Source organism: Plectropomus leopardus, chromosome 23, assembly GCF_026936395.1.
Source record: "Plectropomus leopardus strain MGB_pleo_1.0 chromosome 23, ASM2693639v1, whole genome shotgun sequence".
NCBI classification, from domain to species: Eukaryota; Metazoa; Chordata; class Actinopteri; order Perciformes; family Serranidae; genus Plectropomus; species Plectropomus leopardus.
In genome coordinates, this window is record NC_142198.1 from 9,698,744 (window position 1) to 9,810,887 (window position 112,144).

Here is a 112,144-nt window from a genome sequence, read left to right on the forward strand (position 1 = left end):
TTTGCCTGTAGCCAAAAACAGCCTAATTGTGTTTTGTCCCATATGTGAATTATTATTAACGACGATTCATTTACTACACTTCCTTTGCCAATTTCCTAAATTAAAAAAATACCATGTTGAGATTTACAGCGCCCCCCCATTTTCAGCGCCGGCTTCCAGCATAACCATGGCAACTTCCAATCAGCAAGGATGGTAGAGCCTGCCGGCCGTGTGTTTGGCGCGAGGCTCTGAGAGGCGCAGGTGGAGCACATATGGAACAATGGCCTAGCAAAAAAAAAAAAAAAAAAGAAACACTCTGCCCGCCTGTATGTGCCAGCAGTGCCCATTTTAATCCCACCGTTACCTTCTAGTGCTCTCTGATGGAGACGTTCTGCTGCAATCACAGCCTCAGACTGCTCCTGGGCCCATGCCAGACTTCACTTGACAAAGCCGGGCCCAGTGCGCTTTTGTAAAACAATGTCTCCAAGAGTCGTCGAAACCACCATCTCCTAATCGTTTAGTGTAATTCCTCACCGTCCTTTGCTGAAACATCACTGACCTTGGCTGATCTTGATGCGGAGAGATTTGTCTGCCTATTCCACCTCATGAAGCCATCATGTTTGCGGTGGCTAATATCGACTGCAATCAGTGTTTTACTGTATGTTGGTACATTCATGCCCATACATACATTGAGGGCAGCTGTTAATGACTTTTGTGCCTCATATGGCTAGTAATTGGGGTAGTAATGTTATGGAAATCACTAGCATGTGCAGTAAATAAATCAATCATCCAAGGGGCCTTATCTATCACTGCACATTTAAGCAGTCAGCTCCTATGTAGGTTAATTAAGGCACAATGGCCGAGGAGAGGACCTGGCACCCGTCCTGCTTATGTTTAAGCCTTCTCTAGGCCCGCTGGGCTGCAGCTTTCTACAGCCAGATGAAATTTGCCCATTTTATCCACCCCCATCCCCAGCTGAATACATAAATCATCTGTAAGGGCCTCAGCCTCGACCCTAAATTCCATGAACAATGGCGTTTGTCCGCAAATACCACACATAATTGCTGGATACTCTTCAAAGCAGAAATCGTGTTTCTTTGCACTTATCTAGGGGCATATAGCGCAGATTTCTAGTGAGTCACTTCATCTGGTTTCGGAACAAATCAATTAAGATGTTGTGCCACATCCAGCATGGATATTGGGTAAAGTGTGCCACCACTGATTTGCTTTTATGTTTGGTCTGAGCTCTGAGATAAGAATGAATGGCATCTGTGTGTAGGGGGTGGTTGGTTGGGTAACAGAAATGTCAAAGATCAAACAAAGGTATATTTTGCATCAAAATTTCTCAGTATTGGGCAGTAACAACTTATCATGCTCCAGTAATGTGAATGTGCTTTTCAGCAACGAGTAGCGAATGGTATTTTAATTTAGAATTCAGTAATTAAGTTGTTTACCTTAGTGACGTTTCAATGCATTTTGGAGGTTGGCTTGTTTGGAGCGTTGATATGAACTTCTGTTTTCAGAGGAAAGGCTGTTGTGGGACACGCTGGCTTGGCACAGAGGCTGGAAGTCCAAGGTAGCCTAAAAGAGGAAAAATGTACGATAACCAAGAGGGGCAAACAAGCTACAACAGCCCAAAACATTTAAGAGAAATGTGCTGCAGTGTCAGAAATCATGCCAATTCAAAATTACATTGGAAAATCCAAAAATAAACACAACAACGAAAGTTGCTGCTAATGAAAAAACATGCTGCAGAAAGTGAAAACAAATACATTAACAGCAAATAGCTGACAAATAATACATTATCAAAAACACACAATTCCCAAAAGAAAATGCAATAAAAAAGAGGTTCATATTCAGTCAACACAATGGAAGTTCCCCAGGCCTCTAGGAAGGCAATAAGTGGAACAGCCCAATTTTTTTGACCAAAGAGAGACCAGACAAAATACTTTTTACAATACTTTTTTTTCACTTTGCAGCACATTTCCATATTTGTTTTCTGTATGTGTTGCCTGCATTGTGTCTGAAGCTGAAGCATGTTTCTCCTCAAAATGTTTTGGTTCATTGTAGCACGTTTATCCTTTTGGGCCACCATAGAAATGCACTTTGAAAGACGTCATTTTAGTAAGGAAACTATTGAGTTAGCTGCTAGCTTGCTCCAATAGCTTAACCTACACTTAACCTTCAATCAACTGGTTTTGTGCCTTAGTTGATTTTAACTGTTGACGATCAGCGACATGAAACTGCAAGTTGGATTTTTGTTCAACCATGTCATGTACTTTGTACTTCTACATGTGTTAAACACAAAATATCTGCATATATAAGGTTATTTAAAGGCATCTTTGACCAAACTGGCCTAAAGTAGCTAATTACTTGTGAAGTGACTTGTGAAGTACTTGGACTTTTTTCAACAGTGCTTACACTACAGGTTAAACAACCAACATAAAGGAGAGTCCCAGGAGGTTTCTCACCTCTCTCCAGACCAGCTGGACCGGCTGATAATTGCAGTCGCAGCTCAGAAACATTTTTATATATAACACAGGTAAGATGTGTGGTTTCTGCTAAGGAGCAATTCGACATTAGTGTCATTCCCATCTTCTCTCTCACCCGGGGAGGATCAGGACGGCGACACCAGCCCAACAACAACTCCTAGTGGCCCTCGGCTGTCACTGATAACAACTGTATCTCATTATCCTCCTTGTGGGGGCCACGGAGGTAGCAGCAACCGTAAACACCATCCTCCTATCCCTCCACAATAGGCCGTTCGCACACAAAAGGCGCTCTCGAAAGCTTGAACTCAAGCCAACAGCTCTATTCATGTTGCCATGTATGGCAGATGTCTCGGTGAGCCTATGGAAGGTTACAGATCTACATTGCTCATACAGACAACTGCAACGCAAGGTGGAGTCCTGAGGCATCCACATTGTGTGAGGAGTGGAGGTATTTTATTTTTTTGGTATTGATACAAAAGATTTTTCTGTTAATTTTTGAGTAGGAGTTAGAAGAGTGAGTTTAAGGTAGTAAACACCTGTGTTAGTAAAAATAAATAAATAAATAAACAATATGTTTTTCAGTTTGTGGCTGACTTACACACCTTTGGAAGGGCAACCAGTATGTTTTCATCATTAATTATTCTTTTTCTTAGCATCCCGCTGATTTTCTTTCGCACTTTACTTGGTCACTGTTTGGTCTAAGATGCATTGCCAGAACAAACATTTATGAGCTTCACCTTCTAAAATGTAAATATTTCTGCTTGATACTGTTTTTAAATGTAATTTCTTTGGGTTCTGAACTGTTGGTCCAACAAAACAAAGTTCCACATGGTACCTAACAGCGGTCTCCTAGGGGAAAGTCCTTGGTTTGTCTGACCCATACACCCACCCCATCCCCCCAGTCTGCATCCTTATGGACTTTGACTGGTAACTACTTTCTTCTTTACTTACATCAGCACATTGGTCACTTGATCACAGCCTTCCTAATTACAAAGGTTAAACAAGAATTACTGGGTCATTTTAACTAACTAGCTTGATTGGGTGACAACACAGTTTACCAGTCTACTACAGTGTACATACAAATCAAATCAAATCAAATCAAATCAAATCTTTATTTGTATGGCACTTTTCATACAAAGCGTAACACAAAGTGCCTCACAGAGATTAAAAACAATAACAGAAATGAAAAACATCAATGAAAATCAAGAAAAATACAGACAGCCTGACCCTCCCACCCCCACATAAACGTACGCAACAACACACACACAATCATGTAGATATTCCCACACATATTCGCAAAGGCACCCGAACATCCACCCTTACCACCCACACACACGCACACATACACCAACACACACCAATTGTTACTAAAGATAAAGATATATATATGAATAAAGATATTCATCCAAACAAGCTTTGAGTGATTAGACAGCCTAAAGGAACGCCACAAATACATACAGATAAAAGCAAATTACATGATATGATAATCGTTTCGCATGTAAGACATTGAGAAATTAAAAGATTATCAAAAGCCAAACTTCAATAATCACTTCCAGTTGAGCGACAGTGTTTTCATCCTCCCCACAGTGTGTAAAACCACAATAATAAGTGCAACCTTCAACAAAAGTTGCAAAATTCATATTAGGAAGTAGCACTAAGTGAAATTCAGAAAACAATTGCATCATAATCAGCACACAGTTAAACATCTCCCTGAACAACCAGAGCCATTATTAAAAAAGCGAACAAATCAATCATTACTGAGTGTGGCACCCTGCTTTCATTAGAAAATCATATAGATTAAATGTTAATCATAGCTAACTCTATACCAGTGGGCTTCTGCCAAGATGACAGATGGACCATTAATGAGAATAACGAGGGGATCTTAGTCTATACACGGATATGGAGATGCAACAACAAGCATAACACCACTTTTGGCTTCCAAAAAACTGTTATTCAGACAGAAATAGAGGAAGATAATCAGTATGCACATGCACAAGAGCTTGTTTCCTAAAGTCAAAGAGTATGTGTTAAAAATGTGTGAGATCACTACAATGCGGATGCAGACGTGTTTTAAGATGTTTTCATAGTGGGCGCTGCCACAGGAGACTGAGGTAAATTGGTGGTAACACCTGTCATACACATTCAGCATCAGATATTAGCATCCGTCTCTTTTACTGGTCTATGAGCGATGAATAATTACTCTTGTTTAAAAATCTGCCTATTAGCGCTAACCAGGTTATATTGGACATCTGTCTCAGGAAGCTGACTGATATAATTGGCTGCCATCATATCGTGCTTCACTCTATAGCAAAGCACACTGGCATGACAGGCGTTCGAGAAGTGTTGCCACCGCTTCGTGACGTACGTGGCTCCCACATGTCAGTTTCACAAGTGAGTCAAATGAAATTGTACGAGATGAAAGTTGCGGCGAAAACAGAACACATATGTCCGTGTGTGGCGCTCAGTGGCATGTTATTGGCACAGTGTTTTCATCAGGTCTGACAACATATGTTTAGAACTCAGGAGGCTTTGGGCAGGAGGGAATAGCGCGGCGTTTGAAGTCAACTGCCGCATTAAGCAGAGAAGCGGCACAGTTGTGTGGAGATGCTCTCTTGTTCAAAGGGATGGAAGGAACCGCTCCGGGGAGCGTCCAACATCAAGAGCTGACCCCGGCACTGTTTCCCGCTACCTTCTGCCATGCGTCCCGCCGCCGTATGCTGTGATTCCCAAAGACCGGCAGGCCTGTGCCATCTGGCCTCACTTCGGAGTCCCCGGACACATATTGGGAATCCAAACTATGCCACCTCCCCGTCTCTCCCTTCCCTCTGCGCTCTCTCCCTCTGGGTCGTCTCTGCGCCTCCACTTCATCCCTGCTTGAGTGTTGGCTCAAGTGGAAGGGGTCTGCTCTCCAAGTGATCCCAGTTGCCCTTTTCCTCTTTAATCCCCTTGTGATGGGATCCAGTAGGAGCCCTTTAAATTCAGAGGGAAACGGTCGATAGTTTTTAAGATGAAGGAAAATCCCCAGAGGGTTTTAGTCTGTCTGACGTAGGGCGCTTAGTGTGTTACATGACCTTCAGACTACTTTTTTCTGATCTGCTGCAATTTAACAAGTCTAAAATTTCACCCCTGAGCCAAAAACGTTCATAAAGATTCATGGAAATCATCACCTTGAGATTAAAAATTGTCTGCTGCTACAAATCTCTCCCAACCTTCCAGTTTTAGAGCGCTGACTGTTTACGAATAAACACAAAGAAAGCAGAGGCTCCAGGAAGAGAGCAGTGGTGGGCTGTACAGTATGTTCTGTAGCACTGCCACAGATTTCACACTCTTTTTGTGTGTCTCTTTCTCTTCCTCTCCTCCGGGCGTCGCCTCAGTGGGGAATTCGATTCCCTAATAACTGGGGAATCAAAGTTGGACAGCACCACTGCTGAGAATCATAAAGGGAGCAGTGGAGTGGCTGGCCATTCATTCATCCAAGCCCATTACAACGTATACCAGATGGACACTGCACGTCACCGGGTGACATCTCAAGACAGCCGCGGCCGCCTGCCTGCCCGGCTTGGAAAAGATGAAAGTTATGAGGGAGACGGGAGGCAGGTTGCGTCAAACAGAGACAGATCTGATCAACAACTGCACAGAGATGAAATCAAAGTGGTTGAAGCATGTGGCGTGAGGCATCTGGTATTCTAGCAAACAGAAGCTAGCGTAGCTGCCAACGCTTTCGGGGGAGAGTTGCCTCCCCCACTCTGCGGCCTCAAGCCAGTGGAAACGCTACCGGCTTGTGTTTTAAATCCACAAGAGGTGTATTGTCCTGAAGTTATTTTTTGCAGCAGAGACAAAAAATAGGCATGTGACAAAAGTGCTGGGGTGATTTCGAACCAGGACTTCTTGTTTACATGGAACACAGACATTTTAGACCACGAGCTGCCAGGACGCCCCCTGTGCTAAGTTCCTAACACAACAAGTCCAAACAGTAGCTTATTTATTCAAAGTAAATCAATAGCAAAGGTGACATTAGGAATTTGTGGTTGCTGGAAAGACGCCAGTGCATCTGCTCAAATCCTGGGCCACTTTTCTTATCTGCAGCGGGAGCCAAGATCTGATAACAGATTTTCAAAATGGTCTTTCGGTTTGTTTTACATTAGCAAATATTGCAGTTTCATACGAGATTGCTACATAAAGCTAATTACAGTATCCCAACAAAACAGAGCGGATGTAATGTGGGCTTATGTGGTGTATAACAACATTATGTATGGTGTATCTGTGTACATCTGTACTCCAAGTGTAAAGAACCTGTCAAGCCCCCCCCGGCATTGATTTTACATTTCATACTACTTCCTGCGTAGAGCACTGTGAGCATCTGATCCCCTAATCTCAGAATGCCAGCTTTCACTCAATGTCATCTGCCAATGAGCTGCAACCAGGCGCCCATCCTGCCTCTGGCACCAGAACTGCACCCATCCAGCTTGTGTGCGCTAATACCCACCGTTGCTAGGCTACAACGAGAGGAATCAAATTTAGGTGGCTTCCACAGCTGCGCTGTACTGTTGTGCACCGAGGGATATACATGGCAGCGTTCCCAGTATGCACCTGGATGGAATGAAACAGGAAGAAGTGGAGAAGTCTAATCTACTAGTTACAGTAGTGGCTGTCTGCCCCGCATTTGTCCCGAAAGTATGTCCGGAAACAAGAGGAAATCATATTTCACATTATGGATTTTGAGATTTTTTTTAAAGAGGCCTTGCACTGTTGACCAGGTAAATGTGTGTTATATGTTTTACTGACAGGAAGGTCAGCAAGGTACTGAAAGTACTGAGTAAGGGAAAAGTGGGATTTTATCTGGAAACTGTTAGCTTCTGGTCTGATTGCAAGCACTTTCTAAAATAGTGCCACGAGGTGTTTAACTGAGCCATGTGATAAACGGAAACATATGTGATTTAGCAAAAGTTGAAGAAATCTTGTGATAACACAAATCTAAAACAGTCCACTTTTCTCTGAGGAGTCAATGCTGTTGCGTTTAAGCTTTCACTCATTGTACTTTACAACTGTGCAAGAGCTATGATCTCGTCCTCTTTTCATCAGTTCATTGCATCACTGAATGCTCTTTCCTCAGATCTGTGAGACAACGGTGTTTAGAACAACTGGCTGCAAACAGTCTTTCCAGCATGCCAAAAACCAAAGGGCTTCTCCACAGCAGACTGCCTTCGTCTTAGTTTCAATGTAATCAGTGAGTCGCGCTGCTCAGACGTTAATTCACAGAGTTCACACAACTGTAACATCTTAACAATCATGTTTCCTAAGAGTTGTGTGCCAGAGGCTGAATTATTAGATCCTGGAAAATATGCAAGACTATTAATAAAAACAAACATATGACAAAGTTATCAGAAAAGAAGGCTTAAGTGAAGAAAATAGTAAAAAAAAAAAATCTAACATTTCAGGACTTATAATTTAAAATAGAGTGGATCCTGGTGAGTACTGCAAATGAAAAACTCTTAATATTCTATCAGCATAATTTGATGCATCCATTAAAGGTCTAGTTTGTAGGATTTAGTGGATTCTAGCAGTGAGGTTGCAGACAGCAAACAACTCAAACTTCTTCAGTGTGCCAAGCCTGAAAAACTACAGTAGCCAACGTGAAAACACGAATAGTCCTATCTAGAGCCATTGTTTGATTTGTCTGTCTGGGCATGCCCTCAGGCAGGTCTTTGAAGTCAATTGTTGTAGCGGCCAAACACAAGAGTTACAACTTTAGAGTCAGTCATGTGATGCCATTTGGCCTAAAAATACCTTTTCCCACCAACTTACATTGGGAAAGAGACACCTGTAAATCAGTAAATACATTTTTTGAATGTCACAACCCTGGCAAAATGACTCCTTTCACTATCAGAATTTGATCCATTCGGTCCCATCACATTTGAAAGAGTAGAAGAGTTGCATGATTAAATCATTTTATCCCCATTCAGGTTAGCGGCGTGCTGAACCCACAGTGGCCATCTCAGCTAGTAGAAGTCACCAGTGCACTGGGGGGGGGCCAGTCATCGGGGTCATTTTATACATGGCATGTGAATGTTTTTGGCTTCATGGACCACTGAGCAACTTACATAGGAATAAACGCGGTCCGGTCTTCAACGCTGTATCCAGACCTCTTCATACATCCATAGTTCTGGGCTACTATAGAAACAGCATCGTAGACCCTGTGGAAGAGGTCCCTCTCTGTGTGTACATATAAATAGTAACAAAAACACAACAATTATTAGTTTCAGGTGATTATACAAATGAAGACATGAAGACCATGTTTCATTTCTGCTTATAATTCCACCTAAATCCTTCAAATATCATGTGCTCCAAGACATTTCCACTTTTCAAAAACTTTAACAATACATCAAGACATTGTTTGACTTTTGATTTGCCCTTTAAAAACAAAAGTTACCTATTAAGAAGACTCTTATGTCTGTACACCTAATACAAGGCTACAGCCAAATATTAGTTTATCAGGGTGTCTGCAGGTCCTTAAAATGTCTTAAATTTAATTATATAAATATTAGGTCTTAAAAATTCTTAAATAGCCTTAAATTTGAATTTGTGAGTTCTTAATTGCCACAAACATGTAATTTAATTTATCCATCTTTGAATGTGTTTTAATGTTACAAATCTTTAAACCGACCACTAAACATAGTACTTTTTTCACTTTATACTTGCTCTTACCTGTTGGCAAAATGTAGTTTAACCTAACCCACTCTAATAACCATATTTCTACAAAAACCCTACCTCTGCATGGAGCTGCATATATATGACTTGCTTAAATTTAAAAAAAAAAAAAAAAAGATGGTTTATTTGACAAACCTGTCTCAAATTTGGTTAGAAATTCTCTTGAAAATGTATAAAGCATTAAATTTAAGTGTGTGATACCTGTAGACACATTGTTTGCTTATATGAAAGTGGTATTGATCTTCTTTTCTAAATCTCAGCAAGAAAGCCAATAATCTTATTTCTCATAATGTCAAACTATGTCTTAAACAAAATAAACTGTGTATTGAAAAAAAAAGCCTCTAGATGTTCACATAAAATTAAGAAATTCAACTTAACTGATTTTGGCTAGATGTACTCTGTCTACATACCTAAAACTAATTTTCTTTAAATTCCTTGTAAAATCCAACATCACTCAGGTTTGACTCGGAGAAAGAATAAAAGTGCAATCAGTGAGAGTGTATTGCAGTGTTTTCCTCTACTCTGCGCTGGCATATAAAGACACACTATTGGTAATCCTTTCACGTGTATCTTCAAAGCTGGACTTAACCAGTGGGTGGAGAGCAATCGTTTAACACAGGCTGTCAATGCGCACTAATAAATGCACAAATACACTTTCATTTGAAAAAGGGCCAAGTTTCTGGACTTTGGGATCCACCCACTCTTGGATAGATGTACGCTTCCTCTGCTGCATTTAATGCACGCACACTAACCTCACCGTGGTCCTTCATTGTGGTACCTAACAATTATCTTTGCTGTCATCTCAAAAGTACATCAGGAGACATTAGAAGTTGCATATTTAGAAGCTGCATATTTGACCAATATTTTGTAGGTTTATTCCAAAAGTGCAGAATAAATACTCTCCCTCCTCTAGCTCCTAACAGATGCTGGTGCCACTATGTTGCCAGGTTTCTCAGTGGCAGAGAAGATGACAGGAGCTGCCAAAAAATTCAGTCTCCTTTAGCGGAGGAAGCTAAATTGAGGCTCAAGTGCTTCCTCTCAAGGAAACTCAAGGAATTGTCTCATATGTAAAATAAGTGGAATGTTAATGTGGATATACTTGTGTGATTCATTTCCTGTCCCGTTTCTTTCCTTTTTTTTCTTTTCTTCAACTTATTTCAGTAGAGGATGAGTTGTGACTAAGAAGAAGAAAGTAAAAAATTATTTCACTCCTATGTGCATGTGACCTTTCCTCTCATCTGTACTTGTATGTAGGAGGGTATGTGCTTGGCATTTTGAACTAAATAGGTGAAATGAGCAGGTGAAGGTGAGCTGGCAGAAGGACTGATTTTTTTGTTCAGTTGAGGAAAAATTGTGATTTCTGTTTAGTGTTATGAAATCAAAGACTTGCAATTATGTTAAAGTATCAGCTCATTCAACTCTACTAGTGTTCATCATCACTTTTTCTCATACATTATTGCAAACACTGTGTGGGAGTAGAATAACCTCATGACTACATGTATTATCCATTTTATGTTACTTTATACATATACTCGGCTACATTTTAATGGGAAACCTGTGACATTTGGCATTTGACATGTAGATCATATGATAGTATCATAGATATTAGAGATTGTACATATTTATTTTTTAAATCCAGCGATATATAAAATACTTCTCACTACTTCACACATTACATTGTAGCCTGTTTGATTGCTGCCACCTGCACAGCTATCACTCATTTCCATGTTTTTGTGTTTAAGTGACTCATATAGACAACAATTTCTGAAACTTAATAATTCTATTTAAAGTTATCCTTTAAGTAATATTATTAATGCAGGGCTTTTAGTTGTAAGAAACAGTTTTTACACTGTGATATTGATACTTTTGTATATAGGAAAAGATTGAAATACTTTTTACACCTAAGCTTAAAAGTGACTTGTTCTATGAAGATTCAAATCATCCAGGTAGGGGCCACAGAGTCATGTCCTCTGGCCAAAGGAAGTGGTAGCTGAGTCGTTCCTGCATTTTTTTCTTGTAAACTTCTTTTTTCTCTTTATTTTTTATTTCTCTAAATGAAAATCTAAGGACAACACTAACTACAGAGAAGTGATCTGAGCTTCATCAAAATTATTTCAAGTAAACACAATTCTTTACTAACTCAGCCTTAAACTACCCTGAGGCTGTAACATCAAGGTCCGAAATCAAACCTAATGTTTAATGTTAATACATACTGTCAACCAAATAATGTAAAATAGTAAGGTAAAAAGGTTAATGGATAGTCATATATTTTATGACAAACTGAGAGACATTTGATTCATAAAAAAAATACTTATTAAAACCTGTATCTACATTGGTATGAAATCAAGTTATAAAAAATGATCTATATTGGAGGAACAAGGATAGGCCATGTTAAAAAATTAAGTGCATACATTAAAAAAATTAAATGTGAGTCAACCCGGACTGAATATTGTTGGACGGATAGAGACATCTTTTATGACTGCTGTTGGAGGGCTTATGAAATCAAATAGCTGTATATTGCCTGTGGGAACTGGCATATCTGAAGACCTACAAGCTTCTCTTTCTCCCACACACACATGCAAACACACACTCAGTCTCACGCCCCATGTGAACACTCATCTTTAACGAGGGGAGAGCTGCGAGCGTGCGTGATTGTTTTAGAGAGGCTGCCCTAAAGGCACGTTATCGCTCAATGTGGGACCGCTTCTCCCAGTCATACGTCCCCTCTTGTTGATTGTGCAGCGTGGATCAGCGTCAACAAAGGCATCATTAGTGGAGCTTTGGTCCCCACCAGGCCCGAGCTAATTATGAATGGGGGGCCCCGGTAATAATTCAAGGGTCCATCGGTGCAGCTTGAAACTGAAGAGAGAACTTCACAGATTCAGTGGTGATGTGCTCGGTCCCATCTGCCTCCATCTCCCAGCCACCTGCCTGAAGATCTGACCCACGTCAGCTATGAGGATGGAGCACCATTAACCACAAGAGAGAGGCGCAGGAAACATATGGGATTTATACATCACTTTAATGAATGATTTGCAGTGGTCGTTAAAAGCCCCGGCCAATTACCTGGTTAGAGCAAGGCGGCCTGCCTGGTAAATTGTCTAACAACTGTTAATGTTGCATTTATTTCAGATGTAGAGTTGAATTATTTCCCCTATCTCACATGCTATAAAGTGGTGTCAGTCGTCATACCTGCACACACATACTCACAAACACAGATATATGCAATCAAAACTATAAATTTGGGATAAAACATCATAGATATGAGGTTAGAAGAGGTCTTTTTTCGGCTTAAATCTGATTATTATTTTTTTTTTTTTTAAAAAAGCCGAAATAATAATTGTTAAAAGTCATCCTCATCATCTTTATACTCTTGTGTTTCTGCATTGCTTCGATTACTGCTATAATTGTGTAACTGCCACAGATTCATAGAGAAGTGATCATTGTTTCCACCAGAAGAGGGCAGTATCCATTTTCTTAATCACATCTCAAGTGATTCCCCCCTTGGCCAAAGCAAGCACAAACATTGCTCCAATTCCAAACCACACAAAAGGGGGAATTTAAAAGTAAACAAATGAGTCCGATGGGATGATCAGCATTCTCAGATTCGCAGCATAAACTCTTTTCCCATGGAGCTGCCTCGTAATTTCAACACAGGCCTTGGATTTATCTCTCAGCGCTTGATTCAATTGGTGACGAAGCTCTGAATTACAGCAGCACTCAGATTTGATGTCTTCTTTTTTTGCGTAAAGGGTGAGAATAAAATGCAACTCAGGGAGCATCTGTAAGGAGCCACAGCATCATTTCACTCTTAGGTTAGATGCTGTAGTAAGTTCAACTAATTTGAAATGTGAGCCATTTGGACAAACTTGAGCCATAAAGTATTCATGAAATCATGAGCTGTAGCATAAAGCAGGGTGGCTGCAATGCAAATCAACAATATGGTTTTCCTTCCAGATGCTGATGAATAACATGGTCAAGCATACAGTATGTTCAGTGACTCTGTTGCGTGCTGATGTGAGACCTGATAAAACTCAAAATGCTATTTCTTAAGTGTCAACCGAAAGGCATCCAGCTCAGTTTGAGCTATATTCTCTAAATCAAATGTGAATATGTTTACCAGTCTGCCCAGGTCAGTCATTAACATGCAAGCTCTAATTTGGGCCTCTACATATAGGAGTGTTTTCTGAATGGAGCAGCTAATTTGAAAATAATCTAGAGTGGCACACAGCTTTTGTCGGCGATGACATCACCCTGTAGATTATTCACGCAGCTTGCAAAGGTTTCCCAACGACGGGTTCACTGCTAGTTAGAAGTGCTGCCTTGTGATAATAACAATAACAATCCTTTGTCTTTTCTGTCTTCTCTAACAATAAAATCCATACTAATAATCTCATATTATAATCTATGCTGTCTAAGAATTTTTCTGATATACAATGTGCACTGTGCTTTTCATACTTTTGAATTTCTGCGTTTTTTCCAACCTGGATCCTATTTTCCCATGTTTTTTTCATCTAAGTGACTAATAGAGACATACATTTTTGAAACTGGTCCAGTATAGAATGAGCGCATGATGGAGAAACAGGTTGCAATGTTAATATTTAGGACATTTGTGCACTATCAGTTTACATCCACTAAAAGTGCTTGTTTTCGCCACTGACAGGTGGCAAGTGTCTGATCACATGATAAAATAGATCCCTACATGAGTTAAACCTTTTTGTTCAAGAGTGAGATCCTTTTTGTTTCCCCAGAGACAGTCCTGAAATTGCCATTGCAGAACCCATCAGACTCCATTTAATTAACCCTTTAAAACACGAATCAATTTTCTTGTGCTGTGTTCAGAGGACTTTCACAAGTTATTTCAGTGAATTTGGCATGGATAGAGCATGCATGTTTTCACATCTGACTGGGTGAAATAAGGGTTTATTTCAATTAAACTAGAGTTGGTGATTGTTGGCGCAGTTGAAACACAAACCAAGACTGTTTTTCAAAGCTTTATTTAGTTTCTGTCAACTTTGAATGAAGTGTGTTTTAGAATGATAAAAGGACTGTTTATTTGAATGCAGTCTGGTGGGTTTGGCGATGGCATTTTCGGGGCTGCCCCTGGACAAATAAAAGGTCTATCTCTGTAGGGTTATTTTCCATAATGTTGTCCGATGCTTAAAATAATAATTTGAGCCTGTCAGTGGCAAAAACAAGCACTTTTTAATGGGCATACATAGGCAGTGCACAAATGCCAATTAACATTAGCCTGTTTTAGACTGCTGGCTTTATCTCTCCCGCTCAATACTGAACCAGTTTAAAAAACTGTTCCCATAAGTCACTTTGACACAAAAACATAGGAAAGTAGGGTGCAGGCTTAAAAAAATACCAAAATTACCTTTTAAATAAAATTATCAATGTAGGGATTTTGGTTGTAATGGACTATTTTTACATTGCTTTGCTTTTATAAGCCAAAGAGTGTACTTTTTTTCCTCCAAAATTCTTTCATAAAACCACATGGTTTTCTCTAAATGCAACATTTTACAAGAAAGACTGACAAAATACAGGACCTGAAACACACACAATGTCCACAGAGCTGTTCATATTTGTGGCTTATAATGCAGCGCTGCGGTGAGGATTTTGCCTCTCGGTTCCAGAAGCTACTGATTGTGAAGAAAAAAGGGGAGCTGAACACTGAGTCACAAAAAAACAGAGGGCTGGTTTTGATCTGGATTCAATGGCCTGGAATAACTGGCCCCTGAAGAGCTCTTGTGTCAAATGGTATCTGTGACAGGGAACAGAGAAGGAGGATAAACATGCTGCATTTAACATGTGGACATAACACCTCCCCCTCACACCATCTGGAGGAAAACAACCTAATCTTCCACTAAGAATTATCTTGTTTTGGTTGCATTTCATAAACTTTAACTAGTCACAGATCCTGATGCAACAACTGATTCTGAATGTGCTAAATTTCTTAAGGAATTGTTGCAAAAGTCAAAAAAGAAGCTGCTGAAGCAATATGAGCATCAAAATGTTTCCTTTTTAAACACCCTATGGTGCTAGGAGTGAAGACGCATCGACAAGTTGGCTGACTCCTTTCTCCCTTTGAATCGTCCTCTGCTTCGTAATGTGAGGGTGTTTGGAGGCAGGTCAAAAGGCCCTTTCAACCCAAGTCCTCACCTACTTCCTAATGAATTCCCAGGGTCCATCAACCTGCAGGCGCTCCCATACAAGCTAACCAATGATTACACCTTGAGGGGGAGAGGGGGCGGGTGGATGAGGAGGAGGAGAGCCTGGTGAGATAGAGCATCCCCAGTACACAAACACACACACACACACAAAACCTCACACACAACCACCACCACCACCACCACTACCATCACCCCCCAGATTGGAGGCAGGTGCAGCAGCAAATCAAGCCTCATTAGCTGCACCTTCTGCTAGCGTATACCGTGGACAGATGGAAGCTCGCCCTCACATGTTACCTCACATCAGATGGCAGTTGGAGGAGGGTGGCTAGGGGGTAGCAGGGAGGTACACTCGCCCCCTTCTGCCGGCACTACTTCCTCCGAGCTACAAGATGCCCCTAAGCGCTGATCTAGCACCGGAATGCTCCTTAACCTTAATCCTGCTGGCAACTACCGGTTTCCAGAGAATATCTTACATCAGATCAGTTGTTACTTATTCCCCGTCAGGCCTGGCCCTGGTTAGAGAGGTACATTCCTGGCCCAAGGAGGAGTCATGGACCTGGAGGCCCCCGTGGCTGTGTTTCTGCCGAATCCATGTAAAAAGAGCCTTGAGCGTGTATGCGTTAGCATGCGCTGGCATATGATATGCTAAGACACACTATGGGGCCACCAGGTAAGCGACAGAGCCTCTAGCGCAGGGTATCACATCGCCGCCTTGTCCTCATGGCTCTGACACAAGATACCGAGCAGCTAATTGAGGCAACGGTGCAATTCATTGGTGCCAGGCCCAGTGTCAACACCTTCTTCAAGGTAACTGTGGATTTATCCCCATCCCGCTAGGGACGTGGGCAAAAGGTGTCAAAGGGAGGCCATGTGCAAATTGATGATGTCCGTGTGGCAAGAAATATTGCAGGTTGTCAGAAGTGGATGGGTTTAGGATGCTGGAATTTCCTGTTGAGCCCCTTGAGAGGGGTCTAATTCAGTGAATCATCAGAAAAAAGATGCCCACTTGATGACAGACAGCAACCAAATCTAACACAAGTTTCACCTTAAACCTGAGGTGAGAAGGTAAAAAGACCAACAAAACTGGACAGAAATGGAAAAAAAGGCTTCCAGAAGCTTCATCAACTACAAGGAGAAAGAAGTCACAGGACTGGACACGCTGATTGGAAAACACAGTGCATTAACACCCCAGGTAACTTTTAAGTGCTTAATCCAGATAATGAGGTCAGACCCAATTTATTACTCAGATAAGTGGTGTTTTGGCAAGTCATTATGTATAATGAATCAAAAATCTATATTTTCAAATTTAGATGTGGTTCTATATGACTAAATTTAGGTTCACAGGGGCGGGGATAGGGAAATTCTTAAAAGGGTGTTCGTGGTGTTGCAGGAAGAATGAGGGCAACGACACAATGGGTACTTTGTCTAGACTTGGTAGCTAGCAGAGGGAGGGGTCACTGCGGTGGGAACGGAGCTGTGACATTAATGGATTGAACCTAAGTAGTTGGCTTGGAATCCTAAAGTTTTTGGGCTTTTACTGGACCGACCGCAGCGAGGTGTTTATTCCTTAAAATCTAGGGAATTTCATATGGTGTAGTTATTTTTAAAATTCTATGTGCTTTAAAGCTGCTCTAATCAATATTTGCATATAAATAATAAATCACAGGATTATGCGTAATGCATAAAGTGTCATTTGCAGTCAAGAACCCACAGAAAATGATCACCCAGAAAGTTCCCTCAGGAGTTGATAGAGACCAAAAGAGAGCTAAAAGGAGAGTCGATATTGGGCTCAAAGTCATCAGGTGGACACAAACATGACTCCAAATTAATACCAATGCTGCTCTGCTTAATGTATAAAAAGGCAACTGTTTGCTAACAGTTCAGCCATATCGACTTCATAAATAGTACTGTCCTCAAGTGGCCAAAAAATCTATTAAGGCTGGTTTAAAGTTGCATAATAAAAAAACTGAAGGGCAATTCACAGACGTAATGCACAGCTTTTACAACTAGTAATCCTGCATTAAAAAGACAAAAAGAAATGTAACTCTCAGAGTATCTGCAAAGGGTGAAATTCACCCCTAATGGTGTTCCTGTGCTATTTTCACACATTTAATTTATGTTATATGTCAATATGTATCTCATTTTTATTCCAAGGTCATCAAATACTTTCTCTGTGCATCTGATAACAACTTCAGCAAATTTATGTGATGCACACTTGAAACATTTGTTGCAAGAGGTTAGGTTTAGGCAACAAATTACACAGTTAAGTTTAAAAAAAGATCATAATTTGAGTTCCAATAGTTACGTTTATGTAAATCAAGTGAGTAATATCAGTGTGTGATGACTATGTAATTGCATATTGGTAAGTTATAACTACATTTCACACAAGACACATAGTTTATGGGATGAAAGTCCCATTTTGTTGTCCATCCTTCATGGACTTTCAAAGTCTTTTTAATACTACGTTACTTCCTCTTAATGTCAGGTACTGGATGTGTACTTTTGAGTGAGTTAAAAACCCATTGTGTCTGATAGAGACACTACAGGGCACCTTTGGCATATATATATCACACGCTAGTGCAAATGAGAAGGGACTGAATATGCATACATGTAGCATGGAATCGACCCCTTTCTATTGCAAAAATATATATATATCTGTGCAAGCCACAAGCAGTTACAGTGAAATTATTAATGTCTTCAGACTTGGTGGTAACTGAAGCACACTTATAAAAGGTGTCACACTCAGTACTAAACCAAATACAGTTTCTCTCTGTCATATTTTAATTCCTTGCCCAAAGTTTTGAGTAAGGCCTCTGCACCTCATCAGTTCACTTTTTCCATCTGCCATTGTTCTACCTACTGTGTTCATGGTACAAAGGGAGCATTTATACTTTGCCACATGGATAATTGCAATCAGACGCCAAAAAAAAGGGCAAATTGCACTCAGCTGCAAAACTTTATGGCCATGTTTGTGCTGTAACATTAGTAAATATCTTGCAGAGAGTGGATGTAAGTGATGCGCAAATCATGCTGTTATCAGCACCATCCTTTGTGGCTGCAATCCTTTCTGCTCAAAAAGTATATAAATTCCAGGAATAGTCTGCAATAAGCTGTATATTGCAGTAAAAATCATGTCAGGGTCATGTCAGGTTATCTCTGCATGTCACTCACCTGCAGTATGAATGGAAGGCATGCTGTTTGACTGGTCTTAACACTTCTTCCCTCTTTCATTTACCAACAGCGGTGTTCTACGGAAGAGACATCAAGGTGAATGTTTTTAACACAACTTAAACACTGTATGCATTTTATAAATGTAAGCCTTTTTTGTTTGGAGGCAATGTCAAAATCTCTGAGAACATTTATGTTTGTGATGTCAAGTCCTTGTGTAAATGAACTGCATCCATCTTGACATTTTTAACAACATTAATTTCAATCAAGCTGCTGAGGAGGTACTTCTGTTTGGCTGGGAGCTAATGAAGAGAAACAGACACACATATGGGACTCTTTTTTTCTTTTTCTTCTTTTTTTCGTCTTATCCTTCCATCTACACCCAGATCCGTATGCCATATGGGAAAGTGTGGATGAGAAGATCCGAGAGCTCAGTTGCATGTTCAGTCTCTCTCCAAATGCAGCCGAAAGAATCAAAAAGTCTCCCTCTCTTGTCGCGCTCACTCCCATGGGCACATGAAAGTGAAGGTTACACTTGCAGCCCTTTTAATGATGGTCCTTTTTTGAAGGGTTTTTTGTTTCATTTAGAGGAAATCTTCATTGTTAGTCCGCTGCCTGTTGCCAGGTTTGAACACAGGGTGCCATATGTTGTATGCTGCCTCGCTACCTTACTTCTAAACCGAGGATTTAAAATGTGTCATTTTGATATGCTTCACAACCAGACAGCCTGTTTCAGGTGCTGCTGGTCTTTGTTAACATTAAGATGCTTACAGTTAAAACCAAAATGCAATGCAGAGAACTGTGAGGGGACCCTGTGTATCCTTGAAATCCTGGAAGATTCAACCTTAATCCCCAAAGTAAAAGCTAAAAGGGGTAGTAAAGTTGTTTTGTCAGTGAGGTTGTATGGGGTACTTATTCATAGACCGTGTATTACATAGTAGATGTGAGCCTGAACACGCCCAGTTTGAAGGCTGGAGCTGACATGGAGGCTAAGCAATGTACTGATGTGGAGGGGCCAGCAAAACCACACCACCGACAGTGACGCCACATTACCTGTGCTGCTTTCAGATACCTTTCACATGTATTTAAACTTTTGAAAGTGAGCAAATTGGTGCGAAATACTTCAAAAACGTAGGACAATAGGCGATGAGCAACTTGGTAATTAATGTTTCAGGAACTGCAAGAAATTAGAAGATTTAGAAAATTATTTTGAAAAGCTAGGGAAAATGTCTAGGGAAAAAATTAAAAAGATACAACAGAAAACTATATTTACAGTTATCACAATAACATATTTAAAAGTATGTTACAAATTATTTTAAGTTTTAAGTTTTTTAACTAATTTCCAGGTGATTTACATGTACTTTTTCCTAATTTCTTGCAAATTTTTGGGTCAGTTCTTCTTGCCTTCTTCCCGTGTTTTTTGAAACAAGTCAACCCAATCTGCTCAGGTTTCAAAGGGTTAAGTGTATGCTATATTTAGAATATTTTCACTTCTTCACCTTGAGGTCAGGCAGTGATTTCCAACAGGAACATTGTACAACAGTGCTATAAACGGGACTCTGTGGTGCTATAAACAGGATATAAACGGGAACATTATATCACGCTCTTCAAAGCCACACTCCATTTAGAAAAACAGTGATATAACACTGCTGAACACAGGAGCTGCTGGTCTACTGCTGCCTCTGAGAGTGATTTTGACTGCACTAGTGTGTGTCTTTGATGTTTAAAAGGGTTAGTTGGGATTCACCAGAGTCACAGAATAACACAAACTATCTGATAGAGGCAGCAGTAGAGCAGCATGTCCCATGTTCAGGGTGCTAAAATCATTGTTTTTGTCAATGGAGTCTGGTGTCTTTGAGGAGAATATAGATGGGGAACTGAGGCCATTGACGTCTTTAGCGTAGGAATGGGTGGTCTGACGGAAAGGTAAAGCTGTGAAAATATAGGTGGCTAAAATACATTTTGCTGCTGAGCCACATCACTTAGCTTCCATGTTGGACTCCAGCCTGCTTCTACAAACTGGGGGCATGCTGACTGATATTCACTATATGTATTATAATTTCTGTGGATAAGTGCTCCATCCAACCCCACTTAAAAAAAAAAAATTAAACTATCCCTTTAAGAAAAGTTCAAACCTTTGAAACCTGGATTGACACCATTTTTCTTGTGCTATATTCAGATGCCTTCTATTTGAACCTTTGAACCCTCAGCATATAGGTTTGATTTCTCTCAAAAACATGGGAAAAAGAGACAATGAGCAACTTCGCAAGAAATGTCCCACAAATTGCAAGAGGTTTGCAGATTTAGATTTTTTTTTTTTTTTTTTTGAGCAAGGGATTTTTTTCTTGAGAACTGCATTTCATATTAACATAATCAAATAGGGCTATTTACAATTATTTAGCATAATTGTAATTGTAATTTATTTATTTAAAAAGGGGCAAAAAAGGGACAGTGTACATTTATTTATATATAAACAAATGAGTTAGCTAGGGAGCTAATTTTCATTGATTGTCCCTTGCCTGTATATTATACATCTTTTTTCAGGTAATTTCCCTGTTGTTCTTAATTTTCCTTTATTTTTTCTTGTGGTTTTATCTCCTAATTTTCTCGCTAATTTCTGTGTGATTACTTCTTGAGTTGCTTGTTGCTTTTTTTCCATGTTTTTTAAAGAAATCAAGCCTATTTGCTCAGGTTTCAAGGGGTTAAAGCAAAAACTCTTATTGTATGAGTCCAGCATAAAACATACTAACATTTCTTAGTAGAAGTCGGTTACAGTTTGCAGCTTCAGAGCAGAATTCTCGCTCAATCACACTGATGTGCTTCAGCCAAGATGAAGTCTGGAAGCCATTAACAGAGAGGGCTTCAGCAGAAAGTACAGTAAATGTTAAGCAGGTGAGGGATTCGAAAGCTATAATGATGTGAATTTTACTCATCAATCTTCTACAGGAAAAAAAGCTGGAAAAAGATTTTGTGGATGTTATTTTCAAGCATGGCACTATTCTTTATAAGCTAAGAGACTGGAAAACATCTTTTGTCACATTTTAAATATTGAATGAAAGACGGTGCAGGAACCATATATTTGTACAATGCATAATGAATATGCAGCAGTACCTGCAGGGTTACATGAGGTTTATGGATGCCATACTTTACTAACGCAAACCTGCTTGCATTATATAAATGAAGTAGCTTCCTCCCAACATAAACAATTATTCCAGCTAGTATTTTCACAGGTGGGAGTGCAATATTACTGTGCCAGAGTCCATACATCGCACCATTCATCATATAATTAGATTTTCATGAAGTAGATTGCCTCCTTATTGGTTGTCACTTCGACTCTATGCTGTCAATGAGAGAAGCCCCTTCTGTGGTCTGTTCCATCAGCCCATCTTTACTTTGCGTACCTGCCAACACAGCTATGAAGAAATTACCCTAATCATCACAGTAATTAACATCAATAATTATTGACAGTGTGACAGACTGGAGGAAATGATGGACAAAAGAGTTGGTTTCTCGCGCTTTGAAGCCAATTTCCTGGAAGTTGTGTCGTTTCCGCAGTTAAAAAAGTCAGGTCATCGTGCTGTTTAGAGCAAGGTATAGGCGCCAGAGTGATGTCATATACTTGTTAATGTAGAGAGCCAGCCGGCAACAGCAGGTGACCCCCCCTCAACACACACACACACACACACACACACACACACACACACAAAAAAAAAAACACTCCAGCACTGCCACCCCCCAGCATCTCCTCTGTTTGCCAGGAGTGCACCTGCAGCTTATTATCCAAGCCTTTAGGTTTATAATGTAGCGCAGGTGCCAAAGTGCCATAGTACCATTGTAACACACATACACAAACACAAACACACACACACACACACATATGAGTCAACAAACATAACAGGCACCAAAATGGGCATACACACTTGCAGATGTGCAATGATTAATTAATACTATGGTAGGTAAACCCTAAACATTGTTCCCTCCCAGTGTTGGGAAACACAGGGAGCACACATGGTAAGAGTCAGATTAAAGCAGAATAACACATAATTTAAGACTTTAAATAGTGTTGTTATATTAGATTTGAAATATTCTTACTGGAGCTATGATCAGGCCCAAAAAAATTATGCCTGACCTTACACAACCCTGCATAGTTTCTGTCAGAGCACGACCCCGTGCCCACCCAAGCCCAATTAAAGCCTGAATTTCCACGAAGCAAAAATTAATATTAAAACATTCATTACAAAGTCTTTTTAGTGAGATAAGAGATATTTGAGAAAGATCTACAGCATGCACCCTCTAATACTGAGTCTTCACCACAGCCCAAAAAGTCATATACTAAATATATCAAATAGAGATTTAACATTTCTCCTCAATAATGAGAGGCGGGAGTCAGGATGGGTCGACTATAAGGTATGCAAAAAACAACAAAAGCAAAAAAAAAGAACAGAGGAATTGGATAATACAACTCAACAAAGCCTGTACCTAACGGGTTTGGTTGGGCCCAGTTGGGTTCAGGCATAAAACTTAATCATTCTGATATCAAATTTCCCAGATTTATTTCTCAGACATGATGCTGTATACAGTTTCTATACCCACATTAGTTTCTCAGGGGTAAATGCCTTGGGTGCAGAAGTTGCTTTTCAAATAGTCAATCCTTTATTACATAAAAGGGTAAAAGAAGTTAATTGGTAAGTAATGATTTTTGGGAGTTTTTTTATAGAAAAAAAAAAGCAAAATATTGTGAAATACAAAAGGTCTTTACTTTTACTTCAGCCCTCCAACGACTCACTGAGCTTTAGCACCACATTTCAAAGTGTTATCCATTTGGAGCTCATGAATTTTTTTTGTGGGTTAGTAAATTTCTTGCTTTTAAGTTTAACATGCAGTGTTATGCTGTGTTAACATGCAGAAACAAAACGCCCCCCTGCTCTCCCGCCAGTGTCCACTGCTTGGCTAACAATGCAAACCATTTGGGCTGTGGGAGCTAAACAGCAGCACTGCTCATTGGCTGTAACCACTGGTAACCTCTTTGGGCCGACATGAGGGGAGACTCCCTGATATGCAAGGCAGTAAAACAAATAGTAGCAAAATTGAAATATAGACAAGCCTTTGTAAATGGTAAAAAATATTCTATGATCAATTAATAGTTGACCGTTAATATCTTTAAATAATGCCAAGTAAGACAAAAACAAATCACAACACTTGTGACAGATGTAATATTCATATTTAAACTGCATTGTGCCCTGGCATACAGACCCTGTCCTGCCCCGCTCTATGTCTCTGCTGATCAATGAGGCATCTCCTTTCACCTTAAAAGTGGTGACAAACTGGTGATTTTAATATGAAATATGCTAATATAATACAGTGTTACGCGATGTAACAAAAACTGAGGGGAAACACTCACCTATTCTTGTGAGGTACTGTACTATCTCGCAGGCGGCCCTTGAAAAAAAGAAAAACATCAACATTTCAGCACACAGCCGTCTTCAGGGGAAGAACAACAGTCATGTGACCGGCATTTACACTAACGAGGACAGGTGTTAGACATTAAGGCAATCAACCTCAGGTCAGTCTTAAGAAAGACACATATCCACATTATCAAGCAAGCACAAACCAGAAAGAAACTATTTAAAAGGCAAACATCTCACATTAATTCATTGAATCTCAATTTTAATGTAGTTTCTTTTCCTTATGACATGCGTGGGTTTTTTTAATAAGGTAAACTAAATCCAACAGAGTTATGAGTGTGTGGCATAATATGGAGACCACTCATTTGCTCTCCTTAATACAGAGGTCAAAGGTCAAATCTAGACCAGCAGCCCTGGAGCTGGTAGGGATGCAGTGTGTTGCTCAAGTTCACATTAGTACATTAAAAAACCATTATGGTTGGTTACCTTATTCCCAATGACACTTAACTTTGAAAACAACAAAAAATAAACTGATCTCTGGTGCAGCTCTCTGCATATTTGCATTGGTCCCTTTTCCCTTTTCCAGCAGATTAACTCACTTTATGCCAGGCCACATTATTGTGCAGTAGAAAACATCTGTCTGTTTTTTACTTTTGAGCATACTGTATACTGATATTGTATATGTTCAGTATAATAGAAACATGCAGTGATTTTTAAAAAATTTGGTTTTCACCCACTCTGTTTGGTGATGATTTTGTGTGCTGAATTGATGGGAAACCACAGGGAGCTGCAAGCGGGCTGAGACACTGACCACAGGCACCTCGATCCAGACTCAGTGACAGACCTTGTGGTGACATCTGCTTTTACTCAGGGAGAGCACTTCAGCACTTAATAAAGCATGTAATCACACTGTTGTAACTTGGGAGCAGACAAAGCAGCGCAGGCGCTCAGCGAACGCTTCGCATACTGACTTTTCCTTTTTCAGAAATGTCTGTTTCTGCTTATCAGATTTCAGTTTATCAGCAATTTTACATTAAGACCCAAATGAAGACAAACAGCTACTTAAAGCCTTTTTGATTGATTACAGGTCTTTACCGCGCCAAGCAAGAAAGCCATTTACAGCCAAATACTACTGTAAAGTTGTTGATCTTTTTTCCTTCCATACACCTGCATGTAATTTTCTACATGTAAGTGGACAGGAAAAGGCAAGAGTTGCAGTTAACATTTTTAATCCCAATGTAATTTAGGAGGCTGAAAGCTGCATGTCACAACCAACAAAAGGGGTTTTGTGGGTTTCATGACAGCTGGGTTACAGTTCTTCTTTTTGTTATCACCCAACAGGACATGCTGATGAGGCGCACAGACTATGGCACATTGCTGACATATTTTGCCATCTAAAGATAAAGAAAAAAAATCTCTCAAGTTGTCTCTCAGGTTTTGCAAAAATTTTCAGGCTGCAGCAGCTTTGCAGTGCACAGGCAAGCTAAACTAAAACACACTCTGAGTGTGTTCTCTGCATCTCTTCTCATATTTCAGCTAAACTGCCTCCTCGCCAGGGCCAAGGAATGCATCAAGCACCATAAATCAGGGGCTTGATAGGAACTTGGCGGCCGGACAGCAGTGCAGAGAGCTGTGTTATGTAGCTACAGTACAGTAAAGATGTTTTAAGGTGAACATTACCATCTTGGAGGAAGAGAAAAATGAGGGGGAGGATACTTTGATTCAGGGGAGTTTTGTCCAAATGACAGAGCAATGAAAAGCCCTTCTCACCTCCTTCAGCCCTTTGCTTTTCTTTACTTGTGAATCACTATGATCACCAGCAAGAATACAGGCCTCAAGCCCCAGTGTGGCGCTGCCTTTAATTTTATTTACACTATAGAGTTTGGACTCAGGAAGCAGGTCATTTATGGTGCCGAGTGTACGCAGGTGGGTTTGCTTGAGCGCTATCTTGTGTCTCTTTCTTGTCGTAGCGAGGAAGAGGCAAAGAGTTCATGTAAAGGAGGCAGCCGGCGCTGTGTGTGCCAGGTTTGTTTGTCACATCTCCGCCTGTCTGCGCCTTATGCAAATGGCCAGGGGGCTGGGAGGGACGGCTCCATGGGAAACTGCTGGTGCTAATCCAGCATGTTGAACAGGGGAGGAGAGGAGTACTTTTCAATAAAGCACCCCCCACCCCTCTGTCAAGTCACACACACATGTACACACACATACACACATGAACAGCGTGTTCTCATCCCATGTACGAACAAACATCACACAAAGACGCACACATGAGTTCGCTTCCTCTCTCCCTCTCTCTCTCTCACACACACACACACAAACACACACACACACACACACACACACACACACACACACACACTGAACACCTGTTTCTTTTCTGCGCATCCAAACAGACATGCTTTACTATGTGAACAAATCCCACGATCTTAAGACCCACTCTCAATCCGCTGGGTGTAATACCAGGGTGCTTTCAATGAGATAACAACAACCCTCAGTGTGATCGCCCTGTACTACCACGTAAAGATAGACTAATAACACGCTCTAGCCGCAGTCCATGACTTAGACTATGAAATTTATGCAAATTTGTGTGGGAATACACAGAGCCAAGAGTACTATTTAGGACTAGCGCATTTTCAGACAGCCCTCTTTTATTCCCAAAGCTCTCTTCAACTACATTTTTGCAAACAGACTCAGGCTGTTGTCTGAGATCTTGAGAGTTCCTTCACGAAAGCTGGAGTTCTTCATCGAAAGAGGTGGGCTCTCGGGAAATTTCTTGCCCTTTGGATATCTCCAAGTATATTTTAGTGAAGCATACTCAACTGTCATAATTCTTATTCACTTGTTTTTCAGAGAGTTAGATCAGAAGATCAGCACCACTTTCATTTGTATGTGAAATATGAGGCTGCAGCTAGTGCAGTCTCATTTCGGATACTTCTGTTAGCACAATTACATGTAGTACACTGTGTCCACTGTACACTCTGTACGAACTTGCAAAGTGCGCAAATTTTGACAGGGTCTCAAATCAGATATGGCAAGTCAGCACTTACTGGTAATAACGCCCACAAGATTTTTTAGTTTTTCTTCTTCTGCTGCTCAGTGACTTCTTCTGTATTATTTATTTATTTCATTAAAAATGAACATGGTTTCATGGCACATTTCTATACCTATGAATGTCCATGGCTAATACTGGCAGGCTATCACCGGCTGATCTACCGAGTAAATGACACAGGGTTCCCACACATTTTTATGGACAAAATTTCAAAACTTTTTCATGACTTTTATGGACCCATAATAAAAAAGAAAAGTTTTTCTTGCCCTACTCGCCTGGCATTAATCAAACATTCAGATTCAAACTCTTTTCATAATTTCAGCTAGCTGGCATACATGCACAGAGAGAATGAACATGGGGAAATGAAGACATGTAAAAAATGGTAAAACACTGACAGTTTCACAAAATAAATATGCATTTATGTTACATTACATGGAAGGTTATCCACAATGGATTACTGCAACAATTTCATTACACAGAACTAAATTTCATTACTTTTCCGACACCGTTAGTGGTTTTTACTAATTCCATGACTTTTCCAGGCATGGAAATTGAAACTGAGATCCCATGACTTTTCCAGGTTTTCCATGACTGTGGGAGCCCTAATGACAGCTGCCACATTTTGTGAATATTTACAAATATAATGCTGTCACACAGGCTCAATCCAGTGCTAAAAATGACATGAAGATTCTCTGCAAACCACAAAATTATTGCCTAAGTTAATTAACAGGTTTTTTTTTGCTTCCTTTCTTACACAGAGGTTCTCACTGTCTCACTTTTTGTCCATAAACCATAACAAAATGCCTTTAATGCACAAGAGTAAATATTACACCATTTCTATTTATTTTCTCTCTTTTTTTAAAGATATTTTTTGGTGCTTTTGACAGGAAAGCTGCAGAGATGACAGAATGTAGGGACCAGAGAGTGGGGACGACATGCAGCAAAAGGCCACTGCGACAAGGACACGCAGCCCCCGAACATGGGGCGCGCGCTCCACCAACTAAGCTAGCCCTCTATTTTATAATTTTTAAAACTCTTGTGTAATTTGTCTCATTCATTCCTAGCTTACTACAACACAATTTCAGTGAATAAATCATCATAAACAGTCGCAACAGGTTATATAAAATATCAATTTGAGCACTATGGGCTCCCTCACGAGGGCTCATTGTCAAGTTAACGCCTACTACACTAATAAGGCAGCCTTAACAGTACATTAGCTGCTAATGTTAACCTGCTAGCTAACACGGTTAATACGGTGAAACACTTATACACACTTGCAAAACTTAACACGCTGTCACCAGAGTACCTTGACAGTACTGCCTTAACTCCGAATACTAAAATAGTATTGCCAGCTTACCTGCAAAGTGAAAAAAATTATTGCTTTAAGATTGATATTCTCCAGATAGCATCTTCTGCCTTCCCGGGATTGTCGCTGTCTAACTTCTTCTCGCGAGATTTCCACTCTCTACTCGGGAGCGCTACTGATATCTGCTGGCGGTTTGCTGATACTACTGATACTAGCACGAAACAACACTGTACCCTAAATTTTAACAAAAATAACCATTTAATTCCAACAAACACATATAAAGCACATGTGAAACATATAAAATCCCCTCTAATTTACATTACACCAGATAAATCATTCTGTTTATGCCCAATAATACTAAAATTTTCCACAGCCAAGACAACAATATAAACACCAAATGTAATGCCTCTAGATCATGCAGTTTATACCACAACACATGTGACATCAATGCCCAGTGATAAAGCAATAATTTTTGTGTTATTTCATTATTGAAATTATTTGTGTTATTGAAAAATGAAAGTACTATAAAAATTTCAAAAATTTGTGTTTGTGATCCTCCCCCACATGCTATGTAGGCAACAAGGTGACGTTCCACACTCAACTTTTTGAACGTTGTGCAAGAATGCACTTAAAAGTTACAAAATAAGGCTATATCATACATACATACATACATACATATCTGTATTGTCACTGTACAAGAAATGCTGATAGAGCAAACCTATAGGTACCTAAAATCATAGAAAATATACTATATACTTAATGCATTTAGCTTAGCTTATTTTGGCTTATTTTGGGGGAAACAGCCCGATTGCTTGGCTCTGTGGTTTGCCTGGTGGAGCGGTTGCCCCCCTGTACAAGGACTCCTGACCCTTTGCTGCCTGTCATCCCCTCTATATCCCACTTTCAAGCTTTGAGCTGTCCTGTCAAATAGAGCCAAAAGCTCCAAAAATATTTTTAAGAACAACAACAAAATGAAACACAACTTGTCTTTAAAAAAAAAAAAAACATTAATTTTTGGTTTATCTTCAGAAAAGTTTGACTACTCCTTTAAATTGAGCCCTGGTTACTGACTCTACCCTTGTGGAAATATTTTTAAAAGAGAGAAATAAATCTATTTCAAAGAAGTTATTTTGATTCCCTTTTGTATTGAAATCATGAGCTCAACAACTTCCACACCAAACACTAAGAATATAAATTCTCCCTTAGTCATAAACCAATGAAAAATCCGCACAAACTCTGCCTTAATGACTTCCTGCTAGATAAAGTGCATTACACTCATACTTTGATGCCAAAAGACGAAAGGATCCGATTAATTCATTACCTTATTCCAACAGCACACAAGATGAATATTATATTCCTCCCATAAAACTTGGGGATGTGACAGAGTTCTTTGTGCTGGCATTGGCTCGTGTCCAATAGCCCAGTCCAGCCTCCGCACTAACAGGGCTGTGTGAGAGTACTCGCTGTGCTTCCCCCCCCTCTCCATCCTCTCTTTGGTACACAGTCAGACGCACGTTGGAGAACCGCAAGGCGCCGTTACCTCTCCTGGATCTATGAGGGTAAAGAAGGGGGAAAAAAACTGGACAAACACAAAGGCAATCAACAAATCCCCTTTGCTTGAGCCCTGCGAAACATAATAGGGCCAAATCATCATCTATTTAGCTTCGTCAAATCACTGACAGCAGGCCTTGATAAAAGAGAGTGGAAAATATGTAGGGTACAAGACGCTGCCAAGACCCTCACCGACTAGAGCCCCCTATTGAAGCCAGATGTTGACTCAACTGGCCAATTTTGATAAATGGCATGATGATTACCATTATAGATCGGGTAATTTTATATCAGCGTGCCACATTGTTGGTCCTCTTTAATGATAGCCAAATGAACTCTGGTTTGTGCCCGAGGCCAGGTGGGCTTTTCTGTGCTTGATGTGCAGCATGCAGTGCCTCCAATGGCCATTAGGAGGGCGCCCCTGCAGTGGACAGGGTGCCTGGTCTTGTGGGCACCGCTGATGGTGCCCGTTGTTGTCATCAAGTGTCCAGCTGAGCCCTGAGCCCATCACACAGGCCCATAATGAGACTTAATTGGCGCTTTAGCCCGACTTTTGCCTCCTTCAATGTCCTCAATCCCATTAGAAAGGCTTACTAGATCAGAGCTTCATGTACTTGACACAGTGACCCAGATGGATGTTACCTTGTGTGACCCTCCGAGGTCCCAGTAGACTACTGTGGTCCAAACACTGTAGTCTGTCTCCCATTCCTCGGGGATTGGGGTATTACAGTAGATTAGCTGGAGTAATACCACTGTGGAGCATGGGTATGTGGGGTCATGGGATCGCTCCAGGACATGAAAACCAATGTTTGCTTTCAGGGAAAACTGTCACAGGCACACTTCTGAGAATCAACGAAATCCAATTAGTTTAATACTTAAAGTCAAATCGTCGTCTTTCCTCTGATTTGGCACTGTCCTTATTCCACCCCTGCACTAACCTTGTTATGCAGTCTGGTTTCAGAGATTCAGGTGATCCTGAACTGTTATCTTCCACTAGACTACAGATAGTCATTCCACCCATCTGTTTCAAGCACTGTGCAAAAATAAATGGGCTGCCTCTAAAAACTAAAAAAAACAAGACCATCCCTTGAATTAATAGAATTCCTGTAAACTCTTTTCTTAATTTAGACAAAACTTCTAAAAATAATACATATGGGAAACATAACAGTACTGTGAATATTCGTAGCCAGACTATTTTGAAGAAAGAGCAGCTGAGTAAACTTTTATTGACAGCTCTGTGGCTTCAGATGGACTTGAGAACTACAGTTATTCCCCCCAACCATGAATTCCACGTACTAAAAATAAATACAAATTAGATCAGACGATGCCCAGTTTAGTCAAATCAATAACAGAAAGTCAAAGTCCCATGGCCGAGCCTGCCGAAAACATCTCTTCCACACAGCTTCCAAAGAGTGCAACGTTAAATATCCAAACCAAAGCCATGTTTGTTATGAAACTTTTTTACTCCCTGATAAATCTCACAAGAGAAGAATGATTCTGGGATGCGGAAAAAGAAAAAAATAAATAACCCATCCTGAGGCTGGGCGCCCTGGTAGCTCACTGTGTAAAGTGCGTACCATTATGGCCGAGTCCTTGCCACAACAGCAGGAGTTCAAGTTCAGCCCGAGGCCCTTGGCTGCATGTCATCCCCTCTCTTCGCCTTGTCTCTATCAAATAAAGCATAAACTGCCAAAGCAAAATCTAAAAAAAACAATTTAATGCTCCCCTTTCTTGACCCTCTCTCCATCCTTATAATGTTTTGCAAAGTCCCAAAATTACAGAATACAATTCAATGGTTTTTGTATTTCCCCACAATTTCCAGCCAACTGGCTTGAGCGCAGAAATGTGTCAGTTTACCTGTTCATCAGACACAAACTCAATCTGATTTTAGACCTCAAACAGGAACTTTTATATTTAGGTCTCAAATTGCAATCATTCAAAATCAAATATAATAAAACAAACACAAGAACGAGGCATGACATAAAAGTCCTTTTTGTAGCATAGCTCATTTTATTGTTTAAACAGTTTTGCATAGGAAATATATCCACTTCCAGTAATTGACTGCAGTAAAAACAGCTGCTAGCAGTATAGGCTGGATATAACAGTAACAATCACAAAAAGTTGAGCCTTTATTTACACTGATTTTAATCTTGTGGCAATTTTAGCCCCTGCACCAAATGTAACCAGCTTGAAGGCATCGCCTAATGCTCGGCGTTTCTAAAATCAATAAAAGAAGGGATATCAAGGCCTTCGCTATACAGTTCACAATGGACACCTGTGGCTCCTAAACTGTCAATGAAAAGATAAAAAACAAAAAAGGTTTCCAAAAAGTCCTCTAAAACGTACATTCAGATACATACATAGACCTTTGCACACACTTGCAGTGTAACTACGATCACTACTGGAGACTGTTTACATATTGTTTTGTTGGTGTTGTTGTTGTTGTTCATTATATATATATAATTCCACCATGATTCATGAAGTAGAAATGTGTGCGCAGAGGGAAGTAAAAGTGCCACAAGACCCAAAAATAAATCAGCCCTGCAGAGAAAACTGGTGACTAATCTTAAGAAAAGACATTATTCCATCGTTTGGCTGCTCTTAATGTAGCACTGACCCCTCCGCCCCACTCCCCTCCCAAAAAAAAGAAAAGAAGCAAAAACAAGAATGAACATTTCCTCTCAAATTTTCAACAACCTTGATGTGGGCATTGTGTGCTGACATAATTAATAAATCGCAAGAAAGAAAGAAAACAGTCAAAAAAGAAGTCGTAAAGAGCATATTTCTAGATGAGTTTGCCACATTCTGTTCTGTGAGATGGTGTTTTTCTTGTCACATATGAAAGTAAGTCTATCACATTTTACAATTATATACAATAGACACTTGGACAGCTTGAACAGGCACTGCATTGCTATCTTTTTGTCTTCTTTTGGTGAATGTTACATCCTGTAAAAATGCTGGTTTTTCATGTTTTATTACAACCTGATGCCAAGTGACTAGCAGCTAGCCAACGTATGGAAGGTGTGTATTGCTCATGTAGGATGAAAATGAAGTTTTTTTCCCTCTAAGTCTGCATGTATTCGCCCTCTCAGTCCCTGCAGAGTGCGCGACATTCAGTTAAAAGGAAAAATCACGCATATTGCATGAGTGCCACAGGTCCTCCTTGCATAAAGTTGTCCTGTTTCATGATGATCGCAGCGATCAATGACATAATACTTTCTAAAATAAGGTTGTCGTGAGTGTCAAAATCTGCCTTGAATACGGCTCTCTCTGATGGGTGGAACACTGATTAAAATTTTATAGTTTCAAGAGCTTTTCAACAGGCTACATTCACACCCTGCGTAGCGATAGAAATACATGCCCAAATACACGAGCTCTGATCAGCTGGAAGGTACAGTACCCAATTCTGAAGCACCTGCAGTTAATGTAATGTTTGCTTGTAGTGTGAATGAAGCCTTTCCTACATCACATCAGGCATAGACAGCATGTGGAATGTGCAAAATGAGTGATGCCTGGATGTTGTTACTGATCTTTAAAGAGATATATAAGAGCGTCGTCTGCATACGGTTGAAGTCAACAGCTCAACGCTGCAGATTTTACCCTGCTTCTCGCTTAAGGTCAGGTGCAATCTGGGGCCTTTTTTCTACTGGTTAAGTGAAGTCACCTCCCAGCTGCTACAAGAAACACACTCACACCAAGATCTTGTTGGACAAGAATTCACACCCATTTGCAAAAAAAAAAAAAAAGAGATAAATCACATCACACTCGCTATGGCCACACTAATGAAAGAACAACAATTCAAATATTCATGAAGTGTTTCCCAAATGGAAATATCTATGCACTAACCAAGATCAGAAATAATAATAATAAGAATAAAAAAGCCTTCATTGTTGTTGTGTTTTTTTTTTTTAATATTTATGGATCTTTATAGAATATTTTTTTGACTCCACATACAGGAATACAACTGATGAAAACACTTTACTAATTGGGGAAACCTGGAGAGTTCTAACTCAAATCCAGCCTCCAAAACAAATAGCCAAATTTTTTTTTTCCTAAAATGGAATTGACTCATTTTTCCCCAGATTTGAAGATTTACAAATAAGGGCTTTAAGAGGAAAACTCTCGAGAAAGTTTACAGTGTACAAACTCCTGTCCTACGGCAGGCTTTTTTTTTTCAATAGAAAGACCCTCATCTTCTCTCATTGTGTAGTGTCAGAGGCACTCGATCACACATCCGGCTCACAAAGTCACACATACACGCGCGCATGCACACGAACACTCAAGCTGCCAAAGCAGAGTTCAACCCCACAGACTACTGCTATCGACGCAATCAGGATATTTACCTTTATGTACAGTCTCCTATTCAAATAAACACCAACAGCACAGTGACCCTGACACATTTTTTATCACACGCACACAGGCAAACACACGCCCACTTACAAACACACTTGGGGACAATGCACGTCAGTGGGGTCTCCAATGGCCAAAGGCTGCAAAGCACTTATAGTTTTTCTATTAAAAGAAAAAAAAAGAATAAAACAACAACAAAAAAGACAGAACAGTGCACATAGAACGGGGTGACTTTTTGTTGAAATTTTTCTGCATAAGAAATCTGGGTGAAGATGGAGAGATTGAGCTTGACTTGAGGATTGTTTTAAAAACGTTTTCTGCTCCTTGGCCCTCTCCTTACTACAGGCAGAGAGCTCCTGGTAATACCGCCTCTCTGTGAGGGGAACATTTCTTTCACGATTGTAGGGAAAGAGTGCAAAAAAGGTGTCAGAGCAGCTGCTCTCTGTAAGAATTTACATCAAAAATGGTAAGATAATGATTGATATAAATAATGCCCTGTATTACGCCTGAGAGATTTATTTTAAGACTAGGTTCAAAACACTGTACGGGGGAGAAGACGATTGCCTATGTGCTAGTTAAGTGCTATATTTTTCTTCTAGTGGATTCTATTTAAGCTTCTACTGGGCCACGAAGTTAGAAAACACCATGCTTCCAATATTTAACATACTCTACTGGGCTCTCTGCTGGGGATCTCGGGAATTGACATATGTGCATATCATATATACATTTATACAAATCTACTACTTATAAAATACTTTCTAAAGGCTTGCTTGAGCCTGTCTGGAACTGATTTGGACAGGTCTCACGAGCATTAGTCGGTGTGTGATTGTTGCGCAGGTCACAGGCCACTTCACTGATGTGTTTAAGGCATCTACTTGGGAATTGCATTCGGTGACGTCTACAATAGTACGGCGTAGTGTTCTATATGAGCGTGCAACGGTATCCGTCGTCGGTTGCAGCTTTAAGGGATCTATGACGGAACGCAAAAATGATTTCTTTAAATGATTGTCATACTCAAGTCAAGCCGTCTCTCCTGTGAAAAATGAGCTCCTTCAAGGTCACATGCTAGCACCCCAGGTGGAAAGTTGAAAGTAAGAGTCACAGTAGACCAATCAGTGACTTTGCAGCCGTAGAAAGACCAAGGGTGCATTTTTTTTCCTTATAAGTACTTCTAGAAAAATACCACCCCTCCCCCTAAAACTCCCAAATTCAAAATACACTGGAACACGTCTCACCGTCATTCGGTAGGCCTATATGCTAAAGAAAGAAAAAAAAAGACCTTGTCATACACTGCATAGAAAGCAGTCCCCACTTTGGTCAATAAAAAAGGAAAACACCCACAACAACAACAACATCATCAACAACAACAACGACAAACAACGATATCAACAAAATAAATGCATTACAATATTGTCTATTCTCCAAACTAGCCTCTAATAATTGACGCATCTATAAGCACTACCTACATAGGCAAAACTTGGTATTGCATAATTTTCATAATTCTGAATTCCACCCTCCACAATAGTAATTGGAAGATGAACAAAATGAGCATTGAAGAATAAGGAAAACAAAAAGATGATAGGTTATTAGAAAAACCACCAAAATACTGAAAAAAAAATGCTGGTTGATTACAAACTTTAAAACGGCAACTATACACAGCCTTGATATGCAATGTAACTGTGAGATAGAGTAGTACATGAAGTTAAAAATCAACAATTTCATTCAGAGTACAAAACAATTCTTATCATAAAAATGTTAATTTTTTTCTATAATGATAAATGCAGCAAAAACAAGTGTAGTGATGTCTCTATATTCAAAGGCAAGGCACGTAATGTGGACTATATGTCATCGTGCAAATTAAGAGTACTGGAGAGATTTTCCTTGTATAAATACGTCTGGACTGGAGAGGCAATGGCTGTGAACATGCCGTGCACAATTCTAGATTTCAGGGATTTGCCACCACCTGGATTCGTCATTTCAGTTTTCAACCTCTTCCACTATAGAGTTAACCTTGCACAAACTGTAGCTTTACACATAAGCCGACTGTACATTTGCATGAATTGTACATTTCCATGGATTAACACTTTGCATTCCATATATAGTTTTTTGTAAACATAAGCTTTAGAAGCTGATGGCCAAATGCATATGCTTTTGATCTTTTCTTGAACATTAAAAAAAAAAAAAAAAAGAAATGCCATTTTTACACACTATGTGTGTCGCATTTCTTTATTTGTGTTCGGTTATTTTTTTTTTTCCCCCAAAATAAATAAAAAAGAAACTCCCCATAATGATGGGAAGGGCTCAAAAGAAGTGCTGGTTTTGCTCAGCGCTGCACAGGTAGCTCAGTGCTTGCCTTCAACTGCCTTTCACGCTTGATGTTTTTTTCTCATGTGAGAAGACGGATATGTGACTGAAATCAAATTCAAATGTTTTCTTAAACATTTTACCCATAAAACCATTTAATATTTATCCCCCTTCCTTTAGAGTCTTAGGGCTGACAGACTGATAGCTTCCCTTCAAAAACTTCAATTGCACTTGCCTCTATCGAGATTTTCTTATTCTCCGTCTTTTTCCTTTTTTTTAAAAAAATCCTTTTGTAAAGGAGTTGCAAATTCTTTAATGAGGGGTCCAATCTCAAGCCAAACATTTAGTGTTTTTTGAAAACCGCATCAAGAGTTCTCAACTCTTACCGTAAGTATTAATTCTTGAAGTAAGTAGCAGTAAAAGAATAAACAAAGTCAACACATTTTCTGAACAAAGAGTCGTATCACAGTAAACTGAAATCAAACGGAAGAAGAAACACTCTGAATTCACAATTTTTTTTTTGTTCCTATGGTGTACACAGTGAGTCGTTTGACGTGGGGAAAAGCCTCTTTTCAAGAGGTCTGATCGGAGAGCTTAGAGTCTCTGAGCCATCCACCAGGCAGAGGTTGTCGGTGCGCAGACCTCTTCACTTGTGTGTGTAAATCAAGAATTTACATCTTCCCCCAACATGGAAAAATAGTAGGAATTGCCGCTAAGAGACTAGAGTGTCATGCAATAAAACATTAAGGCATCTATACATCACAGTATTTGAATGGATTGAAAAGTTCTGCAAACGCAACAACTGACTGGTGGCTGGTGGATGTGTGGGGCTGGGCGGGGCGAGGAGACAGCAGGCCTGAAGCGTTTTCTTTTTTCTTTCCTCCGAACCGTCGTCTTCACTTCACGGCCAGTGTCCTTCATGGGGAGGGACGGGAGCTGGGGGGTGGTGAAGGGGGCGAGATTGGGAGTTGGGGGGACGATTGTGCAGCTCGTGCTGCTTTGCTGGTTTCATCCATGGCTGCGGACACCTGTAGTGCTGGCTGTGCACCACCAACACCCCCACCCACGCATCCACCCTGGGGGTCATCCTGCCTCTGGTGTGTTCAGTTCCCTGTCTCAGCGGGGACCAGGGGCTCACCAATGATGTTTATGCTGTAGTTCTGGTGGACATTTGTTGGCAGAATCGGAGTCCCGTTCGACACTTGGAATGGAACTAAGCTCGCCCAGGTACCAGGACTGTGGAGACAGGAGAAAAAAAAGACAGACAGAGAGAGGGAGGGATTAGTCACAAGCCATTAACTTGTTTGTGCAGCATGCTGTCAAAATCAGATTCTTTCTTTCAATTATCCTGAACACTGCTTCGCTAACAACCAGCATCACTGCTCTGCTGACAGTCATCAAGGTTCATGGTCTTATTTTCTGTTTTGTTCAGACGGAGAGGGGTAAACGAAAAGAAAAATGGCAGCACCAGCTCATTAATCTAAGCCGAGGTGATTCCACTTGTTTCCCAGTGAAGGACATCATGTGAGAGGGCCGTGACGCAGGCTTCTTCTCTGCATTCACAGCAGTATAGAAAAGGGGGAGAGTGTGATTGGTGGTGGAGGTGGAGGAGAGGAGGGGAGGGGGGGTGTGGGTAAAAGTGGTGATGGTGATGGTGGTGGTGGGTGGCTGGGGTGGGGGGTCCCTACACAAAGCTGTCCCATCCCTATTCATCTCACGCTAATGGCAAAACAACACAGTGATTGTTCCTGGGGAGCAACGGTGCTAACTGAAAACGCGAGCGGGAACAAACAGCATGTTGTTCCCGTGGGGTGCTGCGCTACGTAGATGTCAGATAATTAGCCCCCCCTTCACACACACACACCCTCCCGTCCCCTTCTATCCCACAGGCCCCTAGTGTGCACTCATCTAACACCCTCCCACCTCTCACATCGCCCTCACTAAGTCTGAGAATACCTGTGTCGCACATTTTCTCCCCGATTCACCAATAAGTAACTTTTCACGTCGTGCTAAAGTGCGCCACGGTAGTGAGTAAAACCTGTCAAGACAGATGAAGAAGAGTGGGAAAGGAGGATAACTGAGGCTGAGAGAAAGATGTTCACAATGTTCACGGAGACGAGAGACGACGTATGGCAAGGAGAAACAAAAAAAAGACAAGGCGAAAGTGTGAAGATGCTGGTTTGCAGAAGACAAGATTCTTTGCGTCTGCGTTCACGAGCCACTGATCAGCCAGTCTGCATTGTGCACGAATCAACAGTCACCACTCTTTTACTGAAAACAATGGAGGTGTAAATTTATCTCACTCATGGTATAAATGGGTCCGTCTCCTTGTTAAGGAAAGAAGAAAGAGAAGAAATATTGAAAATAAAAACGAAGTTTTTAGATTGTGTTTGTGATGTGTTTGAGTGTGCAAAGAGTTAAAAAAAACCCTCAAGGCTAATCCTCTCTAGCAGTTTTTTTTCTGCCTGTCCGGCCCGTCCTCATGCTATCCTCTCTCTCCTGCTTTCTTCCCTCCCTCCTTCTCTCTTTCACCCTGCCAAAAATCATCGGACAGGAAAGGGGGGATTAAGTTTTTCCTACCTTGCTGAACAAAGAGCGCACAGAGTGGCCAAGGACCGCAGCTTTCTCTCCCCCCCGCCCGTTTCTTTCTTTCTGTCTTTCTTCCTCCTTCCATCTCTCTGTTTTCTCTTTCCTTATGAGACTCCTCTCAGGTAATGGCTTACATTAGGGACGACCACACAGCTACAAAAGCGGACTCGCGGGGCCTTTGTGCGCACTAAACCCGCAGATCGGTTTTAATCTTGTTAAAATCGATGCCTGTCAGTCTGTATCTGCATCCCATAACCTAAAGCTGCGCTGGGCAGGATTTTATGTAAAGAACTCCTCTGCTATCAGGATAAATCACAAAGTGGGGGGGCTGAAGTCCTCCCATCACTGCTGATTGAGATTTGAGTAAAAACTGTCTTAAAAAAGCAGAAAGTGAAGGCTCTGTCCCAAAAAAGTCACTCTTTAATGGTTGATATTTTTGCTTCTTGTACTTTTAAAATAATTTGTTATGATGCATCACATACAGGTCGAGTTGAAAATGTGTTTTTTGGTGCCACATTATAGGAATTCTGGGTGGTGTTGTTCCAATTTGTCAAGCACTACCCTTTCGCTGCAGTCTAGACCCTTTGAAATGCCAAAATTTGCCTTAAAATGATACTTTTATCTCCATACAAGTTGTTGCTTTTTGTTTTGGAGCAATTCTGTCCAAAAAAAACCCAAAACTGACCTTCACTGCCGCATTTCCTTAGGTAACCTTCAAGATGGCCTCCCCTTGCCCTGTCCAAGCTCCCAAACCTCACTAATTCTACTCCCTGCAAGCACAGCCCGGGCATACAGCGTGCTTCGTTTAAGGATTAGCTCCCTAAATTAGATTATCTAATGGCATCTTAATGGATTGCTGACCCATTTCCTGCACAATGGCAACATGCGAGTCTGGCAGCGTTTTAATTTGGGGGCTAGTACTGAAGAGGCATTGCGGAGCGCTCCGTTTAAAGGGCAAGCGAGATAAAAGAGAAATCCGACTGATTCCATCTATATGTTGAACGCTTTTACGTGAATAATCCATCAAAGAGGAGGGGAAAAAAAAAAACGTAGAATGGAATTACCATCCTCATCTTTGTAATAAAATTAACTAAATTCAGTTGGGATCTATTTTATCTGTGCTCATTACTGTACACTCACATGGAGAAAAGAGGAGGAGTTAGTCGGTGTGTGAGTAAAATAAGAGACCCTGAGTTGCTGCGGGGGACATTTTTCTCGGCTACCTCCACTGGCCTATTAGGAGGCCTATTGAAGGGGCTGTGTGCATGTGTGTTTGCAAAACTTCAGCGGGCACAAAATGAGCTACACACACACATACACGCTCACACACAGATGATCTACACTTGCATGGAAAAGGGGAAAAGGCAGACGTAACAGGAAAAGGCTTAGCTCAGCGTGCTCGCTCTGCCATGGTGAAATGGTTCAGGTTTTTCCCCCCCGAGAGGGAGAGATACAGTATGGAGGCAAAGGGGGGAGATGTAGAGGAAGGGCGAAGGGGGGGGCTTTCTGTAACTTAAAGTTAACGAGAGCAAAGCATGACTTCAGCATAAAGTCAAACAAAGCTAAGCTTGTTAAAATGTGGAAAGTAAAACATCCTCACGTGGCTGGAAAAAGCTGACCTGAAATGACTTTTTTTATTCTACATGGTTTGACTTCCATTCGTTCTAATTAGCTTCATCGAGGTTTGCGTTGTGAAATGTTTTGTTTTTATTGGGTGCGAATCTGAGGGAAAAGCTATGTTTCGAAACCCTGGATCAAATTTGAAATAAATAAAGTTGTGCAAATTTTCACAAAAGCTCTATTCTGAGGAAAACTGTTGGACTTAGAGAAACTGACCCTAAAATATAGCTTAAACAAATCAAATGCTTAGAACAAAAAATTTAAAAAATAAAAAACCTAACAAAGTAAACACTAAATTACTGGGAAAGGTGGAAAAAAGGTGGAGTGAAAAAACAGATGAGGGACCAGAAAGGTTAACCTCTGTGGCAGAATATATAAACAATCAGATCAATAAGATTTATGAATTTATATGTGACTTGTGAACTCCTAAAATGTAAGAAAATCAAGAATATCCTGTATTGTATGATGTCATTAATGCAAGTGTGTGTGCGTGTGTTTGTGTTGTGCGAGAGAGACAGAGAGAGACGGCATGAAAGAATGAAAAGGTTACCTTTGCCAAGTAATCCCCAAAGTGTCGTCAGTGGCACTGGGGCCATAATGCCTGCCGTTTTGAGTCACGCTCCAGTCACACTTCCTCAGCTGTCAATTGAAACCTAGCAGTCAGATCACTGGGCCAAGACAACTTCCACTTCAGATTACAACTACAACTCAACACTGTATACAACAAAATGCATGCAGAAGGAGCCTAGGGCAGGAGCAGCAGGGGTACAAAATGACTCCGATATGAGTCCTAGCTGTTACTGACAATGCAAAAATAAAAGAATAATGAATGGAGTTTAATATCTGCTGGGGGAGGAATAACAGTCAAATCAAAGCTATGAATAAAACAGACAGACAGAAAGAAAAAGCATGCAATCACAGTTAGTGGTGAGAGCTAACCTGCAAGTAAAAAAAACTGAGTTAGTTAGTCACATGTGAGTGGCATCATATTTGTACTTCATCTGCTTTTTTTAAGGTGGTTAGCCAATGAAGCCATGCAATCCACTGGATGCATGCACCCTGTCGATAATCGTTGCTTCCCTGTGAGTACGCTTTCAGATTCAGGAAGGCATGCCCTCAAAGCATGCAGACTTTTTTTTCATTAGCTAACTGTTTTTATTGATTAGGGGTCAAAATTACAATGAAGTTAAACAGCACGCTCACACACGCATACACGCACATGCACACACTAAACCCCCTCTTTCTCCTCCCCTCTTAAGACATGCCAACCTTACATACAGATTACAAATTACTGCAACAAAAAAGCCACACACAAACTGTGTCTCCTTTGCATGCATTATGCGAGCGCACGTGTCGGCAATCCAGCTGAGAGCTATCTCTGCCAATACCAACCTAACCTTGCCCTGTGGTCAACACATTCATTTAGTAATGCATCGGGATAAAACTGCACTGTTAGCACTCTGCGTGCAGTGGCAGACGTTTTTCGCAGAGGCTCTTAAGAGGGATTTAATCAGATATACGCTGAATATTCAAAGCCATTTGCAGCGGTCAAGAAATGCGTTCTTTCTCCTCTGAGCACCTGGATGAAGCCATCAGGACGCTGATGGTTTCCTACTTAAGCTGTACTTAAATACAGTGAGCTGTTTTTGTTTTATGCCTTGATTTCTTTTATGGAGCAAATGCAAAATAGTGTCAGGAAACAGAATTTTAGGTGTGATTCTCAAAAGCCTTTTCATGATGTAATAACACTGCATTATGTTACAGTTTAATCTACAGCGCTGTGAAAAAGCATTAGTCCACCACAGATTAGTTGTTTTAGCAAAATTGTGATGAGGATATACATATACCAATAATGATTATTAATACTTAATGAGACCAGTAAATCATATTTGGAACCAATAAGCATTTACAATAAAAATGAAAATATTTCTGTTGAAATTTAGAATTAAATGTTACATTAAAACATATATAGCAAGTTCCCAGCACCTTTTTTTTATAATGTCAAGTGAAAAAAATTAATGAATAAAAACTGCTCCCTGAGGTTTCACAAAGTAAAAGTTCCTCCCATGCTGAACAATTCTTTGCACTTTTTAATTAATTATTTTTATTTGCAATCATTAAAATAAAATGCTGACACAGGCAGTCAGCAAAATGCCAAATATCGGCCCCAATAATCATCCAAGCCAATAATCTGTCGACCACTTGTAAACACACCAAAAGATTAGTATTGTAAATCTCATATTTTCTGCCCAAATGAGTTCAAGAAATGCTAAGTGGAAATGGAGGTGACACAAAATACTTGCAACTTTAGCCTGTTGAAGTGGTTTTATTCTGAAATATATTTCCTGTATGTCCCTATTTTAGTAAAGAGACTACTAAGAAATAAATATATATGTTCATTATAACATTGCTAAAATAATTAAGGGGGGCTGAGACTTTTTTAAGAACTGCATTACTTTTACTTGATCAATCGCAGCTGAATAAAAGTGAATAGGAAACAATGCATCTTTTCCCATCTAGTGTTTGTATTCAAGGAAGGTTGGGAGACTAAACCCCCACGCCGCTCCCGCGCTCTCCAGCCCTGACAAAAGCTTGGGGAGAATGTGCGGGCTGGGCCAGACGCTCGGTGCCACCGCTCCTCGAGGGGCTCGCCATCTGTCCGCTGGCACCGGCACATCAGAGTGGCATGGGCACACGGGGAAAAAAGGGGAGGACGGAGCCGGGAACGTTAGCAAACAGATGCGGGCAGATTGTGGATTAGGATCCTTCCTTAGATAATACCAAATGACATCTGATCACGGATCTTTCCCTGAGGAATGCTAGATGGTGGCATTCCCTCGAGGGGTTAACCAAGGCGAGAGATGAATGGAGGGTTTTCACACATTCGCTGCCTGGGAATCGTAGAGCAGGTGTGGGAGTGTGTGGTGGTGTTGTTTTGTTTTGTTTTTTTTTTCATTTTTGAAGTCGACTGTGTATGTGTGTGTGTGTGTTTGTGTTTCCAGGGACTTCTATTTTAGTAGAGCCACATTTTAAAATAGGCACTACTCTGAAAAGTAAATTTCAGTTTTACCACTGAGTTATTAGATGAAAAGGACAAGGAATAATGTTTATATAAGGGGTGAGGGGAAAAAAATGATACAGCATAGTATTGCAATATTTTTTGTGTAGAAATATCATATTGTTACACGGAACCAAGTAATGGTTTTTAAAAATTTCTACATTTTTAATGTTACAAAAGCAGTACAACAACTTTTTGTAGCCTTCTAGAATAATAAAATCATTTTTTTTCAGCTCACTATTGCTGGAATAAAAATGATTGAAGTGGGACGGACAGACTAAAAAATGTATTAGATATTACAATTGCTGTGTTTTCCTTTCTCTGGACATAATTACATAATAACAAAAATAATAACAGTTTAAAAAAGGTAATATATCGCAATATATTTTATTGCAATTCTTAGCACATTTTAAATTGCAATAATATTGTGACTTATGGATCGTGATACATTGTATCGTAGGGCCTATGGTGATTCCCACCCCTACCTTATATGTGCTTATGCTTTTCCTCTCTTTTTAAAGAAATCAAAAGTAGCTCTGACAGCAGCAGAGGAGGATTCAGTGCAAGTCACGCTTCTATCCACCAAACAGACAGACCATGTTTTAACTCTCCAGCCATATTCGTGTGACGTGTTTTCCTTTCCTACCAATCCTGGCGAGAAACGGCTGCAGCTAAACAACTCCAAAGTGTCGGTAAGCCTCACAGATCCCACACAATAAACATCCCCATCACCAGATGAGGACAATGACAGAGTATTTTGGTGAAAGTGCTCAGTCCTGAGGGGCTTGGCTCAGTGTCGGCCCGCTCGGCAAAGGCCAGATCCCAGTCCGTTAAATCATACCACAGAAAACAAAAACAAGTGTGACAAGGAGAAGCATGATGAATCAATGAGGAGAGTGTTTAGAGCTGCTTAAGCTGATGAGAGCATTTATTCATCTGGATATACGGTGGAAGAACCTTCCAGAAAGTTGTAACTGTCTGAATCTCAAATTCACTCTTTCCAAACTGAGTATATCTAAAAATATCTGAGCTGATGTCTTAACAAGGCCTTATGTACTTTTATTTTGTCTTGTCAGTGCACACAAGTTTGTTTTAGGATAATTCAATTTTGGATAATTACAAATTCTCAAATAAAAACAACAATATTCTTTTATTAGATTATCATACTGTATTCCTTAGGAGGATATTTATACATCTGGCTGATTTACAAATCTAAAACAAAAAAAGGCCTTATAGCCTCTGGGGGCAAAGCTTTGGATGCAATTCAGCAGCTCACACAGCTCCGCTCAGACTGCTGCTGTCTTGTGTAGTCACTTTGTGCCTCCCTGAAAGAAGTAGCAGGGCTACAAGAAAAAATGTGGAAGACAAACTGCGCGACATCAGCCAAGTGAATCCTCCCTCTCCTCCTCCTGAGTGGAATAAAAGCATCCCATGACTGCTGACAAACATTCAGCGATTATTTTTTTTTTTGCCTACTCTGATTTTAGGGAAAAAATAGCGAGCAAGAAAGGCAGAGAGAGAAAAAAGAAAGACAGAAAGAGGAAACAGAGGCCAGCTTTGTCATTTTTACTAAACATAAAAAAAAGCGAGCTGAGGAGAAACCCAGCGATCATTATGTAGCCGCGTGCAGATGCATTCAATTAGTTGTGGTTGGAAAAGCCTTGGCCTGAGACCAGCGCTTTCAATAAGACGGGGTGGGGGAGAGCACTCTCTCCCGTCCGACAACACCGCAACACTCCTAACCTCACAGACGCACACAAACACACACACACAAACACACACCGGGTGACCACATCTGCCCTAGGAGCGCTGCTGGGGCAACCGCGTGACGCCAACGCTAAATATTCAGCTTGTGTAACATAAATGAGTGTACTGATTACATGTGGTATGTGTGTGTACGTGTGTGTGTGTGTTTCTAATGTAATGTGTGAAGGAAATAGAGCAGAGCACATTACACTCTCAAAGACACCCACATGTCCCATCCATCTTCTGAGTGGTGGCTACACAATGACAGTGAATTTCCGGACATTTCTTCAGAAAAACTAGATCCCCATTTTTATTCTAGACTGTAGGATTAAAACTCTAACACACACTCAACTTATTGGCATGAGGTAAGTCTACTGTACTTACAAAGTGTATTTACAAAAAACAATATAAAATGGTTATAATCTCAAATTCAGCCAAATTCAGCCAATAGAGCTACTGAGGATATTAAATTGTGGGTTATTTAAGAATCTTTTGAGTGTCCCTCAAAATAAAACATCAGAGGTGTTAATAATACTAAAACTAACAGCAGCAAAACAAAAAAGGACAGCATCGTATCTAAAGCATAGGAGATGTGATTATCACTTTAACCTCCTACTACAACTTTTTTAAGGTTCAATCCAAAAAACTTGGTATGTTGCTTATTTGTTATGCCAATAGTAAATGCTATGCTTGACCTCAGCCTACGAGTACTCTGATCTGATCTAGAAATGTTCTGATCTAACAAGACAGTTTAATGCTCCCAGCAAATCAAATTCAGAGTGCGACAGGCTTTTGCAGAGGGCAGGGATTTCACATCTGATGTGAGGGGGGGAGATGGGGGACAGAAAATGAAAGGAAAAGAGGAGCAGGTGAGCTGAGTGCTGGAGGGAAAGAGGGGATCTCACCTGTTGCTGGTGGAGGAAGGCGGGATCTCTTGGGCTCAGGCCTACAAAACGGTTAGCCGTCGGGGTGCCAGGGGCTGAATAGCCTGGGTAACATGCCATCACAGAAACACAAATACATGCTTGCATTATAATTAGGATTTGATGAACTTACAAATGGCTGTTGCACTTGGAACACAGTTATTTACCGTCAGTCATTTGTCAATGTTACAAACAACCAATGATGAAAAGAATGTGCGGAGTCCCACAAGGTTCAACTTTGGGCTCACTTCTAATCATTTAGACAATTTATGCTCAAGCATTGGATATTTTTTCACAAATTTTTGTTTGTTTTTCATAATTTTAAAAGATGTTTTAACATATCATTTTTTTAATTTTAGTTATATATAATTAAAAGGCAACTCAACACCAGCTGAAAATTTGATTACAAATCACCCTGCTGCATTGCGTGATGGGTAGTGGTTATTTGTGTTGGCTGTTCTGGACTCACCTTCTGTGGATGTGGTGATGGGCTTGGTGTCTGGCATGGAGAGTGAGACGGGTCGCACAGCGCCGTGGTGTGGGGAGGGAGCCAGAACTGGGGTGAAGTGGCCTGGGACCTTTCCTACCACCTGGCCACTGCTGTTAGGCTGCAGGTGGGGCACAGACAACAACAAAACACGATTCAGCACAAGCATATTTATTTCTGAGCTTTATTTATTTTGCCCAAATTTAAGGTATGTTCATGCCAAACATTAATGGAGAGATTTTTTCATCTCTGGAGTTTATCAGCTTTCATTTCGGTGTGTTTGACACAATGCCAACAGTTGTGAAAATTTACATTTTGATAGTCATAAATTGACAAAAAGAAATATCTGTCCTTAACTTATGTTTGAAAAGAGATAAACTAAAGAGGTAACATGAAGGAAAAAAGCACCTGCTTTGCTTAATGTACTCCAAAAGCAAGAATTGTATTTGTTTTGTCTGCCAGCAAGATCTAAAACTTTGCATGAAGACAGGCAAACGGTGTCCAGTCACTTCTGTTTACAAGCTCTTGTTCGCTTGTAAATGTGCAGTTGGGCAGATCTCAATAAAACAATACAAGCATGTAACAAACTACACTTTTCCACAATGGTTAGCACTAAACAAACTCAATGTCCTATCCTCGCTTGTAGGGGAAGGTTTAACTCCTCCTCACTGCTATGATCGCGCTCGCAGACTTAAAATCAACAACAAAAGGTGACCGGAGCGCTCACTCTTACACTTAATGCTCTGTCTGAAGAAAAGATTTTAGTACTTTCAGTTGCTGTGCTGTCACAGTTATTACTAAAACCCTGGGGGGCACGAGCAACAATAGATCCTCAGTCACTGACGATGGATTTCCTACATGATTTTAAACAAAGATTTTAATGGCGCTCATAAATGGAATTTAGGAGGACTCGGGCATGAAAAGAGAGAGCTGCGGAGTGACCTGCTACAATGGTGTGAATGTGCGTGAGTACAGAGAGCGAGGCAGAGAGACTATATATATAGAGAAAGAAATAAAGGGAGCTAGTGGGAGCTACTCTTTCAGACGGCTGGAGACTGTCTGGGGCGTTCATTTCGGGGCCGCCCCAAGTTCAAAACTCAAACAGGCCTTTTTGGAAAAGAATTGTGTCCACAGGGTTCCCTACGATGTGAATAGAATGTTTAATTAGAGTGTAATATAATCTGCGTTAAAGCAAGCATAAAAACATTCTGGCACTCGTCCATGGGATTATAAGCGCTGTGTTATTTGCTGAGCCTCCCCTCCCTCCCTCCACCCAACTGGTCTTCTCTCTTCCCTACCGGACCCCACCTCACTAGCTCGCCACCACCCCCTCCTCTCTCCTTTCTCCAGCACCCCAGCAGAGGGCCAGTTAATTCTGCACAAGAGCCGGGCCCCGGCAACGGCAAATATTTACAACCTTTATCATTCCCCGCGGTTTTTCTCTAGAGTAACAGCCCCCCTCCACCCCCCTCCATCCCTCTAACCCGCTCCCTGCTCTGGAGATGGAGCCGTCTACGAGGCCTTTGTTTACAGTGAGAACAGCGGGGATATAAAACTCACATAAATATCACACAGCTCTCTCATCTATAGAGACGCCTGCTCTCTCTCCAACACACTGGCCGCAGTGTGTACCAAGAATGTATAAAAGCCCTAAGCTATTTGATTTACTGCAATGTCTTGATACAGTTTTGTGCGTCACGTGTGACTGCAATCGTAATAGTGTTGGTTGACTTTTTTATGGAGACATCAAGTTGTTTTTTTTTTAAGCACAACCACAAATATAATGTACTGAAACAGTTGCCATGAGCATTATATCAAACAGAAAATAAATGCTTCTCTGTCACATGAAGTGGTCGGCAAAGTTCAGTCTGGGGTTGTTTGCAAAATGGAAAGTTGTTTAATTTAACCATAATTTAATTTGCCATAAATTATGCTAATTAGTTAACTCTTAACAACGGCGACTGTAATTATAGGTTTCTCACCAATGTTATTTCCCCCACATACACAGCCCAGTGCTAAATAAATAGACATGTGTCCGTTAAGGGCTCCAGGACAAATACTATCAAACTGTGGTCAGCTTATGTGCTTAAAATGATATTATCTATTTGCACTGAGAAAAAGCTGTTTTATAAACATGTCATTCTAATGACATAATGAATGACCAGGAGCAGGTTTCAGACAAAAGAAAGATGTTTCTCGACTTGCAAATGCACCAATGAGGCATTAATGAAATAATGACAAATGCATGCTGTAATTTCTCTTAGGTCAGATGGGAACAGAGCCGAACAAGATAACAAAAGAACTACTTGAGGCCATGTATCTCTTGCCAAACCAGCGTCTGACTTCTGGCCTGCAAACTGGCTTCTTCAAAGACAAAAAGGGAAAAAAAGAGACTGACCTGGCTGCTCTGAGGGCTGGACGGGTCGTATGACGGCACGTAGCTCTTGAGGGGATCAGCTGGGTTGAGGTGGGGCGGGTAGCGGATGGTGGTGTGCGAGAAGTAGGGCGATGGCGCCGGGGGCAAGATAGCTGAGGCCGAGAACTGCAGGGGTGAGTGTGGAGGGGGGCTCCTCGTCGATATAACTGCAAGAGAGACAGACAGAAGAGTGGAAAGGAAGATAAAGATTGAGTGTTTGTGAGGCAGTTAAGATAAAGCGATCATCATTGATCTGAGAGGGTAAATTAAGTATTGACATGGATTTTTCAACTGCATTTATGAGGGGGAAAAGTCGATGAGAGCTTCAGATTTAAAAGAGAGCCGGTAGTTAAAGTCACCGGTGACTCACCACTGTGTCCTACACCTGTTAGGCCTGGGTGATGAGGCTGAGGGAAAGTGCTGAGTCTAGGTGAGGAGTCCTGCGGGGAGGTGGGGCTGAACAGCGGCTTCTCTGGCTTCTTCATGGTGGGAGAGGACATGTCTGCTAGTGGGGAAAACACACACAGGCACACAAACACATGAATGCAGGCTCAAGGTCACATTTGTAGATGCCTCATTAATTATTCAAACTCTTGAAAGTTGTTAAAGTCTTTGATAATCTCTTTGGGCATATTTGTACAGGACTACAGTGGCGGAGCAGAGCGGGAGCCGGGGGGGCCTTGGCCCACCAGATACAATTGCTGGCCCCCCTGGTGAAAATAATTCGAGGCCAATATAACTATCTTTAAAAGGCTGGAGCATGCTCATTTTTTAGGATAGTGGTATCTTGTGAAACTCAATAACACAAGGCATCCAATAGTACAAACCATGTTGACATACCTGTTCAGGCAGGCTGTTCTCATAAAGTGTTGGTATGTTTTCCTACCAAAAGTAATGCATCCTAATTCATACATATCATACTTAATCATGAGCCATTCATTTTTGCATAACCCACGTATTTTGGAAAGCTGTGATCACATGACTAATGTGTTGACTGAAATAAACAAGGAGGTGTTCCTGAGAGGTCTTGTAAGGAAGCAGGTTGGGGTGGTGAATGGGTTTGGCCTGAGACTTTCGGAACCATGTAAATTTTGAGCAAACTCTGAGTCATTTTCAGGTGTGTCCTCACCGTGTTTTCATTCCTTAACCCGACAGTAACTTTACTTGCCTGAACCTCACCTCTATAACTTTATGTTAATTATGTAACTTAAGACTAAGAACCTAACATCATACATGGGGCGAGAATTCATAGGATATCATGCAAACTGTTGTGGGTGAATTTTCATAGGATATCATAGGAACCATTCTACTAGGATATGTCGGTTTAGGAAGGGGGATAAATAACAATCCAAAATTCTGTTGGCGAAATTCTGTTAAGGGAACAACTGACATGACACATCTGAATAAAAATGGGTTTTATGTCTCCCCTAAACTTGAAGATTGAGGGGGACATCTACCTTCAAGTAAATGTTTTGTTTCTTACAGTCAATGTACTCCTTCAAATTAAAGCTGTATATTTGTTTTACTCAAGGCAAAGGACAACCGGCCTATTTAAAGTACACATCTAACACATATATACAGATATAAAACACGATTGTCCTGGAACTCAAAATGTTAACTGTACCAGTATTATTCTATGTATATCAGATAATTAGGAATATTAACTGTAAAATAGCAGCGAAAGTATATCATTATGCAATTCCTAAACTTTCCATATTGACATTTTAAGAAGCCTATAGTTCAATAGCATAAGCCTATTCCTGAAATTCAGTTACGTCTTGTGGTTTTGGTGTGCCACCCAAAGTTTTTCAGTGGTCCCATCTGGCCACCCATGTGAAAAAATTTTGGGGGTGCCACTGCTGGATTACAAGGCAGAAACATGAGGAATTTGTCCAAACTTCTTTGTTGTATTGAATATTTTCTTTACAGACAAAAAAGTAAAATGATTTCACTGGTGCACAAAAACAAACAGCAACTTTTTTTTTAATAGCGTCAACTTGAGGTGTGTTGCTGAAAATAAATCAAAACATTTCCCTCCAGCTTCCACTAATGCTTCCATTTCTCACAAATGGAATGAATTAAGGGCCAAAAATGAATTACCGTTGAAATTAGACAGAATTCGATCTGTGTGGGATTAGTATTACCAAGAGCACGCTGTCTTAAGCAAATGCAGAAAACAAGGGAAAATGTATCCAGCAAATTACAGACACACAAAAGGTCAAAATCACTCCTAATCGCTGGAATCATTGCAAATCACTGGACATTCCCAAGAAATGTGAGTCCTGTGAAAATTCAGCTTTTGTCATGTCTGAGCTGAGCAGACAATTAAATCCAGTGATCTGATGCACAGTTGTAAAGCAGCCGGTCGCTCAAATGGGATTTAAGAATTTCAAGACCCTCACGTAATCTTAAATAGAACATTACACTGTAACATCTGCTCGCCTCGGCCTTACACGGTGTCTGACAAGCTACTGTAATTCCCCATGAATAATCCTGAAGGCTCGGCAGAGGACATGAAATTTGTTTAGAAAATTTGCGCAGTTCTATAAACTCAAAAAGTATGTGCACAAACTCTTACAAGTTGCTCATTATTGCCGCTCTACACTTTCATGAGCAATGTTCTGCTGTCACGGCTGTGCGGTTTTCAATTTTCCATGGTGAGACACAGTGTCTGAAGGGAACGTGATAACAAATAGATGCGAGAGGCAATGGCCTACGTCTGCTCGTGCTTCTTCTATGAACATTCATCAAGTGCTTTTCTGGTCTGTCTCAGATTCTTGGGGTGTATAACTTTCAAATCATCTATCTCTTTCCCCCTCAAAATAAGCTGTTGTTGATGCATTTCCATAGTATTAACTGCCCTTTCCCTCCCACAACAGGGAAGGATCCACCCGAGTGACGGGAAGAATCACTCATCTCCAGAGAAAGAGAGCGACAAAGGTGGCTGGAATTCACGGGGATTTCCCACTCTGAGGTTGCAAGAGGATACAGGCTTAAGTGCTTTCATTTTTATGTCAGAGGGAGAAATACCTTGGAGAAGATTGATATCACTGCTTCATGTTTTCACATCGAAATAGGAAATATTTTCTGTGATAAAGGTATTCCGTTTTTCCTCTTCTGCTAATGAAATACTCCAGAGAATCAACTGGACTGCCTTGGGAAATTAAACTGGACAATTAATTACCAGAAATTAAACACTAAATACAAATGTTTAAATAAAAAGTCCAAAGTGCTTATTTTTTCCATTTAGACCAGACTAAGCGTGTACCTTCATATTAAAAAATCCCACCAAAAAAGAAACCAAAAAATCTTAATTTGAGCAGTACTTTCGCAGAGAAAAATACAAGACAGAAACAATTTCTCCCTCTACATGGGGAGGTTTTTGTCGAACGACAACCATGTGCGAGAATTGACCGCTTGGCACTTGGGAGGCCTCATATGGGTTTAATATCGCCCCACTTCGCATTTATTCTCTCCTGACAGAATAATGGCTGTCTTTGGAGAGTTTCCTACCCACTGCTTTCCCTTTCTCCTCGCCCCAAAGCGTCTAAGTTTACGCAGAGCAATGCTCCCAGGCCTTGTGCAAAGGGACAGGCTGCATTTTCGAGTACCCACATTGGGCTGTGGTGGAATCCCACCAGTGGTGTGTCTCTCGTGTGTCATCTGGTGTTTTCCTCTCTCTGCCTCCCTACTTATTATATTGAAATTTGAAAAGAGGACTGGATAGAAAAACAAAAACAAGAAGGTGCACAAAGTTAAAACAAAAATTTAAACCACTGGTTCCCAACCTGGGGGTCCCGACCCCCACTTGGGGTTGCTAAAGGCTCAAGGGGGGTCGTAAGGCCTTCTTGATTTTAAGGGGTGTAAAAAAAACATTTTTTAAACATAGAGTAGGCCTATGTCAACAATTCATGCAATCTCTTTTTTTTTTTTAAAAAGAGCTAGTAGAACACCAGCCAAGTTTCAAGGAGAGGAAATTAATTAATTTGTCAAAAAAGAAGCTATTAAGTAATTTCATCATCTGGTTTACGTGATGACTTCCTATTAGTTCCTGCTGCTATATAGGTGGTGCTGTATCTATAATGCATATGTATTTAAAACCCTGACGAAGACTGGTACTGGACGAGACATGTTGGCTTTTTTAATGATTTAGCCACTATAATAAAGGCTTTTTAATGTAATTCCTCCTTGTATTTTCACGTTTCTCACACTTATGGAGTGCCTGGATTGCCTTCCTGTCAAGCCTATTAAGTATGCTTGATTGTTAAAAATAAAACATAAATAAATAAAAACAGAGAATCATAAAAAAGTGCCTATAAATATCTAGAAAGTTCATCTCTGATGCAGTATTCACAGGGAATAATCTGCAGAAAATTCATCCAAAGTGCTCATTTTACACAAACTTCCTGCAATTATTGCATTCACTATTTGCCTTTATTAGACAGTTTATCAGTTGTTCTGTACTGTTGTTGTTAAGCATTTTAATAAAATCTAAAATATCCATAAAATATGTCATTTAGGGGCAGTCAGTTAATTAAATGATAGAAAAGGGGTTCTTTAAGGAAAAGGGTTGGGGACCACTGGCTTAAACCACACTATGTCTTACTGAGGAAAAAGGTGGGACATTTTCTTTTAATCATTTTGTCTGACAAAACGTTTCCTCCCACCTCTGCTGGTAAAATCCAGGGGCAGCGCGGGCAGCAGAGTGTGGAAAGAAGTCAGCAGAGAGTGAGAATGATCCGGAAACACGGGACAGTGAGGCCTTAATTAAAAGGGTGATGGGCTCTGCTCTGCACCAGGAGACAATGAGACATGCGAGCTGTCCCGTGAGGATCTCACTTTCTCCCTCGCGCTTAAAAAAAGTGTGCAAGACAGCTTCTTCCTCCAATACACGCATCCCTTCTTTTTTCCAGATCCAGTAAGCCCTATGTATGAGCTCATTAGATGAGCTTTATTTCCTAATTCCCTTCTTACTAGTCCTGTGCCTTAAAGGTGATCATTGAAACTCAACTGATGGGGGAATTTCTCTAAAGTTCAGCCAAGACGTATAGCCTGATTTCCTGATTAAAAGTCATCTGACACGTTTGCCCCGCAGCTCCAACAGCTCTACATGAGGTTTATAAATAGGGATATCTCTCTAAAAGGTGTTTCAGCTATCTGTGTATGAAGAAAAAAAGATACACCCAATATCTGAACACACACAACTTGCACTCGTATGAAAGTAAAATTGAAATCTTAAAGTTTAACTGTGGTGAAAATAGAGTGCTGTTTTTTGTTAGACACCGAGTCAGGAATTTCAGCTGGAACACTTTGTTCTCATAACGGACTCTCTGTTTTGTGGGATCCAATGTTTCCTTTGTGTAAGCGACAGGTGTGAGGGAATACAGATTTACATTCAGACAGCGGTTCAAATGGGTTGAAACATTTATATGGCTGACGATGCCAGGGGCTATCTCTGTCATGGTATGTATTTTAAGAGAGTTGAACAGGTTCGTGTGCAGAGAAACCAGATGCAGTTCATCCGCAATGAAACGGGTGGCGGCATTGATGTACAGTAGCTTCTGACAAGGCTGAGAGTTAAAGAGAGTTCAGCTGCTGTTAAAAAACAACGTGAGGTGTTCGCTTTGATCACGTCTATTTGCATGCGATGAGGGTGAAATGAGTAACGCTCTCCCGTCCCTCATTAAATTCTGTCAACGTGCCGCCGTGCAGCGCTGAGCTGCGCGAGAATGTGATCGCACAAGGGCTGTTCCCCTGACTCGGGGTGTTTGTGTGACTGTGAATGCGATGGAGGGTGATACTGACAAAGTGTATTCAAGGCTGACAAACCTTCTACAGGTAAATAAAGGTGGTTAAATGCAAACAGGAAAATCACCTCCGTCTCTATCGTGCCAGTTTGCCCGACTGCTGGCAGGTGAGCTGGGTGACGAGTAGAAGTCAGGTCCTGTCGGGCTGGTGTCCATGTTCTCCTCCATGTTGACGGTTTTGGGCCTTTTGCTGTAACACATGGAGAAGCTTATGGTTTAACACAGGCAGTGATTTTTTTATACCATGACTTTAACGAGTGCGAAATGAATTCTGCACTGATTTGGGCCAGTTGGTGTGCATATTTGGTGCAGATTTTATGCATTATGTGAAGGTTTAGTTAAAGGGCTAGTTCTTCCCAAAATCCAGAAGACATATTTTACTTCTTACCTGTAGTGCTAGTGATCAAACTAGATTGTCTTGGTGTGAGAGTGTTGGAAATATCGGTATTGGAGATGTCTGTCTTCTCTCCCATATAACGGAACTAGACGGCACTCAGCTTGTGGTGCTCAAAGCGCCAAAAAACACATATGAAAAACTCAAAATGTTTTTCCAGAAACCATGACCCATTACTAAAGATAATCCACAGACCTTGTTATGAGCAGTTTCATGGTGGAACTATTTTCAAACTATATCCGTTTGCTGTATTATCAAGCACAGGGAAGTGTGCATCGACTGCTAGCTAACCATATTTTCTACCCCATTCTATTTTACTGCTTTTATTTATTAAATCACCCTCCCCCTTTTTCCCACCCATTTATTTGTTCATTCTATTTTAGTTTTTGTTCATCTTTTTATTTCATTTATTTTCTTATTTACTAACTTATTTATTTACTTATTTTCCCTTTTAAATTATTGAAAAGTCATGTTCATTTGGTTGTGCATTTTGTTTTTGTGCGTTCATATGAGCCAATAAAAAAAAGTTACAAAAAGAATAAAGAGACATTGCTGTTGAATTTAAAAAAAGTAAAAAATTGGCACTATCAGCACCACTGGCCGAGTGTCAACACTTAGCAGCTCACACCAAAACAATCTAGACTGATAAACAGCTCTACAGGCAGCTTGACTGGTAGATTGATCTAGATTGATAAATGGCTCTACAGGTATGAAGAAAAATATGTGTTTGAGATTTTGGAGTCAACTCTCCTGTTTAACATGTTTTGGAAATGCATATTTTAACCTTGTTGCCATGACTTGAACAAGAAGATAGTTGCCACTCTTATATGTGTATGCTCAATATAAGGGTAGTGCCTGGCGATGGTTTGCGTAGATTAGCATAAAGACTGGAAGTCAAGGGGAAACAGCTAGCCTGGATCTTTCTGAAGGTTAAAAAAGCTCCCTTCATTTTCACTTTTTTTTCGTACTGACGTATAACATGTTATTTCAGTATTAATAACAACATACAGTGTCGCATCTATGAAATTCTCTGCCCAACTTTGTCACTGTAACTTGCACTCACCTGCCGGGAGGGGAGGACAGGGAGCGGTGCAGCCCCACACTGGAGTTCAGGTCATGATAGTAGGGTTGGCTGGGCATGTCGACCATGGAGAAGTTTACCGCAGCACCGTGGGTGATGGGCACTGTAGAGGACACGGAGAAAACAAAAGAGAGACAGTTATGCTGTAATCACTGCAAAGAGTTCAATGTCAGCAGTGCTGTGCGATTGAGCGCCACGTCTCTCCCTATCCTCGCATCTAGAGATGCACAATTAATTGCACAATAGCCTGACTGACTGTTATTGACGCTTTGTGTTTAGAGGCCCTGTGTATCAAATTAAGCGCTCCCTATTCACAGGTTAACTGTCTGACCATCACAGGCATTTCTGCTGAGCAGTGTGATTAACAAGGCGCTGCTTTCCAAAGTGGCTGAACACAAGAAAGTTTACTGTAGCTGCGTTTTCTGAGTATGGATGAACCTCTATTTTATTATTATAATTAAGTCAATCTTATTTATATGTGGCACGAAAAAGACACACTAAATATGTAAATACACAGCAGTAAGACAACAGTGTATTTTATAGCTAAAAGCACCAAAAGCAGGCTGTTTGTTCATAAAATAATTTGTGATGCATCAAAAGTTCAAGGCAATCTCAGTGAACTTGAAACCAAATTCACAATCATCAACATTTTTTCTCTTCTCCATGCTGCAGTATAATACTCAGCAGTTTTACCGCATAGTGATTTACAGTGGGTAGTAGGTGTTGTTTTTCTCACTGTGGTCAAGGTGAGGGATATTGTTTCAAGGGAGGCCGGGCCAGTGTTTACAGAACAAAAGGAGTTCACCACCCATCCTCACTCTCTCTCTATGTCTCTCTCTCTCTCTTTAGTGTGTGGCCCGCGAGGCAGCCTGCAGCTCGAGCGGTTGGTTGGTTTGGAGTCGATGAGAGGATGGAGTGTGTGGCGCCGTCTGTTGTGGTCTGAGGTTCACCACTGGCACGATCCCTCCGCCAGCCTCCGCCCTGGCAGCCCACTGTAGCCCTGGCAAAGGCCCCTACCCGCTGCTACCCATACCGAGCTGTCTGTGGAGGAATGCATCCGGCTCGAGGACGCTGAATACAAGACCATTGTTTTGATTTTTTTTTTTTTTCATTCATGGCTGAGGATACCCCCAACCATCTCTGTCTGTGCTGGTTTCTCTTTCTGTCGTCTTGGCTCAGCTTAATATTTGCTCTGCCACTTGGCTGCCCTGCCTGTCATCTCATTTAATAATTTGAGCTTTGACTTTTAAGCTAAAGGAAAAAAAAAAACAAACAGAAAATGAAACAATGATGCTGTAAACCATTGCCACACAGTGCTTCCTCCAGCAGATTACCTCATTTTACTATATAAGAGGAAAAATGTACGGTCTTCATGAATCCACATTCATTCATTTGCCTGTGCATGCCCACATTTTCTGTTGACAAAATATCTTGCAGCCGAGGCTCCTGTTGCATTAATGAGTGTCCTCGTCGAAATGCTGGATTGCAAGTCAGCCTTGAACTCCGCAGCTCCCTTTGATGGACTTCAAAGAATGTCTCAACAGCCTGGAGAGTTGGGAGAGAAGCGCGATGACGGACGAGCGGCTGCTTAGATATCTTCCCAGGGAGTGACCGGCTGAGTGAGTGACAATTCCTGTGTGTCCGTCGACCTTTTTAAAATTCCAGCTCGACTTCAGTCGGGCTTTAGTGAAACCGGGCTCGGTCACATGAGAGCAAACACGCTGGAGCAGCGGCCATCTGGTCAGGGGGCAAATTAAACACTAAACAAAAACACAGCCTTTTCAAAGGAGATTCAGTCTCTGAGCATTGGAACGGATAGGTTCTGTCTTTCAGAGCATGATGTAGGAGACAGTCAAGACAACCTGGTTTGAGCTCCTACATCGGAGACACTTTGATATGGCAGGTAAACTGAAACCAAGGTCAGCTTTAAAAGCTATTAGTTATCAATCCATTCATATGTAAAGGGATAAAATGTGATAAAGTTTTTTGATAATTTGAGAATTTCAAATGTGAAAATTCTTTATTTTCTAGTTGCAAGTTAAAGGGTGTACGACTGTAAGATAGCGTAGGAATTCATAGAGTGGTGGACATTTCTACTCGTCTCTGGGACACTTAAAGTGGTCATTAGTTTAGGGTCACAACTAACAATTATTTTCATCATCAATTACTCTGCTGATTATTTTCAAGACTAATTGCTCCTTGTATGAAATGTTGGAAATGTGTTAAAAATTATCCAGATTTTTTCAAACCAATTTGACATTTTCAGATTGCCTGTTTTCATATGTGTAGATGTCAGGGGGTGGGAGGACACAGAGGACAAGGACAAGTCCCACTCTGAATTTTGGAACATGTGAATTTACCCCCTCTATTATAACATTAAAATAGCATACTTTTGTTTTGACAAAATTAACACATTTACACCATAAATTGATGCAGAATTGTGACAAATTGGTGCATTTAAAAAATGCAAAAATGAAATGACACCTACAGTCTGGCTTAATTTGTTAATCAGTTATTAAAATAGTTGCCTTTTTTTTACAGATTGACTTAGTTTAACCCCCTCCCCTGCAGTTTTGGCTGTCATTGACTTTAACTGCACTTCAGTGTTTCTGACTGCACTGAACAGGAATTACACAACACTCTAAGTCAAACCACAGGACCGGAATTGACTGGCGCGTACTATAACACACAGACAGCGCAACACAGGTATGCCTCTTTTAAACACAGGTTATTGGGGGTGACTGGAGTCTTTGTGTGCCGCAGGCATGTTCCAGAGCTCAAGTACAGGAAAACGGTGCCTCGGGGCGCCCTCAGTTATCAGAGTAGAGAGGACTGAACAACCGTCAACGGCTTCATGGAGGGCAGACATGTCTATACAGATGCACACAGGCTCGTACAAATGGCTGCACATTCAAGTGTTCTCTTATTGCAAAAGCAGACTGGCAAAACTGGATTTACTACACCACAGTTGTATGGTAGATTTCAGTAAATATACAAAGGCTGGGATTGGAAGAAAAACTCAGAGTTACAGAATCTCTTACAAATCAAAGAGTCTCTTCTGAGCAAAACAGGACACACTTTTAGGCCGCTTCTCAGGACTGCGTGGGCGCGTATAAACTCTGATTGTTTGATATATCACTGAATCTCATATTTACAAGGTTGCTCCTAGTAGGGCAGGAAAATTTACACCACTAACATTCTTGTAGACTTTGGTGTCCTCATGTGAATCCCAGTGTAGCGCCGCCCAGCTTGAGCAGAGGGCAAATCAGTGATAAGTCAAAGAATACCTGAAAACACCAGTGTGTGTGTGTGTGTGTGTGTGTGTGTGTGTGTGTGTGTGTGTGTGTGTGTGTGTGTGTGTGTGTGTGTGTGTGTGTGTGTGAGCAAACAAATCACGTTATGTACTTACTTCTGGACACTCGCACCAGTTCTGTAACACTGAAGACTCCTGATTTGATGAAACTGTCTTCCAAGTAGACTGTAGAAATACAGAAAATCATGAAATCATTATTGCTGTCACGGTTTTCATTTATCAAATGCTTTTATACTTTCAGAGTTGGTGATTCTCCCTCCATGCTACATATTTATTTGAGTGTGAACAGTAACATTGCGTTCAGTATGTCTCCCAAATCTCATCCACTCCGTATTATTTTGGACGAAGCTTGACAGACATTTTCTTTTCTTTTTGTTTGTTGTCAATAAAGCATTATCTTCAGTAGTAAACAACTGAAACAGGTAATATATTTATTCAGTCTGAAATAAGTCTTGTTTATAGGTGCTCAATCAGTTTCTCTTTAATATTTTTAATCATTTTTTAAAAATGTTTTATATTTAGAAAAAAATGCAAGATTATGCAAAAACAGGAGGAGGTCATCAATCAATCACAGACAAATACACAGGTACATTCACCGCATAATATCACTTAAAAACTGTAAAAACAAAAGAGAACTTTTCAGTGTCTACTCCTGAGAACAACAATCTCTGTTCATCCAGTATTTTTCATGCTATTCTCTCTGTAGGTTGTCCTTATTTTATCCTATTTTTAATGAGATTTTAGCTGTGGTTGTTGATGTAAAAATGAGTGTATTATGAAAAAAAACCCTTCTGTTTCGGTGTTTTTTCCAGTTATAGCATTTAAAGTAACTGCAGAAAACCACTGTGTGCAGTGCAGTAGAGTGACAGGACAGGTGTGTGAGGAGGAGGGAGAACTCCTGCTGCTGCGAGTACAACAAACAGGGCCCGCACTGAGCTACAGGCGCTGCCCATATGATCAAATACACAAGCAGATCTTCATAGCTGTCAATATTGACACTGTTACGCTAATATACATTATCACAGCAAGAGATATCCACTTTAAAGAGTCATTCACTGCAGTATTTTTATTAAGGGTTATTTGCTTTTTCCAGCGTACATAAACTGTCTGACGCAGCTTTCAGAACACTATTTTTATACTGAGCAAATGCTAATTATGATTTATATTTTTTGCAGTGTTAAGGCATTTGTTGTGTTCTGCATGACCTGCCGAGGACTCAGCAACACTCATCAGAGGCTGTAAGTCAAATAAAACAGCCAGACAAGTTATTGACACCCAAATGACTCCGGCTCGGCTTTGATGCGCTGCCAAGGGCACTCGAGGCCGCGCCAGAAAGATAGGCGGGCGGCTCGATTGGCACCTACAAAGCCTCATGCCTCAAGTGAGCCAACGGCTTTTGCGGGGAACTGTGCCACTGCCGAGGGCCTCCAAGGCCTGAGTCATTGGCTCACTAGCATGTTTTCCTTGGCACCTGCGTCGGTAGAACCTGCTCTTGAGGTAGAAAACTAATTATACTTCTCGAACTATTTTCATTCCAATATCATGACGACACAGCGCAGGTCAGTCCAGGGGAACAACAGCGCTGTCAGGGAATATTCTCTACAGCTGGCTCACCATGACACACTCAGCTACCAGCCAAAGGTGCAATCTGCTGCAACGTTTTCAATCCAGATTTTCAGTGTCTTTTTTTAGGATGATGACGATACAAATGATCTCATCTAATTTCATTCCTCCGCACTACATCCAAAGATAAACGGTGCTGTTTTTTTTTTTTTTAACCTGGACTCTACTTTCCCATGTTTTTGTGTCGAAGCGACTAACAGGAACAACAGTTTTTGAAACTGGTCCAGTATTTAGAGAGAGCGCTGCAGCCGGCAGCAGTGAAAAAAGGCTGCAATGCAACCACAAATGCCATGTGTTTACCATCAATTTACATCAACTAAAAAAGCTTATTTTTGCCACTGACAGAATCAGGTTATTATAAATGTCTAACAAAATGACTTAAAGAAAGGGCCTGTGTTAAAGAGTAGGATCCTCTTTAAGCCTTGAAACTGCTGTCATCAAACTCACCAGACCCTATTTAATTAACCAGTCATTTAAGCGTGACTAGAGCCAGCATTATTTCACACCTAACTGGGTAAATTAAGGGTTTATTTTAACCAAACCAGAGTTGGTGATTGCTGGAGCAGTTATAAGATGAACCAAGATGTTTTTTGTGAGTTTTATTTTGCTTCTGTCAACTCTGAATAAAGTGTGTTTTACGATTTATGGATTACTATTTATTTAAATGGTGTCTGGTGTTATTGGCTCTAGAAATTTTGGGGCTGTTTCTGGTTTAACAAAAAGAATCTGAACACAAAAAAGTTCTCCATAGGGTCCTTCTTGTTATGTTGTCATACACTTATAATAACAATGTGAGCCTTTCAGTGGCAAAAAACAAGCGCTTATAGTGGATGCAAACTGACAGTGCACAAATGCACCAAGCAGTTACACTGCAGCCTTTTACCAAAAACATAGGGAAATTGGTACCAGGTTTACAAAATGCCCAAGTTACCCATTAAAACTAGAGATGTCATATAGAAGTCAAAAAAATACTTTAAGTCCTAAATTATTATTTAAAAACAAATGTGTCAGTTTGGTTTGTCCATTTATATAGTCCAATTTATTACAATAAATACTACAAATCTCATGTTTTTGTTGTTTCAAGAGTTGCCGTTTCTATAGAGTTGCCATTGGATCACATGGGACGAAGGACAGTATGCACCTGAGGCGGTACAGTAGTTTTGTTTTTTTGACAGTAAAGGCTTTGCTATTTCGACTGCAAGTCACTGAGTTCACAGCAGATCAACACTATTTAAATAAACTAGGTAAGTTATGGTGTACATAGGCCGCTGTACAGAGGGCGAGCTGCGGAGGAACAATAGAGCGATGACAGGAGGGAGGAGGGAGGATGACTGGTACTGTACATACCTGGAAGAGGGTTCTTGCCTGGCTCATTGTTACTGGGACTTCCTGACTGCTGCGAGTCTGCAAACACACAGAGAGATAAGAGGAGGGGGGGGCTTAGTTTAGCGGGAGGACAACAACATGCCATCTTACTGAAACACGGTTTTCTTCTCAGCATTGATTATTTCCAGCAAAGATAACCTGGAGTCTGAGTGAAAACATTGTATCCTCTAACTTAAAATAAAAAAGTAAGTAAATCAGAACTCTGATTAGATTTTTTGGCACCATAATTTCCAGTTTCTCTCTCACCTTTGACCTAACACAAAGGAAGAAATAACTTCTGTCAAAACACTCAACATGACAAAGTGTATTTCAGGGCTCAGACTTCCTTAGTGCCTGCCTTAATGTTTTTCCTTATCTACCAGTCAAGGAGCACATACCCACTGTACATTAAACACGACGGTTTTGTTTGAACAGCATTATCATTAATGGGAAGGCAAACGGTTGAAAAAAAGCTCTCTGTCTGACACTGGATAGCCTAAAAGTTTTTAACGGCAGACCTCTGGGTAATTTTTCAAAGGGGGCTGAGGGAGTGTTAGAGTGGGGGGGTAGCAAAATGTGTTCGGTCCTGCTGTGCAAGGTACGAGCACAGAACAAAACGTGGAGAGAGAACAGGAGGGGCGGGGAATTACAAGGAAACATGAGTGGAATTCTTTCCACTGGCTACGGTGCGCAGGCTTTGGTATGAGACGGCCCGGGCTGACGTCTTCTACCTCGAAGTCTCGATGGGAGGGAAATCTATCATTCCTCGGCAGTTCCTGCTCTGGATGATCACTGACAGGCATGTGGGCCTTTTTTCTTATATATCACGTAACAGTAAAAGTTGTGAAAACTGTGTAAATTAATGTTAGATTCAGTTGTGGACAATGATGAAGTACATTTACTTAAGCACTGTACTGAAGTATAGTTTTTCAGTATCTGTACTTTATTTGAGTATTCTTTTTTTTTTTTTAAACTTATTTATATTGTACTTTTGACTCCACCACATTTCTATGAAAGCTCCCGTTACTTGTTACATTTTGTTTTGAAGTCAGCTGATGATTTTTTTTGTTTGTTTTGTTGTGTGTTTTTTGTTTTTTCTGAATTTGGTACTAAAGTAATTATTTTTTTTAATCATTATTTATTATTCATTATAATAAAATTATTTGTAGTTTTGAATTTTATCTATTTATTTAGATTTTAGGGGCACTTTTATTTTTATACATTTAAGTGCATTTTCCTGATTGTACTTACTTACTTTCACTAAAGTAACATTTTTTATGCAGTATGTTCACAGTGTGGTATTAGTACTTTTACTTAAGGACAGAAACTGAATACTTCCTCCACCACTGACAGTGGTCCTGCAGTTCCACGACTGGTTGTTTGTCGAAATAGTGTTCCCGTACCTCTACCTCAGGCATGCCCTATTCCGATTGGGCAGCTCATCAGTAGAGACGGGTAGAGAGCTGAGGTAATCAAAGAAAGGCATTTTGGTTATGAATTCATACAGTTTTTCAGATTTTTTTTTCTATGGGTCGTTTATTTATTTATAAGAAAATAAAAATGACAGTGGTGGTTTTTGTGTCAAAGTGTGATTCTATGGCCATCTCTATTGGCTTTGCAGGATATTTTACATGCTTTTCATTTTACAGGTTCTACAGGCAAGTCAGGGCATTCAGTGGGTTGTTTTAGTCACTAGACTCTGTAAATGAGTTGTGAAAATATATAACATGTGTGTTGAGATAGATGTGTACTTTGAATACTTAAGTATTTTTAAAAACAAGCACTCCAGTACTTTAACTCAAGTAAACTTAGCAACTTTTACTTGTATTGGAGTAATATTTAACCAGCAGTATCTTTACTTTGATTAAAGTAACAGAGTTGAGTATTTTGTCCACCTCTGCTTTGATTTCATGCTGTGTATATAGTGTGTTGCATGTTGGAGACAGACTCAACAGCAAAGGCCTGAAGAGCTGCCGTGCCAAATGGTGAACGAAAGCGTCTAATGATCCAAACCGGCCCAATCCCACACATGCCCTGGGACGGCGAAGGCCCAATGAGAACCAGCAGCGAGATTATCATCTACGTCTCTAACGCGAGAGAGCTGAGACGAGAAGCCAGAGACAGTGAACTCAGATACCCTCGCCTTGCAACAACACCCCTTTTCCTGCCGCAGCTCTCATGAGCTGCGTTACAGAGAGGCAACGGAGAGAAGGAAAAGAGACGGGGGTGGAAGAGAGAGAAGGAAAAAAAAGTTGAAAGATTTATCCCTTACTTGTTCTCTCTCTGTGTCTTACTCTCTCTCTCTCTCTCTCTTGTTCCCCCTCTCCTAAATTTGACTATTAAACAGCGCTGCAAAAACAGAATGTTCTTGGCCGAAGCTCAACAATGACAAAGTAGGGAGGGAACAGGACCATACGTTAAGAAGGAAAAAAAATCCCCTCTTTTCAGTACGCTTGGCCCTAAAAACGTACAAGCAACGTACAAGTTATGGTCTCATGATACATCTCTGCTCTGCTTCCTGAACATGTAAAAACACAAGCGTGACTTATGCCTTCTCATCATGTAGCTGTACATTTTTTAAAAGGTCTCTGTTAAATATCTCATGTGCACACGTAGATTAGTATTTAAAGCATTAAGGGCTGCAACTAATGGTTATTTTCATTGCTGATTGTTTCTGAGTCCACAAAAACTGAGGAAAGTATTTAAAAAATGCCCATCAAACTTTCCCAGAGCGCAAGGTTACATTGTTAAACTGCTTGTTTGTTTGAGCAACAGTCCAAAAAATTATGCAAAACTAAAGAAAATCAGCAAATCTTCAAATTTCAGAGGCTGGAACAACAAAACGAATAGCATTTGTCTCTTGTAAATCCCTTTGTCAATAATCAGTTATCCAAAGTTAAAGACAAAGTTTCAGTTATTATGTAAAATCTATATTATAATGCAAGCTGTACACTCTTGAACAACACGTTCAAGTCATTGTGTGGCCTCAGCAAAGTCTCCTTTGCTTTGCACCAATAAGCAGTGAGTCCCTTAAGTTGCCCTCTACACACACACACACACGCACACACACACACACACAGTGTGTAAAGCAGCTTTTGTGGGCGAGCGGAGGTTTGTGTGGATTTGGCACAGCACATGTCCATAAAGTGATTGCAGGGAGCTCAGTGGCCTTGTCTCCCTGTCTTCTCCCACCCCCCCATGCCACTTTCGGAGTCATCCATCAGTCTAGTTACGACTGCCAAGTCTATGCTCGCGCCCTGAGAACTGCTGAGAGGGAAAGAAACGGGCCAGGGGAGAGAAAAGAGCATCAGAGAGCGGAGAGGAGGTAAACACTGAAAAAGGTGCTGAGGGGAGAGAAGGAGCACGGAGGTGGAGGTGAGCGAGGTTCGTTTACATCGGATCAGAGTTTTGTGTTTTAGTTTTTTTCTTTCTCCGCTTCTTCGAAGGCTGAACAGGCAACCATGACAAAAAGAGCAGATGGTGGTGGCAATTAGAGATCCCAGGCAGCATCTTCCAGCATGAGGCCCCACTGTAGCACCAGGAGAGACCACCTGGATGACTCAAGGTGGGATGCAAGCATATGGCGCATCTGCCAGGCCTGCACCGGAGCTGGAAACACCTCCCCTATTGCATTACATTTTACCTTTGACCCGAGAAGGGCAGCTTCACGCTCCTTTATCTTCTTTCAGGGTGATTACAATGTTTAGAACGGTGCTTGCACATTTGTCAGGCCGCAAGTGCGCTGATTAGATTGACTGAGCACTTTATTGAACATCTAATCACTTTTATCACTCAACAGGTATTTAAATTAAATCTTTCATTTTAGATCACAGACAGGTCGAAGATGATTAATTCCAGATCTCAGGGCAGATAAATTGCCCATGAATTCATTAAAAAAAAAAAAAAGCAGTTCAGTATGTGTATGAAATAAAGTAAAGAAGTGAAATATTTAGAGCCTGGGGTCTGATATCTGTATCTAAAAGGTGTCCTGTGCAGAAGCCCAGCCAATCCAATAGTCTTCAAATAAACACTAGTGTAACCTGTAAATAAACAGTTGCGGTCGAGGAGGCTGGGCTTTGCCCTGGGAGCTTGGCAGGCCTCGATCACAGGGCCAGACACTACACACACGCCCTCTCTCTCTCTCTCTCTCTCTCTCTCACACACACACACATAAACACGCACGTACACACGGCCTTTTTCCAAAAACAACATTTCTTGGCACCCTCCATCCCTGCCACTTGTTTAAATAAACAAACTGGTTCATGAAGGAAGTGAAAAAAACAGTACCACGTATGAATCAGATTATCTGCTGTTACTCAGCAAAAAAAAAAAGCAAGGAGGAAAAAGTAGCAGAGGGCTTGTGGGTATTTTGGATGTGTCCACGAGTTCTTACACCTTCTTGTCCGGTGGGATACTTATCATACCGCTGTAACGATTAGGGCAATTAGGGGTAATGGCAACAGAAATCTGGCTCTACAAGAAAGTTTCTCAGTGCTTGTGAGGTTTCTCCACGCCCAAGTGTGTTACTCGCCTGGATTTTATAATCACTAAAACACTCGCACACACTCTCTCCTAACCCACCCTCTCATTTTTGGCATTATACCCATTCTGTTCCCACTAAATTGCGGAACACACATGCACATACACACACGGTGTGGATTAAATTAGCCACATAGTTTGGGGAAACTTTTTTTTTTTTGACAGTGGCGGTGCACGCTCCTAGCCCGCAAACACTTGCAGACACGTACGGATACCCTCCACAAAAAACCAGTGCGCACGCGTGACACGCACACCCTGCAGATGCATACCGCTGTCGACATTTCAGGAGGAGAAGCCTGTCTGGCAGCCATTTTATGCCGAGCGGGGTTCTGTGCACATGTATAGCACTCTGGCTGCCAGAGGCATGGGTCCTGAGCCAAGACGCATTTCAGCAGCCCGGGGAGGCGAGGGGAGGGGACGGGGGTGGTGGTGTGTGTGTGGAGGAGAGGTGGAGAGGGGTGGACTCCCGGAGAAGTAGGGAAACAGAGAGAGGGAGAGGGGCAGAAAATATCGACCTAATTACGGAGCAGCTCCGATGCGTAATGTTTCGACAATACAGCTGCTCCTGAGTAAATATTTGATGTGGCCAAGCAGACTTTCTGCTCAGTGTCCTCCTGCTTTTCTTTCCCCTTCCTGCCGCAGGAGCTTGTCCTTCCTTGGAAATGCACAGACGAAATACGTGTGTGGAGCGCGGGGTCATGCAAGTCTTGACAGTGTGCGTAAATGACTGTACATGTGCTGGTATGGAATGCGTGTATGTATGTGTGTGCACTTTGTCCCGTGTCCTCCTCTGCTCCTGGTTTCTATCATTCACAGCTTTGTCGATGACCTCACACTACTCGGGCTGGCTTCCAACAGCCGGCAGAACCTGCTCTCTTCTCTAAATCTCTTTCTTTCTTCCCTTCGCTATCAGTCTATCGCTGTCCCTGCGCCTGCAACAGTATCCCTCCTCTTTTGTATCTTTTCATACCCGCCTCTGTGTATATCTACTATTCAGTGTGTATCAGCGACGATATCGTCTTATCCGGTGATAAGTGCGTACTATATCTCTCTTCAAATTTCTTCTTTTTTTTTCCTCCTGCTTTTTTAACACTTCTTTCTTTTAATGTCTCCATCTGTGTTTGGCGCTCTCCCCCCTTTGCCGCCTTTTTTTTAATGCCCTCTCTCTCTCTATCTCTTTGTCTCTCTATCTCTCTCTTCTCTCCCTCCCTCACGCTTTGTTGTCTAAACAAAGTGGCCTTTATCGGGATGAGCCGCAACCCAAACAAGCCAAACAAAAGATATGGGCGAGGAAATCTGCCCGCAGAAGAGGGAGGATCTTATCGTGCCAGCCATTGTGTGCCAGCCTGCCAACTGGCGATGCCCCCCCCTCGCGCGCGCCGCTGACCCCTCCCCACAAACACACACACACACACACCAAATTCTGGCATCTCACCCCCCCCCCTTTCCCCATCCGGACTCATGCATGGCGTTCTGCAAAGGGCTGGCACCTGACCTGGCCGAAAGGAAAGTGATATTGACGCCGAGGGACAAACGCTGCAGCCAAATGGGACGCCATCTTGGGGTGGCAGTGTCTCACAAGGAAGATGAGCTTCTACTAAGCTGTAAAACAAAAAAATATTAAATGCGAAGCAAGTTTCTGGCTTAACTACTTCATCTGTATTTGGTAAGGCTGGGTGCACTTCAACACTTTTTGAGTCTTGAAATCGGCTTTTTCCATGCATTATCGTTGGACTCATTATCAGTGATACCTCTGCACATACAGTAATGTATAGTATTGTATTTCCTTTGACAAACTATGACTATGTTCCCCCATTGGTGCCCATACACTGTGTGACACTGTAATGATTATCTCATAATTGGAACAAGGCAAGTATTTCTTATTGGCTTAAAGGAGCACCTGGTAATCTGGATAGCTACCCTATCAAATGACTGCCACTGACGGGGAATGCAGGTACAGTAGGATGAGTTACACACACACACACACACACACACACACACACACACACACACACACTCTCTCTCTCTCTCTCTCTCTGAGACGAAAGCGAGAGAAAGGCAGATAGAAAGTGAGAGGGGCAAAGTTGAAACGTCTGTGAGAACAATGCCATTTTGCCTTCTTTTCTCCAAGCCAGACACCACAGACTTGTTCAATAGAGCAGGAGGGGACACACACACACACACACACACACACACACACACACACACACAGTAGGACTGTCAGGGTTTTGAGACTTATGGAATCAAGTGGGATCCCAGCCCAGACAAGAACAATGAGAAGCCATACAGTGTATGTGTGTGTGGTTGACTGTGTGTGACCCAGCTCACTTGTATCTCTCGATGTGAGCGTCGCCACCTCAGCGTGTCCGTGCGCGCAGATCATCAGTGTGTGTTTGTTTCTAATCGGTGCATACTAATGCCGGTGAAGAGCGGGCCCTCTTTCTCTCCGTAGAGCCTCTGTGCCTTCTCCTCAGTAAACTCTCACGGCAGTGAAAAGAGGAGAGCATTTTAACCGAGCCGGGAGGACAACAGGCTCCTCATTGAGGTCACCAAACAGTGTGGACGGGGAGGGAGCGCATTCAGTGGCGAGTGGGCCTTGAACAAGGGACTGAATGGCCTGACGGATCATTAGCCACACCGGCCCGGGAGAGGAGAAGGAAGAACCTGGCAAGCACAATGGGATACACAGCCTGCAAAACCAAGGATGCAGATGAGGGTTAACCCATCTAAATTCAACTTCCCCACCTTTTAATTTGTGAAATAAAGTTTACCCACCTCTACACGCATGCATATACTGTGCGTACAAACACTAAATCAAAAGCAAATGCTTGCTCTATGGATTACATGTGCACACACATATTTAACTCTGATATACATGCATGCACAAACAGGGGCACACACCCAGCATCCTGCCGCGAGCTGATCTGTGCTGTACATGTGCGATGCAGTCAGCGGCCGGGCTGCAGACAAACTACACGACACAACGCGACACAGTGGCTCATCTGTCCCATGAAAAATGAGCAGGCTGGCCTCCAGTCAGCACACTGCGCCCCACTTAATGTTTCCACCTCCTCCCACTCTCTCCCTGTTTGTCCTTTTTCTCACAATATGGCCTTTCCTTTTGGCTTTTTATAACTTTTTTTTCTTTTCCTCATTCTGTATCCTTTTAATCTTTCTATTTCTGTCACCTTCCTCTCAGCATGCTTTCCTAACTATTTATCTCCTTTGCGGCACCTGGCACCATCCATTGCAGTAAGTGTTGCAGATATATCCATATGTGCTGAAGCAATTAGTCAATTAATCAATTAGTGGATTGACGGGAAGTCATTTAATGACAATTTTAATCGTCTTTTGAATCATGGAGGTCATTTATTATGCAAAATCTCCAAATGTTTGCCTCTTTCGCCTTCTCAAATGTGAGGATTTGCAACTTTTAGCAATTTTTCTCACTGCAATTGAATATCTTTGGATTTAAAAAGTTGTAACAAGCTATTTAAAGGCTTCAATTTGGCCTCTCAGGAGATTGTGATGATCGTTTTTGACTTTTTTTTATGACATTTTATAGACTATACGAGTAATTGATTAATTGAAAAAAAGATCAATAGAATCACTGATAGTGAAAATAATTCTCAGCTGTAGCTTTAAAAGAGTTTACACTGAGTTCACACTTGATTTTCCGAAAGTGTGGTCTCATCATTCACACGTTTAATCAGCGTCAAGTCTAGCCTGTGAGAAAAAAGAACTTTGCATCTGCGTTGAAACAATGGGCCCATCAATGGCCAACCTCGGCATCTTTTTGGTATGCACCAAACAAACAATTAGCTTTGTTGGGGCGTAATTGACTGGCAGGACCGGGTGGCATTTACATTCGCCCGCTGTTGCCACCCTGCCATTCGATGGGCTGGGGGAAGAAAGAATAGGTCCATACGAGGGTGGAAGGTTGGCCACATCTCTCTGGTTCGAAGACACTGCTTTTTTTTCCACGGTGGCAAACTTCCAAGCAGGAGTGCTTTTTTTTTTTTAATGCACGGTTGTGGAGGAAGGAGGGAAGGGAGGGTGGAGTGAGGACGAGACTATAGATTTAATTATGCATGCGTGTTTTCTCATTCATTGTAGTGGTGGGAAGGGGAGAGGGAGAGGGTAAGGGCTGGGAGGGTTGGGGGGTGGGAGGGGTGGGGGACAGACCAATGACATTCCGTCGTTGTAGTCCTCCTCCTACACACACACAAACACACACAAACACACACACACAAGGAGCAGTCTGGGAGCGAGCCGCTATAGGCTAATGAGGTGACACTCACCGTCTGGAGACTAGCCAGAACAGTCCATTAACTCCTAGCCAGTAGTTAAGAGGAGAAGAAGGAGAAAGGTGGTGGTGGGGAGGGTGGAGAGGAGAAAAGAGGAGGCGGATGAGGGAGGGAGAGGTGGGGGTGAGCGGGTGAGGTGGGCGGCTAGCCGATGGGTTGGTGGGCGGAGCATGTGTGGGGAGAAAAAAAAAAGAAGAGAGTCTGAAGTCTTTCAGGATGTGAGGATGGGGGTATTTCTGCAGTTTTGTAGTTGTGAATGAATCAGCGGGGTGGCTGGTAGAGGGGGGTCTTTGCACGAGCGTTCACCGTCGGCGATTATGCTCTGCTCTTGAGGAAAAGTAAGCCTGTGTGTGTGTGGAGTAGAGGTGGCGGGCGGGTGGTGGATGCCGCAAGAGAGAGAGAGGACAACGGAGATAGATCCAAAACCCCCCAGTCAGGCAGACAGACCTTTGACAGAGGAGCTCTGTGATTCGCCTCTTTCATCTTCAGAACCCCCCCATCCAGTCGGATAATTATGAGACAAATGCACTGGACCCCTGCTGCTTGAGTGGCAATGGGCATGGGAGGCCAGAAACACAGAGAGAGGGTTCAAACCTGCACGTCTCGACTGGTCTGGAGGGAAGGCGAGGGGGGGCAGATAGAGGGAATGAGAGATGGTGGGGGTGTTTAGGGGTCTGGGAAATTCCCCACTCTCCCAAGAGAGACAAGTTGGCCCACAGATCATAGTTCAGGGACAGCCTGGTTGTGATACTAGCGAGGCTTAACTGGTTTTAGCCGCCAACTTCCTTTCAACTTCTTTCTCTTTCACACACACACACACACACACACACACACACACACACACACACACACACAGAGTTAATAAATAGTGCATTGTTTAGTTTTCAAACGTACCTTTCTGAAAAACATCTAAAATGCTCTCCCTGATTTCTGACTAGCAGCTGGCGGAGTATGAACTAGTTCACAACGTGTTGTTTTATTAAAGTATTTGATGGCGCTCTGGTCTGCACTGATAAGAGAGCGCAGCTAGGAACTGCAATGGTACCTACATTTTTATCTCACACCAGCCACACTTATACCCTGACAGCCTTGCCCCTTAAGAAAGCATGCACGCTAAATGTTTTGTATTTGACTATGAATTCCGATTAAAATCAGTTTGAAAATCTGTGAAACCACTTTTATGTGAAAATAATTCAACGTGCTGTGGATATAAAATAAGGAAAAGAACAAGCAGAAGTTTTAAAAAAAGATTTTTTTTAAAAAATCTGATAACTCCAGATAAAAATATCTTGCCTTTTCTTTGGATTGATTCAAAGTCACTCTTGACTCAAGCCTGTGTAATGTTGTGTGTCTGCGAGGCCTCAGCCAGTGATGTGTCACTGATTGTCAGCGCTTACGACGGCGTCAGGCCTCAGCCAAGAGGAGTTCCCACTGGCGAGAGCAGCAGGCCGAGCCAGGGCGACTGGGTGCTCCCTCACAGGGCAAATGGCTCTCCTCCAGCTGGGCGAGAGGCCACCGAGGATCCCTGCCACCCATTGCCACTGTTTGCACTCCCTGGGCTCTGCCAAGCGAGCAGCGGTGAAGCGCACACAAACACACGAGCGTGCGCACACACCTTAAACTGGGGACGTGGAAGGAATTATCCGATCATAGAATGCCACCACATCTAAGACCAGATCTTGGCCCAAAACAGACAAAGAAAACAAAGCGTGCACTCATTCAGACGATTTTGCTGGCACTGCTCCCCTGGAACGGGACATAGGGTGGAGAAGAGGGGGGGGGGGGATCAACCACAGAGTTTAATGTGTCATTACAAGCATAAAAACAGACTACTGACATTGCCAACAGATGTCGAGCCAGTTTATTTTTGCCATTACAACTCCAGTAGGGAATGAAACGGCAGGTGCAAATGAACGCAGTCTTGTAGCTTTCTTCTTTACTATCCGGGCTACTGTGCTGCTGTATCATCATTTCTCCTGATCTATTGATCAGGCACGCATCATGGAGATAGGGCCACTTATTAAAACTAAACCCTGTTTGACCAAAATCTGTCTGTAGCAGAGTACTGAAACTTGTCAAGTATCAAAAACTACCTCAGGTTTTGTATTGGCCCTGTTACCAAAAAAGTTTTTGTACCCAATCCTATATGTGGATTAAATATTGTCACGAATCCCACCAACAACTAGTCATGCTCTTATCTGTTCAGGGTTTTCCTGTCATATAACTAATTCTCCTGTAATCTCTCTCTGGCCACACCTCCACCTCACTCCTCTCACCTGCCCCCTCTTGCTTATTTCCTCATCTCCTTGCGGAGTGAGTGCTCTTGACTACACCACTACTCTTTGGTACAGGCTGCTGTGTAGACACAGGCAGCAACACAGAGGAGGACAGCTCTGCACAGTGAGGCTCCAAGATAACCTTATTTTCTCTCCTCTGGTGAATTTACAGGTCACATCAACTTCATATGACACAGTCTCATGCTTTTGTTTGATATTTAATGTCAGCAAAAAATGCCAATCCACCATTAGTGCTGTTGGCTTGTTTACTATATTATGGGAATGCTGACTGAATGTCCTGCTAAGTCCCATTCAAACTTTAAAACTTTATATGGAGAAAAAAAAGTTGTCAAAATCTGCCAAATCTGATTTAACTGGCATAAGCCAGGTACAGGCCTGTGTCATCAATAGAGGGCATTGCACAAAAAGGGTTAACAATAGAAGCAAGATGGCAGATTGATTACCTGCAAATTTTTGTTCTGTTATTAAAGATATTAATTTCTATCCAAAAAACAAGCATGGACCAACATCTGCTGGTTTTGGGGTCCAGCTGGGAACCAACTTTTTTGGTTCCAAACCAATGTATTTTTGGTGGGAAGCTGCGAATGGTGGAGAAAAGGAGAGGAACTCATAATTGGTGGAAAAGGAGTATCAGTGTTGTATTTTTCAGTTCTCGCTTGACAGTTTTCTCTGAAACATGTCAGACAGCGTTTGTGTACCACATGGATAAGGACGGTACCTTCTGGCAAGGTGTAGACTAATCTTCAAGAGCTTAAGCTCTAATAATGCCCACACCTCTCTGAACTTCCTACTCCCAGTAGTGCAGTAATGATGGAAAGAGGTTTTAACTCTTTAGTGTGTGCGTTGTTCAGATGCAGCAGGCCAACAGAGGAGCTTGTCGGTGGTTTAAATGCCGGCTGCCTGCCGCATGGCCAGTAAAACCCCTCCTTTCCTGTTAATGAGCCTGGAGACGGAGGCCCCCAGTCAGAGCTGGCCCGAATCAAAGCATCTGTGGAGATTGAGGCTGGGGGGCAAGAGGGTTTGTTGAGGGAGTGGGGTTCGGGTGTCTCCACTGGCACAAGACCAGGGAGCGAAGTTTTTAGGGTAAAAGGGAAATTATGGGAGTAATTTCACAGAAACCGCTACTCTTATAAAGCGAAGTGTTGGTGGTTCTCGTGGAATCGCAGCACCAGGTAAGTGCTCATTTGGTGAGCCATAGTCAGATGCCGAGCAGTGGTTTAAAAAAACTGCATCATAAAACAGGTTCTCACATAACTCAAGAGGGAGTGACAGCGGCTGTGCCCGCCACAAGGTCAGAGCGTTGGCAGCCATCCAGAGACAGTGGAGCTCCTCCGCTCCTCATGGACCCTCCAACTGTCTGGAGATATCTAGCTAACAGCAGTTAAGGTGCAAACCATCTTTGCTCTTTGTGGTTGTCGGTCCCAGATGCACAATTCAAACACAAACACCCAGAGACTCAATGCAGTCAACAGCCCGTCACTTACCACAACAAAGCACCATATAATCATGACAAAACATCTCCGTCTTACAGGAGATCAAAATGCAAATCTAATCTCTCAGGTTTAACAGAGTATTCCCTTTGCCACACCACAAGCGTATGATTTATAAATCATACTTAAGTGCATGCTAAGCGAGTATTCACAGCCAGAAAGAGAGAGAGAACTCTATTCCACATTCCTGGCAAAAAAACAGAGAGCAAATCTGTTCTGTGCTACTAAGGCCTGCTGGGGCAGCCCCCTCTGCCACTGCAGCAATAACAACATGTGGTTTGGCTGCACAGCACCAGTTTACAGTGGGAAGAGGAGAGGCGCTAAATTAATTTCAGATTCTGTTGTTTGAGAGTCATAAACAATGTTACAGCAAAGCATGGCATCCAGAGAGGCGGCCGCAGTGTTTGGTCACATGGTTAGAACACATTACATCAGTGGCTTCTCAGGGTTTTTGAGGCGTATATCATTATGAAGTGCCAGTATTGAGATATTACAAATCAGATTTACACAGCAAACTGCGCTCACATTGAACACACTGTATGAAACAAAAGTGCATAGCAGGAGTGCATGCATGCTGTGTCCTCGGGCATGGCAAGCCTGGTCCTCCCTCGCTATTTAGGATGAGTATGTAAAGGGCCTTTGTTTTCAAATTATTTCTGGGTTGTTGCCAAAATGCGAGGATGATACGCAGAACAAAGACACATGTCATCAGGCCTCACCTGACAGGTTTCTGTTTATTTGCAGGCACCTTGAATATTGTGGTTTTGCGCTTAAATTCATGCTCTGATAAAGTTAAGAAGGGGAGGCTTTCCGTTAAAGCGAGCTTAAGTCGGGCTGTCCTCGCTGCGCTGCTTCAGCCTTTCCCACGAGGCTCCAGAACCATAATCTCTTGAAATATTTGCACAGATGACGGCAGTGCTCGGCTGTTTTGACATGGAGCGGCATGAACGAGATCTAGCAGTCACTTTTTCCATCACTTTTCAATTCAGGAAAGGGAATTCCCCTTTTGCCGCTTTCCCCCTGTAACCCGCCCCGGCCCGCACGCCTCCCACCAATAACCATCCCAGCACTCCTTCCTCCACTTCCTCCAGCCTGCTAGGATTTGTCCACTCAGGGCCACACTGCAGGGGCCTTTACACCCGCCTCACAGCCAGCTCCCACAGTCCTTGCTTTCCACTCGCCCAAGCATGTTGTTTTCACTTTATCTGAGATGCCAAAAGTTCATTCACTGAGATGAGGGGTGTGTGGGTGGGTGGGAGGGCAAACAGGGTTGGGGTAAATGCTGCATTAAGATGAGGAGAGAGGTAGCTCCTGTTCTGCCCTGATTTGGTTAATGTTTCTGTCAGGTTTGTCTTAGAGCTTTGAGCAACAAGCTTTTTTTTTTTTTTTTTTTTTAAAAAGTGGCCTCTGTTTGCATTTGACTGTGACTTGATTCCATCGTTCATCACAACCCCCACCGACACTGACTCAAGCTGCTGGCGGCACAAAAATATACAGTGCGCATGCACGCACGCACGCACGCACGCACGCACACACGCACACACACATACACACACACACACACATTTTCCATTTTACCTCCCTTAAACTCTTAGTGGTGCCTCCCAGGAAGTCAAATGTTAACTGAAATATTATGCTGTTGTCATACGCAATGCCCCGAGGTCTTTTTTCATGGTCTATCCAGTCTGTTAAATTGCTCATTCATTGCACTCGATGAACTTTTCTGCACTCCTATTTGTGACAACAAATTAGCCACTGTAAGTTACACTACTGTAACATACACACACTGTAAGTTAGTAACAAGTGTGTCAAATCTACAGTTCCTGCAAAAAGAAAGAACCTACACAAATGCAATACCTTATTTTTTTTTAAACATTATAGTTGCACTCAGTAGTAGCTACAGTGTTGCATCATGGGAACTGGAAGGAATATCAAAGGGCCACCACTGGAGCAGACTCTATAATCCCCCTCCTGGCAAGCAGTTGCACATATACATCTCTCCTTGCCCAGGTTTTTTTTTTCTTTTCCTGAGGGCCTGCTTGAATGTGCATGTGAAAAAAAACCCCTCTATCTCTTAGCCGACACTGACGGCACAACAAGGCTTGTTGCAATCGCAGCTCTCGCAAGGTTGGCAGCCCTGCAGAAGCACTTCCCATTTGCGGTGCGGGGCTCGGTCCAAGCCACTTGAACTTGGCAGGGCTTACCTGGAACAGCCTACCCGTAGGACTGCCACAGACTCTCCCCCTCAGCCAAGGCAGGAGGCCTCGCTGTAAGCTACAACAGCTGATGTCAGCCACACCTCCAAACAACTGCCTACAAGTGACTTCCAGGTATTTATCAAGGAAGAAGGAAGTGATAATCCAACTTTTGTTGGTTAAACTGCTTGTTTTCAGTCAGTTAAGACATTAATGTCAAGTGTAAGCACTGATGTGGAACCCCTTAAATATCACTCGTGGTATAATGTTTCATAATTCTATGAACCTGTTTGGAAAAAGTTGACCAAATGTTACAAAGTAGTACATACAGCACAGAGGCTACAGTGCTTTTCACAAAGGACAGAATTGTGCATACAAGGTGACTTTTTTTTATCAATTGAGAGAGAATTACACAGATCGTATGACACCATATGGAATTCTTTTTACACATAATGTATTTCCTTTGCAGGCGCTGTGAAAGGCGAGGCCTACAGGGAGTCCTCTTTAGGAGGAGGGGAGGAAAAAAAAGCTGTATGTATGGTGAGGGGGAGGGGGTGGGGGTCGAGGGGTTTAGTGGGGCGGTCCAAGCACGCTCAGCGAAAATATGCCTCATGCACTCGTTGAACTTGGGGCCTGCGCGGGCTTCTCTCAAGGTTACAGGAGAGGCCTGTGCGGAGAGGAGCAGGAGAAAGAAACCATGCAGCAGCACTACACACGCAACAAGGTTTCCACTCACTTTTTGCTGCTTTCACTTTGAGAAACTATTTATTATGTGTTTCCCACTAATGCTAAAACATGTGTAATCATTAAAAACTTGTGACTTTTATGTGTCTTGTTAATAGTATCACCAACCGCACATTTAGTCCCTGACTGTCACTGAGTCTCACTGTGAGTTGCTCAGATAACAGAAGCAGCGAGCGATCGCCTTTGACACCAGGTTTCCTTCCCTCCTCGGAGCCTGCCGGGACCCAGGCCGTGTATCCGCTGCCGCACCCCCCAGCCCTCGACCACACAAAGGTAGGAAGCGGCCTGCCGGAGCAGGGCGCATTGTGACGAGGCCACTAAATCACCTCTCGTTTTATCCGCCGCTATTTACGCACGCTTCGCCAGAGGAAACCATAAAGACAACAAGGCCTAGTAAATACATCTGAAGCAAAAGGGAGGACAGGCTATTAGCTAATTGAATGATATGGATAGGTTGGATATGCAAAGCCTCTGATATGATACGTCGACACACAAAGCTACACAATACCTCAAAAAGTAAAATATCTCTGACATATCTCGCTAAAGTTAAACTTCATGGCTCAATTTCAGAAGTTTACAGGCCTTATTATAACGTGTGCACCCCCTTTATGATATGGATAAGATCATTCTGCAACTGTAAATCACTGAGATGCACAGTAATTACATACGGGATGGTGTACAGCATTTAGAACTGTGAAATCAACATGTCAGGAAAGAATGTAAGCATGGCGCTTGTGCCGGAACAACTTGCATTTGACTTCACCCTGACAGAAAAGGGTCAAAGGGCAGGAGGTAGTAAACACTCAGCTGAGGGAATTGGTCACTTTGGCTTTCCCCAAGAATTAGCAGGCCATTAGCACCTCGTAAAAAGGGCCACTTCTCTGCTTTACAACAGATTAGGGCCCGCTTTCATACAAACAGAGCCCGAGCAAAGAGATTCAATGCTATCACATAGAGTATGGGAAACAGGGTTTGTAAAAAAAAAAAAAAAAAATTTAAAAAAAGCCACAGAGGAATTATGTCCACATAGCCTACTTCAATGCACAGATATCACTTTGATATAAGCTTATGAAAGGGAACTAAAAACATTTCTTCACAGTCAATCCCAGCCAATTTCCCCAAAAAACAAATTAGCATAAGATGAAGTGGGTCATTCTCATGTCTTGATTAAAGTAGGCCTCAGCTTTGCCCAAGTGGCCAAGCAGCAGACTGCAAGTTCAAGCTTTGCGCGTGGAAGGCCTTATCGGGCCTCTTTCGTAAACAAGAGGAGGAGGAGAAGAAAAAAAATAGCCCCGTGGAACATAATAAAAGGAGCATCAAAGCAGCTATAGAAGAGAATCAGTCGCAGTATTAGGAGCCACTTGGGGTTGTCAACGTGATGGCTTAGATGTCACTGGAGAACATCTTCATGGACGTAAAGCGGGCAAACAAATTAAGAGGGATGAGCTCGCACTTGGTGGATTAGTTTTAGATTTATGGAGGCAACTTGGTGCCCGTGTAGAGCAGAGAGAAAACAAGTCCGTCAAAGCTGTAAAGACATCAGCATAGTTACAGTAACTAATAATAAATGACTGAAGTGAAAGCACACAGCCTTATGTATGACTTATTGTAAAGTTATTTGACTGTGGACTGGTTCCAGCGAAGAGGATCTGAGCTACAATACAAACCGGCTCGACTCGACAGAGCACTTCACACTAATGAAGATCATAACCTCATTTCCCTTAGTTAACCTTGGCAACTGTGGTACACTCTGTTCTGTAAACTCAACTGTAAGGGTACGTGTGTGTGTCTGTGTGTGTATTGTGTGTCCTGGTAGCAGGTTATGTGTACTGAGTGGTAGCCCTGCGGCAGGCATTCGCTCTCATCAGCACTTCATAAAACAAGGGTGTGGTGCAGGTGCCATGCGAGGAGCGTGGAGGAACCTATAGAGTACACTCCAACTGTAAAGGCCACTGGGTGCGTTTATGTCAGCGAGGAAGATGGTAACGACCCTCAAAACATTTCTTGATGATTTCAGCAGATGAGTTTCATCCCTGGCTGTGGGAGGACTTAAACAGCGCCGGGGTCTAAGCAACCCAAATGTGAGACGATGGGAAATGCACATGCGAGAGGGGTATTTTTAGGCCAGTGCAATTTCTCTGTGACACATTTACTGCAGAGGACCTCAAGAGTGATAACATGCACAAACCGCAGTGTGCCGAGGAGAGTGACAGCAATACTTGGGAGCCACAGGAGAGACGGGCCAATTAATGCCAAGAAGTCCTCCGAGTGCAGCCCTCTGTATAATCCCACAACCCACTTTATGGGGGAACGCTCCCCTCTTTCGCTGATGTGTGGATCATTAATCACATTTCGTATCAAACGCCTATCCCTCGCCACAAATATTCATTCCCCAAAACTCAAAGCTATGTGTGTCAAATACTCCTCTTCACCAGAGCGAGCTGCTCAAACTTTCCACAATCAATTACGAAGAGAGAAGAGCTGGTTAAAGAGCAAAAAAAAAGTGTATTTCTGAAAAGTACCTCCACATTAGTATTTCTGTGCCACCACGTGAAAAGACTGAAAATACACTTATGAAAGGAGCTTGTCATTAAAAGAAGAAAGAAAAGAAAAAGCAGGATGGTTTTAACTTCAATTTAACCAATGCTACTTAAAGCCAAGCTCTCAAAATTCTCACTCAGCACACAAAACTGGCACTTGAGACATGAAAGGGCAGCTGCGACGTTTGGTTTACATTATATCTTAGTGGTTTCCACATTGTGGCCAGGGGATAAGCATCGGGAGAGGTTTATCTCTGTCACAGTGCTCTATGGAATATGTAAACACTATGTGTAATCAGTGCTGCAGTGAAATGGAGTGCAGGGGGTGGGGGGCGTGTGGGAAAGTGAAGTGCTTTAGGAATAAGCCGCCATCTTACTCCTTGAGCTCGAGGAAAGATAAGACATTGGAGGAAAAGCTGCAGAACCTCTAAGCCTATATGTTGGTTTTTATGGTACACAGGGAGAAAAAAACTGTGAGAGAATCCACAGATGGGACAAAATCTGGTTTAAGTTTGATGTTCAAGTTAGTTCAAGTTTAATGCAAGTGGCATTGTTAGAAACTTCAGTGTTAACTTTCACTCTGCTGAAGACCTTCACTCTCATCTGTCCTCATCTCCTCCTCTTGGCTTAACTCTGTCAGCGTGTCTTTGTCCCTATCATCCACCCCGTGAGGCAGCACCGCTCCTTTTTTGTGGAGGACGCCGGGTACTCGTTTTTTAGACGAAGAGCCTCTCTCCCGTCTAGAGCCCAAGTTTTAATATGGTGCCCAATCAAAAGTGATTAAGCATCGCAGAGCACAAACAATGCTGGCCCTTAAATCTCTGTGAACCCTCTTTCACTGGAGCGAATGAAAGAGCACTCTGTCTGCAGCGGCAGATGACAGACGTGCGCTTGAAGATAAGTCTTCTCCATGAGCCCTTATCCTTCCAACACCCGCCGTCCGACCAAATAAAGAAAGAAATAGATTACAAAACGCCAAATGCAAACAGAATGGGATCCCACCTTGAAGGCATCAATGGGGAAGTGAAGGGTGTATTTTTACAAGTAAATGTTCCCTTTTACAGCAGAGTGCCTTGACATGATATCTAAAACCGGTGGCACCACACAGTTGAGTGAGTGAGCCCCCTTTGGATAACTCAGCTGAAAGGAATTAGAAGACAAACACATATGAGCATACAAAGACCGCAAACAAAAGCCTGTTAAGGCACAGTACGAGCATAAACTTCCAACAAGCATGAACTCAAAATAAATAACTAATAAAATCAACCAGCTGCCAAATACAGTATCTTTCACATGATGAATTATTAAAAAAAAAGAAGTAAAGTTGGCGCGCAAATCATTGCGTCTTGCACATAAATTACCGACAATCACAATGCATGATGTGTGCTGCATGTAACACAATACCCTGAACTAATGCATTAGATGCATGCGGTTCCTGCAAGGCATACAGCAGCATGAAGATTTAAGGAAAGCTGGATACCGGGGACAGCTAACTAACGCCAAGGGGATACTGTTCTTACTGTGCCTTTTTAAAAATGCCAAGGGCAAGAGTAGTGTTGCAGCTTACAATGACACCGTGGTTGGATGAATGTTTCATCATTAATATAATATGAACATGAGACAGTGTTGCCTAAATACAAGTTTTCAGCACATGTAATGCAATCTTACATTCTGGTAAGCTTCCATTTGTAGATGGACTGACTGGAGGGAAAATATTGGCCGGGAACAGTCAGATCGAGCTTTAGCAGAAAATCCGTTTAGAAGAAGAAAATACCCCAAATTAGATGTTTTTTCTTCAAAAAATATAATTGTATTAATATCAAAATATTGCAGAAATCAAAAGAGGGTCTAGCAGGGGTCTATTAAGCCATATGAGGGATTCAGTAACCACATACACATGCGGACAAACTTGAAACAGAAAGAAGCATATAAACATCATCACTGGGAGGTCATAAGAGGGAGGAGCTGGCGCTATGACAACAAGACATCAGCCGTCTGCAGCCTGCTGCCGTCAACAAGTCAGCATGAGCACTACCATCTGACCGGGCTTTCCTTACACTGCCCCCATACACTCAGCCAAAACTAGCTATTGCTGCTGCTGTTACTGGCTCCTGCTTTCAATTTCACTAGAGTGGGCCAAGTAATGGCTTCAGTATTTTGTGGTCTGCCGACACATATGGTCCGTGTAGTGATCTGGTCCTGCCCCCCCCCCCTATCTTTTTAGGGACATGCGGGAGATGTAGGCAGAGGGAGACAGACACAGCCCCAGGGGACAGTCACAGTTATGGCGGGGCGTGTATGGGTCTTGTTATGACTGCCATGAGAATTGGGCTCAGTCAGGCCACTGCTGCAATCAGAGTATTGCAGCAGAGTGTGGAATCAACCAAAAAGTGCTTGTTCATTTGTTCAGGGCATTTCGAAATAAAATATGTAGGAGGTGCTGTACAAAATCTTATGTTATCTTCAAAAATGCCCCCAGTTGCACAAGTGTTGTACTTGAATTTGATCTGATATTTTGACAGGTTAGGAGGATAGACTTCCATTAACACTTTGGCGCATGGAGTGTGAAAGATAGTCAAGATATACTAGGAGCAACTCGGGCTGAGTGTTAGTACTCAATCTTTATGGTTTTGACGGAAATAACCCAATAACAGGCAGTATCAAAAGATATTCAGTCAATACCTGATGATTCAATCCTTTTTGTGCCAGGAGTCTGATCCCAGATGATCCTGACTCCCTGCCAGATCAGTAAACTTTCTGTTGCTGCCATGTCCGGAGCCAGCGAGTCTGCCCAAGCACGGCCTAACAGAGCATTAGTGCTAACATTTGACACTAAGCCAGTAAATGATTCCAACATACTGAAATCAACACCGAAACAGCTCGACTATGTCATTAAACCTGCTAATAACTGTTTGATAACATTAGCTGTGTGATTCTAACAGTTAGCCCTGTCACTGTGTGTTTTTGAAAAAACTCTAACCAACTGTCCCTGGCGCAGAGCTCAGTCAAGTAAGGAGTAAGGATAAGACACCACCAAACCATTTGAGAGCATGGCTTTACTACATACCACTCACATTACAGGTATCAAGTACTCTATTGATATCCGTATCACTTACGGGTACTGGTGCTGGTACTGGTATTCTTTTTAAAAAGTTACCCAGCCCTAGGAGCAACAACAACATTCAGGGAGCCTATCAAGCCCCTGAACAATGGCAGAAAATACATTAGAGGTGTGCAAAGAGCCAGTTTGTTAATGCACGGAGCAGGTCAGGACATCCTCTTTGGGAAAAACGGAGATAATCTTAGGTTCGCTCATTCACATTGCGTCCAGAAAGAAAGAGATGTAACAGTCTCCAAAAATAGCATTTACAGTAAAAACTGAATGTTTTCAGTAAGAGTGACCACATAAACCTTTCCTTTATCACTTGCGTCACCACAAATGCCATTGCTGGTACTCAAGCTACCGCTGCTGCCCCTATCTGGCTTTATGACCTAGATTAAAGGTTATTTGCTCTAGTCACAGAGGCAGCTCCTTCGCCTCGCCCTTGTTGGGTTTCCTTATCTGAGTTTGTCTGGACAAATCTTGGACACAAAGCGCCCATTTTGTGCTCCTCTCTGGAGATCCTGTTACAGTGTTCCAGACACGACGCGGTCCACCAGCGGTGCCTCTGGGAGCATGGCATTTTGGCGGGGCGGCGCGATTAGGTGCTTCCTCAACTTCAAGCATATGATACATGTGCACTCCTCTTACGTCTCCAAGGGCCCTTTTGTGCTGTGATGGGGTAAAATGATCGGAGAGGGGGGGTCAAATGATGTCATGCTGCGAGAATTCAGATATAGCAGCCTCCCGTCCCCGTTACCAAAGAAAATATACAAGAGCATCCAACAGTGCTTCAGGATTCCCCAAAGTCATTGGCTGATTGATTAAATAGTTGCATTATTGCTCAAGCACCTTCTGCCTGTCACTACTTGAGATGCACCAGGTAATTCTTGTGGATTCAAAACATGTTGCAAAATAAAATTAGTGATTTTTGGAGAACAATAACACCCCTTTGGGTACTAAGAAAAATATCAAGTTGTTGCTTAATAGAAATAATTAAATCTCTCCACCCAACACTCATGCTCTGTATGCTGTAAAGATGATCTAGTGGCCTTATTCTTCATGCACTCTAGAAGGACAAAGTACAACTAGAGGCATTAGAGGCAAAGAGGAGGGAAAATGAGAGAGAAAAGAGTAGTGTTCGCTGACCTCATTCTGACAACAAGCCCGGGAAGAGCCTTTCCCTGGAACCGTTTCGCAATAGCACTGTTGTTTATACAGGTGGCGGGTGAGTCGAGCAAGATATGCAGAGAGCATGCATTTTGCAACACCTCATTATGAATACTAAACACATGCAGCATGTCAAATCACACAGACACACACACATACACAAGCGCTTTATCCCCTCGTCCAAAGTGGGGCTTGAGTTTCGTTTTAGTTGTGACATTTGCACGGAACGCGTCATTTTGTAGGCCGCCGCCAAATTGCCCGTCTCTGTTTGAATTTCAAAGTTCCTTTACGCGATCCAAGAGCTGTCAAACACTACTATCCTCGGGTAACGTCCAGTGAGTGCTCGCCTCCTGGAACGGAGGCCTCTGGTTGGCTCGTGTGTTTGGCTGCGGGGCCGTCTCCTGCAACAACATCCACTTGGCCAGAGTTCAACCCACGTGGAAGGCTACAATAGCCCAAAGGTGGCTGCCCAGACCATTGTTTATGCAACAGAGCACTACTGCCAGGTTAAAGGGAAAAGAGCAAGACAGTGGATAAATATGCAGAGCTCCTGCCTGTAACGGAGTCATGCTTTCTGTTAATCTTCAGCTTAGGAACACATTTCATAATTAAACTGTAGATTTTTTACTGATGCATAAGAGGTTTTTTTTTAAAAGATTGTTTTTAGCATCACAAAAAAGAAGCAAATTAGCATACTCTTAATTCTGCTTCTTTGCACATTTTTGGTATTCTCAGTAAAATGCAGATGATTGCAGTTTAATTGAACATGCTGCTATGTAAGAATAATGCTGTTAATTAATATTATATTGGAGGTAATGACCTATGCTTTTAGATTGTGTTTGTTTCTAAAAGATGTAGTGATACAAAATGGAAATCTGGCACCTTAACCAAAGCCATTTAAATTTAATGAAATCTTACCCAAACTTAATAGATTTTTACGCTGTTATTTCTGCGACAGTTGAAGCCTGAATACAAACCCATGCATAAGTTAATGTAGCGCCTATCTTATTTTCCCACTAACCAACGAGGTGAACCAAATCCATTACATCTTAGAAAGAGGTAGAGAGAAAAAAAAGATCCACACACCAGCTGTTTGGTAAACATACCAAAGTAATTGTTCCAAATACCTTACTTTAACACAGATTAAATGCAATTAGAGGCTGTTTATCTAACCACAACAAGTCTCTGTTGCCAAGACAAAAACCTCTGTCATTGTTTCTGGCGGTTCTGCTCAGAGGTATTACAGCTGGGAATAGGACGACTTTTTTCAAACGTAGCTTCCTTATGTACAGGAAGGAACTTTTATACACAAACAAATCGTATGCTCATTGTATAGGGGGCCTTTAAGGATGGAAAAAAAACAGTTGCTTAGCAAAGGCAAAGGTCTTCTGAGGTGAATATGAGGAATTTAGGTCAGTTCAGCCGAGACATTTAACCAGCTCAAGCCGCTGCAGCCTGGGTGGAAATAGCATGGGAGGCCAGGGAGAGGGAAACCAGTGCGTCACAGCTCCCGGCCCGAGTCCAGGCTCCCCCCCGACACAAACAAGAGCCATAACTTCCCTAATGATCCCAGATCATGTACGCCTCGGACATATCCCACCAATAGGGAGCGCTTCCTCTTCACCTTTGACCTCAGAGTGGGTGTGCCTACCTTTGACTCCGCATGGAGTTCAGATCATGTAGGCTTGGTGCTAGTGTGGTGGGCTGGAAAGTTGGCAAAAAAACACTCATCTGTGAGGTTTTGAATGTCCCATTGTGAAACTTTAATCCAACTATGTACAAAATCTTACCGCAACGCTCCTAAAATCTGGGAAAATCCTATTCTAAGACCTGACAAATCTCTTAATATCTTCAATATTTGCCAAATCTTGATAATCTGACACTCTTCTTGCTTTCATTTCGGTCTCCCTGTCACACACAATTGTGATTCAGGAGTCCGACACCACACACACTCACACACACACATTGTAAACAGTCTTTATTGAGACGTGAGTGCTTGTATAAACATAGCCGAGCCCTATTGAAGGTCCGGGGCTGGGTCGAACAATAAGAGGGGGAAAGTTGCTGGACGTTCCTCACAGACGGTGTGTACAAAATCCAATTATCAGAGCCACGGCATTAACATTCCAGCAGTCTGGCAGGTGACGGCTCCGTCTTTTCAGCCCCTCCACTCCTCCCCCCCTACACCACCAGCATGGGATAGAGTCGCCCGGCAGCACCTCGACAATACACACACACACACACACACACACACACACACACACACACACACACACACACACACACACACACACACACATGCAGCCCTCTCTAGCTCCCCCTCCTTCTAAGATCCCCCAAGTATTGAGACATATATAGAGGGAAGAAGGCAAAGAGTGGGGAGGCAGTTGGGGGGGGGAGTGGAGGGGTCCACCAGCGACACTGGTCTTTTCTTCAGGAGATCAGCGCAACCAGCCTAGCAGGCAGTATCAGTCAATGGGGCATTCTTCTCCTCTCTGTCTCTGGGTGAGAATATGTTGATCGCTGATAACGTTGCTTTGATTGCCATAATGGGGAAACCACTTTTTGTTTTGAGCGTTTTGCCTCCAAACAGTGCGCGCTTTGTCAGCCCTGGGTGATGTTCGTGGCATACAAGATGCCGATTTAAAAAAAAAAAAAAAAAGGTTTAACGGTAAAACAAAAACATTGTTGTTGTTCTTGGCTACAGGGCAAGTTGATAATGGATTAAAATAAAGTCTGCGGGCCCCTCAGTGACAAAAAGCAACACAGCTAACCCTAAGTTTAACCCTGCATTCACTGAAAAAAAAACTTACAATACTAACAATTTAGACTTAATTCTCCGTCTTATTTAATTATACCCTCAAACTCCAGTAATTAGCCTTTTCACCCTTCTTTCAGCATTGAAACCCTGTGGTATCATGAAGCAGGCCGTCATGCATCATTAACAGTTGTTCTTCGTTTTACATACAGTACATGTGGTGTACGTGATAGGGTGCATGTGATATGCAACGCCTCTGCCTGGTGTCCTGCTCTGTACCCTTGTCAGGTCCTATATATAAACGTACATCTGGCCCCCATCCTGCTCTTTCCATCATGTCATCTCACAGAGTAGGCTGTAAGAGATACACACAGTACAGAACATTACATTACAGCGGGGCTGGAACAAATTATTATTTTCATTTTGGACTGATTATTTTTGACTTATTCTTTGTAGACGACAAAGTGTCATGAATTCCCAGAGCCAAAGAGGATGAAAATATCTTGTTTTTAAAGGAAATAATAATAATCTTTTTTTTAAAGCTCATTTTGTCTGACCAGCTGGTTTCAGTCTAAAAAAAGGGCTCAGCAATATAATCAATATTATATTAATATCTTGATATGAGTCTAGATATCATCTTAGATTTGGATATCATAATATTATAAGTGTTATAAGTCTGTTTAAATTACAGTAAAGCACTGTAATTCTTTTGAACTTACTAGAAGTCATTACATTCATATTAATGGTGAGTTTTTATATATTCACTTCAGTTTTTATTCATAAAAAAACTGTTAAAAGATACAAGTACAATTAATAAGATTTAATGATGATGTGTAAAGTGACATCCTGATAAGCTATCTAAAGCGTCACTATTGGGGCCCAGACACGAAGCTAATAGTTTTTAAATATAATTACTAACGTGTCTAGATTTAAAAGAAAAAAGAAAATAAGAAGAAAGAAGGAAGTACATGTATTATTCAGGATCATGTACAACCTACAAAGCGCCTAACATTAACCAAAAACCTAAAACTAAACTACCCTAATGCTAACTACTATATAAAAATCTCACTGTGTGAATATTTTGTGAAAGCACTGATGGTCAACTATAAAATATTGATATTTAGGTATTCATTTGAAAATATTTTCTACATAAGCAAATTTTCCTAAGCCATAGCCCAATATATTAAATTGATAAAGAAAGCAAAATAATAAGCAAATCCTCATATTTGAAAAGCTCTATTCGACTATCGAGGTTAGAATGAACTTTCTGTTGATCAACTGAAGGATCCATCAGCTAATCGCATCAGCGCTACAGTACAGTACATGATCCCTGTAGATTCCTTAAGCCCCCACACCAAACGGCCCGAGCAGGGATTAAGTTAAGAGTTCAAAGTGTGTGAGTGTGTGTGAGTATATATAAGTTACTTTAACAGAGATATGGTAGGGCCAGCTAGCAAAAATTATGTGCATTTCTGTATAATGGAGTTAATTAAAAGGTTTTATGTTACATGTGATCTACCATCAAGGAATTAAAGTATGTGTATTTTTGCTCCCTTTCTTTAATAAAACATTTTAAGAAGCACCTCTTGTCAGTTTTCAGTTTGTACTCCACTTTTGGTTTCACCTGCCCTCTTTTCACAACTAACAGTAACAAAGAACTTTACTTTGCCTCCCAACAAAACTCCCTTTTTTCTCCCATTTCCTCCCTCTCTGTTTTTCACTGTCCTCGTCTGCGGTGAGATGTTAGTCAAGTGTCTTGTGGCTTTCTCCACCCTCACCAGAAGGCCTGCGCGCGGTTAATTATTCTTGGATGGCGGATGAAAAAAGTGAGTTCTTTCTTCTTCTTTTTTTTTTCATTAGCTCAGCAGCGGTTTCCCATTCATAACAGTTGGCACTGGTTTCGCGCTGGCTGCCAGAGATCACACCCCGACCATTTTCATTTTCCTTCATCCATTTGTTTCATTCATGTCATAGATTTGGCAGGGGCCTGCATCGTTTTCCTGATGGCCGTCGACCCTTCAACACCCTCCTTTTGAGTCTCAAACTCCCGTTTGCGGCTTTGTTTTGCATTCGAGGGAGGAAAAGGGGAAACAACAACCTCGCACTGGTTTGCATCCAAGTGACTTTGTCCTGAAAATGACTGTATTTCAGTTTTGGAATTATTTTTTGTAATCTAAAACTGAAATGAAGATGCTTTAGTGAGGCCATGTAAAGCACTGCTGACATGCTCTTGGATGAGGAGACAGACTTCACACATTGAAAGTTTTTCTGGGAAAGTGGATGGATATTTGTGAGAAGCATTGTTGGGAGGAATCCAACGTTAAAAAGAACCATTAAGTAAGTGTGGGTGAACATCCCCTCTGCCTTCATAGTATATTATCCTATAAGACTGCGGAGGTAGTGAATGCACTGTGTAAAGCACTCTCCCCCCACACTTAAGTGCATTACACAGTGCATTCAGCTATCTGGGGCCCAAAGAAACAGCAGTTTATCATCATACAACTACTGGAAATATGCCACCGACAGGAAAGCTATATCATACATACACACACACATTACTCCCACCCACTCATTCAGCAACCACTTCACTAAATCTAACTGCAGCTGCGTGCATGTGTTTTAATACACGTGAGTTCTTACGTGCATGTGAGCATCTGAGTCCAAAACCCTCTCGAGGCTGCAACCCAATCCCAGAGAACACCAAAGTGTCAAATAAAACCCAGCCTCTTTAGTGTCGTGAACCATGCATTCCCAACATGGAAACAAACAAGATGGCTACCGTGTCTCCAACCCAAGCATGCCTTGCGGTTGTTCACCGGCTCCCATCTGAATGGAGTTACAGGCTGGCTAACAGGAGTGCAGAGGAGAAGAGTCTCCTGGGGCAGTTGGCTCGGCGAGCGGGACCAGAGGATGGCTGCACCGTGGATTAGGGCCCCACAGTGGTCCATTGTTAATTGGGCGCCATGTGTGAAAGCTACAGAGAGATTAGTTTGTACAGCTGCTGCCATTTGTCATAACTGCCCTTAACAAGACACACATGGCAACCCAAGTTACAGCCAGAGGTTTTACAGAAAAAGGGGAGAAAAAATGTCTGGTGAGCGTCTAATAGTTTGCGAAGCAGACCTGCATAAGCAGATGAAGATGTTCCTGGGAAACACCGAGCAGACTCAGCTGGGATCCCATAAGAGTTGATGAGTTTAAGCATTACTCATTTAGCCATCTGTAGGTCAACTAGGGTCATTATCATAACTGCTCAAAAAGCTATGTTAAGCCACAAGGAATCCCAGACCACAGGTTGCAAACAATTCTGTGAAAACAATCAGCGATGACATCATGGCCCTCCAATTAGACAGGTCTGTGTTTTATTAGACAGGAAACAGATAACAAGAGGGCTAGTGACCGTTACAGCCCGATGACCTCTTGTTAGCCAAATTTCCTTGCTAATGCAGGCTACACCATGAGGTTTAAGAGAGGGATGGTGGAGTAGAGTTATTTTTTGGTAAGAATCCACAGTGTAATTGTGGGTTGTAGGTCTGCGCACATGTTGGAGGCCTAATTACAATCTTGACTTGGTAAATCCGGAACAAGCTTTTAAAGCACTCTCACTTTCAATTTTCTCTGCTAGAGCACTGTTGTTATTGAGGAGTTGCGGTCCGTCGAATCTAAACGCAGTCTTTTGAGCTCAAGTGCAGGTGAGCAATAATCTGTTCATGATTTTTCTGCATGTGGAAGGGTGCACGAGTGTGAACATGTGTGCGTGTTTATGTCTGCATGTAACATTTTTGGAAAGGTTTTCTAGAAAGTCAGAGTAGAAACTACCAGCTGGGGCTTAGTGCAAACGGAGTAAGCGGGGCCAATTTTGGAGCCAGATCATATAGGCTTTTAGAGGGCACCATGGTAACAAGCCCTGTTGTTCTCCAGTAAAAATAACGGGCTTCATTAACCATCTTGTTAGTGCTGCAGCAGGCTTTAATCACAGGATCCAGACAGCACTGGACTAGCTTGTTCCCGACACTAGTCGTCTGCTGTAAAGCCCTCTGAGGCAAACTGTGATTTGTGATAATGGGCTTTATAAATAAAATTGACTTGACTGGTAGTTACACAGTGGCAATTTCATTATTTCTAAAGCCTTAGACTCAGTGTTTCCAACTGGTTTAGAAATGATCAAATTCATACCTGATGAAATTTTGAAAAAGTCATTGCAAAACACAATACTGATGATAACTTATAGTAGATTCTGATTTTTTGCTGCATTTCATTTATGTCTAAAGTCGAAACTGGTGATGATGTCACACCCAAGTTGACAGCTTTCCAGTATAACTAGTCAGACGACTAATAGAGAAGTGTAGGATTGAGTCCTAAAACCCAAAAATGAGTTGGCTTTTTAGCACTCACAATTCCCTGATCTCAAAGTCAAAAGGTTTTTTTGAATGGATTTTTGATTAGATGATTATAGTTTGTGGTTAACACAAGATTCAGAGACTTTCACATTTTGTTCCAAGACATGAAATATTTCAGTAATTACCCCACTCATGCATTTTAAAGCGTTTACGTCTCTTAACAAGTGGCTAAATGAAACTACAACGCGTCATCATGGCGAACTCAGCTTTACAGCCTTATTATGTAGGTGATGTTGAAGTCATGCAACCTTTTTTTACAGCCTAATGTAAGCTTTTTACTTCTGGTGATTGCATTTACACTTCAAAAATCATTTTAAAAAAAAAAACAGCATTCTTTTGTTTAGATTATGTTGCTGAGTAAAACATGTGAGTAAAAGACTTTTTTTGCTAGATTTTTTTTTCTGCAATAATCCAAAATCAGATGAAAAACTTTAATTTGCTTCATGTTAAGAGAACCATGTTAATTTCTGTGTTGGCCTACCAAAAATCATCATCCCTGCAGCACTCTATTACCAGCAGCAATACCAGGTTAGAAATTGTTAGCAGTATCAGTTGATAATAACGCAGTATTTTACGGATAAAAACACCACAGGACGGCGTCTGCAGATAAAATTTGCACCCTGCTGTGTGTACGACTGATTGAATAAGACACAAGTAAGACAGAAGGTCTAATAAACAGTACATAACTACAGCTTTCACTACCTTGGATTATGAGTACGGGGATCGTGAGGTTCCTCCAATTTTCCGAGTCAGAAACTGGACTTCACTTGGGGGTGTTACTGTTGAAATTTCCATCTGGGAACTCAGAATTTCCGACTTCCCAGTGCAATGGGAACGCACCATAAGTTGCTCACATATTCATGCGGAAGTCTCTAAAGAAATATGTGGGAAATGTGCTTTTTTCCCCATCTTTTATTCACTGTTTGTTGTTTTAATGACTTGATGTAAAGAGGCACTGTGTAAACCAGATCTGTCTGTCACAATGGAGGAAGTACCTCTGTAGAAAATCAGTAACACCTGCTGGTTTGGTGATCCTGAGATATGAGATTTTCATGTTGTTCCAACCAACAACGTGTCCATATTTCCTCTCCTCCTGTCAGTCCCTCTATATGGCTCACTTTAATCACATACAGCCCCACTGCTCAAACAAGCTGCCTGTCATAAAAGGCTGCATGTTTATGTAAGTGCTAAAAATGTAAATGACTTATTTTCCAACTCTCCTTGCTTCTCTCTGCTGCTTCAAATCTTTTCTTACTGTATGGGTCGATAAAAACAAACAACCATGTTGGGGGTTGTATTGTTTATTACTCTGACTATATGGCACTTCTGGTGATTGAGAGTTGGTTTCTAAATTTGGGAGCTTTTTTGAGAAGTGAACCTGACATATGTGAAGGAGGAGTGGAAGCTCCTTTGGCTTGCTTTGACAACTCAATGGGACGCTGATGAATCCGTCCCAAGCAGGCCATTCCCAAGCCCCAGACACCATATCCCCTCTTTGACCCGCTGCACTGACATTAGAAAGAAATCCTCTGGGGGATTCGCCCCACCACCCCAAACAGCAACACGCCCACCCAAAAGTACATTTTGCCCAGCACTGGCGATGGCGGGCCTTTCTTTTTCTGTCCCGCTCAGGTCTTGTCGAGCCGTCACAGTGATGGGCCGTACTGTACCGCCAGACAAAAGAAGAGACAACCATCACTCTGGGCCGCTGATCGGCCCTGTCTGGACTGAAAGGACTTTGATGGGGCAAAGCAGGGTGGGGGGTGTTGCACAGAGAAGTTAGTGTCTCCTGGGCAACCACTCTGATTGTCTGTCCCTGCCCAAAGTTCCCCATCACACCCCACCTTCTACCCCTTCCTTTTTTTTCTTCCCTTCATTGGTTGTTCACAAGGCTCCTTCCTGGGTCTGGCTTTTGCATGAAAGTCTCAGTCTGGTACTTGAGGGTGCTTTTCTCCTGGTTGACTTGAAAACACAGGAGGTCAAAGAATATCTTCACACAAATTCTCCTTTCTGAACCTTCTTGTACGGCTTTACAGACTCTGCTGTCTAACATGTCCACTCTGGCAGGCAGATGGAACAACAGTAAGTTTTTGCTTGTGCAATGGCAAAGAGAAGAGCTGTTGGATGGAGAAACTCAGGCAACAGGGAGGGCCTGCTTTGTACAGCAGGACAGTGAGGTACAGTGTAGTGCCTGGGATAGGGGGTGAATGTACCCATTTGTCTTCATTTGGGAGGACCGGCAGACAGGGTGGGGGTGGGGAATCTATCCGAGAGGAGTGGGAGGTGCCGGTCCTCCAGTCAAGTGGCCTCGGGGGGATTTGAAATGCATTTGGGGTCCTCCCCGAAAGCCTGGGAAAGTGTGGTGAAGCTGAGATCTTAACCATAGACTAATGACACAAACTGCACTCCTTAACCAAGTGTAGCCTCAAACGCAAAATCAAGTCTCCTGCTGAAATACACAAGAAAAGCCTTTTCAGCACAATGTCCGTGCCTTAGAGCACCAAAGAAAAGGCCTTGTCCCATTTTTTTTGACCGATGCAACAGCGCAAACTGTGACACAAGCAAATTAAACACACTGTAGCGCAGCAAAGGAGGGGAGTTGTAAATTTAGTTGAGAAAAAAGGCATCCACATTTCTCAGTGGCCTCTGCTCCAAGTTGCCTTGTTTCCATGGAGATTTATGTACACATGGCACACAAAAGAGGGCCAAGGAGGTAACACGGCCTGTTTAAGCCTTGAGGTATTTGCTCGAGCAAAACCCCGCTGCTAATAACACAAGCTTCATACTGAGCCAGGCAACCTGGCTGCACTGCACCCAGGTTCGTGTTTGAGAAAGAGCAGGAGGGGAGAGGAGGCAGAGGAAAGTCAGATGGGGATCACAAACCACCAAAGATCTGGGAGAGGGAGCGGAGCCATTAAGAGAGAAAGAAAGTGAGCTAAGAGGGAAAGCAAGAAAGGAAGGAAGAAAGAAGCAAGAAAGAAAGAAAGACTGCAAAACATAAATAGCTCCCGGGTTAAGAGAAAAAGGATCGGGAGGACATTTAGTGGGAAGCGGAAATCAATAAGGCAAGCGGTGAAGCTGGGAGGGAGTTCTAAGTGGATTAGATTGAGAGAATGTGTTCGATAGGTTATGGCTCTGACAGAGAGGTAGCCAGACACCGCAGGCTCTATTGCATACTAATAAGGAAGCCAGAATGGAAGCTCAGCACAGGGTTGTGCAGTTCAATCTGAAGAGTTTTTCTATATGGCTCAGGAGTCATCGGTTAAGGTTTTTCCCAGGAGTTGTATTTTTACGGTCTTGCTGATTTTGTTCCGAATGTTCGTTGTTAAAATTCATGTCCCAGAATAAAATTCCGCTCAACTTCCAGAAGAACAAATCCCGAGACTTTTTCCAGTTGCATTTCATCAGGAAAATTTAAAATTAAATGCAGCTGAAGCACTTGACTTAACCCCCCCCCCCAAAAAAAAGCAGACAAACAGTAGTGTCCTTAACGCTGTCTGCTTACAACAACTTTTGTTTCACACTTCTGGCAGGAACCCAGCCACCCTCTCTCTGGCCAAGAGCCTGGGCTTGGGACAGCTGTCATGGTCGGAGTCTCGGGCTTGAGGGAGAGCCAGGGAGTGAGAAAAGAAAAGAGACGGGGAGAGAGAAGGAGTGAGAGAGTCATTTGGCTGGGCAGTGTGCCGCAGGGGTGATTCCTGATGGCAGAGGAGGATAAGGGGATGAGGGGAGGGAGGGATGGATGTTGTGCTTAGTCACAGACCTCCACTGTGACCCAGAAGGTCAGGCCTCCGCACTGGCCGCCTGACCAAAGCCTCCGAGGCAGCCGGGCGGAAAACAAGATGCAAGTAGCTACCCCACGCAGCGGGATGAGCAGTCTTGGAGATGGGGACCAGCCAGAGTACCCAGCCTGAGGGATTGGAGAGAGGGGGTGAGGAGGTGTGGGGAGTCAGTGGTACCTACTCCCCCTCACTTAGGCCAGTGAACCAAGGGACCACCAGCCAGACCAGAAGCAGTAGTGGGGGAGTGGAGACAAACAGTTGCCAAGAGGCCACCGGTGATCTTGCGACCGCCGCGGTTTGACCCCGATTGAGGAGGTCAACAAGGGGGGCTTAGGAGCAGCTTCCCCTCGCCTCCTCCCCTGACCACCCCCCCCACCCCCCACCCCCCCTTAGGCAAAAAGTCTTCCTCCTCCACGTGCCCTGGGCCCACGACGTTTTCACTGATCTGTTTTGCTCAATTAAACTTCAGAGGACACCCTGCCACATCTCTTTGAAAAGGTCACGACCCTGGGGGCAGGGGTTAAGTCTGCCGCTCGTAAAACAAGGTCTCCATTAACATGGCAGCGTGTATTCAGGGGTAATCCATCCATTTCCACAAACTATCATGAGCGTGTGAAAAAAAAAAGTTACGCATCTTGGTGGGGGAGTCAAGGTAATGATGTTTTATGGCCGTGTTAACTTTCAGCACCAGAGTAATGGGAAAACTGCTTGACCTTGACTTCTTTAGTTTCCTTTTGGACTACCTCAGCAGTTGTCTTCTGTCACTTGTTAGGAACCAATGACATTTTCACAATGCTCAAAATATACCATTGCTACTTAATTCCACTGAAATATCAATTGCTGAATTATTAATAATTAATGTAGATGTCCTTTTCATTAAAAAAATCCAAGATTTCTCCACATTCTTAAATTAGTTTGCTTGTTTATCTTCATCACATATTTTAAAAATTTTTCTTATTTCCACATTTTATTAATTGCAGATATGTGTACTAAGAGTAAGACATTTAAAAATGCAAAGCCAAAAGCTTTCAGTGCCAAAACATTCCTGTATTTGTTAAAGGAAATAGTGATGCGCAGCTTAACAAAGCCAAATACAAACGAGGCCCGCAGTATCATAACGTGTCCTAACATGACCATTATCTGCATGCCTTGTTACAACTATTCCATCAAGCTGTCAAACTGGATATGCAAAATATGGATCCAGGTGGGGAGAGGCGATGATTCAAAGACAAAAAAAAAAAAGAAAAAAGAATTGTACTTCTTGCTTTATCAGATAACGATAAAACAGCGAGTACAACAGCCGTGTGTGTGTGTGTGTGTGTGTGTGAGAAGCCAGGGCCCTGTATTGAACGCGGCCTGCCAGTTGGCACAATGGATGCCACAACCCCCACTCCCAGCCCCCCAGCCTACTTCCCAGCGGGCATTCATCTGGGCATGCACATGGGTGCTACAGCCCTGCCTGGCTAAACGCGTCTGTGCCCCAGAACAAGGGGGCTGAGTGCCCTCTCTAAATTCAACCAGCACACTCGCTGCCAACCCGCCGACCTTTCTCAGGCAGCAACCCACCAGAATCAAAAACAAATACACTCTGAGCTTATTGATTTTTGCCACAAATAAAAAAATATGAAAAAAAAAAATGCTGTTGTGGAAATAACGGCAGCAACATATTTTTTTTTTTTTTTTGTTATCCAATCACACAACACAGCAGAAGCGAGCCGCTGCCAGGTAGCAGGACAGAGAGAACAATATTAAAAGCACAGTCCGGACCCGTTTTTTTTTCTAGCACTTTGCACAAATACCAGATTCTGTTTCAGACACAGCCGTTTGCTAGTTTCTTTGTGTTTGATTGTATGTTTGTTTGTTTCGTGCAGTTGCAGCAGAACAAAGGCGAGCGGCTTCCATTCTGCCACTGTCAAAAAACTTTCCAACATGCCCACTGCATTGCGGATGCCAACCAACGAATCAAAGGCATGCTGCAAGCAGACAAAGAGGGTTTGATGCCAACCTCCAAACCTCTAACAACCATTACTGGTGATTTGCCTGCCTCCCTGGCACAGTGCAAAACAAAATGGCGCCGCACCACACGCTACCACAATATGGCTGCATTGTCTGGAGATGGGCACTGCTTGGTAACTTGAAGAAAAGGAAAAAAAGACACTTTCGCTTGCAAAAACCGAAAAAAAAAAGCATGTCAGTCTTTGTGATCCCGGTAAAAGAATGCTTTTTTGTAACTGCCAAAGTTTAAACTCTCGGAAATTTTGAGGACAACGGTAAATAATCGCTGTGGTCCGCTATGCGATGCTGAATCAATTTATTCTCCGGCGAAAACAGAACATAATGTTCTCCATTTATTTCAAACACTCAAATGAATCTCCCTGCCAATAATTTGCCTTCCCTCCAAAGTGGACACATCTCTCTGAAATAAAAGCTGGAGGAATACTGTTTATAATGTAAAATACAGGCACCAACTTATCATTTAAATATATGAAAACAGCACGAAAGAGCCGTTCTCAACTTGGTCCTGAACAGTTAAAAATGCAGCAGATGCAAACTAGAGAAGCGGTGGCATCCTACAAAAGACACAAAAGAGGGTCTGATGCCAACCCCGGTGCCAGTGGCAACCATTATTGTCTGTGTGCTGTGCCTTCTGCTTTCCCTGGCACTTATCAAACACAAAATGGCGCTCAGGGTTTGATGATAATGAGCTAGCTATACCACCGTTTCTCCCTCGGCAGCAAAGTATTGGTGGATATTCGATGGTGCTGCGTTGGATTTAATATAAGGGAATTTCAACAGGGAATTTTATAGGGGGAGATTCCTGTGGGGTCATCAGATAAAAGGAGGAGGTTCACTGTGAAGGGAATTAATGACTGAAATGTAAGTATATACTGTAAAAACCTTATTTTGCATTCATTTTGAAAGAGTTTTAAATTCTGCAACAACAAAACAATGTATGGATGTGGCATCCAAATAAGGATGAAAAAGAGGATTAATTAGAAAATCCATCTTAGCAATATTTTCTGCTGAACTTGTGCACTGTGTGTCCTTAAATACTGCTCCCCTTCTCCCTAAACGTCAGGTGGAATATCAGATTCAAATGTGTAAAATTTCACAATTTGTTACTTTCTATTTAGTTTGGAGGTTAAAAAAAGAAATTCTAGAGACACATTGTTTTAGTAAATGCCAGTATTTTCTAAGTGTGTGGCTTTTTTTTTTTTTTTGGTTGTGTGTCAATGTGGAAAAAAGAATCAACACAATTAAATTCTGAAAAATAAAATGTTTTTCACACATCCATTGAAAGAAATGTGCGTGTTAAAACCTATTCCAGTACCTGGCAACAATTTCTCTCTTTTTTTTCATCCTCTTACTTCACACTGTGATGAAAACAATTGCACGATTCAGTGTTCACATCGAGCACATCGCTGTGTCCGCAAAAGGCTTTCATGTAAAAAAAAAAAGAAAAAAAAGGGGGGCTTTTCAGGAATTACGAAAAGAAAGATTTCAGCGTAAACGCGTTCACACGCATGATTTAAAACAGACACAATATCTTAAATATGCTGACATGTATTGCAGATATTAAAAAGGCTTACTAAGGTTTATTCATATCTTTAATTCTTAGCCATAAATTGACTAACAGTAATATCAGCAATACGTTTATTAATATGATTATTACCTTTTTTGGTGGAAATTTGAAATTAAAGCAAATTTGTTCCGATGTTATTTTTATGGAAAGCAGAACAGCTTTTAAAATGACATAATGCCACGTTATATAATGAGAACTATGGGGACGATGGCATTGTTTTTTATCTAGTAAGGACAACCACAGTTTTTAAAAAATATGCTGTTAATACACACTTTCTAAGAGTCCTATGTTACTGCTACTCAGTACTGGAAAATGTACTAGTGGGTTCATTTTAATCTAACCAGTGTACGCTACAACTTTTCACATTTGTCATTACTTAATATCCAGACAAACACAATAAGTGCACAGTGTGTGTGCAGTTGTACAAGCCTGTGTGTGTACGAGTTAATACACCTCATCCAAATGATAGAAACTAAATAATTACTGAACATGAGTAGGAGCTGCTGCTGGAGTGCAGCAGAGCAAAGACACATTTAAAACATGTTCCACATTTAATATTGATTACAGATCTTTTTGTTTAGTAATGACTCATACTTGAGCCGTATAAAAATGTACAATACGCCTTATGCACTGTACTATCAAGTTTCTGCTATTTATTTGTCTGGCGAATGTCGTGGTGATTTCAGCCAGTCTTAGCGAGACTGCCAAAAAGTAACACATGTGACCCTTAACCTTGCCAAGCCATCATTCACACATGCGCGTTGGCTCACACACACGCAGTCAAACAAACACACACAGTATGAGCTTGAACCTACCTTGGTCCTGGACATAGTATGCTAGAAACAAGTCCAGCTCCTTGACCGATACTGTTATGTGGTGTGGCTGGACACAAAGTGCTGGGTTGGTGCAATGTGGAGACTTGACGAGGCGTTCCCCGTCTGTACTTTCCAGAGGGATGCCTTTGAAGAGGATGACCATCACCAGGTCCAGACGCCAAACTTTGTCAGCCTGCCGCAAACAGTCGATCCGGCGGATCTTGCCCTTCTGGTCCGGGTTGGATAGCACGCAGCACGGGTGCTTCTTGCCCGTCACGCTGAGGACAAAGTCCTCTCGGTACTCCTGCCGAATGTCCTTACGCAGCTTGGCCAGCAGCCTGGATGCCCATTTCTGCTTCACCTCGGGCTTCTCGCTCAGAAGCTCGTCCTTCACCGCGCGCTCCTCGTCCTTGGACATCCGCTTCTCGTGCTTCTTGAAGTACTTGCGTTTTCTGGCCTGGAGGTTGAACCATGTGTAGGCGATGGCACGGACGTGAGGAAGAAGTGCCTCGATGAAGGGATGAAATTCATCCTGGAGCATCCAAGGGACACAAGTGAGGAGAGAGGAGAAGAAATATGTAATCAGAAACTCATGTCATTAAAAACAAGAGAAGAAATATGGGTTTAGTCAGCTACTAATCTGAGGCAGAAGGGAAGTCAGACCACAAACAAACAATTCCTCATAATCAGTCACATAACATCTTATTGGCAGCTTCAACAGCTTAAAGGAGAGAAGTTTCTCTTCACACAGCAACACTGGTTTTACCATGCTAGATGGATCTAGGCGTACAGCAGGTATGACAAGGACATTCCACTGTTTATATCAACTGCCAGCACTACAATAGCACCAAGCCCGGTGACTGAATGCACTCTCCGCTCTCATTTCCCGAGCATGCTCTGAGTGGGACTCCTGTGCTGCTGCTGCTGCTGCTACAGGGAGCATGCGCCCCTCACAGTTGTATTTCTCTTATCAAACTATCCGCATTCCAACATGAACTTATACTGTGTTCACGAAGGATGGAGGATAAGCTGGAGGGACAAGTAGGGAGCAATCACAAAATAAGAAAGAGATTCATCTTCTCCTGGCACATACATTACACACAGCCGTTCAGTTTAAACGTTCTGCAGGAAATGCATTAAAAACACAAGCAGGGGAGAAAGGCGACGTATCAAACGAGGCGAATGTGTGAAAGGTATTTACAAAGGTTGAATTAGGACTTAATTAAAAGTTCATGCAAAAGGGTTGAGGTTAACACGGGGAATGACACTTCCTCAGCTTCATTCCAAAAACCTGAGTCAGTGATATTAATATCGTGGCCTACCCTTAAAATTTTCCATCTCTTTTTTTTTTTTTAAATTAAAAAGAAAAATGTTCTGTTGAACGTTAGTTTTCTAATTCATGATCAGAGTCTCAAATTAATTTTAGCGGAAACATTTTCAACACAAGTTTTACTCTTTTTTTTTTTATTATTCAATCCAAGTTTTCTGTGTATTCTGCATTAAGTTTTAGTGCAATTTAAACAACACTTAATTCAATTCTAAACTGTAAACCTGCAGCAAAAAATTGTCAAAAAAGAAAACTTTCTGTCATTTGAATTTCTCTTAATCCTTACAACTAAAAAAAATCTTACATTTCTATAGCAGTTCACTGGCCTACTGGCTTACACACTCCAGTAAGTCTAAAACAAATTACAAAAATCTCTTAATGCTTATTTTCTGTAGGTGAAGGAATGTACAGGACAGTGCGGATGATTTAGGAGTCCTCAGAAATTACAGCAGCTGCGAGTGACAAGTGGAAGTATTAACTTATCTGTGTTTTAGGTCATTAAAATGTCAAATTCAATAAGTATAAGCGGCCCCTTTTGAGCAGGCGTTTGAAGAGTTAAACCGCATATTGTTCTTTTTGTAGGCAGCCAGGCAGACAAGGCTATAGGAAACCACAGAAATCCACTCCCTATCTGCGCTCTGCCGCTGGTGCTCCCTCTGAGAAGCCACATTTCTGGTCTGCACTTTCGGGCCAATAAAACTCTGCTCCAGTACAGTAATGTCAAATTATAATCATTTATTATAAGGTGTGAATAAACTTTTAATTCTTCACAGATTGTTTTGAAATGTATTATATTTACTGTGGATACTACATCTATGTCTCTTTTAGAGAGGTAAAAAATAACTAAAATAAATTGAGAACTCCTTTAAATGTCATCCCTTCACTATAATGTTGCCAATTAAACTGACAAAAGCAAGCAGTAAATGCTAGTAAATGTGCTCGGCAGCAACTGTTTCTGAAATCCTTTTCGCTTCTGGTTTCCTGCTCAAAAACACTTTAAATATTCCGTTAATTTTTTTTTTTTTTAACCAGGCTAAAGCCAAATGCTGTAAAGATAAATGACTTGGCCAGGGCCTATGCAGTGCACTTCAGCTGGGGCCATAAAAGCACAATCCTCTTAAGTACAAACTAAACCACATCTCAGTCAATCACTTACTTATGCCAAGTAAAATATAAACAGTAAAACTGAGTCAGCCAAAACAGTCAGCTACTCTGTCCAACCGCTGAATCAACTCTTATCATGTGTTTGATCTTCCTGCAGTGAAAGTGGCTTTATCTTCTTCCAACTTCACTTCCCTAAAGTATAGGGGTTTTACTCTAAATAAAAATATACACGTGCAAAAAAAATATACAAACACAGCTCAGGCAAGGCTGGGAGGTAGGTGTGTGTGTGGGGTTATAGGAGGACGCAAATAACCTAATTAACCCTGAGAGAAAATGAGCATACCTGCAGCAATTATACAGGACTATTAAAAATGACAGTCTTGGAATGCTATCGTAAAAATCATCTTTACGCACAACTTTACGCACACAAAGAGCGCATAAAGAGTGGCACTTCGATGACATTTTAAGAGCATGCAGGACTACTGGATGATTTTTCGATAGAAATTCGCTGGAATTTAAGATCTGTGATGTAAAAATCATCACAATTTTGGCACAAACACGTGCATTTTTGATAAATAACGGAGATGTTGGTTTGTCATAACGCAATATTTTTACACACAAGGCAAAACTTCACTGTTGTCATGAATTCTAAAAGTATTTCCTGGCGCATGCACAGAACTTTCAATTCCCCGGCCACTAACAGTTTTGTAACAAATATGCAAATCACAGCAATTAAATGTATATATAAAAAAAGACACAAATACCTGAGTAAGACAAATTGGAGAATACATGACGAGACGGCTACAGAAAAAGTGAATGTACTTGGACTGATTCCTCTGATCACTTTATCGCGCCATTCCTGGACCGATGTGCACCATGCAAGACTGTGGAGCAGCTCTCCGCGTAAAACAATGCGAAATTATCCAAGAACATCCATTAATTTTTTGCGATCCAAAGATTGTCGTCTCCGCAGAGAAAATGGTAGATTGAATGCAGATTTTTTTGTTAAAGTTGACATGCACGGTGAGCGGATTGTACTCGTAGAGCCGGTGCAAACGGGGGCTGCTGCTGCTGCGTACTCCTCTCTACTACACGGGCTCTGTGCGCGTCTCGGTTGCTGTGATATCTCGTTCATAAAAGCATTGTGGGAAGCTTCAGAGGGCGCCGAGTGTGTGATGTTCACCCCTGCTTTAACCAAACTTGATATGAAATCGACCGGTGCACCTTCGGTCCTGCGCGATTCCAGCAAATCAGACCCAACTTTTTTCTTTTTTTTTCACCCACGTAATTACACAGTCACACTCCTCCTCCTCCTCCAAACACACAACCTCTATCCACCATCCAGCACCTTCTTCTCCTCCTAGGCTATCTGAAAACACAGCATTTACCCCCTCACTTCAGCAGAGGATTTTTATGTGCTTCGGGGACTTTGGACCACAGCCTTGGTCACATAGAAACGGAAAAGGGACATTTCCCTCCGCAGCTTTAGCACCCTTTACCCCCGAGCTCCGTGTCAACAGCATTACTCCCTCTCCACTTTAGATAATTTAACGCAGTGTGTGTGCGTAACAGTAAAAACTAACTTTTTTGTTTGTTTGTTTTTCCACATTATACCAAGGAAACCGACAGCTTGTTCGCCTTAAAATGTTCTGGAAAACCCCTTGAAATAAATCATGACAAGATAAATAGTATCTGATATTAAAGATAGGGCACTTTTGTTTTTTTTAATGCGCTTTTTAAAACGCAAACATTCGTTTAAAGACTACAAATTCAAACATATTAATTTATACACTGTATTGTTTACAGCAGAATTAGCCTGTAAAGCTCTACGACACGTAAAAATGACGCCTAGCTTAAACTTTGACACCCAATTAGCTTATGGAGGGGATTTTTTTCTTTTAAATATTATAAATACATTTTAATATTGACCATATGTGAGCCGAAAAAGTCTATCTGAGCACCTGAAAAGGTTTTTATTAACAGCTGTCACTAAGCTAAATGTGTATCGTAACAGTGCAGCGTTAATGCTGAAACCACTAGAAGTTAAACATTGTTACTTTGTTGCTGCAGTGCGTGTGTTTGTGTGTCCTACAGAGCTGTCACCAGTCCACATAGAGTTCACTCGCCAAATTAAGGGGAATGGGATGTTAACATAGGCTGCCCGGAGAAACTGTGCCAAGTTTAGTACAATTTTTGGCCCGGCCGTGCCAGTGTTGTGGTCCGTGTTAAGTTATCTCCACATTTCTCTACGGTCGCGAGGACAGGACAGTATCACCAAAAAAAAAAAAATCACAAATGGTATCATCACAACATTTGAAAGCAATAATAATCCATGTTCACGTACCATTGCACTGTACTGCATGGATTAATAGAGAATCCTGGAGCCTGGTTGAAACACACAAGCCGGTAGCTTCACATTTCTCACGTTCAACTTTGTGCTTTGGAGGGTTTTCTCTTGCAGTGCTCGTAAAAAAAAAAAAGTCAACACCGGAAGACAATTCTTTGCAGATAGCGGTGAACAGAAGTTGGGAGCACCTCGCGTTTTTTTTTCTCTTTTTTTCTTGTCTTCCTTCCTCTTCAAGCTTTACTTTTTTGGATCGGTTTTTGGGGTTGTTCAGTGAAGTTGAACGTGATCCAGAAGAGGCTGAGTTTTCGGCACTGGGCTGGTCTCCGCCTTCACTTTCACTGTCTGCCTGACTGCCGCCCTCCGGCTCTCAGCAGTAACTGTCAAGCCGGATGTGATTTTATCAAAACAGTTTCCGGTACGACTTTTCTAAATAAAACCCTAATTCAGAAACAAGAATTTATTTAGTTTAAACGCATATTCATATGAAACACGACTACAATGCCAGTTAACATGGTAATTAACTTTTTACACAGCAGACATTTTGTCATATAAGGAAACGCACAGGTGAAACTGATAAAATTAACAATGGCTCAGTTCCATTAAGTGTCCCAGTAAGCTGTTCCAGTGAGCCAGTACACACCAGGGCATCCCCTAAATGGAATGCAGCCACCATTAATGTAATTAACAGTATTGGAGAGTAACATATAACTAGTTACAATAATTAAATGTCAAAATAAATTTAATTGTCATCAGTTACAATTTTTGAGACTTTTTTTTAAAAATTACTGTTAAATTCTAGTCACTAATCAGAATGTTGGTGAATGATAAATTGAGATGGTTTTTATCCTTTTTTTTTGTCCTGTATGTCCTTTTTCTTTTTTGCTACTGGCTGTCTTGTATGTCTGACATTAAGTTTCTACTAGTGCTACTACTACTTTTACTTCTACTACTACTAGTGATAGTAATAATAATTCAATAATGTCCCAATAATTGATGAAAAAAATCGAAATAAATAAGAAAAAAAAAAGCCATGCTACAACAGGCACATTGTCAAAATAACTATTAGCAGAAATTGATCATAAATAAACTTTAAAAGTTGCCATTATTATTACTGGGGGTTTAGTATTAATGTCAGACCCAACAGCATACTTGGTTTCCCCCAGTGTTGACGTCATGGATACGGCCCTGTTTCAGGTCATTGTGTAGTTGGCTTAGATGTTTTTCTTGTTTTTATGTGTAGGTTATAGAAGCTGTAAGTCTGTTAATATTGTTATTACTGTAAATAAAAGGTGTAATAACCCTCTGTTATAATAGAATCTATATATTTTTTAACCACAAATGAGACAAATGGTACATCTTATTTTGAAAGCAAAAACTCCACATTTCCCTGCCATCATCTCGCGGTTTCTCTGTACCTTGACACAGCTCAGATTTGTATGAGTGTTTGCATTCTCGCCTCTCATTGGCCAGAAGCAGTGGCCCCGGGACTCTGTACCCTGGGCCCCTCACTTCCGCTCCTCTGACGTGCTGTTTGGGGCTTGACAGAGCCGCCGCTGGGCAGTCGGCCTGAATAGCGATGTGGTCAGTGACTGATGGTGGAAATCACAATACTGCAGTAATTACTGCTCTACAACATGCAGTAATGCAGTAATGGAAATTAAGGAAATTAGATTATGATTACTGTGATGATGAGTATTATTATAACGGCAATTATTATTATTATTATTAGCAGTTATAACACGCCTAGCAATACCAAAATACATTTTACGAGTCATAGCTGCAAGACATGTTCAGGCTTTTATATGCTAGTAAAAAAAAGGCACTTTTAGGTAATTACTGTGATTTTTTTTAATACCACAAACCTTATATTATCCTTTTATTGTGTTAATTTTACACTTACTCTTATCTATAATAAAATGGTATTATTTCTTAATAAAATATTTACAACAAAATAGCACTGAAATCACTAATACGGGCACACATATATGAATATAATTTTAATGTAACAGTAATCAAACGCATCAGTGCTGTTATAGTGCTCATTAATTAATAAGAATAACAGATGTGTAATAGTAGGCTAATAGCAGTGATAGCAGCAGTGTTAATAGTGACACTTATAGTGTACATACAATAGTTGAGTGGTAATGGCACAACATTGCCAGTGCATTTGACTGACTAAAATGTGTAACCTTCACTGGGTGCCCATAACAGTATACCAACATGATCAGAGTGGGAAACAGGATTAAATGACGTATGGGTTGTCCTACAAAGGATTTTACTGCTTTCTGATCCCTGTTATCATGTCATTAACACAGAATTCACACCATCTAAAAATGTCAGTGCTGATCAGTATCTACATCACATACACTTGCTCATCAGTTGTGATTCACCTCCAAAAATAATTAAACTAAGAGCATTCCTTTGTAGAGGAAGTGGCTATAAATTGCTGATCAATGATTGTTTCAAGGCTAACTTAGATAAGATATTGTTGGTGAATCAATTTACTTTATTTATACTGTGGCAGTCTTGAAGCAAAGCTATTTGCTGGGTTAAGGCAGAACAGATTTTGTCCTTCTGACTATTATGTCTTTCAAAAACACTCCTTTAGAGCATACTAAATGGAAGCACACAAAATTTCAAGCACATACACAGTACATTTGGGAACACATCACTATACACCCAGTTCACATTATTTAGTACTTCTCCAAGGGTGTTTTACTTTTAAATTTAGTGCATTTAACTTTTAATTTGTTAATGGATGAGCTGCTATGAAAGAGTAGATCATTATCACATACCCTGACTGCTTACTCTCTCTGCCTCCATTTACCCAGCATTATATCATGCCAGGTTACTGGTGCACATGGCACGAGCCTTCACAGATGCAACCCTCTGAATGTGGACCTACCGCCCCCACGTGGCTATAAATATAACTGCAAGTTACATATATGGGACCCAGTGGAGAATCAAAACTTAGGCCTTGTACATCTCTTAGCTGTAAAATAAAAGTTAGGTATGTTTTGATGTAATTCAACAATTTAGAAGTCGTGCACAAACACAGGAGAGTTACAAAGTGTAGTTTTTCTATTTCTCTATTTACAGAACACTGGCACAGCCGCAGTGCTATTAGGCACCACTAAAATAAAAGGACACATTCAGCTCCAAACATTTTTTGTGATACAAAAATGGCATATTGCTCCATATAGAAAAAGAGTACTTTTATTACATGCTAGTTATTTCCTGGCCATTTTTGAAAATTCCAATATTTAATAATATATACGTAAACATGTACAATAATATATGAAAATTAATAATGGGAAAAGTGGTTCATAACATCTAACAGTCAGTCTGTAGCAGGGGTACCACCTCTAGACCTGGAAATAATGAGGTCATCGGTGAGTGATCATCACAGTCAGAACATGCTCGAGCATTTATAGGTATGAGTGCAGTGTGTGTGCGTGTGTGCGTGTGTGTGTGTGTGTGTGTGTGTCTGTGTGGGGGGGGGGGGTGGGGTGGCGTATGAGTAAGTAAAACAAAATGAAAAGGCAAAAGTCATCCAGGAGGACGTATAGACAAAAAAGAGGAAGATGAAATCTGTAAATTTACATACTATATTCTTTTTTCCTTACATTTTTATTTTATTTTATATATATATATATATATATATATATATATATATATATATATATATTTCTAGTCTGGCACTAAGTATGCACAATACAAGTGTCATTTTTACAATGTGTGGTGCCAGTGTACCAGTGTTGTAAACCGCCTGTCATCTGCTTATAATCTAGAGCTCTTTATCATACTATCATTGTATGATAATATCAATATGCGGGACATTTAACTACCCAAACAACAACCCAAAGTAAAGATTGTTCAGAAAATACAAAACCTGATTTTGAATTCTCCAAAAAATGGTTATGGTAACCACATAGCTGTAATGTAAAGATTACCATATACAAAGTCACACTACAAGGCTGCTGCTACTACCTCTATTACTTGAGTGATCTTCTTACAGTAAGATGAATGACATGAATGTGGTTGTCCATTAGACTGTTAAGAGCAACCAACTGCACAATTTCCTGTGGGCCTTTCATAACAGCTTGAGGTAACTTGTCATGACAAGACAGCAGGTCAGCTGGTCTCTGCTAAATCCTCCACTATTTTTATTTTCAATATGAACGTTTAATTAATTTCTGGCCCTGACGTACTTAACATCATGTTCTGTTCTTGCTCGCTGAAATTGCTGTTAAAATCCCTGCAGAGTTTTTAAAAGCACTATGGCTCTTTCTTAATTGAAACTTGCAGATATAAGAGTTGAAGTTAATTCAGTTTATTTTAGGTCTTCCTTTAAAACAGCACATGTTAAAGCAATAAAGTATAAACATATTGCAGTAGCAAGAGCAATAGAGTTAACGCCAGCAGCATGGCCTGAGCAGAAAGGGTCAATTCTCTGAGACAGACAAACAAACCTCAACTTAAACCCTGGTGACGGAGCACAATAAAAGCTCGCCTGTAGTCGCACAAGTAAATAAATATTCAGAGAGAAATGTCAGCCTGCGTTGCCTCTTCAGCATGGGAAAGGCGCGGGCTGGAGAAAGGGCTCTTTGTCCAACACTATCAAATTAACACTGCAGAGGGTGCACAGAGAGGTGCACTTGAGGAACGCTCTTACACTGAAGGGAGGCTTCATAGTTCCTTTAGTTATTCATCTCGGCAAGAAAGCTCGGTTTGATTCTGCCTCGACTCCTTGCAGTGTAACTGGATTTGTTCTGAGATCAAAGTTTCAAATGCTAATTAAAAAAAACATCTCCCACATCTATAGATTGTTAACCGCTGACATGGCAGAAAATACCCTCCATGTGAGACAGAACTATTGAGGGCAGACATTGGGAGGATATATGATGAGCAGAGGCATTAACAGGGAGTGGATTTGATTAGAAGATAAAAATGAGACTTTTCAGCCCTACACTGATAGTTTCAATATATTCAAAAGGTTCAGTATCAGAAAATGTGGAATGACTGGAGATCATTCACATATCTTGTCCAGTATACTGCAGGGACTTTGGTAAAAGAGGAGAGTGAAAATAGAATTAAAATTGCCATTGGATCCTGTGTTGTTTTTACTTACAGGGTGTACTTGAAAAAGAATAGAAGAAAGAAAGAAATGTATTTCACGTTTTAATAAGATATTTTTATGTTATAACAAGATATTTTAACATTACAAGAAACTCTGCTTGTTATAACAATAAATTATTAAATTTTAACATGGGAAATTCCACGTTATAACAACATAAACATATATGAGTCATATGATGAAATGACATAAAAAATCTTGTGAATACATGGAAATATCTTGTTAAAACATGAAAAAAAAACATCTATCGATAACAAGAAACTTTTAATATCATTACCTGACACTGGCCATTTTTTCTGGCATGGCAGCAATATGCTTTCATAGAATTTAAATAAATAATTAATAAATAAAATACAATTTAAAAAAGTTTTGATTAGAGTGATTCAGAAATGAATGTTTGTGCCAGGGATGAGGGATGCACTTGAAAACATTTATTATTATTTTCTTAACTGAAAAAACATCTAGCATTTTGGTGGCACTTAGCATGTAATAAACTAATTAGAGAATGTGGCAATAAAAGTAAAGTGCTGCAGTCAAAACCTTTTATATTTATTAGCATCCCCCACAATATCCCTCACTTCTGCAAATGTAGTCAATCTTGACCCATGCACAGATACGAACAAAAGCAATACAAAATGATGGTAAGGTAAATGAAATTTCAAGAGGGTTATCAGCAGAATATGAAATTTGTGTGTTGCCGTTGGAATCTTAACACTGATATTGCATATTTTGCCAAACATGAAATAACAGCCTTCTTAAAGTTGATTTAAGAGGAGGAAGCCAGGAAAAAAAGAGCTCCACTTACCATCCACCACGTCCTTGCTGACATGTCATAACAAAGCTGCCATTTAATGGACCTCTCTGTGAGTTTCCCAGCCATCACTGTGCTCCCGGCTGTCATCGAACGCAGCCCGGTGGAAGATAAGACACCTAATCAAAGGGGCATCAGTGGAAGCATGCTGGGCCACATGTAGGCCGGTCCCTGACAATGATGCATCATGGGGGAAGAAAAAAAACAGCAACAACTTGACCAGTGACTTGAACCTGACTGTGGTAATTACAAGAGCCGTGACCCTGCAACCCTCACCATCCCCCTCCTACAGCAGCCTCCTCCCATTCTCCCCCCTCCACCAGTGCTCCACTAAAGAGCCAGTGCAGCTTGATATCACTGTGTGGCACTGAGCTAAAGGTCATTAAAAACAGTGAGACATCTCACATGTAAAAATGCCTTGTTGTGGGGTCACTGAAAATGATTGTTGTCATTCAAAGATGGTCTATGACCCATAAAGCAGTGATGGAGATCAAGTAGTTTCAAAGAGACCTGTTGCATTCAAGGGCTTAGTGGAGTCAACTGTATTTTGATCCATGAATTAAGACATTTGGCGCGTCCATGTAAATGTTATCCGAATGCCAGATGAAAAGACCTTTTCTCTCCTGCCACATTCCAATCCTCCTCACTGAGGCCGCTCAGTGGCAGCTGGATTTCCCCACAGGGAAGGTGGGTGGACTTAGCAACAGTTGTTTAGCATAAGTTACAACAAATAGATGACAGGAGGGGAAAACAGCAGGGCTAATGCTAATGGAAATGAAGAATTTCACTCA

At 41.6% G+C, this 112,144-nt stretch overlaps 1 protein-coding gene and 1 long non-coding RNA gene across 7 annotated transcripts; both read right to left on the reverse strand.

Moving 5' to 3' along the window:
* Window positions 1-12,336: 12,336 nt before the first annotated feature.
* Window positions 12,337-28,453, reverse strand: LOC121961979 (uncharacterized). Its single transcript, XR_006107102.2, has 4 exons — window positions 28,335-28,453; window positions 23,925-23,962; window positions 18,527-18,603; window positions 12,337-14,946 (listed from the first exon to the last, which is right to left on the reverse strand). It is a non-coding gene; the product is annotated as an uncharacterized LOC121961979 (long non-coding RNA).
* A 3,365-nt stretch (window positions 28,454-31,818) lies between these two features.
* Window positions 31,819-105,759, reverse strand: LOC121962150 (nuclear factor 1 B-type-like). 6 transcript variants are annotated; one of them, XM_042512347.2, is made up of 12 exons: window positions 105,403-105,759; window positions 100,628-101,159; window positions 62,890-62,946; window positions 60,016-60,084; window positions 56,589-56,709; window positions 55,200-55,321; window positions 49,695-49,829; window positions 49,307-49,491; window positions 46,891-47,029; window positions 46,404-46,486; window positions 41,245-41,333; window positions 31,819-37,721 (listed from the first exon to the last, which is right to left on the reverse strand). In XM_042512347.2, exons 1-12 carry the CDS (start codon window positions 105,418-105,420, stop codon window positions 37,589-37,591), a joined length of 1,683 nt encoding a protein of 560 aa, XP_042368281.1. In that variant the 5' UTR covers window positions 105,421-105,759; the 3' UTR covers window positions 31,819-37,588. The 6 variants fall into 6 exon arrangements, with proteins under 6 accessions (XP_042368281.1, XP_042368279.1, XP_042368280.1 ...); XM_042512345.2 differs by lacking the exon at window positions 105,403-105,759 and adding an exon at window positions 103,823-104,549; XM_042512346.2 differs by lacking the exon at window positions 105,403-105,759 and adding an exon at window positions 103,823-104,543 and having other exon boundaries at window positions 49,695-49,826.
* Window positions 105,760-112,144: the final 6,385 nt, after the last annotated feature.

Bases quoted from the DNA above. Each gene is read 5' to 3' on its own strand.
- LOC121962150 (XM_042512345.2), bottom strand. From the start codon at position 103,849: ATGTATTCTCCAATTTGTCTTACTCAG. The intron at 49,830-55,199 runs GTGATTTTCCTG...TTTCCCCACTAG, and splicing joins CTGGCACGATAGAGACGGAG to CAGACATGTCCTCTCCCACC. The intron at 49,492-49,694 runs GTGAGTCACCGG...TCTCTCTTGCAG, and splicing joins AACAGGTGTAGGACACAGTG to TTATATCGACGAGGAGCCCC.